Source organism: Heloderma suspectum, chromosome 2, assembly GCF_057233095.1.
Source record: "Heloderma suspectum isolate Gila_16-S chromosome 2, 16-S_ref, whole genome shotgun sequence".
NCBI classification, from domain to species: Eukaryota; Metazoa; Chordata; class Lepidosauria; order Squamata; family Helodermatidae; genus Heloderma; species Heloderma suspectum.
In genome coordinates, this window is record NC_139459.1 from 100,355,921 (window position 1) to 100,472,670 (window position 116,750).

The window sequence follows — 116,750 nt, forward strand, 5'->3', positions numbered from 1 at the left end:
AATTTGGAGCTTAGTCAATAAGTCCCTCCCTAACAATGCCACCGGACAGGAGGGGGTACAGACAAATGCGTGTTCTAGGTGTGTTTTTCCAATTTTAGTAAACAAAGGACGAGAAAGGGGCACTCGCGTTGTCCTTCCCTCGACCCCCATTATGGTGGTAGTTCCCCCACTTCCCGTTGGTGGCTTGTTAAGGGGGAGTATGGACAAGGCAGCCCCTGTATCCACAAGGGCATCATAGGAGCGACCCCCAACTTTAATTTTGACCATGGGGTCCCGTCTTGCCTCGGAAACGGCCAAGAGGGGTCCGGGCCCCGGTCTGTCCTAATCTCTTTCTTGTTCATACAACACTCTTTGTTCTTCCCCCCTGCTTTTTTTCTCTTTCTGTTTCAGGGCTTCACAGTCTTGTTTCCAATGCCCAATCTTCCTACAGAAAGCGCACTGATCCTTTCCTAAGGGAGGCCCTTTTCTGTTCCCCTTTCCACCCTTCTTAGTCCCTCCTTTCTCCGGCTTGAGAACGGCAGCAAGTAGTTTTGCCTGCCTTTTATCTTTTTCTTTTTCTTCTTCTTCCTCTCGTCTTTCATAGACCTTCTGGGCTACCTCAACCAGGACTCCCAAATCAGCCGCCAGTCCTCCTTCGACTTTTTGTAACTTCCTTCTAATATCTTGGCAGCTATTTCCTACAAACTGCATTGTGAGAATTCGTAGGTTATTTGGGTCATTCAGGTCGATGTCAGTATATTTAGCAAAGGCTTCTCTCAGCCTTTGGAGGAAGACGGCGGGGGGCTCACTTTTGTTCTGTTTCAACGTCAAGACCTTTTGCAGATTGGGGGCCCTTTGAGCGGCCTGTTTCATGCCCGCTGAAACAAGCCGAAAGTATTCGGCATGTAATTGCCTTTGCGCTGCCGTGGCCACTCCCCAGTCAGGCCTCCCAATAGGCAAAACCTCTGCCATTTGCTCCTCAGTCGCCTGGGGGTTCTCTTCTCTAAATCTAGTTCGTGCCCCTGCAAGGATAGTTGGTTTTTTTTCTAACAAATGGAATGAGATTGTACTTAGTAGTATGACAAAAAGCAGATTTAGTAGAATTTTTATCATGCCTGCTAAGAAAGAGTAAACCATTAAGTGCTCATGAGCATACTCATTTCTGTGTTAGGAGATTATGAAATGTTGAGAGATTGCAGTTCTGTTTATTGCAATGTTTTAAGTGCAATGTTCAATCCGTGATTTGTTGATCACTAGATTGGCAGAGCAATCCTAGGGGAAGAGTGAAATTCCATGGCATAGAAAGCTAGAAACTGCCATTTCCTGAGCCCTGCTGGCTTATGCTAGCCAGGGTAGATGATGGGCCTGGGTTTTCCGGTCCCTCCACCCCTACCACTATCCCACCCCTGTGCAGCAATTTAAAAATGTTCCCCCACATTGATACATGGAAGAAAAATAAGTACACTAGCTCCAGGGCTGGTATACCTTTTTAGCCTTTCGGGGGTGACCATGGAACTCCGTAGATTTGGGGCTGCTGTCCATGGAGCGTCAGGGCTGGCACAGTGACAGGGCTTTCTGCTTCTGCACGGGAGAGGCTTCCAGCAGTACACCTCTGCTCATGCAGCATCCACTCCCCCTCAGTTACCCGCCCTGGAAGCTTAGCATTACTCCCTTAAAAACCAAAAAGTTGCCCTGATTAATTGAGCAGTTACTGCACCTACAGTATTTATTTACAGTATTATTGCAGTATCTATTTACTGCAGTAAATACCACCCAATGCTGAATTTCATAGTTAGCAAGAAGGAAAAAGAATCCCTGATTTTTAATCAAGGGAGAAAAACTTGATTTATCAGTTTAATTAACTTCAGAATCCAGAGTGGGAGGAAAAATGGTTCTTAACTGCAGGTTGTGCATACAAACTATCCAGCCTACATGTTTAGATATCTCATTAAATGGAGAACTGCATGATGCCAAAAGAAGTTATAGTTAACATTTCAAAATACACATAGAACAATATTAAACAGAGGGAGCACAAACACCATATAATGAAATTAATTTGAAAAAAAAAGTAATTTTGTTTATTCAGAAGAAATGGAATAAAAATCTCAAGGGTTTAAAATAGTTATGATGAAGTCCTATTCGATGGGACTTACTCTGAGGTAAGTTTGTATAGGAGTGCAGCCTGACTTGCTGAAATATTACAATAAAAGTAAATCTCCAGAAACTAAAATTAAATTGCAGTTATTGTGCTTGGCTGGTGGTGAGAGCCAAAGGTAACAAAGACAGACTATGGAGCTTATATATTCACTTAAATATAATTAAGGAAAAAATATATTACAAAATTGGAAGGACAAATGCTCACCTTCTATAATGCAATAGTCTGAGGACCTAATAATGCTACCAACATTTGAATGGGTGGTATATAGGTGCCACTCACAAAGGGACATATATATGGACAATTGGTCAGCTTTTGTTGAAGTTTATGCATAACCTTCTGTCTTTTTTGTATTTAATGGAAACTGATATTTCTATACATGTAGCTACACTATTGTTATTTTTTCCTTTTTTTACAATTTCTTTTGTTTTGTTAAAATCACAATAAATAAAACATTAATAAAAAAAAGGGGGGGAAGAAAAAATACTTAAAATCCAAATCCTAATATTGGGAACAGTAAGATAGTTAAAATTTACACCCCATTCAGTACTTTTTACAGGTATAGGACCTCCCCCACCTAAAAAGAGTGTCCCCAGTAATCCAAACTAAGAGATATATTGGAAGGAATGAAAGACTTCCCATGCATAAGGGATCAGGTGTGTATCTCTGAACTGGGACCACGGTTTTAAACAGTTTAGGGCTCAATCCTGTCGGGATAGGCGGCCGCCTCTGAACTCAGAGGCGACTGCCTATCCAATGCAGGACAGGAGAAGTGCAAGTGTAGAGGGTATCATCCCCTTTGCGCTTCAGCTGCCCTGCATTTATGGCTAGACAGCCAATTTCGGCTGTCTAGCCGTGGGACCTCGGAGTGCAGGAAGCAGCAGCCGGACGACACATAGGATGTGTCGTACTGGCATTTCTGACTTCCCCGCCCCAACACGCCCCCAGGAACACTCTGTTTTTGCTGCGCCACGCTCCTCTTTGGAGCACGGAGCTGTTCTGTGCTGCCTACAAGGTAGCGTGGGAGTGGGTGGAGGTCAGTTTTCAGGCAACTAACCTCTCCTATGGCTGTCTAGCCGCTGACTAGTGGCCATAGGATTGCACCCTTAATGTATATAACTTAGGCCACAATCCGATGCAGGTTCAGACAGAAAAAGTCCCACAAATTCCAGCATCCCCCAGCCAGGATGCTGGGAGTTGTAGGGCTTTTTCTGTCTAAACATACATAGGATTGCACCCTTATATTCTCACTTTTATATTTATGCATAGGAGAAAAATGTAGTGTTTATTCTCTGATGAATTGTAAAGCCTATAAAATCATTTTGTTTTTATAATAATGGATCAAAACCATGGTTTGGCAAATTTAGGCCACAATCAATGGCCTAAATTATATATCGCAAACAGTGATATGTGTTTGCTGTTTCTGTCATAACTGTTCCCACTGCCAAAGAGACCAGCTGCTCTTTTGCATTGTGAATAACTGTGGCAAATAGAAGTTTTGGGTTCCCACTGAAATCTCCCTTACACATACATAGTAGTTTCAACCGGCAGACATTTAAAAAAAAATCTCTTTGTGAATGTGAAATGTCACTATCTGTAAGAGTAAATGTTGACTTCACATTGTTTTTTCTTTGCTTCTCTCTCCCAGTTTGTGTGCTTAATGCAGCCTTCCCCAACCTGGTGCCCTCCAGACGTTTTGGATTCCAGCTCCACTCGGCCCCAGCCAATATGGTCAATAGCCAGGAATGCTGGGAGTTGTAGTCCAAAACATCTGGAGGGCACCAAGTTGGGGAAGGCAGACTTAACCTTTCCAATAACCGCTATTGAAATAATTGTGTTCTTAAAGTTAATAAGGTATATGTGGTCATCGCATCTGTGGGTGGGAGAGGAGAACAAGTAATGAAACTATAATCCAACAGTTTTTGATGTGTTTACTTCTGTTAAAAAGAAGCATCTTCACAGCACAGACATCAGCACAGAAGTTAGTGTCACACTGCATACACCCAGAGTTGTGAATCCATATGTGTACGATGATGTTCCGCAAAACACACAGTAGGCACACAAGTCCGTGTATTTGTTAAGACTGAGAGTTAACACAGATTTAGGCTGCAACCCTATACACACGCACCTGAGAGTAAGCCCCACTGAACTCAAGAGGAGATGCTTCTGTGCAGAGTCTATGCAGCAGATACATGAGACTGCACTGCAAACCTACATTCCTACTCTCACATATATCTGAGTTTAATATTCATAAGAAAATGACTAAAATGCAACAGTACATGCACTGCACCTAGGAAATTTTAGATGTTTTATAATTATAAATTATGCTGATTATGGTACTAACTATGGGTGTCGAACGAACATGGGTAGGCAGCACGTGGGGCCGCATCCTTGTATTGCTCCTGTCATGCCATCAGATTCTATGGTGCAGCAGCAGCCCCCCAGATCAGTGTTTTTCCACTGAAATTCGGCAGCAACCACTTTGGAGCCACAGAAAGGCAAAATTTAGCTTAGCCTTTCTGCAGCTCTGTAGTGGTTTGCTGCTGGATTTGGTGGCAAACTGCCAAGTGATTTTTACTGCTGCTACGCCACCTAATTTGGCCTTGTGGCTCCAGGTGTGTGGTTTTTGGGGAGTCCAGTGGGTGGAAAGTGGCCCCTAGATCCCTTGAGGTTGCCCACCTATGGTCTAGAAGAATTGTTCATGATATTTCTTCCTTAGGTTACTTTCTCTTTTTAGTCCTCAAATTTTGATTATGCTTTGATAAGCATTTGACTATTTTTTCCTTAATATTTTAGTCATTCAAGTTATTTTTGTAAAATATTTCTATACCTCCCTTCAGATTAGATTCCAGGGTAGTGCACAACATATGCATATCACAATACATTAAAAGAGGGTGGTATCCAATTAAGTCCTCCTAGTGATAGAACTACTTCCATCAGTGAAACAGAGAGGGACTTATTCTCCCTCTGCAGCGGCCTGCACGCCCGCAAAATTTGCTCTGGAATGGAGGGCATGGTAGGCTGCGGATGAGAGGAGAAAGTCCCATCATGAGAGGAGACTTCCATTCCATTCACACATTTTGCCCATAAGAATCAATATTATGAAAGAGACAACAATAAGATCACAAAACAACGCAGAGTAATTATATGCATTTTTATATGTCTGGGTAGATAATAATGTCTTAACCTGGCATCTAAAAGCTTGTGAAATAGGTGCCTCCTTAAAGAGGGCATTTCAGAGCCAGGACTGAAAAAAAGTATTATCATATAGGTTTATTTCCTGCATCTGTGATCTGGAGGAAAATTGAAGGAAATTGCTGGAGCAGACATCAATACTGGGTATTGATACCTATATTTAAATATAGTTGGTATAAAATATACCAACTATATTTTACAAGCAGGAGAGCTCGCTGTTGGAACATTAAAGACCGTGGAGCAGAATTTCATTTATGAAAAAGCCATTTTATTCGGGCGGGGGGGATTTAAAATGTTCATAAATGGCATTTATGTACTTTTGAGCATTGCAATCAGCTGCACAGTTACATGTGCACTAAAGTCCAATCCAAACCAGTGATCCTTGACTCGAGTATGTCTAACTCTGTATGCACGCACACACGCACATACACAAACACACCGGTCACTGTATGCATTGCACAGTGAAAAGTACATCAGCAACACAAATTAAGGCCTGTTCCATGAGGCAAAAAGTTACAGGAACTGAACATAGCTTAGCATACAGTATGTATAACTAAGAGGAACAATTACAGGTTGCTCACATGAAAGCAAACTCTGAATGCAACAGCTTTCAACCAATAGCAAAGCAGCTTTTCAGATCTGCAAAACTTCCCATCCTTTTATTAACAAATATAACTTTTTGACACATTTTAACATTCTTTGTCATTGTTCTTCCCCAACCCTAATAGGTTTACATGGAATTCTATCAGTGTTCTTATCTAGAATATTCAGGTGGCCAATCTCAGTCTTCTGTGGATACACTCTTGATTTACAATGGGGTGATCGTTCCCCCACTTAAAATCCCCAAAGCCATGTAAATTGTCAGTGCATTTCCCTTATTTCAGCACAGCTTTTACTGAGATCAGAAAATTAAGCATAAATGATACCCCTTTCTAGTTACCATATTGAACAGCAATATTCACAAAAAGCCATCAAGATGTAACACACATAACATCATACTGTTCTAATTACTGTCCTGTTTCTGGTGGTTAGATTTTTATCCACTGATACAAATTCAAGATAAATTCCACCAGATGCTGTGATGCCAAGCACAAGAAAATAGGTTCTCCTGAAAGAAATGGATTTACTTCAAGGCAAACGTGATTGAGATTGAGGTGCCAGCTGGCAGACAAACCAAATTAAAATAAATTATGCACTCTATAATATGATTTACACTTAATAATTAATGTATACAGAAGCTGAAGCAAATTCCAGATTTTTGGTACTGCTATTCAAAATATAGCAGTGACTTTCACATTTCAAGCCACTTTCAATATATATGTTTCCTCTCAGAAAACATCAGATTCTTTGCTAAGCTGTTTATCAATTGTTTTGCCAGAGTCCCAAATGTCCCATGATAGATTTTATTCACACATCTGTTCTGTGCTAATTAGCAAGTCTACAATTCAGATTTTCACTTTTAAAATTAGCATGCGGAAAGTAAATTGATTGTCAATAGATTTGACAGTAAATAGATTTTCAGGCAGAAGTAAATTAAAATGCATATGGAATCCTTTGTAAACACCTATTTGTATCCTCCATATTCAAAGTTCAAAACCCATAGATGTTAAAGAATTCAAATAATATGCCCACCTAGAAGCAGAAAAAAGTTTTCTGTTCTGGGTTCCATCAGCAAAGTGATTGACTTACTACAGTTCAACAGCATTCTCTTTTAGTACAGCAGTTGCCAAATTGTCTCAAGAACAGTCCTAAATCAACCAATAATGAGATCAATAAGTGCCAATTAATATTAATTGATGTTCAGCAAAGGTTCGGAGTGAAGCATTTTCCAGGCAAGACACCAGGCCCTCCATAGAGGCAGCATCTCTGAGATAATCTTTCAGCTTCAAAGAAACTGTGTGTTTAATATAGCAATGGTTAGCAAACAGACTTTAATGTGGCATGGCCACTTACAAACCAATCCTAGCTACTCATTTCCTTTCAGCCATGTTCTTTTTGAATATGCACACATTCCTTATCCATCCTCCACCACCTTGTTTATATTACCTGTTTTAAATTGCTGGAATCCAAACGTTATGAGATGCTAAGTATTAAATAGAACATCTCCAAGTACATGCACACAAGAATACTTGGCCTTGGATATCTTCATCGTCCATTTCCGGATCTTCTGGGAGGAAATCCATTGGAAAGTCAACGGATTCGGTCCATTCATCTTGATTATTTGAAGGAGGGTAGTTTCCCATGGTTTCACCTTGGATGCTTTTAGCATGATAGGATTCATGAGCTTGTTCATAAATCTTATTAACCCCAACATATGGAGACGGCGTGGCTGTGCCAAACATCCTAAATGGGAGTTCAGAAATGCAGAGACCACTTTTCTGTTAGATTTCTATTTACCAGCTTCTGAAAATGACTCACCAATTCCCTTTTGTTAAGGGAAGAAAAACTTTTTTAGCATTTTTCCCCCTGGTGATTATGAGCTTTAGAACCAGAGATGCCAGAGATGGTTGCTTGGCAACACATTTAGTGCTATCCTAACTAAATCTCTCCTGGAGAGCCTCAGATGTACTTAGCACAGAGCAAATTGCAAACAATTTAGTGTCACAATCTTTAATTTATTTAATGTATTAAACACTTTTCTAAGAATTAGCCTGAACAGTATTTTATCAAGAAATAAGTTTGCTAAATATTTTTAATAGCTTGGGTTAGTGTGTTGTTTTTACTGTTAATTATTTCTCCTTCCTTGTTTTGACTCAATTATTTCTTTACTTTAGTTGCTGGCAAGAAAGGAAAAAATCACTGTTTTGTAACGCTGCTCATCTAAACTGGTGATAGGCCTCAGTAGCTGGCCATTTTCTTTCAAAGCAACTGCCTGTCATTTAAACAGTGGAATGTACTTCAGTTCAAGAAGCTTATATAACTTTATCTTAATGTCATGTGAGGCATAATTTAAGTTTCACATTTGCAAGTGGGAGATGTTGACTCAAGGTGATCAGGGTCAGTGAACAAAATAAAATGTCTTTTCATCAAGCTATAAGCATTGTTCAGAAAACAGAAATGTCTAAAAGCTATGTGTCCTTGTCAGACTCTTAAGCCTATCTATGCAATAAATTTTACCTGCTTTTTAATCATATGTTGACAAGCCAATTAAATACAATCTACTTCCCTCCTTTAGATATAACAAGTGAGGTTTCAAACCATGTTTAGACTGTTAAGTGCTCACAGGGTTATAACTAAGGGATTTTGTTTCCTTTTGGATGAGAGAGCACAGGCCCAGCATCACCACACAGCATGGCCAGGCAAATGCTGAGGGTGCGGGGCTATAGAGGGCTCACCACAGCTGACACCAGCATCGCTTTATTTTGTTTTTAATTTAAAAATTAGGGCCCAGAAACTTTATTTTCCCCCAAGCCTCTGGGTCAGCTACTTTTGGGCCCAGAGGCATTCTGGGAAAATGAAGATGGTGACAACTGCCTGGCCCAGCACTTTTCTTCTTAGTGCTGGGCATTGGGGGCTCCTCCATAGGGCCAAGTAGGACATGCACCCAACGCCATAGGAAAGAAAGAAAAATGCATTTGAAGATTTAATTGTATTCAGTTAATCAATTAAAGATTTCTGTATGACCTAAACGAAATTAATCCTGGTTTTCTTTTTGTTGTCCATTCCCATTGCTTCTCTCTCATGTCCGAGTCTGCAGTCTCAACCTGGCTTTTCTTTCAGGCTTCTCTGATGCAGTCAGGATAATGGGGTGGGGCCTGCGGACTAGAGACTCACCTGACAAGGCTTCCTTGCTCCCATCTTATCACTCAGTACAGGAAGGGCCCAGTCACTAGTTTCACTTTGGGGGCCCTTCTTCTTAGGGAACTGGTAAAGCTTTCAGCCAGGTGCTGGTCAGGCTGCCAGCAATTGTGAAGCAATTTTCAGCCAACCACATAAATCCAGTGAACCTTGAGTGGGGCCTGCCCCTCGGATACCTCTTGGATGCCACCTCCCTCCAATTGGGTGACATTTCTCTGTTATGGCAGGGCCATATAGAAATAACGGCCGTATTAGAAAGAAAAGGCACAGTTCTAAAGAGCAGATTCTCCTCTCCCTTTGCAAGAGGCCTGGTTCCTCTAACAGGCCCACCTTGTGTAAAAAAAAAAAAGTAGGCCTGGCCTAGCAGGCGTTTATGTGCAGATTTGTACCCCATTGTTCCTTCCCTCCCTCCAAGGAATTATGTTCAAATTTGTGACAAGATGAAATCTGCAGGAATAATTTCCATCATTGTTAGTAACCCTTTCTTCACTAGGGTCCTGGGAGGGTTGTGTTCTTTTTAGTTGCCTGACACAGCCCCCCATATGCAGGCTATTTATTGTACTACAGTCATGGTGAAAAGCTTTGATCATGAGCAGAGTGTACAGTAGAAACGTGCCCGTCTGTATCGTCTTACATTTGTTCTGTAGGAGAGACTTCATATTTGGGAAATACGGGAATCCATATTCACTACAGAGAATAATAATAGTATTTATACAATGTTCCTCTGCTCAAAGTCCATCTGTGTGGTCAAAGTACTTTACTGTAACAGTGATAAAAGTAGTGCAACATAGATTACTTGGGGAAATGGAGTTCAGCGATATTAGGTTGGCCGCATATTAACTTCATGCAGACACAGTAGCTTTCAGTTTTAATGTAAGGGGACATCTCATCTTCATCTTTTGGGGGATTTGACAATATCAAAAGTGTGTTATAGCCTCGCCTTGGGGTGCCTAACTTAATTTTTTAAATGTAAATGAGCAAGGGATAACGATCAGATCTAGTGTGATAATGAGTCAAGACATGACTATATCAGCTGTCATTTCCTGGGGGCGTATCAGATTAATGCTTTTTAAAAATACATTACAGGGGAAAGTGCCAGTGAATGGCTTCTGTTTGGCATACAGTGTTTATCCAAAAGTGTGTATACCCTCTGTATATGTGGGTTCCATGGGGCTTACTTAAAATTTATTCATTTCATTTCTATACCGCCCAATAGCTGAAGCTCTCTGGGCAGTTCACAAAAATTAAAACCAAAGAGCACACAATAAAACAATAAAACTTGTAAAGATATAAACTGAAGAAAAATGTCTTTTTGTAAGAATCAAAGTTATTCAAAACCATATAGCAGTTGCCCCCATACAAATAAATGCAACAAATAGTCCCTCTGAGTCCAAATAGACTAGGGATGTCAGAGAATTCTGCCACGGATTCCAGTGAGGCCGGATTCTAAAGAATCTGTGGCGGAACGGCCTCCTGCCCCCCGCCACCCCGCAGAATCCCCCCGGGGACAGAACTTACCTGGGGCGGCGCCAGCTCCAGCAGTGGCTCCAGCGGCTGTGGCCAGGCTGTTGCGGCCACCATTTGCATTCTTGCAGCCGTGATAGGCTACATAAATACTTACGTAGCCTATCATGGCAAAGAGCAGGGGCGCAAATGGCATAGCAGCCACCATTTGCGTCCCTGCTCTTTGCCGTGACAGGCTACGTAAATACTTACGTAGCCTATCATGGCTGCTTGCAAGGACGCAAATGGCGGCCACTACGACGCCCACCATTTGCGGCCGCAGCAGCCTGGCTGCAGCCGGAACTCTGGCTGCGGCTAGTCCCGGCCAGCAGCCCCACAGAGCCACTGCAGAGCGGATCCAGCTGGGGAGGATTCTAGAGGGAGGGACGGAGCGCCTCCTCCCCACCGCAGATGCCCTGGCGTGGAGCCAGGTAAGGGATTCGTACATCCCTAAAATAGACGCAGAATACTGAATTTTTGCACGCAACTTTGCTGTTGGCCAATCCCAGTGTTTCTTGTGTTCCACATAATGCTGGACATTTCAGTTACTCTGCTGTACATACTTTAATTCCAGCCCACAAGACAACCACAAATGGCAGCTTATAAATTGTAGCTTCAAGGTCTTAGCGCTGCAATAACAATACAAATATAACAAATACCGGAGATACAAAAAATGATTAGAAATAAGAACATAAGAGCCATGCTGGATCAGACCAAGGGTCCACCTAGATCAGTATTCTTTTCACACAGTGGCCAACCAGCTGTTTGTGGGAAACCCACAAGCAGGACATGAGTGCAAAAGCACCCCCCCCCCGCCCATGTTCCCGAGCAACTGGCATACAGAGGCATACTGCGTCTGATACTGGATGTAGCATATTGCCATCAGGACTAGTAGCCACTGATAGCCTTGTCCGCTATAAATTGTCCACTTCCCTTTTAAAGCCATCCAAATCAGTGGCCATCTACATCTTGTGGAAATGAATTCCATAGTTTAACTATGCACTGTGTGAAGAAGTACTTCCTTTTATCTGTCCTGAATCTCCCATCAATCAGCTTCATAGGATGATCCTGGATTATAGTATTTTGAGAGAGGGAGAAAAATGTCTCCCTATCCACGTTCTCCACACCATGCATAATTTTGTACACCTCTGTCATGTTCCCTCCCCTCTTCCACTCGTCTTTTTTCTAAGCTAAACAATCCCAATGGCTACCTTTCCTCAAAGGGGAGTTGCTCCAGCCCTTCATCATTTTAATGGCCCTTTTCTGCACTTTTTCCAGCTCTACTTTTTCCCTATCTCCTTGCAATTCAGCTACACACAAATATCATTTCAGTTTACCTTATATAAAGTGATCATAAGAGCCCATAATTATTAATCAGTTCTCCAGTATTCAGGTCCCCAAGACAACAAGCTGACTCCTAGTTCTCTCCTGAGTGAGGACCCTGCCCCTAAAGGGCTAAACCAGCCAGTTCATAGGGGTTACACATGCATACAAGAAAACCTGTACATGTATGTTGTACATGTGTGCTGCTACAACTGTTGTAGTATGCACATTATGCATGAACAAAAGAAAGAGATTGGCCCCACCAACTCGAAACCTCAGCAGCTACCACTGATGCTGGGCTGAGGGAGTAGTGGGGCTAGAGATAGGGAGTACTGGAATCCAGAGCTGCACTACCACTTTTCAGCTCTACTACCCATTCCAACTGCCATCCAGTACCCCTGGCATCTGCTAAGCCTGTTAGCACCAGGGTGGCACTTTGGGAGCCCACCAATGTGGTGCAGGATCCCCTGAGGTCACCTTGCCCAGGACCCCCTCAAACTTGGTGCTTGTCCTGAGAGAGCACTTAGGGAGATTTATGATGTCCTTGCGATATCTGTTTTTTGTCAAATATACAGAGTATATTGGGAGCAAGCAGATTCCTAAAAACAGGCAGGGTGGCCGCTAATCCTTCCTCCACTTCCCTACTGCCCCCACAGATGCTTCAGTTTTATCCAACTCAACCTAGAATCCAACAGCTAGACTCTGCCTCAGTTCCAGATTAAAACAGCAAACTGCCTTCTCTTTTGCCACAGACACCCACTGACAGAACACTGATCCAAGACCCAACTCTGCAGATATTGTCCAGCCAGGAAAGCGTCCCCAGTTGTCTGCTCTTATCCAGGAAACAATAGCCAATCATTCCTGACCATGAGCAAGCAATCCACTTATTGAAATGGACTGGTCACCTGGATGACATAATAATATTTTCCTTAGAGCCAACTTGCTTGGAAACCAGTTAAACAGAATCTGTATTTTAAACTCCTGTACTGCTGCTAGGTTTTATTGTGGTTGTATTGTTATATTGTGGTTTTAATGTTCTATATATTTTAAATTGTTTTATTGTATGTTGTTTGGTTTTAGTTTTTGTGAACCGCCCAGACAGCTTCGGCTATTGGGCAGTATAGAAATGAAATAAATAAATAAATAAATAAATAAACGAGAAAAGTGAGTGTTGTTGAAACTGAAGTGCACCTAGCACGGCTAAACATACAAAATGTGGCATTTTGCCAGTGCTTTGAGCCCCCTCAGCCGCACTGGAACTGCTAGGCCAGAAAAGAGAAAACCCCACACCAATTACTAGGCGTTATTTATTGATTTTATTATTTTATTTTATTTATTAAGTGCGGGTTAGAAATGTTGTGCAAAGCTGTTGCATGGGACAGAATAGAGCAGAAAGGAGAGGATTGATGACCACTAATCTATGTAGCACTGTAGAAGCATTTCAGCCTCCACAGAGATGTGTTCATGCGGTATTTAATAGCAGCATTTATAACAGATTTTTAAGTGCCAGGCAGCACAGATCCTTCACAGGATCACAGCACAGACCTCAGAAACTCTCTGTGCCTTCCTAGCTATGCAGGTCTGTAAGGTTGTGGTAGACATGGATAAATGTAATTGGCTTTAATTGCTTTTGATGTTTTATATGATTTTGTTTTCATTTATTGTGTTTTTTAATTGTATTTTAGGGTGCAATCCTATGGCCACTAGTCAGTGGCTAGACAGCCATAGGATACATTGGTTCCCTGAGAACCAACCTTCCCCCCTCCTGCGCTGCCTCATAGGCAGCACAGAATGGCCCCGTTCTCCGTGCTCAGAAGAGGAGCGCGGAGTGGCAAAAATGGAGCATTCTGGGGGGCGTTCCAGGGCAGGGAAGTCAGAACTGCCAGTATGACACATCCAATGTATCATCGGCTGTCTAGCCACAAATGCAGGGCAGCGGCGGCCGGTTGGAGATGGCGGCGGCGGCCGGTTGGAAGACCGGCAGCCAGCGCCGCCAAACCGCCGCTGCTGGAGCCGCCGCCGCCTCCAGGAAGATCCGCCTCAGGTAAGTCTCGTCCCGGGGGGGGGGGGCAGACTGTTCCGCCACCAATTTCGGGGGGCCGAATGCGCTGGCATTTGCCCCCCCCGAGATCCGTGGCAGAATTCTCTGACATCCCTGCGATCCCCTCCATGCTTCTCCTGCCCTACATTGGACAGGTGGTCGCCTCCGAGTTCGGAGACGGCCGCTTATTCCAGTAGGATTGCTCCCTCCATGTATTTAATTTTCTTGTATGTAAACCGCCAAGAGTTATTTTTAAATATGGTCAGTGATGTATAAATGTATTAAACAAATAAATAAAACATTTTACATGTATTTTATCTCTATTTCTTTTGCTTCCATCTGTCACATTAAGACATCAGGACAGCGCAGGCAGGGTATATGCTTAATTTCTTTTTCTGTTTCTCTCTCAAAGCTAAAGAGGCCAAATGTCAAGTGCCTGGATATTACCAATTTGTAAATTCCACCACAAAATATAAGGGTTTCCTTGAAAGCCATACAAAATAAACCAAACTCAAAAGCCATACAAAAGGCAGATCAACGAAGAGGAAGAAGTCAATGAGCTAATCAAGAGGCCATTTATTACAGATTTCAAAATGGCGGTTGCAAAGCTATTTTCATCATCCACAGTCAAGTTCATTAGTAAGATCTGGTAAGAGATGCATGTTGACGAGCTACTGATGGCTCAGAACCTTTCAAGAAAAAAGGGAGTAATCCAAGCAGCAGAATCTCATAGAAAAGGTGATCCAATGAAGTTTTTCCATGGACAGAATTGCTTCTGTCAGTAGAACTGGGAGGGGGTTATTCCCTCTCTCCCTTGCAGCCCCTCACGCACCCTCAAAATCTGTTCAAAAAGGTTGGGGGACCTTCTGGAGCAGATTTGCTGGGGGCTGCTGGGGAGAGGAGAGAAGGACAAAGTTGTATCATGTGAGCCAACTTTCACTTGCACATTAGATTCTGCCCCAAAAGTCTGCTAGGGTTACACAGTTCTTTTCTTTCCTTTATCTCAATATGTCTTGGGTTATAAAAACAAACTGACATTTCCCCCCCAGTATGTACAGATGTTTTAGAAGCATAATGTGCTTTGTTAATTGTGCTCTGCAATCCAGATTTGTAGTATATGGATAGCATGAAGCTTGGTATGCAGTACAACTGCTTTTCAAGATGTATTTTCTTTGGATAGCAAGAGTGTAGCTACCAAGTTTCAGCCTTCAACCTCAATCCTGTTCTTCAGCAAAATAGTTAATTTTTACAGCAGTTCACTTCTAATCAGTGATGTATCCTTTGTAAGGCTGAATATCCCTTTCGGGTTAGATGAACACATAAAAGTTCCCGAAAGGACTTTGGCCCTTCCTGTTAAGATTGACTGTTCTGCACTTAGTTGAGGAAGTGAAACTCATTGTTCCATTGACATCAGGATAGAGAAGAGAAGTCCCATATATTCATTTTTTTCTCCTCTTCTCTCTTTTTTTTCAACAGGACCCAGCTGCTTTCATTTCATAGCAGGCAGAAATATAAAATATTTCAGGATATTGATAGGACTATGGGTGTTCTACGTAGTCCCCAACTAGATATTTTGATCTCGGTTTTTTTCATAATAAAATTATAAGATTCTCAGCTTTGTACTTGAAAAAAATACTTCTGTCTTTAAAGTTCACCAAGAAAGATCTCAAAAGACAAATCTATAATGCTATTTGCAGTGTTTATTGGGGGGAAATTTCACATTGCTGGTGTGTTCAAACTTAAGAAAAAGATTTCTTCTAAATGCATATAGTGGTATATATTACTCTGAAAATTATAGAAAATTAGCAAAAATAATAATAGGAGTTGGTGGTGATGTGTGAACTTTAAAAGGATATTATTCACCTACAGTGGAAATATACAAGGTCTGATCCTTCTGAGAAATTATTGAAGGCATTACTGGATATAATCTTCCTTTGGATTTTCAAATTTTATTAATTATTTAAATTATATTTGAAAAAATAAGATGAGGAATTAGTATCTGTAGTTAGGCTCATACCTGGAAAGTAATACAAGTATGTAAAATAAATGGCTGATAACACTGAACATTGAAATTATGGCCAAATTAACAATTTTTATAATATGTCAAAAACAAGAAGTAAACAGATAACTTTGAGAGAAATCGGTTACCTAATGGCTGTAATACTGTACAAGGGTCTGTGCACAGGACTACAACCCATGTTAACTGTATATAAGGACATGCATTGACAAGGAGATGCAATAACATTTATTGTAATAATGCAGCATCATTCCTTTGTATGATGTGTTACAGAATCTTAGCATAATTAGATTACCATGTCTTTTGTGTAACTGAACAAACGTGTACTAACATGAAAACCTATAAAATATCATTTAAAAAACACACACAAGCATCCTAAATTTCTAACTGGCATAGTTTTGGTGAATAGCATGAAAAACTTACATTACACTAAATATTCAAAACATTCAAAACAAATGCAACTAATAATCTTTAAATCAGTGTCAGTGACAGTGGATTGTCAGCAAGAGACAGGCTTATATATGAAGTTTGTAGCCCTGCAGATTGTCCAGCGAATACTTCCTCCTGGGCCAGAAGATCTCAAATTCAGATTACGTTGAAATCCTAATCCTTTACCCATTTACTAATCTTTTACCCATTTACATGGGAATAACCCCATTGAAATCAGTGGACTTACTTTTGAGTAAACATGTATAGGATTGCAAAGTTATTTACTTAGAGGTAAATCCCATAGCACTGAGTGGGTTTTACCTCTGAGTAAACACATGTAGGACTGGGTTGCAATAAAGGCTTTTTAAATGAAGAGCGTCTCCAAACTACATGTGACATAAAAGGGTTGTCTTGAAGTTTTAAAAGGGTAAAATTAGCTGGGGGGTGAATTGCATGGGGACAGTGATGTTGGGGGTTGGCATTAATCCTTTCCCCTGTGCCATTTTCCCAGTTGAAATTGCCCTCCTCCCCCTGCCAGCTGCTAATTGCTGTGCTGGGGGAAAAGACAGATACAGGTATCTGTCATCCTCTTCCCTAAGTAGGATTAATAGTTGTTTGGGGGAGGGGGGATTTCCATTCAGGAAACAGCATGGGGAAAATAGTGTACCCCCACTGCCCCCATGCAATCTCCCCCTGCTTTTAAGCTTTTAAAAAGTCTGTGGAAGATCTGATTATGAAACTCCTGCATAATGTGGACCTTTTGTAGACAAAGTAGCCACACAATCCAGTAATTTTCCCCCTTAAGTTCATAACTAAATGACTCTCCATACTTTGCACACCTGAATTTGTGGTCCAGGCACATTTTTAACAGACTAGGATGTGGATCCCATCTGAAATGCAAGAAAAGATTTCCTTAAAACAAAAATTCTGATAAAAATTACCAGATCTCAGTGTTTCTTCGTGTTTTATAGGTGTTTTCTCTCTTTTCTGGCTCTGAATGACATTCGTTACAATCTCATCTTTTTTCTTCTTCACTCCCTTTCTCCAGGCACCCTAACTCTGGATCCTTCCACCTTTTCCTTCCTCTCCCTGGTTCTTCTGACAATGTCTGGGGTGGTTAGGATACATCAGGTCACACCTCAGCCTGTCAGACACGGCGCCTCCTTTGCCTTGCTTCAGCCCATCGCTTCATTTCATCTGCAAAGAGGCTGGCGACGGCTGGCCTCGTTAGACATCAGTAACGACAGCAAGCCAAAGGCAGCTGGTGGTCCCCTCCCCTGTTACCTGTCACATTCCTTCGGCTCTTGCTAAAGCAGCCAATGCTTTTATTAACCCCGGCCAAGGCCATGGCTGATGAAGACGTATGCATATGTATGGACAACAAAGGCTTTCCCAAGGGCTTCACTTTCGTTTTGTAACTGACCTGAAACATAGAGAAATGGCAAATGTATTCTGATTCCACCCTATCGCATCTCGTCCTGACAAGCACTTTACTGCTCCCCACTCCTGTCTCAGAACTCCTCCTGCTGTAGTCCCTCCTACATCTCTTAACCAGCTGCCTTGGTTCACTTACTGATCCGGTTTGCATGTAACAGCGGCAAATTGTGGGTTAATTAATTAACCCATGATTTGCCAGGTACATTCTACAGTCATCTTAAATATTCAACCGCCGATCCGGCTGATCGGAGGTTGCTACTACGCTACGTGATGTCCGAACCTGGACACGATAGGTTAATCATGGGTTGAACAACCCATAGTTAACCTACAATTAATAGTGGGTTGCTTAATCCATGATTAACTTATAGTGTCTGGGTTCGAACGTCAGATAAGTCATCAGAGGTTGAATATTCAAAAAGGCTGTAGAACGTGCCCAGCATGCACCATGGCAAATCTTGGGTTAATTAACTCACAATTTGCCACTTTTATGTGTGAATGGGGCCGTTGTCTTCCAAGAGTTGCATTTTATACATTGCTCCCCAGAATCCCTGGGATAGTCTTCTGCAGGGCCTGCCCCACCATTAGGCAAAGTTGGGTGGCTGTCTCAAGCAATACATGCTGGTGGGGGAGGGGCAGTCTTCCATTGGAGGACAGAGCTGTGTGTGCTCCGCAGCCTGCCTTGCACCACACTAGACTAGATTGCTGCCCTCAGTACACCAGAGGAGGTTGTCCCATTGCCAGTATTGAAGGAAGATTCAACTGCAAGGCCAGCTGGCTTCTGTATGTGCAATGGAGTGGGAAGAAATCTTGTCCTTTGTTTCAGGGTGCTTCCAGATGAGGCTTTTATTGTGCAAGCGCCCTGCCTCATTTGCGGAACTTTACAGGGGGTCCAGGTGGCAGAGTCTTCCATTTGTAACCCTTCCCACTGCTTCATTTTTCTTACCACATAAAATCCATTGAGGAGGAGAAGATGGAATAACTGCACAATATGTTTTGATTGGTAGGATCTCCCTGGCTGAAAGCACTACCACTACCAGGCAGCAAAATGTCTTGGGCCAGCCCTGGTCTTCTCCCTCACGTAGGCAAACACTATTCTTTACTATGGCCTTTGCTAGCCTTTTCTGTTGTTGACTCTCACACTCAGTTGTCCTCCTTTTTATTGATGATGAACTTGCACCATTGCACCAATGCCATGAGAAACACCCCAATACATTTGATGCAATGTACAGCAAAGACAGTGGCCTTGAAATAGAGAGGTAAAGCCACCATGTTCAGCTTCCACTAAAAGAAATCTAACATAGAGGTGCATGTGTCCAATAGTGCAAATTTGGCATGGTGTGAAAACTTCCCATGTGATCCCATTGGGATCCCTCTTTCGAGCATTACCAGCCTGGCAGAAGACTGTGCCATCCAGGACCAGCAGCCACAATGCACAGATAATGTATAAACTGGCTCAAAGATCCTTGAGGAGGGTAAATTCCTTGTAGATTAAACATGTTTGTATTGTGAACAGTGACAAAGTCATTGCTGTTGGGAAGGCAGCCATTTACTACTCTGTCTAAATATTCCCTTTTCCCATTTTATATGCTGTGTTTGAAAAGCAGACAGTTCTTTCACCTGGCAGGTAGTGCTGCCTATTACACCAACACCAATTGCATTAAATCAGGGCCAACATGGTTTGTAACCTAGTAGGCTGAACACAACCCTTCAAACGTGTCATGGGGCCTGCCAGATGCTTGGCAACTCCCCAGTTTGCAGGCTGAGGCAAGCAGCAAAAGCGAAAGATTTACTAAGCTCTTGCAGGTCCCAGTTCCATACATGGTGGTTCATAAGTTGCATTAAACCAAGAGAAAGAGGGAATTACTTCATCAGGAGTCATATTGCATTATAATGTCTGGGCCCAGTCCAGTACTGAGGAGGTGGTTGCCCTCTCCTGTCAATATATACCCTCCGCCTGCCATATCAGCTGCTGTGTGGTGGTCCTGCCTCTTGCATTAGCACATATGCACCAGCGGTCCACAGTGTTTATTTTGCCAGGGAAGCACTATGGCTTCTACCAATCTCAATACTCCTTCTGCCACAGCAGAGAGTGAGAGAACATGCAGCAGCCCTCATACTCTGCTCCAATTCTCCAGCCAGAGAAACAAAATGCAGTGCCAAATCTGCCATCGGTGCCAGTGGAGTCTTTTTCTCTCACACACACATGCGCACGCACACACAAATCTGTGGCAGAGAAAGAAACCACACATGATGCGGATACAGAGATTTTGTCTGTTTCCCCAACTGAAACAACAAAGCACAGAGAAAATGTATCTCGTGGGCTATGAAATGGGTAGGAGGTGGCTGGAGTTTATGACTTGGCTGCTTATGTGGGTGCTAATTGTGTCAGACAAAATCGTGCCTTGCTTAATGGTATCACTGACCTAGTAAATGAGTTATCATGGCACACATTCACTTTAACTTTACCTACTTTTTGAACATAGTAGCACCACTGGGGCCACTTTTCTGTGAGTTAATCCCACAATGTTGCCGTAAGATTTACAGGCCTGCAGACTTGTGTGTGAATCCTGTTGCCCTCAGCTTTTTAGGGCAACTTTGTCAACTGTCTGGGATTGGGGGTGATTTTCTGTTAAGGAACATCTAGATTCCTCCCACCCACATGGCTGTAGGCCTTGCACAGCAGCATCATGCGATGAACCTACAGAAAATTGCTCCCTGCAGTGCTACAGTAATGTTTAAGGCTGTTAAGCAAACTCTGTTAACTGTTAAGCACACTTAGCCACCTTTTACACCACCACAAGCTGAACTGGACAAAAGTTGACTGAATCCAAATGTCAAAATGCTGGCTGCAACTGGAATCAAGAAGACTGTGTTTGTACGTATGTAAATATTTTTTATATACTGTCTTTCCGGCTGTCAACAGGCGTTCCAGTGGCTGATGATAAAAGAAAATGAAAATGCAATAAACACACAAGAAAACTTTTTTAAAAAATAGGCAGTGGCAATAGACGAAGGCACTAGGTAGGAAAGAAACATTGATATAAAATATCCTCTTATAATTCTTAGTTACTGCGTACTGAAATCGCCAGTATTTAAAATTATTACAGGATTAATATTAGGAATGCAGACAATAAGATTTCAAAGGAAGTAATATTAAAAAGATTGTGTGTGTGTCTGTATTCTGTAAAATGTGTCACAGACTGTAAAATCCTTGATTTAATACCATAAAATATTGTAAATATTTGTGTAATTTGCATATTAGGGATACAGAGAGATTCCAGGAAGTTAATGGCTTCCAGCCCACAACATAATTGCATAAGGTGACCCCCCCACACACAGACCTCTTCAGCAGCTGCTTTTACTCACAGGATGGACAGCAGTGTACCAGAGGTCTCACAGGGTGAACGGTTCAACTAGGGTATTACAATGCCATCCAATATACTATAAACTAGATTAGACTAATTCCCTTAGTTAAAAAAAAATCCAAGAGCATAAATCGGTTTTGAAATAAATCTAAATATGCTTTTTAACATGGGTGCAATAACCACAATTGCTTCTTACAACATGGATGGTACTTGCTGTGTACAGACCACACCACCGATGGAGGCTCCGAGCGGAGGCTAGGACTGAAGACTCTCTGTGTAATGTAGTAAAGACAATGTGCATAGTGAGCCATGCTTCCTGCTATGAATCTCATGTGAGCTTCCACAATAATGTATAGAAGTGAGGCAGAATGGCCAGGCAGGGGTGGTGATCTTCAGGGATGTTCAGCATCAGAATTGGCAGACTGAAATGCATCCAAATGCAAGTAAACAAGAACTAGGATTTAATGCTGTCCTATCTAGTTATATGTTGTAACTATTTTACTTGTAGCAAAAGAATAAAACTTTGCAAACCTTTCCCCAATCAAAAATGTAGAGCTACTTCATCCATTCCTCCATCTACTCTTAGTTGAAACTGACCCCATTTTCTTTCTGCGGCCACCCCTCCTCCCCATCTCCCATGTCTTCCTCCCTCCTGCCCACCAGCCCCACCCTCATTAGTTTAACTGGAGTTAATTACGAATGGTAAGCAGCCTTCAATCTCTTATGTGTTAAAACAGAACAATCCAGACTGGAAAGACGCAGACACAGCTACGTTGATTTCATTGTCTCAGGGAGACAGAAAGCCAGTGGGGCTTCCTTTATCAAGTCTAACATCTTTCCAATGCTTAATCTGACTGGCTTTAATGTCCCACAAATACAGGATCTAGGATAACAATCTTTCCATGTTTCCTCCACCCACCCTTCCCATTTCATCATTGGTAAGAATGAGTGAATTGGATTGACATGGAGGTGATGGAAGAAGAGGAATGGCCTGAACGTCAAAATGACAATGTATATTACATGGTTAACAGAATAAATGGTACGTGCAATAGCTGTGGGCATTTTCATCTGCTACGTCATAAATAAGTCCCTTTTTCCCTCTTCAAGTGTATCATTCCGTTCCCTCCCAATTCAATGGAGATTTAGTGTTTGCTTGAAGGATCTCTTTCTATGAGTAATCTCACTCGATAAACACAGGGCTGAAGTAAGACTCTCGATAGCCACTTGTTGCAGCTGCTGCTGTGTGTGTATATATAGAGGTCATGCGTGGTCCTCTGACTGTGGTGTTGATCGCAGACTATAGGACGGAGCGTGCTGTTGAGCAAAGTGCATCACATCTAGGAAATCAACCTACAAGTGGAAAGGTAAGGCCTTGGCATCTTGATTATCATTGTATATCATTTCTGGATTTGGCTGAAATTCATGCTCAAATTCTCAAATCCACTTACTTTTTACAGTGATCTCAGCAGAAGCCTTTAGTGCCTATCAGACTATTTCAGGACTGTTCTAGAATGTGTATCTTATGCACATAACAATGCTTAGAAATAGTGGCATATAGATGTTCATTTCCCAATGCACTTATACAACATGGAGTAGTGTAACTGATTTTCAGAAAATCTGTTGAAATTTGCCTTGAAAGTGAAAATCAAATGGATCAACATACATATAGAAATTTACATATAGTACATTTGGGAAGGAAGCAAACAGCAACCCTAAGCACACTTAACTTGGGGCTAGTTCCTCTGAAATAAAAGGGACTTGCTTCCAAAACATATTGAGATTAAACATAATATTACATTTAGTAGGAAGAATTTTCTGCTTGTTTATACTTTTGATTTGGAATGACAATCTGAAATAGGGAATACTGAATTTGTGATGAAACCAAGTATATATATTTGTAATTAAAAGAGATGAAATAAGTAAAGCTAATAACAAAAACAACCTTCTCAGAAATGCCCCTACTCTCTGATGTTTCAGAAGTGTTTGTAGAGTTTTTAAAAGAATCTAGATTAGGCAGAAGAACACACCAGAATGTAAATAGGATGTGTTCTTCAGTGAATTTAAGACAAAATGGAATAATTTCTTACAAAAACAATTAGTTTCCTTAATGTCTTTAGAACTGTGTACAATAATCATTGAAGAATTCCTGGATGTATTATGTAGTAAGATCATTAGCCTTTAAGTGGTTTATTTTTCATTTTTACTTTTTCATAGGTTAATTTAAAGGAAAACTCATTACTTTCTAGCATTCACCAGTGTTAGGAATCAGTGGAGAATGCTAGTAAATTTAATATCTGATTAAGAAAATTACACCTTTACCTGGGAGTGACATCCACTGAATACAGTGGGACTTACTTCTGAGTAAACATATAAGATTGTCCTGCGAATGAAAAGAAATGGCTTGCAATATTTTTATTTTAACCAAAACAGCTTTTAAAGTTTGAACGAATTAACATACGAGATTTGATTTATACAGAAAATATGGGACAATCTCTTTGTTGTGTTAATAATTCTGTGCTGTACTAATTTAAAATACAATTTAGACTTCAATAAAGGTATTCAAGTTGTTCACATGCTAGAAGAACCAATGGTATTTGATGATTCTAGTGATGATTGGTATAAGAACCTAGAATACTTACTACACATGTACTTTGAATTTTCTTTTTGAAAGCTCTTATATTACTTGCATTGCCCCAGAATCTGTAGGGGCAATGGCTTCTGATTCATCAAGACATAAAAGTTAACACATATTGGTTATAAACCTGTGGGGGTTTTTTGCTACTGAATTGTCCTTATTTTCTCTGTAATATTTATATGCTTGGCCTAACAGATTCATTGACCCCCAGTTGAATGTACATCCAAGGTAAACCAGCAAGTCAGAACTATGGCTGTATTTAAGATGATGGTGATGATAATGAAAAATAACACACCTAGATATCCTTAAAATATTGCAGGTTTTAAAAGGCAAGGAAGAGGCACTAACATTTGACAAATCTACTGTTCATGGTTCAGAAGGATGCATCTTAGTTACGTCATTATTAATAATGCATTTGTGATGGTTATTTAATCCCACAACTGTAATTTAAATGATTTTCTTTTATTCCTATTTAACTTTGAAGGTGTGTATATTTACTAGCATCAAAGACCACAAGTTTAGCTGTTAATGATTATATAGTCAGCTCTCCTTACATAGTGATGATTACGCTGGCCACATAAAGACACAGTGCAGTACACGTTTGTGCATACTCAGGTTACATTAATAGCTTATATTAATTTTATTATTTATTTATTTATTTATTTATTTGCGGTATTTCTACACCATTTCTCATCTGCACAAATTCTGAGTTTACAAACAAGTCAAGAAATACACAATAGTAAGACGCTGAACTGCAGACCAGAAGGTTGGCAGGACAGCAGTTTGAGACCCGAGTGCTGCGTGATGGAGTGAGCTCCCGTCTTCAGTCCCAGCTTCTGCCAACCTAGCAGTTCGAAAGCAAGAAATTGCAAGTAGTTAAATAGGTACTAGACTTAGTGTTATAGTGAACTATAACACTAAGTCACTTAGTGTTATCCTGTGAACTAGACTTCACAGGATAACACTTGCTGGACATACTCAAAGATTTGCTCCAACCATGAGTGCTTCCAGATGGCTACTAGCAGCACTGCCAATCAAGATGGAAGAAACAGTGGGAAAACACAAGTGGGTTAAAAGTGTAGGATGACATCTGGACTCTCCCCCACTTAAAATTCTGTGAATAAGGTAAGGGAATTGCACAATAAAAGCCTCATCTAGAAGCATCCCATGTCCACATTAAGATTACATTGGTATGCAATCTTGCCTTTCTAAAGCCAATTATAGCTTTTCTAGGCTTTAGAAAGGCAAGATTACATACCAATGTAAATATATTATAGAAACCAATGTATTTATTACATAGGAATAACTTCCTAGGCAAAGTCAGCTTTGTTGAGACAAACCCATGTAAAATAAAATTATTCTGTAATTTTTTCCCATTCTAGAAATGTTGGATGTTGCTCCGTAATAGCTGAGGCATAGTAGTGACTCTGACTTAAGATTTTATTGGGCCTCCCAATATAAAGTGCTTTATTACAGAATGTCTCATGGATCTTGTAATAATGAAGTTATCCATCCAAATCAAGCTGAAGTATTAAGATTTCATATTATTGCCACAAAGGTTCTAAATTGCTTTGCTTGGAAGTAAATTGAATCTTAACCATTTTATTGGAATGTATTTTAAACTGGAATCTCACTCCTTGCATGTTTCCGATGAGAGATAAGCCTAAGCACTTTGACCATGACCTTCAGTATGCACCAATAGTATGCTCTCACTCAGCACTCCCTTAGAGTTTTACTTATAGGGAATCCCAGTTCTGAACTATAAGCCACTTTCCAAACTCCCCTGCATGCACTCTCACTGCAAACGTAGCACATATTATGCCAAGTAGTATTTTCAAATGGTTACCGGTATAAATGCCATTTGAATCAAGGCTTCTTCTGTATCCTGTAGGATTGTCTGCTTTTGAATGTCTACTACCATTTAATCATTCTTGAATACTTCTCTTTAACCCATTTTGGAATTTATGCTATAGCTCCCTGAACAACAGCAAAGGATCCCCCTCCCCGAAATCCTCAAATAGCTGTGTATAGTTTTTGCACAAGCAGTTTGCAATTGGACAAAATTATATTTGCAGATAGTTGCATACCTCAATCCTAAACACATTTACTATTGATCTGTTACAAGTAACTGATTTTTTCTTTTAATGGAGTTTGCTACAACATAAGGATGTTAAGGATTGATGCTCCCAAGTTTATATTGAAGTGATGCCAAGAGGTTTCAGTGGATTTTGCTTCCCCCAAACTATGCTTCCTACGCAATCCTATGTATGTCTCCTCAGACATACGCTCAACTGAATTCAGTGAGACATACTCCCAGCTAACTGAGTATAGCATTGTTACAATCCAAAGCACACTCACAGTGCAATCGTATGCATTTTTACTCAGAAGTAAGTTCCACTGTGTACAGGGGAGCTTATTCCCTGGTAACTGTGCATAGGATCACAACTTTGAGGGCGTATATAGATTATACACTTTCAAAATATCTTTCCATCCTCTTACTGTGCATCAACCCTGTGTTTATTTGTGTTTTGTTGTTACGTCCCTGTCACTGGCAAACTGGATCTTCGGGGGTTTCATAGCACTTCTGGAGTACCTGCTCAAATTGAAAACCACAGCCCCAGAAGTGCGAAGGGACTGCCGAATGTTGGGTCAGATCATTATTGATCTGCTCATTATTGTCTGCATTGACTGGCAGCAGCTCTACATAGTTTCTGACATGGTTCTTTCCCAGACCTAACTGGAAACACTGGGGGTGACCTTGTGCATGCAAAGTACCACTGAGCTGTGGCTGTTCTCCAAACTGCTGGGATGGAGTTGTCCATGTATGACTGCTCGGATCACCTACAGGAAAGTCTTCATGACAGCACTGTTGCTGGGTCACAATTTTGATTTATTTATTTTTTTTACAGGGTGTTTTTTGTTTTAATAAATGGCAAGCAGTGGTATTGGTCTTTACAATATAATATAAGGCTATCAATTCCCCCATAACAATGCAGCACTGAACCTTATTCTTGAACCTCATTTTTTAGAAATCTTTGAAGGCTGTATGGTCTCTGCTGCAGCACCAGAGTGCACATCTCCTATTTGCTTTTGTTTTACAAAGCAAACCATTTTCCCCAAACTACAAGACTGCCCTAGATGGTAATACGGCTTCTCCCTCCCTACCATTTATGTTTAGCACTGGGACCATCATAGCACAAATGGGGAAGATTCTTCTGTTTCTTTGGGGGAAAACAATAATTGCCTATACCTATTCTCTGTGAATTTTTGCAGTCCCTTTTTAAAGCCACCCCACTAGTCTCTACCATCTTGTTTTGTGGCAGAGAAATTCACAAACTAATAATGTGTGTGAAGTACTACTTCTGTCTGTCCTGAATCTCCTACCAACCATTTTCATTGGATGCCCCCTGAGCATTAGTGTTATGAGAAAAGGATAAAAAATATATCTCTATCCACCTTATCCACACATTGTATAATTTTATAAACCTTTAGCATGGCCATTCTTCAACACCATTTTCCTAAACTAAAAATACCCACTCATTGTTCTTTCCTGATAGGGAAGTTGCTTCAACTCTTTATCATTTTGGTTGTCTTTTCCTGTACTTTTTTTTTTTTTTTTTAGTTTTACAATATCTTGTTTGTGATGAGGTGAGCAGAACTAAATACAGTATTCCAAATACAGATACATCATAGATATATAAAAAGGTATTATGATACTATCTTGGTGTTTGGGTTTTTTTCAGACAGTTTCCTAATAATCTCTAATAGGGAATTTGCCTCTTTCACCACTGCCTCACATTGAATTAATGGCCTTGTTCACACACAGTGGTGGCAAATCGTGGGTTAATCAAGTATATGCTGCCACCATTTTGAATACGCAACAACCTCCAATCAGTGTGGTCGGAGGTTGCTCCGTGACATGCAAACCTGATCACTATGGGTTAATCGTGTGTTAAACAACCCAAAGTTAACCTAGCAACTACTTGTACGTTAACTTTGGATTATTTAACCCATGATTAGCCCATAGTGTCAGATTCGCATGTCAAACAGTAATCTCCAATTGGGATGATTGGAGGTTGCATATTCAAGATGAAGGCAGCATTCAACCCTGGCAAATTGTGGGTTAATTAACTCACAATTTGATGATGTTATGTGTGGACTGGGTCAAAAAACAGGTGCACAGCTTGGAGGTTCTCTTAGATACAGGTTTATCACTAGAGGTCCAGGTGGCTTCAGTAGTATGGAGTACCTTTCACCAGCTTCAGTCATTTCTGGACAGGGATAATCTGGCTATGGTGATCCATGCTGTGGTAAGCTCCGAGTTTAACTCCTGTAATGAGTTGTACATGGGCCTACCCTTGAAGTCAACTTGGAAGCTCCAATTAGTACAAAATTTGGCTGCCAGAATTTTAACTGATACTGCCAAATTGATGCACATCACTCCAGTTTTAAAAGAACTGCTCTGGTTGCCTCTTCACTACTGACCCAGTTCAAGATGCTGGTACTTGATGGTAAAGTTCTAAGTGGCTTGGGACAAAATACTTGAAAGAACACCTCTTCCCATATCAGCCTGCCCATGTCTCAAGATCCTCCACTGAGATCCAACACCAGGTGCTTTACTTATCATAAGCACACTATGTAATTACAAAGGAGAGGGGTTTCTTTGTGGTGGCGCACGGCTTTGGAACATCCTTCCTAAAGAGGTACACCCAGTGCCTAATTTACAATCTTTCCAGCATCAGGTTAAGATGTATCTTTTTACCCAGGCATTTTAATTTGTATAATCTCTCACTCTCACTACCTTTGTAATGGACATTTTAATTTGAACTTTTTGTTGCTGTATTTTATTATGGCTGTAAAATATTAGTTTTATTGTACTGTATTTGGTTTTTAGATCATTCATTATTTATATTGTACAACACCCTGGAATGTAATGTGATGAAGGGTGGTACAGAAATGTTTTAAACAAACAAGCAAATAAAATGCCTCAAATGTTGTACCCACCACAGCACCATAGAATAATTAAAACTTTTTTTCCGAAATGGGTTGCTGCTAATGGCATATCTGTAATTTGTACAGATGTGATGTGCAACAGCCATTAAACAATTCTCCAAATGCATTAGTGCAAGCATTTATCCATATATTTGCCTAGGCATCAACAGCCACATTGCTTTGATTTGGTGGAGACTTGAATGTTTTTACTGAAGAAAGAGGGGCTGCAATCTCTCAGTCCTCTTCATTGTCAATAACTGCGTTCATATCCCTCAAGTATTTTCCATGGGTACATTACTGAATGGATGTAGAGGCAGAAAACACATTACATCCCTTCATGCATAGATATGAGGGAACGCCATGCAACAGAACCAACAGCCCATTCTACAGTTGGCAACAATTTTGTCACAAAGATTTCATTGACACTACTGGCTTGTGGACTGGACTGTCTTATTCCTGTTCAGTAAGTTACCACGTGCACAAAATATTCTGTGCATAGCATTTGGCTTTCCTACATGAACAACCAGACCCTGATCTGAAGGTGTTAATTTGAAAAGCGAAATAGATTTTTATCCCATGCAGCTTACTTACAAGTAAGATGTTTAGGATTAAATTGCAGAAGAGCAGCCATGTCAGGCTTCGGTACTCAGTAAATCTCTTTCTTGTACACCATGTCTCTTTCATTGAGGTGGCAGTTTCTATTTTGACACTTAACCTGCAGTATTGTGTTGCCCATCGTATTGTGCAATTCTACCCTCAGATTATGCATTTTGTTGCATTGTGTGGAACATAGTTGTGGGTCATGAGTTCTTCTTGTTCTTTTGAGTAAAATGGTGAATGACAAATGACACTTTATCCCAACTCCCTCCCTTCATGCACACACACACACTTATTGTAACATTGGTACATTTTGAAATGCAGGAGCTTATCATGACAGTTCCCATACCACACTCCCAAGGACTGTCCAAAATTCAGATAGCTGAGTTGATCCATTACATATATATACACACACACATCTCCAAAAAGCAGCAGTACATAGCATAATGCCCAATTTATTAGGATCAGCCCAACACCAATTGTTGCCCAATTTATTAGGATCACAAAAGTGCCAGAGCTCCATTCTTCCCATGTTCCTGCTTCACTACACCATTATTGTGACCATCGCCACCCCTACCTCCTCCCAAAAACCGATTTGGAAAATGCCACCATATGGCAACACTGGCAAAACTATTTTAAAGCTAAGTCTGGATTTCACCCTGTAAAGGGTCTACCCAGCTGATTCCCTAGAGCACTGCCAAGGTGAACCTGGCAAAGTCTTGGGATAAAAACTGGGGAAACCTCCTGTCAGCACAGCACCTGGTCATATCTGGTTTCCATGATCTCTCCACTTTGAAGGTTCAGCATCCCTCTTCTCCTGTGGTGGAATACACATTATCTAGCCTTCTTCGTTTTTTAAGCAGCACAGCTGCCCATTCCTATCCCCTCCCCTGACTGCCACTGAAGCAAGTCTATGGCCCTGCATTGAATTTCAGCCCAAGTGTGAAAGAGAAATGATGAGCACAAGAGCGTGGTACCATGACAACTCAAGGAGAAGACCAGTGCAGGCTGGTGGCTTCAATGTCAGTGGGGCAGTGAATCCAGTCCGGGTTTCAGTCAGAACTCTAAAGGAGCTATCCAAGGTGCTCTGCACCTAGGATAGCTCCTTTACAGTTCTGAGTCATTCTGACTGAAACCCAGAGCGGAGTCATTGCCCCACTGACATCAGAGCCACCAGCCTCCACTGGATTAGACTGATGCTTGAGAAGATGTAAGCAAGCATTTATTTGCTTAGACATTCCAGGGTCTATGGGTGTGTAGATGGCAAAAAAAGAAAAAAGGAAAGAAAAAAGAACCTGCTTTAAGAGAAGCAGATTTGTGAAGACAAATCCAAAGGGCTTGAGAAATTTCACCAGAGGTTCAAAAATGTTGTTCGAAGTCATGGAAATATGGCAGGGAGGGGAGAACTGTAAAGGTTAATATTTTTGGCCATGCAAAATAGGACACCTGTCAGGTTGTGTTCAGTTTGTCAGAAGAAGTTTTCTCTAAAGCATTCCATATTTCAGTCCTAAACACATTTCTTTGAAAGCAAAAGCTGGATCATTATTATTATGCCTTCCTTCTGCTGCAGTACTGCCCTTCTCCAATATATGTGTGCACGGACAAGCGCCACAGGTAAACCAGCTGATACTGGATATGGCCACCAGCAATTTCCTTCATTTCAGCATGTGAGAAAGGTGCTGCCATGAACACAGGAACTGATGCCTTTTCCATGAGTGTTTGGTTAATTTGTCCATACAAGCAGGTGCATGAGGAAATTGGGATGGCTCCTGTACATTAAAAAGGATCGTGTGAACCCACACTGAGTTCCACTGAACTCAGCAGGATACATTTTGAAGCTATAACAACACATTCCTAAACATAGCATTTTGAAGAACATTCTGATGAGATCAATGTGGCCTGTTTTCATACAGGGTGCTTCAACTAGGGGATGTATCCAATAGTATCCTTCCATTCACAGAAGCGCCTTGATCCAGCAGAACTGTGAATGGAAGGGGAAGGGAAGCAGTTTTCACAAATTTCCCCTTCCTTGGGCATCCCCTGCCTATGCCGCTTCCCACACTGTTCCAGAGCAGGGGTGGGCAACTGGTGGCCCTCTAAATGTTTTGACCTACAATTCCCAGCAGTCCTAGCCAGCATAGCCAATGGTAATGGATCATGGGAGTTAGAGGCCAAAACCTAACACAAAACAAAACACCTTGCTGTTAAAATGGTATGCTCAGCTGAATTGTCCTTCCCCTGCCCACGTAGCTATGTCAAACCCATTGGTGTGAACAAAACATAGCACAATGCCCCCTGAAGTGTGGGAAATCAGTTGCAATTATGCACGTGAAGAGCGATGACTGGGTAGAACGAGGAGTTGTCAGTCTAGAACCACCCATAAGGGTGAGGATCCGGTTGTTTCAGTGCACTTACAGAGGTCTGCTTTTACAGAGGCTAACCTGTTCTCCTTGGCAAGTAAAATGTTCTCCATGCACACAAAAGGAAATTTGAGTGCAACTGTGCATAGAGCCTTTCCCAGGAGAGAAGTTAACAGGAAGTCCATCGTGCGTGCTTTGGATTGCATCCAGCAGGCACAGTTCAAAGAAAGGAGTGCCTAAGTGAAATTGAGATCAATAGGAACTGAGCACACAATAAGGTGTCCACATTCCATTGATTTCAGTGACACTTAGGCATACCTGACTTTCTGTTAATCCCAGTCTATTTGGGATATGGTTGTGTACTGCTCTTGTTACTGCTGGCACAATAACAGTACGATGCTCTGTTTGTGTTACAGTCAGTGGAAAAAATTAACAGCCTCACTGGATGTTTTTTATAATACAAAAATAAATAAATATTAGAGTTGATGCAAACATTCATGGGAGAATGCTGAATAGTCTTTAGCAACAATTGTTACTAAGTAATAACTAACAACCTTTGGACTGTTACTGATTCCATATAAACTTACTTTGGGTTGGATCCAAGATCATAGTTTCACCAGCAGAAGGATACTGCTGGAGGAATGAAACTTCCACATCCTCTCCTTCCACCCACTCCAGTCCCTGTGCATCCTCCAGCCCTCCTCCAGTAGGTTGGGGGACCTTCCGGAGGAAATTTGGAGGATGCAGGGGGAGTCTGTTGGGTGGAGGAGAGGATGCAGAAATCCCATTCTACCAGTGGGATCCTGCCACTGGCAGAACCACAATGCTGGATCCAACCCTTTAAGTTTCAGTTAGTCTAACTCCATTGCCTCAATGTAGTTTTTTGAGATGAAATTAAGACCTCTTGGTCACAGCGTAGGACTGATCTCAATGAGTGCCCTTCAGATGTTTTGGACTTTAACTTCCATCAGCCCCAGCTACCATCTGGCTATCAGTAGTTAGGAATACTGGGAGTTGTAGTCCATCTGGAGGACAAGAAGTTGGGGAGGCTGGTAAAGAATCTATGGGTTTGAGCCTAAGATAAAGTCACTGAAAGGAGTTAATGAAAGGGAAGTTTCCCATCCCTTCCTGCCCTCATGAACAATGTGGATGGGGCACTGGGGGGGGAATTGCCCAAAATTGGGCATTGGCCCACTTGAGTTTGGGCAATTCCACCTACCCCCGGGTGCCCCAGGAAACCCTCATCCCACATTGTTCAGGAGTGTACCCTGATTCTCTGGAGAGGCTTTATACGGAGCACAGGTGACTGCAGGCTGGGAATGGATGAGAAACTTTCCTTCCTTCCATTCATTTATTTCAGGATCAATCAAGAGCCAAGTTATACGTTATGCTAATCACAGAGCGTGTAGCTGAGGCTGGGTTGTTTTTTGTTGTTGTTTTGTTTTACTCTTGTGTAAACACACATGGCCCCAAATCGGATTAGGACTATGGTGTTCCAGGAAGGAAGGGTTAAACCTTCCCACCACCACAATTTTTCCCCTGAAATCAGGGAGGAGGATTTTAAAAAGGGGAAGTCTCCACTGATTCGCTTAACCCCTCACCCTAGGTAAAACAAAATTGACAGTTGAAGCGATATTAGGGTCATCTCTATCCTGGATCTCCTTTAACCTGTTCCCAGACTGAAGCTCTCTGGGTGATTTTGGGCCAGTCACTTACTCTCCATGTAACCTACCTCACAGGGTTGTTGTGAGGATAAAATGGGGTGGAGGAGAATCATGTACACCACCTTGGGCTCCTTGGAGGAAAGGTGGGCTATGATGAAGATAACAAAGTAACAGTCTCCATGCGCCACATAGTGGGTGCTTCTGTGGATGAGCGCAGCATAGTGCAGTACTATATCACCTCCCTTCGAATTACCCATCTCTTTTTATGCAACACAATATATTAGAGAACAAATGTTGAAGAACTGAAGCAATGAGGCGATAGGCCAGATAGGTTGTAAGGCAAACAGCTCTGTGCCAAGCCTCTGGTGTCGCAATGTGCGGGACTAAAGGGCAAGGCTAAGCACTCAAAGCCCTGCTGATGTTTTAGTGTTGCCACACCCTGTTCGCAGTTTATGCCACAGAATGGTCTGTCGTGGCGGGGGTGGGGGGAGAATATAACTTTTTTTGTGAAGAAAGAAAAGCAGCTCAAGGGACATGGTTTTTCCTGATAGGAGAACTGTCCTTTTAACATCTGCCCTGCCCAACAGGTGCAGCTTCACTCCACCCTAGGAAGAGCTGCATCTTTGTGGCATGGAAAGGGCACATCAGTTGAAATTTATGTTGATGTGATGACAAGTCCCATCAGGAAAAAAAGGGTTTGCTGTTGCATTCGCCAGAACCTACTGCCTGTTTACTCAGATGCAAACCCCTCTGCACTCGATGGAGCTAAGTCCCAGGTAAGAATTTATAGGATTGCAGTCTTAGCATTCATGCAGGATTTCTCGTGTGTGTGTGTGTATGTGTGTCTGCTAAGCCAAGGCGAATACTTCACACACCTGAAAAAGTGAGCTGTAGGCCACAAACGTTTATGCCGCAAGAAACATGATTTGTTTGAAGATACCACAAGAGAGTTGGTTTTGATGCAACAGGCCGACATGCTCACCTTAGGGATGGGCAGATGGGTCCGTTTCACTTTCTCCTGCATTCTAACCTTTTAAATCTCAAGTTCTTCTCTTTATGAATACGAAGAACTTTGTGAATTTTTGGTAAATGGTGATCAAAAACGGAAATGAAATGCTCACTCATCTGCATTGGCCAAATCCAATAGATACAGCTCCTCCCAGCATGGAGAGGACCATGTTGTACCTGCCTGCCATGTAGGTGTTAAAGATGAGGAGCCTGTCAAGAAAAAGAGGTGGCAGCCCTAATTTAGCACTAATATGGTTGAATGCACAGGGATTCAGGCACAGACTTTTAAGAGCTAAGCACTCAAAAGCCCTGGGGCCTGAATGGACAAATCTGTCAGTTTCAGTTTCTCCCACATTTAATTTTTTTTAAACCTCAAATTCTTTCTGTTCCGAAGTTTGCAAATGTTGGTTAAATTCTTATAAAAAATGTACTGAAATTTTCACCCATCCCTACCTTACTCTCCCTGGAATTTTTCCATGGGAAGCTCCTACTAATTAAAGACATAATGATTTGGCATCTTAATTGTGCTCTGTTCTCATCACCACAGCTCCCTGCCAAGAAAATCTGAACCTGCTGAACTTTTGCCAATCATGCTGTTGTTTCAAGAACAACATCATCCATATGCGCGCGCGCACTCTCACACATACACAGAGTTGTGTTAATCCCCAAAGCACTGGAATAACTTTGGAAGTCCTGTTAGGTACCCTACGCTGATGTTTCAGAGTGTAAGCCATTATAGGTAGCAAGCTGTTATTTGCAAACTTCTCAAATGCTGCAACCTCATACAGACTTTTGCCCCTGAGCACATAGCCTGCTTTTCTAGGTGTTACATATCTTTTTTTTTTTCCCCCTTTGCTGTGCGGTTGTTCATCCAATCATACCCTTGCATGCAAATATACCATAGCCTGTTCAGATAAAAAGGCACAATTAAATCTAAGTGCTCAGTCAGGGCAAATATCACTGAACTTTTCTAAAACCTCCTTTCACCTGTGTTTCAGGAACTAATCAAAACATGTCAACCGAAAAAAAGAAATCGGATTCCAGTTCCGCTCCAACTCCCCCAGCTTTGCCTGCACCCCTCAGTGATTTGAAGACTAAATATACTAAGGTTAGTTATATTTATGTTGGTTAACCTCCCTAGAGCAGTGCCACTGAGGTATGTGATGTTCTTAATGCTGTCGTTCCATACAGATTTCGCTTTAGCTCCAGATCTCAGTTCAGCTTGGTTGTGGGCTTATTCACAAACGTTCTCTTCGGCTTCAGTTTGCGTACTGCAGCTGCTGACAGAGTTGTCTAATCATTTCTTCTAGCTCAAGGAAAAGTTGCAGAGAGGTTGTGTGTGGATTGCTGTTTGGAACAGATATGTCTAAGACTATAATTCTATGAGTTGAAAGCATCTTAAAGTTTTGATCCTAAGCATAATACAGCTGCAAACTTATGCAGATGTACTTGGAAATTAAGCCCCATTGAAGTAACAGTTGTATCCTGTGCTTGCTTATATAGAGCAAGCTTTCATCTACTCCAAAAGAAGTATGCATAGGATTGTGCTGTAAATGGGACTTACCTTTTTTTAAATAAATGTGCATAGTTTCTGGCTGTTTACTAGAAACAGGTTCTGTAGAAAGTGTAGCCTTGATCCCACAGCAGTGTCTCTAGGACTAGGTTATAAGAGAGTACTAACATTTTACAGAGAGAATGATTAACATCCAAGACCAGCAAAAGGGTGGGGTGATGGAACATGTTAAGAGTGAATGTAACTCTGTTGTGTTATTATAGCTTATTCCAAAAACACTAACTTTGAAATAATTAACCTCCTCCAGAATCAATGGAACCTGGTGTGTGTGTGTGTGTGTGTATAAAATATATATATTTTACTTGGAAGATAAGTGCATAAACTCAGACATGCCACTTAAAGCAACAAGAAATGGACAATCCCTGCCCACAGACTTACAATCTAAACAAGACATAATGTTCAAGAAAAGGGGCTGGGGAAAATAAGGCATCAGTGGTTAGAGGTCTTATCTTTCACCCAGTTAAGCTGAAAGACTTGAATGTAGGTTGATTTATACTCCAGTGCTATGACGAATGAAAATAATTTCATTCCAACTGAATAGGCTCAGGATGTTACTTTAGTAGAGCTAATCAGCCTTGAAACCATGGTGTTTGGCTTAACTCCATTGCAATCACATTGGAGGGCCTTAACTGTGCCAATTTGCAACCCAGTCCACAAACTCCTTGAGCTACAATATCTGGATGTAAAATTGAGTACCATTTAATGCACTGAAACTAAATTGGCTTAAATTTAGATTTCCAGGTCAAGTGATCCATATATTAGGTTCTTCACGATACTTTGATTGCACACCTACACACAACAGAACATATTTCACACAGTTGTTCCAGTCCAGCGAAGGTGTTGCAATACTCAGAAGCAAGCCCTCACACACAGCTTCCTTGCTACATCAGGTGTGGGTGGGCATTTGGACAACAGACACAAGATATAATTTCTTTACTTTGTAGGCGTGGATGAAGATTTGGATTCCTATCTGTCTTGAATGAAGGTGGATGGGAATATGCGTCCTGATCCACTGTTTTGGGCCACTAATTGCACAGAATACAGATGTAGCTGCGCTGAAGCTAATGAATTTAGGAATGATGCATTACAGTCAAATCCTATGCATGCCTACCTTGAAAAAAGACCTATTGAAATCAATCAGAAAAATGTATATAGGATCGCAATCTCTATGCACTAGAGAGAGGACAGGATTCTTAAAGTAACACAAACATCATTTTCATATCCTCCACTTAGCTTTGAAGACCTAATAAACCTGTATATCCTGCTGAGTACCTTGGCTCAAAGAGAGCAAGCAAAATCCTTGCTGCCAATGAGTCTGTTTTATAAGCAAAGGTCTTCTGGCAAATTCTTTCCATGCGTGTGTGGGAGCAAACAAGATAAGGGCAAGCGTGACATATATTATCTCTTCTAACTCTTAAACTAGTTTCTTCACCACCACCACCACCACCACCACCACCACCACCCCCGTTTTTTCTTTGCATCCAATAGCTAGCAAAGTCATTGGAACTTTTGGAGGCTCCCAGGTAGCCTGCAGGTGAGCGGGAAACATATCCATGCAATCAAAAGACTTATTAGTAGGGCCCTTTGTTTGTCTTTTCATTGATCATAGGAATCTAAAGATCTGGAAAAGAAACAGAGGGCACCATCCAACCGAAGCAGGATTTCCCAACAGTGCAGCCACCAGCTAGTGCCTTTAACAGCAACTTGAATACAGACATGGGCAGATGATAGTGTTTATCTCCATGCTGTGAAAAGGTTCACCTGCTGCTTTCTGCACCTTAAACAGCCGTTAAAGGCAAAGGGCAAAGCAAGAAGGCCAGGTGTTTGGGCCACGTGTTTTCCTGGGCAGTTGGCAGCCCTAAGCCAAAGTTAAGCTCTTTTAAGTCCAGTGGATTTCCATGGAGGAGAATGGAAGTCAGTGGGATGTAAAGCTCGTCAACTTGGCCTGGAATATGCCTCAAATTGGGGTTGGACTTGATGGTCTTGTAAGCCCCTTGCAACCCTACTATTCTATGAAATACATTATAATTCTCAAGCCAAAAGAGACAAGATTTGGCATTTTAAAGCAATAGGATGTATGCATTTATTTATTAGCATGAAACGGCTATTTTATTTTTATTCTAAAATCAAACATTTCCTCCATGGTGAAACTTGGAAGAATAACCTAGCCCTGCAGCCTCCCCACACCCATCTGAGTGTTTGTATTTCCTCGATAAGGGCTGTAGAACTGTGACATCCATTTGGCAATATTTACCAAGTTTCTGAAACTAGAACAGACATCAGCTTCAGCTATTTTAATAAGAAAATACATTAAACCCTCCAGAAATACACACACACACACACACACACACACACACGCTAGAGTTGCAGGGATACACCTTTTACTAATATGTTAGTTTACGGGGGGGGGGGGAGTTATATAAACTTCCATTAAAGGGTAAGAGAGTAGTTGTGGTGGTAGTGGTTTTAAAAAAGAATATTTCAAAGCCTTCCCTTTTAACCTCTGTCCAGAAAACTTAGCCAGCCTAGGAATTCCTAGAATGCGCTATGTGCAACTCCAGAATAACCAGCATACCTGATATTTCTGTATTGCCAACTAACCACTGAATGCTTTACTTTCTGCAATATAAGGAACCCTAAAACCAATACTCAACAGGGGCATTGCTAGGCTTGGGTCCATGGAACCCTGGTCCCAAATTCATTTCTCCAGATCTATTCAGCAGAATACTGAGTGTCCATTGGTGCCGATGGAAATAGTTTTTTCTAAGCTTCATTGCCATCCAGGAGTCAATTTTCAAGGGGGATGGCAGCGGGGGAAGTAAAGGTTAATTCTCTCCTCCCTTCCTGCTGTAACATCCCCACCCCATCCCAGTCTCCCCCGGCACAGCAATTACGCTTAGGGATAAAAGCTTTTTCTATTGGTTTGGGATTATCTGGGGCAGGGTGCAAATTAACTGATTTTACTTGAGATTATTTGGATAAGAAAGTAATTTGTCTCCTGTGAAATTTAAAGAATCCTAGTAATCATTTCTAAATTTGCAGATATAGATATAAATTAGCATATAGAGATTTTATGCATATTTTTGTCCTGTGGGCTTAGGTGCCAAATCTTTTAAGTGCCTAGCGATGCCCCTGCTTCTCAAGCACAAATAAACAGCAAATGCTTTCATGATGAGCTCTAGGTGTCCTAACTCAAACAATTTCTTTCCACTGATGCAGACAAATAGATGAAAAGTACAATTGCATGCCCCAAGGGATGAATTTGTGCACCTCTAAAGGGAAGTGGGACCTGAAAAGGTCCAGGGAAGAGCTGGAGCCATTACCTTAAATAGGTTCATGTTCAAAAACATCAGCACTATAATAGTTGTAAGTCCTATTGAGTTCAATAAGGCTTGCTCTCAGGAAAGTAGGTATAGGATTACAGCCTACATGAACAGTATCAGGGTATAAATATCAGGTAAAGAATTCATTTTCCCCCAAGAAAAAGCTGGACAGGTACCTGTCTAATAATAATAATAATAATAATAATAATAATAATAATAATAATAATACATTACCTCTTCCAATATCACACCCACAGTGGTTTACAGCATGGAATAAAAACAATACAAAGATATTATAAAATATAATGAAAAGGTAAAGGTAAAGGTGTCCCCAACCAGTCGTGTCCGACTCTAGGGTGTGGTGCTCATCTCCATTTCTAGCCAGCGCTGTCCGAAGACGCTTCCGTGGTCATGTGGCCAGCATGACTGAACACCGAGGTGCACGGAATGCTGTTACCTTTCCCACCGAAGCAGTACCTATTTATCTACTTGCAATTTCTTGCTTTCGAACTGCTAGGTTGGCAGAGGCTGGGACTGAAGATGGGAGCTCACTCCGTCACACGGCACTCGGGTCTCGAACTGCTGTCCTGCCGACCTTCCGCAGTTCAGCATCTTAACCACTAAGCCACTGCAGCCCCATAAAATATAATACAGAAGTACAAAACAGACCTGCCCTCAGCATTTTAAGCTTTATTTCTTTACTTGCTTTTTATCCCATCCTTTCTGCTAGAAGCTCACGTTGCTATCGATGGCTCTCTTCCCCAACCCCATTTTATCTTCAGTGGTAGCCAAACCAATCTTTTGGGGCAAGTGTGCCCCTCAATTCAAGACCAATGCATTCAAAAAGTCCACGTAAACATGCACACAGTACATATGGATGTTATGGTCTATCCATCCCCGTTCCTTGGGATGGTTCTCTTTCATTTCATTCATTTATTTTATTTATATCCTGCCTTGGTTTACAAAGCGCCCAGGGCAGCTAACAATGTATAGAAAACAGTATTCCACATAAACAACATTAAAAAATCATAAAATCATTTTCCTCTCTTCTAGTGAATTAGGGAGGAGGCAGCAGTACACCATGGAAGCTACCAACAGGTGTGCAGAAAAGACTCTATGCCATAGCCAGAATTATGGGCCTATTTACTCCTATCCCAGTGTGCCATGAACTGCTTTTGCCCATGCTGTGTGTGGCACCTGTACTGCAGCTTGACCACTCATGTCCTAGATCAAGCCTGCACAACTTGCGATCCACCAATCCAAATGCAGCCCACATCATCCACATATTAGTGGCATGCCAGGCAGGCAGGAAAATGAGAGCTTTTCAACAGCTACTGTGGTACACAAGGGATTATGTTGGGCTTGGAGAATGAAAAGTACCATGGAAAAATTGCATGAACACCTCACCACAAAGTCAGCATGAATAGATCCATCTTCCAGCATGGATAGCTCCATCAGCATGGATAGATCTGTCAGCATGGATAGATCTATCAGATAGATCCATGAATAGATCCGTCAGCATGGATGGATCCATCTTTCATATGCCAACACCAGGGAGGATGTGACAGCCATCCCTAAATCAGCTTATCACCATGTATTCCCATTTCAGTGGCTTGTAAGCTGGACAAATGTGGTGTCAGATTGAGTCTCCATTAGTTGCATTTTGTTCCCATTGAAACAATGGTATTTAAGTTAAGTTATGAATAATTTGTCCCACTAATTTCAATGGGAACTAAATGCAAATAATTTCATCTGGATACAACCTAGTATCCTAACTTGTGGTTTAATCCTACAATCCTTCCATGCTCCAAAGTCACACTAAGGGTCAATCAAAAACATTAATAAGAACCGTATACATTGTGGGTGGGCAAGGAATTCAGGAATGGGCCTTTGATATACATGCCCTAGTAAATATTTTACTTGGTTACGGTCCAAAGTTAAATAATGATTATTGAAGTAATCGTGTTATCTATGAATTTTTCTCTCTCTGTTAAACTTTCAACCTGGCATTATAGGTCAAAATCCTATACACACTTACCTGGAAGTATGTTCCATTAAATTAAGTGAATGTTATTTCTGAGTAGACATACATAGGATTGCACTGCACACTGCATAAGCTGTATAGAGGGTTGGGAAATCTTACCTTTACCTGTGTTGCCTTTGGGAAGATAAGCTGAAATACAATGGAAATGTATTATTTACTGAGGAGAAAGAAAAGTATAACACAAATGTAAGCATCACATACCATAAGCAGCAAATGTCGTCAGTGTGTCTTTCTGTTTCCATTTAAAGATTCAAAAACTGGTAAACCAACTAGCAGTAGGAGGGTATCATTTGAGTAACAATAGTGTTAAGGTTAGGATTGGCCAAGCTCTTTATCGGGGGGGGGGGGGCACTCTGTTCTCCAGTCCCAGTCAGTGTCTCGGGATGGCCATGGGTGCATTTTGCTGTATAACATGATCCTTTTCTGGGTAGTCAGGCTCTATGATAAAGTCTGAACCACCTGTCAGTAATTTGAGATGGATCAATCTGTATTTTTTTAGTTTCTACAGTGATCAAGCTTTTTGAAGTGCAATTTCATTCTGTCCCATTTCTGCATCAGTTTGCGAATTTTTTAGTAAAAAGTCAGCATGGAAATCCATATACATTTTTGTACCCATTTCCCCATATCTACATTATGTACACATTTATCCCATTGGATGAACTGGGGAAAATACACAATTTTTGCTAATGTACACATTTTTGTACACATATTTTTGATTGGCGAACTGTATCACAAAATTTGGACAAATGCAAAAACTGAAGGATAATTGCATTCCGCTTTGCATATTAGCTTGGGAAGCACAAATTAGGTTCATTTGTTTGAAGTGTGAAAGAAACAAATTTCTCCACCATACTTAACAGTAACAGCTTCATGGTTAAGGCTCTCATGCATTTGGAATGGCCAAGGCATTCATTATATACAAAGCTGAAAGCATTATAACATTAAACTTTTCTCTTTTTTTTGAGTGAAATCATTGAAGAACTTTTTTTCTCTACACAATTCAAATTTGGTAAGAAACACTGAGGGCCAAATGCAAACTTATTCTGTTTCTGCAGTCCACATCCAGATCACGGGGCTATCACTGGTCTAGGATAGCGGTGGGCAACTTTGGGAGGTCGAAGGGCCATTTTCACCCCATGGGTGCTGAAAAATAAAAATGTAATGATAATAACAATGAAGTTCATAATGATAAATAAATGGTGCCCGTAGTGGCTTTGAAGTGCCCAAAGTTAGCCTGTTTGCTAATCCATAGCCACTACAGATGCCTTAAAACAATTAACTAATTTTGGTGGGTGGCGGGGGGGGGAGGGTGCATGCGGCCCACAGGCCATACGTTGCCCACCCCTAGTCTAGGAGATACATATTTGGCTTCATTTAACAGAAGCTGTTCATCATCCTGGACCTTGAGCTTTGAATTCAGGTATCTCCCAAGTCCCACTCTGTGGTATACTGCCACACCAAGGCTTCGTTCTAAGCCAATGGCAGCCAGAGTTGTGGTGATAAGTTTTTGCCTATGTGGCATCAGGGCCATCAGGAAAGGCAGGAAGGACAGGCTGAAGAGAAGGAAAATCATTCATATAAGCCCTGCGGCTACTTTCTTTTTTAAAAAAAATCTGGTTGTACTCAAACGTTTTGTATAATATTTTTAGGCTCAGATGTTTTCATTTTTCCAAAATGCAAACTCCATTGAGTCACAGACTGTACAAGAGAGCACCCATATTGTATTATGCTACAGAGGGAAACCAAAGCCACAGTTAGCAAAATAAACACCATAAAGGACACCTCATCATGTTGTACTTTTCAATACTTGTTATTGCTCATCAGAAGCAAAGAGAACCAGTTCAAACAGGCCCAGGACAGCTGTTGATGTTCTTGTGAGCTTATTTATTCACTTCTTCTGGCTCTCAATAGCTCACGTTTCTTGAGCACAATGTCTTGAGCACAACATCATGAGAATTGTAGTTAGAGCCAAAGATGATGAGTGCACTAAGTCAACTGAGTGGATTCACCTGCATTCCCACAGCCTAGGAATTCCCTACCACTGTCAATCTATTTTGATTGACAGTGGCTCTCCAAGGTCTTTCCCATCACCTGATCTTTTTTTTTTGGGGGGGGGGGATGCAAAGGATCAGTAGGACCTTCTCCATGAAAAGCTTTGTCCTCCCTGCCCCCATCCCCAATTTGTGATCCCCCTGGCTGCTTTAACTCCTATGGTCCTACAGTCTTAAGCAGTCATGAAGGATCAGGCTTTGGGTCTCTTGCCTTAGTCCATGTTCTTTCCTACTATTTCCAGAAGACCTGAGTGAAGAAGTATATGAACTTGGAGAGGGCAGAGAATGTGACTGAGCAGAGAATGTGACTAATTCTACATATAAAGAATTGCTGAGAATGAACATTGAGTTAAGAAAGGCTGGAAATAGAAATTGCCTTGTATACTGAGGATGGGGTGAAGAAGTCTCATGGTCATCCACTTGTCAACTGATAATATTTATATACATTCATATTTCACCCTTCTTTGAAGGAGCTCAGGACAGCACACATGGGTCTATCTCATTTATCCTCAAGTCAACTGAGTGAGAGAAGTTAGGCTAAGCTATAGTTACCTTCGGAAGATCACTCGACTTCAGAGTAGGGATGTACGAAAGTCACTTACCTTTTACGAAATTTGATTCGCGGTGGTGGGGAGGCGCTCCGTCCCTCCCCCCGAAATTCTGGCCGGGAGGGAGGCGTCCCATCTCTCCCCCCCGAAATTCTGGCCGGGGGGGAGGCGCCCCGTCCCTCCCGCCGCGAATCCTGGCCGGCTGGGTCTGGAAATGGTGGTGGCCGTAGCCGCCGCCATTTGCATCCCTGCAGTCAGCTGTGATAGGCTACGTAAATGTTTACGTAGCCTATCATGGCTGAGTTAAAAAAAACACAAACAAATGCGCGTACTCAAATGGCGCCGCCATTTGCGTACACGCATGTTTTTTTTTTTTAACTCAGCCGTGATAGGCTATGTAAACATTTACGTAGCCTATCACAGTATTTTTTAAACATCTAGCCGTGATAGGCTACGTAAATCTTTACGTAGCCTATCACGGTTTGTTTTTTTTTAACTTGGAAATGGCGGTGGCGGCAGCTGGTCGGAAGAATGCACTGGCATTCGGCCTCCCCAAGATTCGTGGTGAAATTCTCTGACATCCCTATTTTTATATTTATTTATTTCTATACCGCCCAATAGCCGAAGCTCTCTGGGCGGTTCACAAAAACTAAAACCAAACAACACACAATAAAACAATTTAAAATATATAGAACATTAAAACCAAAATATAACAATACAACCACAATAAAACCTAGCAGCAGTACAGGAGTTTAAAATACAGATTTAAAACAGCAAAGATAAAAATTTAGAAAGCTAAAATGCCTGGGAAAATAAAAAGGTCTTCACCTGGCGCCGAAAGGAGTACAATGTAGGCGCCAGGCGAACCTCAATAGGGAGCTCATTCCAGAGCTGGGGTGCCACAACAGAAAAAGCCCTCCTCCTAGTAGCCACCCGCCTTACTTCCTTCGGCAGGGGCTCACGGAGAAGGGCCGCTGATGATGATCTTAAGGTCCGGGCAGGCACATATGGGAGGAGGCGATCCTTCAGGTAACCTGGCCCCAAGCCGTTAAGGGCTTTGAATGTTAACACCAGCACTTTGAATCGGGCCCGGAAATGGACTGGCAGCCAGTGCAGCTGGAAAAGTACTGGCGTAATATGAGCTCGCAGGCCAGTCCCTGTTAACAATCTTGCTGCCCTATTTTGGACCAGCTGAAGTTTCCGGACCGTTTTCAAAGGCAGCCCCACGTATAACGCATTGCAGTAATCCAGACGAGAAGTTATCAGAGCATGGATAACTGTAGCTAGGCTATCTCTGTCCAGATAAGGGCGTAGTTGGTATACCAGCCGAAGCTGATAAAAAGTGCTCCGTGCCACTGAGTTCACCTGTGCCTCAAGTGACAGTTCTGGATCCAAGAGCACCCCCAAACTACGAACCTGATCCTTTAGGGGGAGTGCAACCCCCTCCAGAACAGGTTGATTATCACCTAGCCGGGCAGACGAACCACCCACTAACAGTACCTCCGTCTTGTCTGGATTGAGTTTCAGTTTATTGGCCCTCATCCAGTCCATTACCGTGCCCAGGCACTGGTTCAGAACAGCCACTGCCTCACCTGGTTTTGATGAGAAAGAGAGGTAGAGCTGGGTGTCATCCGCATATTGATGGCACCTCAGCCCACACCTCCGGATAACCTCCCCCAGCGGTTTCATGTAGATGTTAAACAGCATGGGGGATAGAATAGAGCCCTGTGGAACCCCATGGCACAATTGCCATGGCACAGAGCAATAATCCCCCAGCACCACCTTCTGGAATCGGCCATCCAAGTAGGAGCGGAACCACTGTAGTGCAGTGCCTCCAACTCCCAACCCAGACAACCTATCCAGAAGGATACCATGGTCGATGGTATCGAAAGCCGCTGAGAGGTCCAGGAGAATCAACAGGGTCGCACTCCCCCTGTCCCTCTCCCAGCAGAGGTCATCCCACAGGGCGACCAAGGCAGTTTCCGTTCCAAAACCAGGCCTGAAGCCCGATTGAAATGGATCTAGATAATCCGTTTCATTCAAGAGTGCCTGGAGCTGTCCTACAACCACCCGCTCAAGCACCTTGCCCAGGAAGGGGATGTTGGCCACTGGCCTATAATTGTTAACATCCTCTGGGTCCAGGTTAGGCTTTTTCAGGAGTGGTCTAATTACTGCCTCTTTTAAAGCGGCAGGCACCACTCTGCACTGCACTCTGCACCCTACTTCAGAGTGGAAGATATTAGGGGTGAACGAAAGTCACTTACCTTTTCTCGCAGCTTTTTCGCGGTGGGGGGGAGCGCTTCGCTGCTCCCCCCGCGAAGTTCAGGCCGGGGGGGGGGAGGCTTCCCGCCTCGCCCAGCCAAAATTCAGGCCGGGGGGGGAGGCTTCCCGCCTCGCCCGGCCGAAATTCAGGCCGGGGAGGAGGCTTCCCGCCTCGCCCGGCCGCGAACACGGAAGTAACAACAAAAAAAAAAACACGTCCCCTGATAGGCTACGTGACGATTCACGTAGCCTATCACGGCTAGATCTGGAAAGTCAGCCATGATAGGCTACGTGAATCGTCACGTAGCCTATCACGGGTGACTTTAAAAAAAAAAAGCGCGTACGCGAATGGCGGCCCCCATAGGGAGCCGCCATTCGCGTTCCTTATTTAGTTGCTGTAGTCTACGTCAATGTTTACGTAGACTACGGCGAAAATAAGGGCAACGCAAATAGCGTTGCCCTTATTTTCGCCGTAGTCTATGTAAACATTGACGTAGACTACAGCGACCAAATAAGGAACGTGAATGGCGGCTCCCTATGGGAGCCGCCATTATCCGTACACACTTTTTTTTTTTTTTTAAAGTCACCCGTGATAGGCTACATGACGATTCACGTAGCCTATCACGGCTGACTTTGCAAATCTAGCCGTGATAGGCTACGTGAATCGTCACGTAGCCTATCAGGGGACGTGTTGTTTTTTTTTTCTTTCATTGCAATGGCGGCGGCGGCAGCCGGTCGAAAGACCGGCTGCCGCTCCCGCCCCGCTCAAACACCGGACGAACCGCCAGTCGGACCCGCCGCCGGGAGGGACATTCAGGGAAGGTAAGTCCCGTCCCGGGGGGGGGCGGGGGGGGCAGAGGATTTCTCCCCGAAACTTGTTCGGGGGGCCGAACACGTTGGCGCTCGGCCCCCCGAAGTTTCGGGGAGAAATTCTCCGCCATCCCTAGAAGATATAAAGGCTAGCTGTGGTTAGCACTTCTAGAAGTTAGCATCCATGCACCACTGTGTCTGAACAGATTCAAATGGTTTCATAGCTGCCCTCAGGGAGTTTCCCATTCACATGGCTAGTGGACTTGTCAAAGGTCTGGTTGGTCTCTATTTATTTATTTATTTATTTATTTCATTTCTATACCACCCAATAGCCGAAGCTCTCTGGGTGGTTCACAAGAATTAAAACCAAACAGCACACAATAAAACAATTTAAAATATATAAAACATTAAAACCACATATGGGAGGAGGCGATCCTTCAGGTAACCTGGCCCCAAGCCGTTAAGGGCTTTGAATGTTAACACCAGCACTTTGAATCGGGCCCGGAAATGGACTGGCAGCCAGTGCAGCTGAAAAAGTACTGGCGTAATATGAGCTTGCAGGCCAGTCCCTGTTAACAATCTTGCTGCCCTATTTTGGACCAGCTGAAGTTTCCAGACTGTTTTCAAAGGCAGCCCCACATATAATGCATTGCAGTAATCCAGTCAAGAAGTTATCAGAGCATGGATAACTGTAGCTAGCCTATCTCTGTCCAGATAAGGGCGTAGTTGGTATACCAGCCGAAGCTGATAAAAAGTGCTCCGTGCCACTGAGTTCACCTGTGCCTCAAGTGACAGTTCTGGGTCCAAGAGCACCCCCAAACTATGAACATGATCCTTTAGGGGGAGTGCAACCCCCTCCAGAACAGGTTGACTATCACCTAGCCGGGCAGATGAACCACCCACTAACAGTATCTCCGTCTTGTCTGGATTGAGTTTCAGTTTATTGGCCCTCATCCAGTCCATTACCATGCCCAGGCCCTGATTCAGAACAGCCACTGCCTCCCCTGGTTTTGATGAGAAAGAGAGGTAGAGCTGGGTGTCATCCGCATATTGATGGCACCTCAACCCACACCTCCGGATAACCTCCCCCAGCAGTTTCATGTAGATGTTAAACAGCATAGGGGATAAAATAGAGCCCTGTGGAACCCCATGGCAGAATTGCCATGGCACAGAGCAATAATCCCCCAGCACCACCTTCTGGAATCAGCCATCCAAGTAGGAGCGGAACCACTGTAGTGCAGTGCCTCCAATGCCCAACCCAGACAACTTATCCAGAAGGATACCATGGTCGATGGTATCGAAAGCCGCTGAGAGGTCCAGAAGAATCAACAGGGTCACACTCCCCCTGTCCCTCTCCCAGCAGAGGTCATCCCACAGGGCGACCAAGGCAGTTTCCATTCCAAACCCAGGCCTGAAGCCCGATTGAAATGGATCTAGATAATCTGTTTCATTCAACAGTGCCTGGAGCTGTCCTACAACCACCCGCTCAAGCACCTTGCCCAGGAAGGGGATATTGGCCACTGGCCTATAATTGTTAACATCCACTGGGTCCAGGCTAGGCTTTTTCAGGAGTGGTCTAATTACTGCCTCTTTTAAAGCAGCAGGCACCACTCCCTCTCTCAAGGAGGAATTTACAAGCTTCTGGTCTCTAGGGTATAGAAATTACCTTAGAAGTTGATGAGCAAGCCATCATACCCTCTCCCATGGTCTAGTGCCCATTCTGCTCTCTGATATACTAGGGAGCTTGGGGAAATGAAGCAGCAGGAATGATGGGTAGATCACAAGTGATGGAAGACTGTGGAAGAGGCCAGCCATGCATGGGCTAGACCTCACTGTAAGGTCTACTCAGTGATGGTGGTAAAGAGAAATACTTCTCTGCCACTGGTTGTGTCCATTCAGTGCCATCAGTTGGTCCTTTTCTGTATACTGAGGGGCCTCTTACCCTCTAAACCTCAGAGTGGTTTGAGGAAACTCTTGATGGCCTACTCTGGCCTGTTTGTAAATCACTTTGCAGATAAATTGCTTGCATCCCCGCTGACTTGGATGCTACACTGAGGGCAGTTAAGCCTTTGCTTGTTCCGTTGGGGGACCATATCTCAGTTGTAGAGCACATGCTTTGCACGTAGATAGGGATGTTAGAGAAATCCGCCACAGATTCAAATGAGGCTGGATTCTTTGGAATCCAGCCTCAGGAATCCGCGGCAGATCAGCCCCACTTACCTCCTCTCCGGGAGGATTCCACATGGGAAGGCACAGCTGCTTGTTGCACCAGGAGCCATTCGCCTCCGCGCCGACCGCCATTAAAAAAAAAGACAATCGGCAGGATGTCCCCATAGACTTATACGCAAAATAGAGCCATGAATCTTGCGTATAAGTCTATGTGTCCATAGGCTTATACATAAGATTCACGGTTCTATTTTGCGTATAAGTCTATGGGCACATCCTGCCACTCACCATTTTTTTTTATGGCGATTGGTGTGGAGGCGAAGGGCTCCAGTTGCAGGTAAGTGGCAGCCCTCAGCTCTGTGGAATCTCTGAGAAGATTCCAGGGGTGAAGAACGGATCACATCCCCCCCTCAGATTCCCCACCAAAACAGACTGTGGGGAATCCGTAAATTCCTACACGTAGAAGTTCTCAGGTGCAGTCCCCAACATCTTCAGGTAGGGCTGGGAAAGACTTCTGTCTGTACCTCTAGAGAGGGGCTGCCAGTCAGTGCAGACAATATTGAGCTGGATGGACCAATGGTCTGACTTGCTGTAAAGCAGCTTCCTATGTTCCTGCAAGTTTCAGTCTCCACAGCTCAAGGATGTGGACAAGGTGCTTGGATAAGTGTGGTTACCACTTGACCCTTGCTCATCACAAAGCTAATGCATCTGGTTGGGAGGCAATGTCTGTTGGATGGGTCCCTATTATAAGAGAGAGTAGTCATCCACACTGTGAAGGCCATGTTGGCTAGAAATTATGGGAGCTGTAGTTCAAAACATCTGAAAGGCACCAGGTTGACTTAAAACATGAAATTACAGGGGAAGGTCATCCAGCATTGAGGTGACAATGCTGGTGACAGTTAGCTTTATATTTCCTTTTAAGCTAGTCCAGGTTGACATTTTGAACAAATGTTTGGTCCAGTGGATTGGATGAGGCTAACAAATTGAAACTCTTTCCTGACAAGATGGAAGTGTTGGTGGTTGACTTGATCCGTGAATTGGTTTTGACCTTTTCTGGATTGCCTTGCCTCCCTGCCCCTGCCCCATTAAGGATCAGGTTCACAGCCATGTTCAGAAGTGACTTTCATCAACTTCAGTTGGGGTACCAGTTGTGCCCTCTCTTGGGGAAGGAAGATCTTGCCACTGTCTTCCATGGTAATTTCCAGGCTTGACTACTGCAAATTGGTCTTTGTGGGGCTGTCCTTAGAAAGTGTTTGGAAAGTACAGGTAGTCCAGAATTCAGCAACCAGGTTGTTAACTCGGGCTTTCCATAGATGATCTATTGCATCTGTAGTACCTAAAGAATTCCAGTGGCCTCCAGTTTGGTTCCAGGTACCACTCAAAGTGTTGGTATTGTCCTTTAAAAGTAAAATGGTCTGGGACCAGGACACCTGAAGGATCACCTACCCCAATAAGAAATTGTTTATGTGCTGAGATTATCATCAGAGGCTCTGAGTGTCCCTGCCGTTAGAAGTGAAATGGGCTGTGAGTGACCAGAAATTTTGGAATAATGTTGCCAGACAATTTACTAGGCCTTCTCTCTTCTTTTGTTTAGACAGCAAGTGAAAACAATTTGTGCATTTGAAGGCAGGGTTGATAGATGACATTTCAGGACCCGTGTGCTGCTCTGTAGATCTGGATTTTTAACTGAGCATATTTGAAATTGTTTTTTATTTTGCTGTTTGGCAATGTTCTGTGATTATATTGTTTGGGATTGGCTTGGGCATATATTAGTGTAGAGGTGGGCAACTTGCAGCCCTCCAGATGTCTTGGCCTACAAGACATCTGGAGGACCACAAGTTGCCCACCCCTCTTGTAGAGGAAGGGCAGGCAGGATAGAAATCCAATCCTTTAAAATAAACACATTTAGGTTTATACATTTCCCACCATGCTCACCCCTTCATAGAATCATAGAATCATATAATAGAAGGGTTGGAAGGGGCCTACAAGGCCATCAAGTCCAACCCCCTGCTCAATGCAGGAATCCAAGTCAGAGCATCCCTGACAAATGGCTGTCCACTGAGCATCCTCCACTGTGGATGCCTTCAAACTTAAAGGAGATGTTTGACTGTTGCAATTGGTGTTGAATCTGCTATGGCCAATTTACAATTTGGAGGTAATGATATGAGGACATAATAGGAGGTACTGATATAAAGCCTTTTGAGTTAGTGCCATAAATGTAGCGATAAATAAATGCTCGGAGGATTTCCAAAAAAGGTATGTTTCACAATTTTCTCTTTCACAAACACATATGAATTTGATGTACTGTTGCATCACACAGCACCATTATATTAATATTTGCCTTTTTGCACTCACTCACTCACTCTTTAGGAACCAACCTTGCTGCCAAATAGAGGTGCCCTTTATTTAACATTCTTGCATGCTATATACTCATGCCTAATTTGGTTTTCATAGTAACAGATCATGGTTCTGCCCTTATGTTTTTTAATCTACATCTGGGCCTGGCTATCAGCTTCCCTATAAAGTTGTTCTATCAGTGTAGGAGACATTTATTCTACCTATAAAAACGGATTTGGAGCGCCTCCTGCTTCCTGCTTGTTTAAAGGTTAAAATTCCATATGTAGAATGCTGCTTAGCAGTTTTAAAATGCATGATTTCAGGTATCTTAAATCTGTTGCTGGGTAAATCAGTGTGATCTCTGGGTAGTTCAAACCATGATATGTTTAAGACTACATGATTACTATGGTTATTTTTAAATACTGATCTGTTGTGCGATGGAAAAATAAGACTTGACTTCGTTCTCATGGTGCATTTGCAATCTAAAAGGCAAAGATAGGATCAGATATCTCCCCCCCACCCCCAATCCAGCCCATACACATGGTAGGGAGCATGAATTGCACTGCCTCTCATATCTCTGCTTCTCCGTGTGGAACTGTAACATTTTAATATGGCTTACACACATTGGATTCCACACACAGAGACTGTATGCAAAGATTATACCTCTGCATGGACATACTGGGGATGGGACAGACCTACTGGGTGTATGGAAGGAAGCTGTGTATCTGGCTTGGACTAAATCAAGGAGAGGCACCATCCAATTCAGCCCATAGCTATTTGCAGGCAATGCCACCACCACTCTCCATGGAAATGAATGGGACGATGCAGTATGCCTATGTACACCAGATGCGGGGGAACATGGGCGGGAGGGTGCTGTTGCACTCATGTCCTGCTTCTGGGTTTCCATAGGCAGCTGGTTGGCCACTGTGTGAACAGAATGGTGGATGAGGTGGACCCTTGGTCTGATCAGCAGGGCTCTTCTTATGTTCTTATTGGGAAACTCTATGAATAATGCTTTGGCAATTGAGGACACAATCCACCATTTACATCTCCTTTGTAAATCCTACTATCATAAATAGGATTGAGCCACCGTTGTGGTGGGTTTTCAAATTCCCCCCCCCCTTCACTGGTGACAAGGGCAGTCATTAGGTACGGCTTGTATGACACTGGAAAGGAACTTTTACAGATGGCAGCAGTGGGACAGTCAAAAGTCAGAAAGGATAATTTAAAGAAAGCCTGAGGCACAACGTGCTTTCCACCTGTAGCTCAGCACTCCAGCAAACTCATATTGTGGCTCAGTAGTGGCTTGACTATCTTGCATTCCCAAGCAGGAGACAAAAACAGGTTTATTGAGCCCTTTGTGGGCTGCCATACATGGCAGGTTGGTCGTGTCTGTCTGTCTGTCAGGTCAGGAATCTAGAAGGCCTGGGCTGTGTTTCCATGACAATAGAAGGAGAAGCTAATGAAGGAGTACCTAGGGATGGTGGAGAATTCCACCGTGGACCTAAATGAGGCCGGATTCTCCGGTGTCCGTGGCAGAACGGATCACTTACCTCCACCTCCCCCCAGAATCCTCCGGAGCTGGCTTCTCTCCATAGTGAATCCACAGAGCCTCACGCTGGCTCCGTATCGCTGGTGATACAGTAATGGCGGCTGCCATTACCATATCACTGTGAGGAATGAATACAGCCGCAAATGGCGTAGTGGACACCACTGGTGGCTGTAAAGCCCTTAGTTTAACCTAACTGCAGCTCCCCCCCCCCCGGGCGGATTCCCCATGGACCGGAAGGGAGGGAATCCGCCCATCCCTAGGAGTACCAGATTTTTTTTAAAGGAATCGACTTTGCTGTGAGCAGGGGTCCATGAGCAGATCCTTTGAAGCAGTAAAAATTGCTGCACAGAACATACTTCCTGGTGGGGGTGGGGGTGGGGGTTGGAGTGAATGTCATCTGACTGGCAGGGGCTGCTGCCAAGAGAGAGGTTTTCCCCCTCCTCCCTTTCTCCTTTCCCCTGATGCTCCAGATGCACCTGCATTTCAGGAGCAAGCATCATTGAGCACAATGGGAGTTACTTTCAAGTAGACATACATATGTTTGTGTTGGGAAAGGGGGAGGAGGAGGGGAGGGAGAACACCAGCCCCCATTTTAACCAGCAGGACCTCATTGACCACAATGGGAGTTACTTCTGAGGAGACACTAATGGGAAAGAGTTGTGGGAAAAAGATGGAAACCAGCCCCCATTTTAATGCACAGGATCTTTATAAGGAAGAAGTAGTTACTTCCTAAGACAATGAATTGGAGCCTCAAGATTGCGCTTAATCGCACTTAAGGAATTGGGCTTTGAAATGTGCGGTGCCAGTTGAGGGGCTTTTCTGTTGTTTCTGTGGGGATTCAGAGGGCAAGCCTCATACAGTACAATGGCAGGAAATACCCCTTGACCAGGTTCAAAGTGAAAGACACACCCCTGGGCAGGGCTAGCATATCCGAGCTAAATACAGTGGTTGGGGACATACAACTATACCAGGGAGAACCCGACTTAAGGAAAAGAATCAGACTTTAAGCAGTCTCAGGAATCTGGTTTTTCCCTGATAAGCTCCGGGGTGGCTGCTGGATGGCCTTGACGTCATGTATCCCTAATGACCTCAACACACAGCTGGCTTGGAGTAAATCACTGGTGGAAACACGCCCCTGGTTTAAGGAGTACTGTATCACAGTAAGTGAGAATAGAAACTAATTTCACAGAGTAGAAATGGTGGAAAAGAGATACCAGCCACCAAAGGGATCTTTAGTGGTCCATGAGCTGGTGAAAATGAGAAATGAGAAAGAAAAAAATCCCTGTAGCTTTCACCTCTACCAGTCAGCTAGGTTAGGGACAATTTACACAATTATTACATTTTGACTCAAGGGGTGTCTCTACATTAAGCAAAAAAACCCTCAAAAACCCACATCTTTTCTGGAGCTTCCTGCTTGCGGTTTCTTTGTGGGATTAGGAAGGGCTCCTTTACATGGAAACCATGTGGTTTGAACTGAGGGAGTGCCTTCCTCCCTCCCTCCCCGGCATGTGTGCAAAGTGGGGGGGGGAGTCTTGTTTTCGTAGCTTAACTTCTGCTGTACTGTTTTCTCACAGTCCCCAGGAAACCTCTGACTTACTTTTTGGGTAGACATAAAATGTAAGATTGTGCTGTAAGTCTGCAACCGTTGGCATACTTATGTGGGAATGAGTGGCATTGAACTCAATGGGACTTACTTCTGAGTAGACATAAGATCACCCTGTAAGTCTGCAACCCTTGGCACACTTACTTGGGAGTAAGCCCCATTGAACTTAATGGGGTGCTCTGAAACAACAGAGGACGTTGCTTCTGAGCTTGGTGAGGTGGGGTATCAGATGTGTGTGTCTCCCTTCACTGCAGGGAGGCATTTTGCCCTCTTCTCCCTCCAATTAAGAAATGTGAGGCAGGACAGGAGACGCAATTGGCAGGAGATTCTTGCCCCTCGCACCTGTCAGATCTGCTCAGATCTCCTTCCATGCAGCCCCGCTCCCACCATCAATGCCTTCGTCATCCTGACCACGCCCCCAACAACTGAAAACAAACGCCCAGGCAGACACAGTTGTTTCTTCCACTGTTGGAGAATTTCACAGGGAGGTCATGGCGCTCCTGTTCCATGGGCTGGAAAAAATACCACATTTTTTGCATTTGAGGAAAACATGAGATAGCCTGGGGGAAATGGCGGGAGGCGCCTTGGTCGGTAACGGCATCATGTAAAGAGCCTGCAAACTTCTGAAAGACAGCCATCTCAATAGCAGGATAAAATCTCCATGTGATGAACCCCAAGGAGTCCCTCCCTCCCTCCCTCCTGCCCCCCCCCCCAATAAGTTATGCTTGAGTAACTTCATTTTCAGTGAAATACGACAGGAGACAGGAGGATATGAAAAAGAAACCTGAAATTAGCTCAGTTTCTCTCTTTTTCCTTATGTCATGGGGATATATGACATAATATATGACATAACATGAGTCAGTGTAGAGGTCATACCTTTGAGGTAATACCTATTTAGGCAGAGATACCCTTCTCTGCCTAAATAGTTCCCTGTAAAGACATTTTATTAAACAAGAACATGATTGTTAAGGTCATCTTTCATTTCAGAAAGACATATTCTTTATGGCAGAAGGGGGGGGATGCAAGAAATGGGATAAGGAGTTAAATAACACCAGTTTCTCCTTCTGACTTCTGTTCCCTTGCAGATATTTATAAACAATGAATGGCATGATTCAGCTAGTGGCAAAAAATTCTCAGTTCTTAACCCTGCAACTGGAGAGAAAATTTGTGATGTGGAAGAAGGAGATAAGGTATGTTTTTCAGTCTTTGCCATACTATGAATGTCTTCTTTGGTTCTCAACCTCCCCTACACCCCCTGAGGTCATTATCTAGGGGAGACATAATGTGTGGCGTGGCAAGGCAGTAGCCTAGGGTTGGGGAAGAGAGTTCAGGCAGCTCTGTATGAGGAAACACTGGCTTGATTACAAGAAGGCACAGGAAGGGCACTGACATGACCCTAGGATGGGCTCCCCACTAACCGGAAAGACTGGCTTATCACCACTTTGGTGGATGATATGAGGAGGGCTCTGGATAGTGGCGATTGCTCCTTCCTTGTTCTCCTCGACTTCTCAGTGGCTTTTGATACCATTGACCACGGTATCCTCCTGAACCGCCTGGAGGGGTTGGGCATTGGAGACACTGTATTGTGGTGGTTCCGGTCCTTCCTCTCCATCAGGTACCAGAGGGTAGCACTGGGAGAGGAGGTATTGGACCTGGGGCCGCTCACATGTGGGGTGCCACAGGGTTCCATCCTCTCCCCGATGCTATTTAACATCTATGTGAAGCCGCTGGGGGCTATCATCAGGAGGTTTGGGGTGCGGTTTCATCAGTATGCGGATGACACGCAGCTCTACCTCTCGTTCAAATCTTCACCAGGGTTGGCTGTAGAATCCCTGTCTAAATGTCTGGAGACGGTGAGTGGCTGGATGGGGAGGAATAAACTGAACCCTGACAAGATCGAGGTACTTTTGGTGGGATACAAGAGTAGGTTGGGGGATGTAGACCTGGTGTTGAATGGGGTACGGCTACCCTTGAAAGACCAGGTCCACAGCCTGGGAGTCATTTTAGACTCCCAGCTGTTCATGGAGGCTCAGGTGTCAGCCGTGAGCCGGACAGCATTGTATCAACTCCATCTGATATCGCAGCTGCGCCCCTTCCTTCCCGACCATCTGCTCCCATCGCTGGTACATGCCCTGGTCTCCTCTCATCTAGACTACTGTAATGCACTGTATGTGGGCTTACCCTTGAAGACAGTTCAGAAGCTGCAACTGGTGTAGAACACAGCGGCTCACCTGATTAAAGGCAGCCACCAGCGTGATCACATCACTCCGGTGCTGAAGGAGTTGCACTGGCTACCAGTTGTTTTCCGGGCCAAATTCAAGGTGTTGATTGTGACCTTTAAAACTCTATATGGTTCCGGCCCAGCCTATCTCAAGGAGCGCCTCCAGCAACATCAGACAGGTTGCTCAACAAGATCAGCCTTGGATGGCCTTCTCTCTGTCCCATCAGCCAGGACAGCTAAGCTGGTGAGGATGAGGAAGAGGGCCTTTTCTGTGGTGGCCCCCACTCTGTGGAACTCCCTCCCTAGGGAACTCCGCCATGCCCCCTCGTTAATGAGCTTCCGTCATGCACAGAAAACTTGGTTATTCAGGCAGGCATTTGGGGTGGGTTAGGGTATTTTTAAATAATGTTTAATGTGTAATTTTACGGTTTTAAATTGTACTGCTGTACATCGCCCAGAGTGGCCAGGTGACCGGCCAGATGGGCGATTAAGAAATTTAATAAATACATACATACATACATACTTGGACATCAGCCGTTGGAACAATAGAGAAATGGAGGAAGGTTCCAAGAGTGAAGGAGACTACTGTAACATTTTTAGAGCAGTGGAGACCATTTTGGAAGCATGCTATTTGTGTTCAATCCAAATGTGCCTTTTAAAAAGCTCTAAAAACCGATTCTGACAATTTGCAAAAGAAGCTGACTCTGCGTAGTGCTGATTGGCTAGTGCCTGTGAAATTGTCAGAAGTGACCATCATCACCACCACCCCTCAAATCAAGGAGTACTTTTTAAAGAGGCCAAATGAATGGATAAACATTCACTTTCTTTTCCAACCTCCTCCTCTCCTTAAATTAAATAGGATTACATATCAGATGGGCATGGTGTTTCATCAGTCTTAAACTTATTTAATATTTATTATTTTAAATTAAATTAAATTAAATTAAATTGTGCAACTTAGTACTAAATATTACATATGCTCAGCCTCAGACTTGTTTCTACTTTAAGCAGTCTTAACAGTTTCGTTATGTAAAAGAGATAACGGCATCCAGTACTCAGACTTGTTTTCTCATAAGCCTTTTTCCCCCAAACTAATATGGATTGACAATTGCTGTTAACGAAACAGTTCACTGAAATGCACAAATCCAGCAAATTATACAACAAATTTTAAAATTCAGAGCCTAGTATTTATTTATTTTTGTTTATTTATTAAATTTCTTAATCTCCCATCTGGCCGGTCACCCAGTCACTCTGGGCAATGTAAAACAGTACAATTTAAAACAGTAAAATTACACATTAAAACGTTTAAAAATACCCTAACCCACCCCAAATGCCTGCCTGAACAACCACGTTTTCAATGCTTGGCTGAAGCTCATTAAAGAGGGGAAATGGCGGAGTTCCCTAGGGAGGGAGTTCCACAGAGTGGGGGCAACCACAGAGAAAGCTCTCTTCCTCATCCTCACCAGCCTAGCTGTCCTGGCTGATGGGACAGAGAGAAGGCCATCTGAGGCTGAACTAGTTGAGCGTCCTGTCTGGTGTTGCTGGAGGCACTCCTTGAGATAGGCTGGCCCAGAACTGTATAGGGTTTTAAAGGTCACAACCAACACCTTGAATTTGGCCTGTAGAACAACTGGTAACCAGTGCAACTCCTTCAGCACTGGAGTGATGTGATCATGCTGGCAGCTGCCTTTAATCAGGTGAGCTGCCGTGTTCTCCACCAGCTGCAGCTTCCGAACCATCTTCAAGGGTAACCCCACATAGAGCATATTACAGTAGTCTAGACAAGAGGAGACCACGGCATGTACTACTGATCGGAGCAGATGATCGGGAGGGCAGGGACGCAGCCACTGTATCAGATGGAGTTGATACAATGCTGTCCAGCTCACAGCTGACACCTGAGCCCCCATGGACAGCTGGGAGTCTAAAATGACCCCCAGGCTGCAGACCTGGTCTTTCAAAGGTAGCCATACCCCATTCAACACCAGGTCAACATCCCCCAGCCTCCTCTTGTCTCCCACCAAAAGTACCTTGGTCTTGTCAGGGTTCAGCTTCAGCTTACTCCTCCCCATCCAGCCACTCACCATCTCCAGACATTTGGACAGGGATTCTACAGCAAACCCTGGTGAAGATTTGAACAAGAGGTATAGCTGTGTGTCATCTGCATATTGATGACACCACACCCCAAACTTCCTGATGATATCCCCCAGCGGCTTCACATAGATGTTAATTATCATCGGGGAGAGGATGGAACCCTGTGGCACCCCACATGTGAGCGGCAATTGATCCAACACTTCCTCTCCCAGTGCTACCCTCTGGTACCTGCTGGAGAGGAAGGACCAGAACCACTGTAATACAATATCTCCAGTGCCCAACCTCTCCAGGCAGTCCTGGAGGACCATGGTCAATGGTATCAAAAGTCACTGAGAGGTCAATGAGAACGAGGAAGGAGCATTCACCCCTATATTTAGCTAATGAGCCAAGAGATTTTAGGACTTTAATATACAATAGAGCCAACAAATAATTGTACATTGCATTTCAAAAAGTTTTTTTTGCTCAGAAAACCAAGAAGGGATTACAAATCAAAGGTCTACATGGGAAGGGGAAGTAATATCCTTCCAGTTATATTGTTTATTGAGGTTACTAAGCCCAGAGAGCCTAAAATATGATTACCTTGGCAACATGGTCAATGGAAAGTAAAGTACATTTTCAGTACAATCCTATGCTTGCCTACAGAGAAATAAATTCAATTGAACTTCAAACTGCAATCCTATATTCACTTACCTGGGAGTAAGCCCCACTGAACTCAGTTGGACTTAGAAATACATTTGGATTGGGTTACATGTTGTATGTAACCCAATGCAAATGTATGTTGTTGTAAACATCTTTAAATCTCCAGTATGTCTGACCTGGGGAATAGTAATCTGCTTCTGTTTCACAGTACACTCTTCTATATGGAGGGAGCAATCCTATGTGGATCGACGGTTGCCTCCGACCCTGGGGGTGACCTCTATCCAGTGCAGGGCAGGAGGAGTGGTGAGGGACGGATCTTCTCCTTACTCCCCCTGCCCTGCTTTCGTGGCTAGACAGCTGATTTTGGCTGCCTAGCCGTGGGACCTCAGAGAGTGGGAAGCGGTACCTGGACGACACATAGGATGTGTCATACCAGTATTTCCGAATGCCCAGCCCTAGCCTGCCCCCAGGAATGCCCCACTTTTGCTGCTCCACACTGCTCTTATGAGTGCAAAGTGCAGGGCCAATCCACGCTGCCTACGAGACAGTGTAGGAGAGGGCGGGGGTCGCTTCTCCAGGAACTGACCTATCCTGTGGCCATCTAGCCGCTGACGAGCGGCCATAGGATTGCACCCTTAATGGAACATTGTGGAGTTTAAGAAGCATTCTTTCCTTTTGCTGACTGGATTTGTTTTATTATTATTTATTGCATTTCTATACTGCCCAAGAGCCGAAGCTCTCTGGGTGGCTCACAATTTTAGCTTTCTGGTACTATGCCTTTTAACTACAGTGCAGGTAAATGTGTTGCATCCTGTGGAACTGTGAGTTCCAATTTCCACTTGGAGTGTTTTCCCATCTTTCTTCAATGACAACATAGTTTTCCAATACAGGGAAATAAGCTTTGCATGTGAGGATTGGATCACAATTCACAGCACGTATGTTACATCCACACACCTGTTGAAGGAATATGTGATAGTGCACAAACAGGCATTAGCAGCCGGGAAGTGGTATGCCTGGGGTTGTGCTGGACTTGTCATGTGTGGAGCCAGGGATGTACTTCTCACATTCCACTAGAGCAGCGTTACCTTACCTGGCACCCTCCAGGTGTGTTGGACTACAGCTCCCATAATTCCAAGCCAGTATGGCCATTGACATCAGGGGGGCAAGCTGGGGAAGGCTATACCGGAATGTATGACCTTAGAATGTCCCCTGGGAAATCTGTTGGGGGGGGGGGTTGATGGAATTCTGCGGCGTGTATGGCTCACTTTGTGTCTCCGAGCTGAGCAGCAAGCTGTTCCCTAAAGTTCATGAACTTTTTTGCACATTTGGGGGGAAAGGTTCTGTATTGTGCGCGGATTACACAAATTTGGCTGTAATTTGCATAATGTGTGCAGATTCAGTTGTAATTTGCACAAATACGGTCATAATTTGCACAGATTGGTCAGAAATGTGTACAAATTGCAGAACTTCCAAAAAAAACCAAAAATGCACAAAATTCCCAGAAAATCCACAAACTGGCTTGACTTGCTGCAGATCAAGTCGGGCACCACAGCAGGAACAGAAATGATGTTCAGAGGGCCAAGCCTAGGAAAACTCATCAAACTCTACCCCCGAAATGGAGTTCTCTGACATCCCTAGCATGACCTAAAGATGTATCGCAGTCTCTGATAACGGTTCAATCAAAATACACTTATCGTCATATACTTACTGTATTTAAATGGGTTTTCTGTACAGGAAGATGTCAACAAAGCTGTTAAAGCAGCAAGGAAAGCTTTTGAGCTTGGGTCCTGCTGGCGAACAATGGATGCTTCAGAAAGAGGAAGGCTGTTGAACAAACTAGCTGATTTAATTGAAAGAGATCGTCTCCTCTTAGCTGTAAGTCTAAATTTACATTGGCCATATTTTAAGCAATCCATATTGTTAGAGACTAGCTTATCAGAACACATTTGAGTAATCATAGCAATGAATAGATCATGGATAGTTGACATAATTCAGGATGAGGCTGCCACCCAAATGGTTCTAGTTCAAGACTGAACTGAAAATTAGGCCTGGAAGAAGGGAGCAGAACTGAAACCATGTATATAAAAATGATTGGGCTTCCAAATGGTTTTCTATTTCCTGGCATCCAATTTCAAACTGTACTTAATAGATAGGCGTGAGTGTAGAGGCTTATTTTTGTGCTTTAAAAAAAAAATCTAGTATTTTTATTTTGCCAGGTGCCCTAAATGTTATGGAAAAGAGCTTATAAATCTGACTACAAATCCTGTGCAGAGTTAAGCAATATGGCTGGGGAATGCTGGGAGTTGTAGACATTTTCTCTGTCTAAACATGCATAGGGTGTCTAAACATGCACCCTCAATCTCACTGAAGTCAGTAGGATCTGAGCAGCCTGACTGTGCAGTCTCAATAAATTAATAAAGAGCTCAAGTGTAGGAGTTAGTTCAAAATGCAAAGTCCTTGTTGTTGTTTTCATGAAGAGGCAAATTCCATCTTAGATATCGTATTGGTAACACCCTCTGTCAGAAATGTGTAATGAAAGGTTGTTTATTATAATCAACCACGTTTGATCACAATCCACAAAGCAGCTATTTTGGAATAGCCACTTAAGCTGCAATCCTATACATGTTTACCTGGGAGCAAGAGCTATTGAATGCAGCAGGGCTTACTCCTGAGTAGACATGCATAGGATCACAATATTAGAAAATCAATGAGAGAGGCTACAATATATGAATTACAGGTTCAGTTTACAGCCTGCACCTCTTTGTTGTAATCATACCTGATACAACAGGGCTGGGAAAGCTCTTTCAGCCCACGGGCCAAATTCAGTTTCAAAGAAGGTCTTGGGGGCCACATTCCAGTGGTGGGTGGGGCCTAAGGCAAAGAGAACAGAGGCAAAAATGAAAAAAAAAACCACACCCCAGCATATTTTAGTTTAACAGCTCCTTCTGCCAGGAGCCTTAAGACTATGCCTTAGGAGATGCGTTTCAGCATTTTAGAATGGGAGAAAACTACACAAAAGCCGGGAAACTACTAAATGATTGGTGGTTGGGGGAAAGGGGGCGGGGGAAAGGGGCAGGGTCGTATAGGGACCCCAGGTGGGCTGGATTTGGCCTGAGGTTCCCCACTCCTGTTATACAGTAACCAGTTGCTTTGTGATTAATTTGTATCTTTGAAAGTAGGGCTAGTGCTACAGCAGGATGTCCATTCATACGGTTGTATCCAGTGGTGTCATGTCACTGATGGAACTGCTTCCATCAGTGTAAGTAGAGGAGGGAAAAGCCCCTGCTCCTCATGGATCCTCAAAATCTGCTCTGGAGGTCTGGGGAAAAACAACCTGGAGGTTTTGGGGCAGGGCAGAAGGGGGAGGAGAGACAGCAAAAGTCCCGTCATGCTAACAGATTTAACCTGTAGTGTTCTAGACCCTGCACTGCAGGCAATCTTACCTTCCTCACCCAATTTGGTTCCAGCTGACAACAATGATGGCGACCCAATAGCACAATAGCCTGCTTGGCATAAAGTTTAATGCACTCATGATTGTAGACAACTGCATTATTTTATTTATGTATAATGATTAGTTTCTTAACGTCTTTTGTTCTAGACAATGGAGAGCATTAATGGGGGAAAGCTTTTTTCCAACTCCTATCTACTTGACCTAGGTGGCTGCATCAACACTTTACGCTACTGTGCAGGCTGGGCTGATAAAATCCAAGGACGTACCATCCCGATGGGTGAGTCATTCTAACAGAAATGTTTTTTTCAATGGAGAGCTGATTTGGACATGAATTTAAGTAACATATTTGCTGTCTGGGAAAAAATGTAACCTTTGGAATTCCATTACATAAATGTAGATGAGGGGTGGGTAATGGTTCATCAGCTAGAAGTAGCTATTTTTTATTCAGTTGACACATTTTGCATCACTCCCTTGTTTAAGTCTTATCTTAAGTGAAGTTCCTACAGTTTACAGATTGGCAGAGTCTCAGTATAAATATTTTTTTAAAATAGGTCATTTTAGCTAAGCATCATCAGCAGGTCTTATGCCCCATCTTTCTTTCCCAATCTTTGTTTGGGAGTATCTAGAAGTATCCAATTTTTATGTTACATTTGCAAGCATTGCTACCGAATGGCTGAGTCCCACTAGCAGGAAAAGTAGATAACTAATCCACCCATTCCACATGGGCTCACCATTTCAGACACTGGGCATCTCTACACCAGCCTAAAATCCTGCATTTAAAACGAGGCTGTCTGCTTCCATTAAATGCAAGATCACAACTCCCTTTTTCTGGTGCTTCCTTTCCCCCCACCCCCTTCCTCCTCCTTCTCCCCGTATCTGAGTCTTCTATTATCTTTCACTGATCTCGCTCCTCTTCTTGCCGCTTTTCCTCTTTTCATGGAGGAAATTCAAGGAGAATACAACAGGGTAGTTTGACAGCTCATTATCTGCAATCTGTTTTTTAAAAAGAACAAAGAGCATTTAGTGCAGGAGACACCCTGGAGGGTCACTGCAGAGTCACAGCATCATGTAAAGAGCCCACAAACTTCCGTGAAGGAGCAGTCTGAATCACAGGATAAAAGCTCCGTGTGAAGGAGCTCATTATCATGGGATCCATAGAGTTAAACCATGGGATCCAGCAAAACAGAAGCAGCAAACTTATCACCAAAGTAATGTAAAAGAATCAGGTCTGCAGAACCACAGCCAGGTCACACATCTGGGCAAACAAAGAGGGAGGGTATAATTTCTAAGAAGCTTTGAGCTCCAGCATATGCATTTGTGTGTTTTAGGCAGTTAGGGATTCTTTACACATTTTTATTCATTCATAATCTGCATAATTTTACAGTATTTCTACATTTCTAATATATTAAACAATATAAAGATTTTAGCATGTATGTATCACCAAACTGGAATTAAATTATCACAAATGCCTCTGTTCCAACTTGACCTCCAGCATCTGTCAATAGCTGTTTTGGGCTGCTACTTGAAAATTTGTAATGAACTGTCTACCATTTGGACCTACAGCATGAGGCTTAGCAAAACGTGTTGGCTATATCCTCTTATATACTCTATAAATGTCTGTCTTCCAGAATCTTTCCAAATCCTCAGACCCAACCACTGTAGGCAGGAAATTCTGTATTACCCTATGCATTTATAGAGCAGTGCTTTACAGAGCAAACTAACCCCCTCCCCCCCACAAAAGACAGCAGTTTACAGTTTGATAGGAAGAGGAGAGAATAGAGGAAAGGGAGGTGATTTCACCAGGTTCAAATTTTCAGAGCCCCACAGCTTTTATTTGAATATCATCAACGCCTTGCAGACATTGCTTTGGACATCAGGGCTGCCTACACAGATTTATATACCTACCTGCCCCACTTCCCACCTGCCCCTGGTCATTCTCCTTCTATCAGTCACTTTTTCCTTGTGAGCTGTAACTTGTTCATCTTGTACCTTCACTCCATGCCCTACCTCCCTTTAAAACAAACCAACATCTCTATAGTAATTTAAATAAATGCAAACATTTATTTTGTAGCCTTGTGCTATGGTGAAATTTCACAATTCTGTGTAATTGTTAAAGGTACAGGAGCCCTAATGTTGAAAGGTTGGCCATCCCTGTCTTCCAGGTTTTGTGCTTGGTCAATATTGAATCTAGGTATATTTACCCTTTCTTTCCATTGTATCATACTACAATAGCATGCAAGCAAGCATATTTTATTTTATTTCACCTTTGCTGTATCTTGCCAATGTGTTCTCCTTCTCTTGCCTAGATGGAAACTATTTCACATTTACAAGACATGAGCCTGTTGGAGTCTGTGGCCAAATTATTCCTGTAAGTTGGATCTATTTACATAATGGACAACGTGGGTGATGTCCAACCACTGCCCTTCCAAAACTGGGAGGAGGCCCTTCTGTTTGCAGATGATCTTCTGATCTAGCGGAGGCTTCTGCTAACAGAAAGGGTGAAGTGATTTTCATGGGCCACAGAGGGCTGCAGGGGGAAGGGGGGATCAACAAAAAAACACATCAACAACAACAACAACCCCTGCCTCTATTACTGGAGGCTTCCACTATATCAAAAGCCCATCTGCAAACAGCAGGACTCCTTCTGTTAGCAGAAGGGCAACATTGGATGAAATCCTTTGTCTTTTATTTAACTAACATAATATTCAACATTACTTGTGGGTATTTGGTGTCAGGAATGGGTGGATCGATCTATTTCTGGTCTGTGTCAATTTCTCATGTGTTCATTCCTAAGTCTGGGAGGTGCACATCAGGTCAATTCATACCCAAACCCACAAGACGAATAAATTCCTCCTCAAGCATCTCTGTTTGGGGCATCCAGTACAGTTCAACATAGATGGTTTGGAGCAAAAATAATACTTTAAAACCAGTATTACTGGGAAAACATGAGGGAAACATGCAGAATAGTGAGGATCAAGTGCTCTTACTCAAGAATATGATGAGCAAATTCCACATCATGCAGGAGATCTGTTTTTAAAACAGCATAATTTTAATCTGGTGTTTTAAACTTTTAATCCTTTTACTGTTTTATCTCTTGTATTCACCGCTCCAAAATCTGTTCTAGATATGGAGCAGTATACAAATATTGTAAATAAATAAATAAATAAATAAATAAATAAAGATCTGTGATTAGATCTCCTGGTGCTGTTTCTTAAACTGAAATACTTCTGGTTTAGAAAGAGAAAACAGCTGAGGGGAGGGTAGCGTCAGGCTCCATTCCTAATGTGCGTTGCTGCTGCTGCAAGCAAATTCAAGTGCCTCCTCTTCTGGTATTTGCATTTCAGTTCCTTTAATAAGATCCAGCGATCCGATCACGGACTTGCTATGTGATGTGTAGCTTGGATTTAAGCCTACACTGATGCGTTCTGAATTCGGGTCCTGACAGTCCCATGCACTTTTACATTAACTGTTACATAGTTAGTCTACTTGGTACTGTGACTATTAAACAGAACCTCGGATTGGGAGCAGCATATAGCAAGATGACTCAAGGATGGGGACAGACAAAAATTGGACAGTCGTCGGGACCATTGTTTGCTGGAAGAATGAAGGAAGAAGCAACACGTCTTCTTTTTGGTTTCCCTCTTTTTCCAGTTCCTAGAGTTGCTTTGTCCTGTGCTCAAATCTGAACCCAACACAAGTTCTAGGTAATACCCACCCACCAGCTCCCTTTGTACTTGTAGCCTGCTCCTACACATGTTTACTCAGGGGGAAGCTCAATTTCTGTGCAACTAACTTCCTTGTAAATATGTTTGCATAGATGGATAGGTGGGTGGATTAATTACATTCGTTAGGGTGCAATCCTATGCATGTTTAGACCGTGCTGGCTGCGGAATGCTGGGAGTTGTAGGACTTTTTTCTGCCTAAACATGCATAGGATTGTGTCCTTAATCACTTTAAAAAGTACAATTTTCTAAGCTACAGACAAAATGTAAAACAATTAAAGAAATACGACAATTGTCAATAAAATTGAAATCTAGCATAAAAAAGATAAAACTATTATGCTTAGGATAGTAGCCTTACAATGCCAGGGCATCTAATGAAATGAAGAAATAACAGCTCCAGTTGTTGGCTGGCAGAAAAGGACAGGCTTCTCTTTTCAGTGGTATCATGATGAAAGATTGAAACTTTTTGAAAGCAGAAATTAAGGTTGGCTAATGGGCCCTTCACAATCCAGGTACTTAAAGAAATGGTCTCGCAAACTCAAGCATACTTCAATTTCTGCAAGGCTGTAAGGAAGAAACAGATGGAGGCAGCAGGGGAAAATAGCAGCCTGCATTCAAGCTCCAATCTCAGCTCTTACATGGAATTGGAAAATGGCCAGTGTGGAAGACTACACTTCCCTATATTCATCAGTAAAGCATACAGTGGAGGCCGGTGGCTCCAATTTCGGTGGGGTTGTGAATCCATTCTGGGTTTCAGTCAGAACCAGCCAGAACCTCAAAGAAGCTATCCAAGGTGCTGAACCTATTTGGGGGGAAATTGGAGCCACAAGCTTCCACTGAAAGCATATAAGCCAGATACATCCTATGTCTAGAAAACAGTTTAAAAGGAGCACGCAGCCCATCCACCTTCTGTTTGATATTCCTCCTCAACATATCTAGGGATTGATTCACATGACCATAGTTATCGTAAAATGCCTGCAGCTGCCTGATGGCAGCTGGGCTGGAAGAAACAGCTGTCAAGAAAAGCACCTTCCTGTCACCTCAGTGCCATATGCATCAATGGGGACAAGATTATAACATGGCAAAGCTTATCGCCTGATACCTCCAAGGGCTTTGCAAAGGGACAGGGACTTTAATGGGGATGTTTGGGTAAGGAAACAGGCCCCTAAGGCCCAGATTCAGTCTCAGTCAGTCGTTCTTGCTGTTGCTTCCTGGAGCTTGCTGCGCTGCCCTCTTTTTAGAAGATTCGGAGGCTAAAACACAAAGTGGCCTTTTTCCAAAGATGTACGTACACACACACACACACACACACACACAGCCTTAATGCCCAACGCTCGCATTGGTTCTCTCAATTTGTCCTAAGAGATGTTTCTTCAGTAGAAAGCTAAATAGCCAGCATGTGCACAATTCTCTCTAAATACACATGAAGCTTAGAAGAGGTTAAGCCTTTGAGGCATTCATGAACAGAGCACATGTTTTCAAGTCCTTGGGGCTGCCCACCGTGGGGAGAAGGACAGGCTACTCGCAGTCCTGCAGGCCTTTCACACTGACTGCAGCTCAGCAAAGGACATCCTTCCGAGGCCTATCAGAAGGAGACGGAGCCAACTGCTTTCTCATCTTTGAAGATGCAGAAGAACCAAAAAGGAACTTCCTGTGGTGCAGCCAATGAAGTAATCTAAAAAGGACTGTGTGCAAAGTATTCCTTTGGTATCCTGCAGGAGGAGGTCCGCTTAGTAAAAGGAGCTGGAAAGAGAAATATTTATTAGTCCAATTAACATACTTCTCATTCAGGTCAGAATTTGCTTCAGGGTTTGGAGAGAATGAGTTTATCCTCATGTGAACTGGAAGAGTCTGAGTAGCAGATGTCCATGCTTTGGCTGGGGGCTGTAGTTTGCCCAGGAAGTGTTGCTGGAAAACAGGGACCATCTTCCTGGGCCATTGCCGCACAGACAGCAGGAAGCCTTTTGTTCAAAACTTGCAAACCTCAGCAGTCTTGTCATCATTCAGTTCCCAAAGTAAGCTCCAGCTGGCTAATAATGAGGGAGCCAACCTAATGTCCCTGGGAAGGGAGTTCCACAACTGGGGTGCTGCTACACAGAAGGCTCTGCCTGGGTTCTTCCCAATTTCATGTCTCCAGGAGGCGGGAGATGTGACAGGGCCTCAGATGAAGAACATTAGGCTCTGGGCAGATTCATGTGGGAGGAGGCAGTCTTTCAGATATCCTGGCCCCAAGCCATTTATAGGTAAGAACCAGCACCTTGGATGGGGCTCAGAAACAAATAGGAAGCTGCCAAAGCCATTTCAAGATTTGTATTCAATAGTGTATAAAATGTATACCAGACAAAAATCTGTCCACCCCATTTTGTACTAGCTGTAGTTTCCTAACACCTTTCAAGAGCAGCCTCACATAGAGCACATTCCAAGTAATGTAAGCTCAAAGTGAATCATGTATGACTTGCACATGTTCCACAGAGCATCAGTAATCATGTTTTAGAGTATATTAAGATGTGTTATTGATATCCTGGTCGCCACTTTTTGCACTGTCTTTTTAGTGGAACTTCCCTCTGGTTATGTTCATTTGGAAGATTGCCCCTGCTCTTTGTTGCGGAAACACAGTGGTCGTCAAACCGGCTGAGCAAACTCCATTGACTGCTCTTCATATGGGCTCGTTAATTAAAGAGGTGAGTTGCCATAGCAAAGCCACCATGCATGTTCCTTAAGAAGGGGAGCTCATGTCGGTGAAGACTTACCTTTACATTGCAGTGCTTAAGAACAGTCAGGGCTAGTCTGCTTTGTGTCACTACAGCTCCCAGCATGTCAAGCCTTGTCTGGGGGAACTGTAATGTACTGGAAACCACTGAAGCAAATCAAGGGCAAGAACCTCACATAGTTTTCCAGCCTAAATTGCTCAGAAAACAAATCATTAGCAGCTTAGTAAACCCAACATCTTGGCAAGCGCTGTGCCTTCCGGAGGCAAAAGCAAACAAGAGCTCAGAAAAAGCAAAGTGTTTGGTAATGGGGGGTGGGGAGGCTGGTTTGGTTTTCCCAAGAGCATCTCGGTAATGAAACTCTGTAAGGTGGGCTGATATTTTAATGTAATTTTCAGACTGAAATATTTGCCCTGTGGATTTGAAGATAAATGAAACTGCCCAAGGGTCAGGTTGGATGTAGCCAGGAAATATACCTGTGATAAGGCTGTCGTTCATAGCATCTTTCTTTCAAAGTGCATCCCACTCAAATTGATAGGAACAAATGCAGCAAACTGAGATGTTATAGAGAGAAGGAGGACATAGCTCAGTGGGGCTCTGCATGCAAGAATTCCCAGGTTTAATCCCCAGCATCGCCAGATAGGGCTGCGGGAAAAGAAAGCAAGTCAGAGACGAGGACCCTATCTCCATGACAACAGAACAGAAGGAGAAGTGAAGGGAGGCTTACCTGGATTTTTTCAAGGGATCAGCTCTGGTGCACTTTGATCTGCACAGGGCTCCACGAGCGAGTGCACCACTCCAGTATAAGTCGCTTCACAGAACATACTTCCAGGTGGGGTGGCGGGATTGGAGTAAATGTCATCAGACTGTCAGGGGCCGCTCAACCAATAAGAAAACCTCCCCCCCACATCCAGGCTCTCCTTTTTCCTTCCCCTGATACTCCCATAAAGCAATGGATGGAAGCTTGGCCTCATTGACCACAATGGGAGTTACTTCTGAGTAGACCCCTACCCCAAGGTTTATTTCTCCCACTCTAAAACTACTATCTCACTTTGTCACTGTCACACGATAGCGCTAATGCACGATACCGACATAGTGAGAGATAGGGCCATAGCTGTTGCTCGACAAATGCGTGATGTGATACTGACATTGAAAACCCCTTTGTAGGTGTGATTTTGTTTAACTTCCTCCTTTCTGGATGGGTGATTTCTTTCATGTGTCTATGCCTCCATTACACATTTGCTCTATCATGCAAGTACTCTATCGTTCTACGTAATTGCGCGATAGTGCGATTGTGTGGTAGAGCGATAGAGCACTTGCATCATAGGCAAGGTGAAGTATATGCCATGAGGTAGCGCAGAACTCTGACAGTCAGCCCTGAAATAGCGGAAACAGCGGGAAAATGCAGGCAGGGAAGACATTGGGGAAACACCCCTTGATTGGGGTCAATGAGGTGAAAGACACACCTCTGGGCAGGGCTGTCATACCGGAGTAAATGCAGAGGGCAGAGAACACCACAACAGAAGCGCAGACACGCTGAATTCAGGAAAAATATCGGACTAAAAGTAGTCTCAGAAGAACTGGTTTTTCAGCGTGAAACTCCAGAGTCACTGCAAGATGGCCACAACATCATGTATCCCTAACGATGTCCAAATGCAGAAAGCTCGGAGTAAGTCGCTCATGGAGACACCCCCCTGGACATCCGCCACCGTTTAGTATAGAACAGGGCTAGGCAGAAGGTAGATCTCCAGACGTTTTGGATTCCAACTCCCAGAAGCCCCTGCCTACATGGCCAATGGTCAGGAATGCTGGCAGGTGAAGTCCACAACATCTGGAGATCTACTTTCTACCTACTGCTGGTGTAGAAGACAATACTAAGCAAGATGGACCAATGGTTTGACTTAGTGTAAGGCAGCTTCCTATGTTGAATACTGAAGTAGCTGGACTGCCCTGTTTCAGAGACTGAATTTACCTCTAAGTAGATGGGCTAGTTTTCTTCCTGTGGGAAGGTTTTTGGGTGGTTGTTTTTAAGTGGAGCATCATTCAAAAACGTGATATTACACGTGCAATCCAAAGTGGTAAAGCCCATCTGTCACCTCAATACTCTGCGGCAGGGTTGGGGAACAAGTGGGTCTCCAGATTTTGTTAGACTGCAATTCCCATCAGCCACTTGGGCAGGATGATGGGAGTTGCAATCCATCAACATCTGGAGGACCACACATTCCCCATCCCTGCTCTATCATTTCATTCTGCTGTATTTGTAAATCAGGCCTTACTTCCAGGTAAACCTGGTTAGGATTGGTGTATAAACATAAGAGGTACAGTCATTTGTAGCATTTTCCAGAACAATGGCATTTGCTGTGCAAGTTGTAGAATGATTGTATGTGCTTCCTGAGAAGAAGAATAAGCTAAGAGTTCCACCAACACAGCATAGACACTGGAGGAGGGCAGTGGAAGACTAAGTCTCAGCCCTGTTTCTTTGTATCCAAAAGGAAAGAAAATGGAAAATAATTGTGGCTATGGCAAATGTTCATTCTTAACAGTACAGTAGCCAAGCAAAGTACTAACAAAAATGACTCAGCATATCTTGCCCTTACACAACAACAGTGACTCATCAAAAGCCAACAAACCGTGAAATGCCATTTGCAATTAAATGGTTAAAGAGCAAAAAAAAAGGCAGTATTGCTCCAAGTGATTCACATGACTGAGAATTCACATTCATGTTTTGAAAAAATATTTTTGTTGTTGGCTAGCATATTTCTTCTCCATTTCTGGTAAAGCAATGGCATCCTGTTGAGAAGTTGGATTGTAAACAAATCCTTCTGTCCAACATTCTCATATGGGTGGACAATTCTATGGATTTTTGGTAGGTTTTCCGAGCTGGAGCCCTTCAGTTGAACGAGGCCTAAAAATATACATAAAGGATGAGGTCCCAATGTTTCTCAAGTTGTGGGGCAGGCAAGATATAGGGCTCCTTCACACTGAGCTTTTATCCTGCAATTGAGACTGGTCCTTCACGGAAGTTTGCAGGCTCTTTACATGACGCTGTGATCATTCAAGGCGTCTCCTGGACTAAATGACCTTTGTTCCGTTTTTAAAGAGATCGCACATAATGAGCTATCAAATTACCCTGTTGTGTTCCACTTGAGTTTCCTCCATGAAAAGAGGAAAAGCTGCAAGAAGAAGAGTGAGATCAATGCAAGATAATGGAAGACTCAGATACAGGGAGGAGGGAGAAGGGGGTGGGGGGAAAGGAAGCACGTGGAAAGGGGAGTTGTGTTCCTGAAGCAGAAAGCCCCATTTTAAATGCAGGATTTTAGGCTGGTGTAGACATGCCCATAGAGAAAGGGGAAAGGAGAGGATCCTGCAGCAGACGGATTCCGTTTCCTTCAAAGACCAGAGTTTTAGCTTTACAGGACTACTGCACTAATCAAGAAAGCTGCAGAGAGACAGAGAATATGTGGGAGCTTCTGATCCCAGCTGCTCCAGCCTGCTCCATCTTCTTACCTGCCTCTCTGTTATAAAAGGGAGCCTGTGATGCCTTCTAGTTTTGCTTTCTAGTTTTGCATTAATCTCTCTTGGATTAGTGATCTAAGGTGCCGATACTTCAACACAGCCCTGTGAGTTTAAACTAGGGGTTCAGAACCTCACTCCCAGGGGCCAAATCCAGCCCTCTGGCACTCCCCAGAGGCCCACATCCCCTTTCCCCCCCCCACCCATTGTTTGGGGGTTTCCTGGCTTTTGTGCAGTTTTTCTTCCCATTCTAAAAGGTTGGAATGCCGCTCCGAAGGCTGAGTAACCGTCAGTAAGAGCTTTAAGCGAAAATATGCAGGTATTTTGGGGCCCACCACTTTGACCTTCAGGCCCACCCACCTCCAGAGAGCTTCCAAAATGAAATGCAGCCCTTGGGCACAAAGAGGCTCAACGCCCCTGGTTTAAACTAATCCCAAGTGCTCCAGTTTAACAGGTTTGTGAATCAGTCTGATCATGTTCTGGTCTGTTCCAGTCTGATCTAGAATGTTCTGGCTCTCAGTGCTTCCAAAGTGTTTCTCAAAGCTGGCGAACTTGGAAAGCTATTTTACTTTCTAAGCCACCCCACCACAGCCCACTCACGGCCATCTCATCAGCAAGCAAATGAGCAGAATCCTCACGCTCCTGCTGCATCTAAGTAGTCCGTGTGTGTGAGTGTGTGTGAGAGGGAGGGAGGGAGGGAGAGAAAGAGAGAGCGAGAGAGAGAGAGAAAGATCCATGGAAGGCTTTACCAGCCAGCATCAGGACATTTCAGATTGTCATTGTCAGACAAATTCACAAGCAAGTTAAAGTACTTGGACTTAGTAACCAAGTTTAGCTTTCACCCAGGGACTTAGTCAGCTTAAAGGAAAGAAGGAAGGGAAAGGAAGGGTTCCTCTTGTGCAAGCACCGAGTCATTACTGACCCCTAGAGGGACGCTGTTTTTTCCTTGGCATTTTCCTGGCAGACTGTATAGCGGGGTGGTATGCCATTGCCTTCCCCAGTCGTGACTACCTTTCCCCCAGCAAGCTGGGTTCTCATTTTACCGACCTCGGAAGGCTGAGTCGACCTGAGCCAGCTGCCCGAGACCCAGCTTCTGCTGGGATCGAACTCAGGTCGTGGGGAGAATTTCGGTTGCATTACTGCCACCTACCACTCTGTGCCACACGAGGCTCAGAAAGGAAAGAACTTTATCATAATTGATTTGTCAACAGGGCTGCATTAAATGGTATCGTACCAAAGAGTATAGGATGCCAGTGTTAAATTCTGTCCCAATAAAACAGCCTCGAAGTGTAAATAGATATGAGATTTCATCACAGACAACATGCTGAGAAGGAGGCGGGTTGCCTAATAAGGCAGTCTGACTGGCAATATTTCTGTCCAGTCCCCGTTCTTTTAACAGAGTTCACAACAGAACCACTTCCAAACCAAATTCATGTGCTGCTATTGCAGCAGCGTCAGAGCCCTTTCTGCGTGGTCCTGTCCCAGGCTGTGCCAATAAGTTATAACTTCTATGAACAGGATGTCTGATGGGCAGAGCTGCCAAATGACATGGTTTCTGCCGTGTGTCTTGTCTCCCTGCGGCTGATGTGTGGTTCCTACAGATGTTGCTGGTGCAGTAAGGGACCGAACCATGTGGAATGCCTCAAACGGTTATATATGAACCAGACCTTTGGGAGTTAAGTAACAGCTCTGTGCTCCTCTCATCAAATAAAAGTAAAAACAAAACAACACCCCAGTTTGTCATCTGATGGGACATAGCTGCTCAATGAGAATGTTTCATGGATGTTTTAGAGCCTTCAGGAGTTTTACAGGAGGCTGTGCAACTGAACACATTCACACTGGACAGTCAGCATGGTGTAGTGGCTGGAATGCTGAACGTAGACCCGTTAGACCCAGGTTCGAATCCCTGCTCAACCTCAAAGCTTACTGTGTGCCCTTGGGCCAGTCACAGTCTCTCAACCCAGCCTACCCCACAGCCCTGTTCTGTGGTTAAAAGAGGGGAACCACATACAGTGTCCTGAGCTGCTTTTAAAAACAGTGGGAAAAAATATAAAGGAGAAAATGGGCATAATTGTATAGCTAGGTCTACACTAGTGCTTTTTATCGGTGCTGAAGTGCGCTGATAACGGTTGGGGCACATTGCACATTCCATATACCGCTTTTCTAGTGTCGTTTCCCACTTTTTATTCCATATTTCCATATTTCACAAAAATATTGCCACAGATGTCACTGTGTGTGCAACGAGGTATACATGTGCAAGAGGGATATAGGGTCCCTATATGATGGGATTGTATAAATATGTATAAATATGACATATTATATAAATATGACATGAGGTGTAGATCTGCCCTATAATTGAAAAGTAACATGGTGTTCTTTTCCCTCTGATGTTCAGGCAGGATTTCCACCTGGAGTAGTAAATATTGTACCAGGGTATGGACCCACTGCAGGAGCAGCAATTTCCAATCACATGGACGTAGATAAAGTGGCGTTCACAGGCTCTACGGAGGTATTTCCCTAACACTGCAAATAACTGTAAACAGAACGTCCCTGCACCCCTGTTTCTGACAAATGATTTAGAATCTAACTTGCTTTGTATAACAGTGTTAATTTTTTCTGGCTGGGTGCTCGTTAAACAGTGTCACTTTAATGATTTGTTGGTAGTTAATAGCCACCTCATATACATCCATACGTTGTCTGAATTGAAGAAATATCCCTTCAAACAAAAGAATTTCAGAAGATAGAATTGATTTTATCTTTTTGATAATTGAGGGGTATTTGACAGAAATGCTTATATGGACTCTGTCCACATTTTAGTCTCAGAAGGTCAATAGAAGCTACTGTTAAGCTCCAGCCAGGTGTTGCATCCCTGCTGCCTTCCCTGGGGTCATAACTGTATTCCTAGCATTGAATCTCAATGAGAGAAGGTTATTTATTTATTTATTAAATTTATTAATCGCCCATCTGGCTGGTCACCCAGCCATTCTGGGCGATGTACAACATATAATAAAACAGTTTAAAACAATAAAATTCTACAATAAAAACATTTTCTAAAATACCCTAACCCACCCCAAATGCCTTCCTGAACAACCACGTTTTTAATGCATGGCAGAAGTTCATTAAAGAGGGGGCATGGTGGAGTTCCCTAGGGATGGAGTTCCACAGAGTGGGGGCCACCACAGAAAAGGCCCTCTCCCTCATCCGCACCAGTCTAGCTGTCCTGGCTGATGGGACAGAGAGAAGGCCATCCGAGGCTGATCTTGTTAAGCGGCCTGTCTGGTGTGGCTGGAGACGCTCCTTAAGATAGGCTGGGCCAGAACCATATAGGGTTTTAAAGGTCAAAACCAACACCCTGAATTTGGCCCGGAAAACAACTGGTAACCAGTGCAACTCCTTCAGCACTGGAATGATGTGATCTCGCCGGCAGCTGTCTTTAATCAGGCGAGCCGCCGCGTTCTGTACCAGCTGCAGCTTCCAAACCATCTTAAATGGTAACCCCACGTAGAGCGCATTACAGCAGTCTAAATGAGAGGAGACCAGGGCATGTACCACCGATGTGAGCAGATGGTCGGGAAGGAAGGGGCGCTGCGCCATATCAGATGGAGTTGATACAGCACTGTCCAGCTCACAGCTGACACCTGAGCCTCCATGGACAGCTGGGAGTCCAGCATGACCCCCAGGCTGCGGACCTGGACTTTCAAGGGTAGCTGTACCCCGTTCAACACCAGGTCAACATCCCCCAGCCTCCTCTTGTCTCCCACCAAAAGTACCTTGGTCTTGTCAGGGTTCAGCTTCAGCTTATTCCTCCCCATCCAGCCGCTCACCGTCTCCAGAGATTTGGACAGGGATTCTACGGCCAACCTCAGTGAAGATTTGAACGAGAGGTAGAGCTGCATGTCATCCGCATACTGATGACACCGCACCCCAAACCTCCTGATGATAGCCCCCAACGGCTTCACATAGATGTTAAATAGCATCAGGGAGAGGATGGAACTCTGTGGCACCCCACAAGTGAGTGGCCACAGGTCCAAAACCTCCTCTCCCAGTGCTACCCTCTGGTACCTGCCGGAGAGGAAGGACCGGAACCACCGCAATACGGTGTCTCCAATGCCCAACCCCTCCAGGCGGTCCAGGAGGATACCATGGTGAACGGTATCAAAAGCCGCTGAGATGTCGAGGAGAACAAGGAAGGAGCATTCACCCCTATCCAGAGTCCTCTTCATATCATCCACCAAGGCGACCAAGGCCGTTTCTGTCCCATGCCCAAGCCTGAAGCCCGACTGAAATGGGTCTAGATAATGGGTCTAGGTTATGGGGGTGGGGGCTCCTCTTTCACATGCACACACAGTGGTGTGGGATCTGTTGCCCTGTGATGCTGTGACAGGGGTGGGGCTGATGAGGGAAATTTGCGCCGTTGGCCTCATACGTCATCAGGGGTGTTTTTCTGCTTCACATGCTCCCCCTAGTGGTGTAGGATCACACCTCAGGAAAGCGGCTCCTATATTGGTGCATGAATGAAAGGGGCCTGAGACAACAGAGACTGCTCCTCCACTGGCAGGGGATGAGTATTGTGACCAATTTCAGTGGCAGCAGGACTCCTGTTGGCTCCCATTTTATCATGGGGATTGTTGACATATTCTGCAGAAATCCTTGGAAGCTTGCAGAGTGACCTCTGCTTCCAGAAGACATCTGTTCTGAAAGATATTCCCCCACCCACCCATTAGGCGATTGCTAGTCATAGGAAGTTGTCTTATTGGAGGTGATACTGTTTATCTATTTAGCCCCATATTCTCTACCATGACCAACAATGGTTCTCCAGGATCAATGGCTCTCAAGGGTCTTTCACATCTTCCATTACCAGATCCCTTTGTTGCTTGGAGAGGCCATGGACTCAACCGGAGATCTTCTGAATGCAAAGCATGTGCTCTACCACAGAACTTATGGTCTATCCTCTATACCATCAGGCAACCTTTTTGGTCCTGATGGCCACGCACACACAAACACACCAGTGATCCTGATACAGGCTGCTCTTTCCTCACTGCTAATAGCAGTGGGGAAAGAGTGATCTGTATGAGGCTCTCTGGGGGGACTGAGTGGAAAGTACAGGCAGGGGGGAATTTAGCAGCAGGGTCAGGGAACCCACAGGAGATGCATTAAAAGCCTTGGTGGTGGTGCAGGCTGTGCACCCCTGCCACAGGGGATGGTGAAGATCGGGGTGGAAGCATTTTTCCCCTGAGGCCTGCCATTCCCTTGGAGGTATTGTATGAGGGGCAACATGCCAGCAAGGAATGGGGCAGGAGGCCAAAGTGGGTGTGGCCACTTCATCTTATGAACACACACATACACACACTGCCCCTGTTCATCCATTCACATATCCATTCTCTCTTTCTCTCTCTCTCTCACACACACACACCCCACTCAATTTAAATTGGAGAAAAACCTGTAAACATTGCCCCATCAAAGGTCGTCTTGAACCTCTTTGGAGATAGAATACTATGACCCGATTTCTGTTTGTTTCATGCACAAACATTTTATTTGTGCTCTCTTTCAGGTTGGCAAGATGATCAAAGCTGCTGCTGGAAAGAGCAATCTGAAGAGGGTCACCCTGGAACTAGGAGGGAAAAGCCCCAGTATCATATTTGCAGATGCTGATTGTGAGTGGCGTCTCTCTCTGGGACTTCTTCTCTCTTGAAAGCAGCCACATTAGTCATGTTTGAAAAGCTAAACTTCAGGGAGCATCTGAGCCAGTGGAGAACTGGAGAGATGGTGCTGTGTTGCAGCCACAGCAGCTATCCTTCGTTTACAGCTATGTAGCCATTAACGTTGATCAAGACACGCAGTGTCGGTCTGACTATGGGTATGGGTGTGTATTTCTTGTGTCTTTTGCAGTGGACAGTGCAGTGGAATACGCCCACAATGGCCTGTTCTACCATCAGGGGCAGTGCTGCATAGCTGGATCTAGGATTTTTGTAGAGGAGAAGATCTACGATGAATTTGTGCGGAGGAGCGTGGAGAGAGCGAAGAAAAACGTGCTTGGCAATCCCCTGACACCTGGAGTACACCAAGGCCCTCAGGTAAGCTTCAGTAATAATGTTTCATGTTAGGGGGGTTATCACAGCCACAGGTGGACTCAAAGAACAAAACTCCGGGGAGCTGGGCTGGAGCATTGCTCCTTAAGCCACTGCAGATCTTTGGACAAGCACAGGTATAGAGAGCCAGCGTGGTGTAGTGGCTAGAGGGTTGGACTGGGAGTCGGGAGATCCAGGTTCTAGTCCCCACTCGGCCATGGAAGCTCACTGGGTGACTTTGGGCCAGTCACAGACTCTCAGCCCAACCTACCTCACAGGGTTGTTGTTGTGAGGACAAAATGGAAAGGAGGAGGATTATTTACGCTGCCTTGGGCTCCTTAAAAAGAGGGGAAAAGGCGGGATATAAATGTAATAAATAAATAAACAAACAAACAAACAGGTCTTCTTGAGCCAAAGTGGCTTTCTACGCACTTTGCTACCCCTCCCTAAGGTGACAGATTCCTGCCCTTTCTTGTCCCTATACAGCAGGGATGCTGAATCTCTTTCAGTAAGAGGGCCAACTTCCCTTTCGGGGAAACTCTCAGTGTGTGTGTGGGGGCACATTCCAGTGGTGGATGGGGCCAAAGGCAAAATGGGGCAGAGCTGGGGGCAGAGCTGAAGGCAGAACAGAGCAAGGCCAACATTCCAAGAGTACCAGCATATTGTAGATAAAGGGCACAATCGCTGGCTGGGAAATGCTGGGAGTTGTAGGACTGGGGAATGCTGGGAGTTGTAGGACTTTTTTCTGTCTAAACATGGATAGGATTGCACCCTAAAGCTCTTACTGCCAGGAACTAAGTCGTAGGAAAGGCATTTCCAGGGGTGGGGGGACATGCAAAAGCTGGGAAACTACCATATGATTGGCGGTCAGGAGAAAGGGGGTGGCACCAGGGGAAGGGGACACAATTGTCTCTGTGGGAACCCCAGTGGGCTGGATCGGGAGCCCAGGCAAGCCAGATTTGGCCTGCAGGGCTGAGGTTCAACACCCCTGCATTAGAAGCTGTCCTTCCTGTCAATATCCTTTTTGCATTGAAGTTCTGCCCCATGCAACTCATAGCCTTGTTCTGCTCCTGCTTAACACTTCCCTCATTACCTGGTTCTGCTAAGCTCTCCCTCTCTGTTTCCCTCTCCACACCTGCCTAAGCTGCCTTCAGGGAACTGGCCTCGGCTGGCCTTTCTAAGCAATGATTCTGCCACGCCCTTCAGCCTGACTCCTCCGCCCAGCCCTGCAGGGAGGGCACAGAGTCCCAACCCAATGTGTGACACTTTGGCAAAGAGACAGACATACTCCAGCTCATTTTGGGGCACCTGTGTTACAACCTGAAGGGCTTAACTGACCCCAGATCTGCTCATGATCGGACATGCTGAACCAGCTCCTTGTTCTACAAAAGAGATGTAGTACCTACTCTCCTCCTGCTGTGTTTGTGATGGCACCAGGAGTCTCAGCTACTCCTGTGGTTTAACCAGGAACCATTGATTAACTAACATTCCCAGCTCTTTGGAAACACCTGGGACTATGTTTCCTAGGCTGTGCTTTTGGTCTGGATTCACATACTTAAGCTGGAGGGTCTATTACGGAGCAAGTCGTCTTTTGGGCTTTGAAATGCCCAAAATGCTCATGTCCAGGTGTGGAGTAGTGAGCTTGGGCCTGTTCTCTCTGAAAGTCAAGAGCTATGCTGGATGGGGATGATGGGAGTTGTAGTCCAACACAACTGGAGGGCCCCAGGTTGGGGAAGGCTGCTGTAAAATGGCGAGAGCCACCTTAGGGTCTGTATGCCGGCAGCTCCATGGAGAGCCATTTGGAAGTAGCTCACCATGCGGGTAGCCCCAGTCATGGGGAGAGTCATCACACTTTCCTGTAATCTGGGCCATTCGTGTGGAGAGTAGCTTTCAAACACTCTGCACTGGCCTCACGGCACCACTGCTGCAATAGTCTCCACCTGGTAGCCATGCCAGGTCTCCTGTCCTAAATTGGTGCTACTGAGAAGCAACCAAAACCCAATGCCCGCCTTTGGAAATGACTTCAGTAATCCTCATGCAAGGGCGGAAACCATCATGCATTCTGACATAGTATATGTAAAGGATCTAGGTCTCTGCACTACAAATGCCAGTCAACAACCACAGGCCAAGAATTCTGCAAGTAGAATCCCCAGATTCTGTGATTCGATGAAATTGCTGAGCACCCTTGGATAATGAGCCTGCCAGTTCCTTTGGTGCAGGAAATGCCCAAAGTGGTGATACCATGCAAATTAAACAGCAGCTTTTCCTCTCTAATCAGCTTGTTAAACTGTTTTACTGGCCGGTTCTTGTTAACTGCTGCATATAACTGCAGGACTGAAATCCATTTCCTAAGTTCTGAAGTCAGTGTGACTTACTTCTCCAGAGTAATGGGTTTGAGAGTGGCATTCATGCCAATGGAGAAGATGTACTTCAAAATGTAACCCACTGAGTTAAAACACTTGAGGAGGAATGAATATAATTCTGAGTGAAGGGAATTTAAGGAAGTCCTTGGCCCATGAGAACAATGAGACTTTATAAGGCAGTGCGGTGGGGTTCTTTTTAAATTCTTTTTCTGTGCTTAAAATCCTAATTACTGAACTTCATGGGAGAAACTGGCAGCTGGCAATGATCCAACATCTCAAAGGCAAAGCCGTTGCTTCATCTCTTGCTGGTAAAGAGTTTGTTTCTGCTTTGTTAATCATAAGGCCAAACAAGCGGCTGGGGAGCGACTTATCAGTGCAATATTTTCCATTTAGATTGATAAGGAGCAATATGATAGAATCCTCGCGCTCATTGAGAGTGGGAAAAAAGAAGGTGCCAAACTGGAATGTGGAGGAGGCCCTTGGGGAGACAAAGGCTTCTTCATCCAGCCCACCGTTTTCTCTGACGTTACAGATGACATGCGCATCGCCAGAGAGGAGGTAAGCTAATGCAGGACGTTCTGTATTTTCACTAGATGTTATGTTTCAATAGCTGCACAAAATGTGCATGTTTAAAATTAAATATGCAGATTAGTGTTTACATAGTAATATCCCCCCTGCCCCCAATCTAGGCTCCTTTAACTAAAAAAAAGTGTTTTTAAAATACCATGTGTTAGTTTGCCTCAACTAAATAGGACATGTCAGCACTAATGCATGATCTTGGGTCTTTTCTGCAATCATAAACTACGTTGTTTATCATTATTTAAAACAGCATTATCCTGCTTTGCCCCTTTTAAAAAAAAAGGGGTCACTCGAAGTGGTTACACAAATATAAAAAAACATAAAATCAAGAACTTATTGTTAAAATACATTAACAAGGTAAAGACAACAGCCAACATGCACAAAGCCAAAAACAAACCATCAATAAATAAAATAGAGCATCAGGAGAATAAAATGCCAGCTTTAAAAGAAATGTCTTCACCTCCCAGTGAAACACAGATAAAGATGCAGATGACCTAACCTCTCAGGGCAGGGAGTTCCACGGGTGGGGTGCTGCTGCTGAGAAAGCCCTCTCGCGCATTGCCACTGACTGCACCTCTGAAGCAATGGCTTAGGCAAGAGGAGGGCAACAGCTGATCTTAGAGGGCAAATCCATATTTTCAAAGAAGCAGAAGGGGGCATACTTGAAAAGTCTTCCTCCCTGCATTTCCTGACGAGCTTAGAGGCCCATAGATAGTTCTGGCAGAGACGGTCACCCCAATCCAGCAAGAGAGAACTCTGTGTTTCGGCCTCCTTCTGTGTACGCTGTTGATGCACATCTGGATGCACATTCCCATTGTGATTCTCATCTGAGCCCTGTTGAACTGGTTGAATGCATCCTTGGATGTGAATGCACATCCAAATCCAGAGTCACCAGTCATTTATATGTGACTAGTTGGTCATAACTGTAGCTAGAACAGGTCCAGAAATGCAGAAGGGGGGAACCTGAGTTCAAGCAGCAGGCACTAAGCAAGGCAGGCCTTCCTGCTTCCCCCACCGCACATCTTCCCATCACCCTTATACTTCCTACAAGATGTCCACCCTGATGTGGTCATCCGTGTCCTCTTTTTTGCAGGGAAGTTCTAAGATGGGCACCAAGATCGGCTTTTAAAAAAACAAAAATAATTAGACTTGGAGTACTGAATACCAATGTTGACATACGCCAGCATTTTTTTATGGGTAGTATCTGATTGTACTTGTGGGAAATACCACTTGCTCAACAGGGCTTTTGCAGTTCAAAACTAACCCCAAATAAGTGGACAAACTCATTTCCCGGACAGGACAGGGCAGTGGAACTCACAGAAGGGAGCTCTGTCCCAGTTCCGGAAACGAGTGTTTCCTCTTGTTTCCAGGGTTATTTTTAGAAACACAGAAGCCCCGTTGCACAAGTGGTGGGTCCTGTGAGCACTGTAGAGCCAGCAGAGGTGGAGTGGCCCCATTGGATACTGCCCATTCTATGCTTGTTTAGATATGTTCTGGCCTATATGGAAATGGCTGTGTTAGTTCACCCACCTTTTGTCATGCCAAGTACACTGAAACTGAAGCCAGTATTTAAATGTTATTGTATAGGTCTGTGGTGCATCTAAATCTATAGTAGTGCAGGTCATTTTTTGTTAGGGAGGGTGAGAAATTCATTTCAGTTCATTTTGGACTGGAATTTACTCCGTTCATACCTCCTGGAATCGAACACAGAGCCAAATGCAATCCATGGTGTGAAGTCCGTAGATTTCTGAGCTTGCAATGCAATTCACACAACAAAAATGCATTACAAACGTTCAAAAAATGCACATAAAAGAACAAATACATTTGGAAAATGTGCACAAACACACTTTAGTCAATGGGAGAAAAATGTGTACATTTCAAAAATGCACAGAATTGATTGAGTACATTTGGGAAAATGCACATGAAAATATGCACAAACGTTCATTCAAAGCCCCCACCACACACACACACACACACACACACACACACACACAAGCTTGCCATCTCATATAGGGATGTCAGAGAAATCCACAATGGAACCGAATGGGTTTGGATGTTTATGAATCCAACCTGTTGACCAGCTTTCTCCCTGCCAGGTGGATTCCACAGACATGCGTACCATTTTTCTAACCTTCAGGAATTTTGCGCAAATTTTGTCATAGAGAAATACACAATTTTTAAATAAAAACAGCCAAAAATGCACATTTCCATCACAGACTGATGTGTGAAATGTGCATTTTGGAGGGATTTGCACATTTTTCCACATTCGAATTTTATAAACTAAAAAATCCAATTCTGTTGATGGGCAGACAATGGAACAAAAGCCTCTTGACAACTCGCAGAATGCAGACAGCATGGATCTTACACAGTCCATACATCCAGTTCTGGGCGCCACACTTTAAGAAGGATGCAGACAAGCTGGAGAGGGTTCAGAGGAGGGCAACAAAGTTGATCAGGGGACTGGAAACAAAGCCCAATGAGGAGAAACTGAAAGAACTGGGCATGTTTAGCCTTGAGAGGAGAAGACTGAGGGGAGATAGGACAGCGCTCTTCAAGTACTTGAAAGGTTGTCACAGAGAGAAAGGCCAGTATCTCTTCTCGATCATCCCAGAGTGCAGAACACGGAATAATGGGCTCAAGTTACAGGAAGCCAGATTCCGGCTGAACATCAGGAAAAAATGTCCTGACTGTTAGAGCAATGGAACCAATTACCTAGGGAGGTGGTGGGCTCTCCCACACTGGAGGCATTCAAGATGAGGCTGGACAGCCATCTGTCAAGAATGCTTTGACTTGGATTCCTGCATTGAGAGGTTGGACTCAATGGTCTTATAGGCCCCTTTCAACCCTACAATTCTATGATTCTATCCCTGGTCTGATATGGACACAGTTAGAATGAGCTTTGAGATGGAAATCAGAGAAGCTCAACCAGCTCAAGTTTTATTTATTCGCACATCCCTATTTCTGGTTGCTCCACCTCAAGCACATGGCTGCACAACAGAAGATTATTCAGCAAAGGGAGTCTTCAAATGGCACCCTAATGCACTTACTAGGGAGTAAGTCCCATTGAGCTCAGTGGGATGCACCTCCGAGTGATAAGCATAGGGTTGTGCTGCGTGGCTGCAATTCTATTTATGCTTACCTGGGAGTCCCAATTGGACACAGTAGGACTTACTTCTGAGTAAACATATATAGGATTGTTCTGTAAAAACTATCATTTCTATACAAATAAAGGCTTTATGGCAGAGGAATTGAGGACAGAGAAAAATAAGACATGGCTTAGCAGTTGCAATGTTTAACAGAGACAAGCTTATAAAATTATGAGTGCTGTCGAAGTAATGGCTAACAACGTAACTGGATGTAGCAATGCCTAACAACATAAACGGATATTTAAAGGACTAAATAACTCCATATATACCTGCCATATGTTGGTGGCAGACAGATTTCCAAAGAATTGAAGAGAGTTGGAAGGAGGAATTGCTGCTCATGATGTGTACACTCGTCCCACTTTCACCTTTGCTAAACAGGTTTTGCAGGTTTTTGTATTGTTTCGAGTGCCTTCAAAGCCTATTTGACCAGAGGTGACAGTGGGACAAAAGGAAGTGTGAATACACTGTGAGAAGCAAACTCAGGCTGACACTCTAACCTTCTTTCAGAGGAGACCCAGCCTGGCAATCCTTATGTTCTTATTTAGGGACAGAATAACAGATGCATTTCCTTGAATTTGATGAGTAGAGTCCATATGGAAAATTCTATCACCAAAAGCTCTAGTAACAGCAATATTGTGCTTTTTAATTGAGATGAAAATACTGCGTTTAGCTAATGGCTCAATAATAATCAAAAAGCTGAGTCTAGTGGAAATGTTTCTTGTAATACCAGTTCAAACAAATACAAATAATGATTTTTTGTTTTTTGTTCTTGCTGTGCTTCCTCACTTATGCAGCAACTTATGGAGATTAAATAACAAGTCCTATAAAAATTTATGAGAAGAAAACATGAACATCTTTTTAATTTTTAAAATGAAGCTTATGAAAAGAAATAGTCTGCACAGATATTCTACTTTTCTTCTGTTATTCCCATGCTTGTCTTTAGGGTGGATTCAGATAGCCTTTTTTTATATCACCTGCTAGTGGTTCTTGCAGTAGCCCCATGATGAGATACTCGTGAAACTTCAACTTGTCCTCCTTGTCCAACATTCAGTCACCTTCCAGCCAACATGTGCATGCAAGTCATTAGAGAAAAAAGAATTCCGGCATCCAGCTTATGCAGTTGCTAGAATGATCCACCCCATCACGGCTTTGCTTGCCAGGAAAACCCCAGCCTCTGCTGTTGTTGTTACGTTTGGTCAGTCAGCATGAATTTCACACCAGCCTCCCCATTGCCTAACGAAAGGATGGAGAACATGTGACCCTCCAGATGTTTTTGAACTGCAAGTCCCATCAGCCCTAGCCAACATAGCCAATGGAGAGGGATGATCTGAGCTGTCGTCCAGCAAATATCTGGAGGGCCACATGTTCCCCACCTCTGTCCTAAAAGCTAAAGATGCTAGGAGGATCTCTGCCTCTGTGAAGTAGCATACGTTCCCTTGCTTTGCAAGGGCAGATTTCCCCTAGCCCTGAAACACTGGTCCCTGCTCAGGCACCAATGACTGTTTCCATGCCTGCAGTGTGGCAGGGTTGGTTCCCATCACCAGTGGGGACGTGTTGCACACCTTTGTGCTACAGCTTGATCCTATGAATTGTCCTTTCAGTGCGACAGCTCATGCGATCATCGGGCTGCATGTTGCTGGGGACAACACTTAGGAGCGGCCGGATTTCATAGAATACAGAAAGCTGCCTTATACCTAGTCAGACCCATTGGTCTATCTAGTTCAGTACTGTCTACACCAGGAGTAAGCAAGCTGGTGCCCTGCAGATGTTTTGGACTACAGCTCCCATAATCCCTAGCCATTGGTCATGTTAGCTGGGGCTTATGGGAGTTGTAGTCTAAAATATACGAAGAGCACCAGTATATGCTGACTGGAGCGGTTCTGCATGGCGTTAGATAGGGGTCTTTTCCAGTTCTACCTGTGCTCTACCACTAGGGATATCAGGGAAATTGGCAATGGGTTCTGATTTCTATGAATCCAATCTGTGGATTCCACAGCAGGCCGTCTTTTTCTGAGTTGCATGGAGTCTACACACTTGGGGACCTTTTTTTTTTAACTTTTAGGATTTGTGCAAATTTGGGCTTGTGCAAGTGTGCATTAGCACAAGTGGAATGGAATTCTTGCATATCCCTAAAAAAATCTGATTCCGTCAATGAGCAGGTGACAGAACAAAATACGCTTAACCATCAGCCAAACAAAATCTGGACAGCCCTATCTGTCATTGCCTTCCCCCACATTTCTCCCCTTTCCACTTTGTAAGTCTTCCATGGATTGGCTGTGCCTGGTATTCTGCTCTGCCTGTCTTCTGACTGCTCATAGCAGAACTGCTATAATTAATTTCAGAATTGGCACATGCACAGTTCGCTCTTGCTGCAACTTTTCATTTATTCCATTTGTCACTGCTCCCCCGCTGGCCTTCAGCCAAGCTGTGTGTAAGAGCAGTCATGTGCGTTGAAATATCACACTTGTCCCCCAGTTTTGAACATGGGATGGTGTGCATGAATACATCATGATTCCTTGGCAGCTTCCATTTTTCTGTATCTTAACACTGACAGAGCCCATCTAGTTCCCCATTCCTTCAGCTCACTGGTGCTCTTGAGTCTTTCAGTAATCATTACCCTACATGACAGCATGCTCAGCATTTAAAACATAGGTTTTCATGCAAAAAATCACTCATGTGCAGGGCTTAGCTGAAGAAAGTAGGGGACACTTGATCAATGGAAAAAGTGGAAAGCAAATGGCATGTGAACAAATTCCAGAAATCCAAACCAAAGGTAAAATGGTCAGAAAGCGAATGAGTTACCTGGACAAGCTAAATCTGGTTCCATTTTGTGGGAGAGAGGGGGGGAATTTTGGAAGCATCCAAATGAAACAAAAACTGGCCCAGTGCTGGGGCATTCAAGAATGTTCATATTTCTGTCAATATGACAGAATCTTGATGATAATCTACCGTCAAGTAAAAGGACTAAAGATGAATTGAAAATGGCATCAGGACAGATGAACATTCTGCATCCATTTTTTTCTGTGTTAACTGGCTGTACCCCAATGTGTTAAAAACACATGGTTTTAAAATTCATATTTTTTGAGAATACATATTTAAATGCAAGTTTGGGGTATTGTTTATTTTTTTAAAAAAAAAATCGATGCAGTAAAGAATTGTGAGGGAACATATGCAGAGGTGGCATGGATCAGAAAGAGACTGATCTGTGCACATATACTTGTCCCCCTCTCAGCCTCTCCTATACATGTCATTATTTTGGAAGCAGGTCTCAGGTTTGCAGGTTCCATTTCATAGGGATCATAGAATTATAACGTTGGAAGGAGCCTGATAGGCTGTCTAGTTCAACCCTCTGTTTGGAAATCCTTCCCTTGAAGACCTTCAGTGGAGGCTGGCGGCAAATCCGCAGATTCATCACCCCGTGTCAGTGGGGTGGTGAATCCCCTCTGAGTTTCAGTCAGAACCAATCAGAACTCTAGAGGAGTTAGAGTTTCATACCTTGGATAGCTCCTTTAAAGTTCTGGCGACTGGTTCTGACTGAAACCCAGAGTAGATTCACCACCCCACTGACATCACAGCCACCAGCCTCCACTGGGCAAGCCCACCACCCAACTAGCTGATTTGTTCCATTCTCAGACTGCTCTTATTTTTAAAAGGCTTCTTTTAATGTTCAACTGAAATCTACCCTTCCGTAATTTAAATCCATTGGGTTGAATCCAGAATCTGCCTTTTGCAGGAGGAAGGGACCTTCCACAAGAGCAAGGGCTCCGCTCGTGGAAGGTCCCTCTGTCTGATTTTGAGGGATCGCCCCTGCCCCCCCCCCAGCTTACCCCCTTCAGTAGGGTCTCCTGGCTCTCTGTCTGGCAGTTTCAGGGGGTTGGAGGGGCTGCTGTGGGAAGTCCTCTTCCACCAGTGCAATTGATCCAGTTTAAATCTAGATGCAACCAATAGAGCTAATCCTGGCTTCTGGGGCAGCTGACAGCAAAGCCAGGGAGTTTCAGAAAAATATCTATTTCTGTTTTATTGACTATTCTAAAGCCTTTGACTGTGTGGATCATCACAAACTGTGGCAAGTTCTTGGTGGTATGGGGATACCAAGTCATCTTGTCTGCCTCCTGAGGAATCTGTATAACGACCAAGTAGCAACGGTAAGAACAGACCACGGAACAACAGACTGGTTTAAGATTGGGAAAGGAGTATGGCAGGGTTGTATACTCTCACCCTACCTATTCAACCGGTACACAGAACACATCATGCGACATGCTGGGCTTGATGAAGCCAAGGCTGGAGTTAAAATCGCTGGAAGAAACATTAACAATCTCCGATATGCAGATGATACCACTTTGATGGCTGAAAGCGAGGAGGAGCTGAGGAACCTCATGACGAAGGTGAAAGAAGAAAGTGCAAAAGCTGGGTTGTAGTTAAACCTCAAAAAAACCCAAGATTATGGCAACCCGCTTGATTGATAACTGGCAAATAGAGGGAGAAAACATGGAGGCAGTGACGGACTTTGTATTTCTAGGCACAAAGATTACTGCAGACGCTGACTGCAGCCAGGAAATCAGAAGACGTTTACTTCTTGGGAGGAGAGCAATGACAAATCTTGATAAAATAGGTAAGAGCAGAGACATCACACTGACAACAAAGGTCCGCATAGTTAAAGCAATGGTATTCCCTGTAGTAACCTATGGCTGCGAGAGCTGGACCATAAGGAAGGCTGAGCGAAGGAAGATAGATGCTTTTAAACTGTGGTGCTGGAGGAAAATTCTGAGAGTGCCTTGGACTGCAAGGAGATCAAACCAGTCCACACTCCAGGAAATAAAGCCAGACTGTTCACTTGAGGGAATGATATTCAAGGCAAAACTAAGGTACTTTGGCCACATAATGAGAAGACAGGACACCCTGGAGAAGATGCTGATGCTAGGGAAAGTGGAAGGCAAAAGGAAGAGGGGCCGACCAAGGGCAAGATGGATGGATGATATTCTGGAGGTGATGGACTCGACCTTGGGGGAGCTGGGGGTGGCGACGGCCGACAGGAAGCTCTGGCATGGGCTGGTCCATGAAATCATGAAGAGTTGGAAGCGACTGAACGAATAAACAACAACACATGATAGCTCTTCAAATATTTGAAAATATCTGAAGAGAGCTTTGGCTAGGTGGTATAGAAATGGAATAAATAAAATAAATAAAAATAAATGAATCACATCCCATTTCAGTCTTCTCTTCTCCAGGCTAAACATTCCCAGTTCCTTCAACCTTCCCTCCTTGGACTTGTTTTCCATACTACTGGCCATCTTCGTTGCTCTCCTCTGGACCCTCTGAAAGCAAAGGCTATGATACAAAATCCTACATTTATTTGAACCTGGAATCTCCTTGAATCATGCTATATAGAGTCCCATTGCACAGGGCCAGAGAGATCACACACACACACACACACACATACACGCTGTTCAAATGTGATTGGGAGGGAGCAGGCAAGTCTGAAATGGGCCCCTGTTTGCACTACCTGCAGAACTGACAAGGAAGAATTCATGCCTAAACAGGCCCAGTGCCAACCACAAAAACCACAGTGATGTGTCTTGGCCAAAGGCCACCGAGTTTATCACATGTGAGAATAAAACCTTGAGAATTATGTAACAGGAAAGGCATTCTTTGGGGGACACCAACATTCCACAAAATACGCTGGGCCTCTCGCGTTGCTGTTGTTTTCCACTGATTTCTTCCTCACGGGTAATTAATAGTTTCTTTTGCTCTGCGACAGATATTTGGGCCAGTCCAACAGATCATGAAGTTCAAAACCATAGATGAAGTGATCAAGAGAGCAAACAATACTCACTATGGTCTAGCAGCTGCAGTGTTTACCAAAGACATTGATAAAGCTCTGACATTTGCAGCAGCCCTTCAGGCTGGAACTGTCTGGTATGTTTCCTTGGTGCTGCTCTTTAAGCCCAGCTCACTGCAGAGGTGTTGCTGGCCCTGGGTGTTGCATGGCCAGCAACACCATGAAGGGAATTCCAGGGGGATCCCAGCTGCAAAGGGTTAATCCTCCCCTCCCTGTGGTGGAGGCTGGTGACTTTGATTTTGGTGAGGCTGTGAATCCATTCTGAGTTTCAGTCAGAACCCGCCAGGACTCTAAAGGAGCTATCCAGGGCACTGAAACTATGTGTGTGGGGGGTCAGCACTGGAAATTATGCTTGGGGGGGGAACCCTTCTATTGGTGCTTAATTGTATTGTGGGCCGGCGGTCGGATTTCCTCCAGAAGGGAAAGAAAGAGAAGTTGCAAAGAGGGGAGAGTGAGAGATTGCAAATTAGTTGTAAGTGAAGAGGAACTACTGATTTGAGATGACCTGGGACAGGGTGCGACTTAATTGAAGAATATTATTTTATTTGTGGTAGTGTGGATAAGAAAATAATCCAAGTTATAAATAGCCTGTGCAAATTTTATACAGATTTGTGTCCCGTGGGCCTGGGCCCCAGATCTTCTAAGTGTCCAGCAACACCTCTGCTTACTTGGAAGAATTACTGCAAGAATTATTTTTGTTTTTGACCTTTATGTTCCACAGGTGCACAGAGCACCTTTCATAAAGTATTCTGTACCTGTATGAAGGGTAGTCTGTGTACCTACATACCACAAAAGATCAAAGGCAAATACAAAACACAGGGCTGGATCCAGAGTTTGCTTTCACCAGTTGTGAGTCCTGCTCAGAAATCTTCTGCTAGTAGAAAGGAGTGAGGGACTTTTGCCAATTTCCCCCTGCAGCCCCTAATGCCACTTTCCACACTGCACCAGAGGGAGCATTTTTGGGGAGCTCTGCAGGCTGGGAGGGAAAGGAGGGGGTAGGAAATCAGTTTCCACAAATCCCCTTCTGCAGGTGAATATCTGGATCCAGCCCACAAAAAAATCATTCAAAATCCTGTCATATAAAAATACAGCAGCCTAATTAAAAAATATGCTATAAAAACCTCCTAGCAGACACAGTGCAAAATCCTATAAAGAAACTCATCTGGCTGTTACTACCTAGAAATCCTGTCCATGAAGGAGCTGCCCTCACTTCCCTCTCTTTTCTCTTCAGGGTTAACTGCTATAGTGCAGTGTCTGCTCAATGTCCTTTTGGAGGATTCAAAATGTCAGGAAACGGCCGAGAGCTGTAAGTAAAGTTAGCATTTAACTGTATGAAACCCACAGAAATTTTAAGAGCAAGTTCATAAGACCAACCTTAGCAACAAAACGTCACTCCAGCCATCTTATTTCTGGGACATTTGTCTTCACACTCTCCAACTTTCAGCGGTGTCATTTGGCTTATGAGTAACTGCACAAGGAAGAAATGCAAGGAAATGTCACTTCATGTACAAACTGATCGTATATAAATGGATTCTACAGTATGGTGTCCTTGAACCGTTTTAACCAGATTTGATTACAATTCTCTGTCCAAACGCTGGCACTGTTGGAGATGTTCCAGTGGCATTTTTTTTCCTGCTATGGTAACAAACAGCTTGCATTTAAAAGCCAGGAAAAAAGCATGGTGTGTGCCAGCTTCTCATTGGAAGCAGCTAGTGAAAATGAATACAATCTTATGTCATCGTAGTCACATCCCCCCCAAATGAAGCCACTAGTTCCACATGCTCAAGGGCAATTTGGGCTCATGTTTTTCAGACAACAGGCCCAACTCCCACTCATCCAGTACCACTTCACAAATCACTTTTAAAACCCAGGGGACTTTTTGAAGCAGTTTGCGATGTGAGATTCTGGTATACTAGTGAAAGGCAAAAAGCAAACAATCTCACTTGGCATGCACACTTGGATCACGGACAGTGACCTTGTTCTAGGTATGGCAGAGGAGTCCAGCTGGGGGCTCGAGCCCAGTGGATTACTGCCAGCTCAGCCCCTTGGATACCAGCTTGTGGACCCCCAAGTCAGGCAAGCTCACCATTTTCTGCCTCCCGTCAATCCCTTCCACTCTCCTTGCAAGGAGGAGAGAATGAGGGTTGGCCAGTGGCAATGGGGTCTCTGGGAGCTGCCATTTTGCACAAAAAGGTGGTGGCTAGGCTTTTTCTGTAAATTTATTTATTTAATTTCTTAATTGCCCATCTGGCCAGTCACCCAGCCACTCTGGGCGATGTACAATAATACAACAATTTAAAACAATAAAATTTACACTGAATTATGCTGAATTACACTAAAATACAAGTGTAAGTGGTCTAATTAGACCATTTGTGCCTGTAATTTAGTGTAAGTGGCCCTATGTACAGCCGCCTTTTACACAAAATGGGAGATTTGCAGAAAAAGCCCAGTCACCATTTGTGCAAAACAGTGGCCACCAGAGCAGCAGGTGTCAGGGTTGCCCCTGAGCGCAGCAATTGGCAGAGTAGCTCAACAGAGTCTGAAGAGGAACTGCAAAACGTGGGGGAGGAAATTTCCCAGGCCTGGACAGAGATGGATAGGCCTACTCCTTAAGCTTCAAAGGCACAGCTGGATGGAGAGGGCCCCTGTGAGAGAGAGCGAACAGGGAGAAGGGGGGCTGGTAGAGTCTGAATTCTTAGACACTAGACGCAGATGCAGAGACAAGAGAGAAATGGCAGGGGCGGAGCTTAGACGATCTGCCCGATTGGCCCGGCAGGAACAGCTGCGCTTAAGAGTCCTCACGAGACAGAGGCAGATCCCCACCCCACCCCTTAAGTTAGGACAGCAAGCTCACCTGTTCCTCGAACGGTGGGCAACTTTGGAAGTTTTCCTTTGAACTCCCTGAAGGTATTTCCTTTGTAGACTGTGGGTCACTGACAATTAGCATCTGAATGACCCATTGAATTAAGTGGATTAAAAAGCCTTAGAATTGAAGTCTCTTGTCTGTGTTTTGATTTGGCTTTTGAAGTTTTACAGCAGGGGCAAAGGGAAACGTGACAGCAGGACACCATGCATCACTGGCCCACTGACTGTCTGGCAGGGTTGGGCAATGCTGCAAGCAGCACTGTCCATGAAGCAGCGAGTGGCGGCAAGTTCGCCCATCCGTACCTTGTTCACACATAATATTAAGCCATGATTTATTTAACCCATGGCTAACCCAGGGTTGTCTGACAGATGATCAAACAAACCGTTGTTTGTTTTCTCAATCCATGGCTTATTTGTTTGCCTCCTCCTTTGCACGCTCCCTCCCTGTATACCAGATGCTGTAGTGCTGTGCTGGCATGTAGAGTGGCTGGGTTGTTGTTTTTTCACTCTTGCCAGCTGCCACTGAAGCCTGGTGAAACAACCCATGAACAACCCAAGCTTCTGGGTTCACATGTAACAACAACCCATGGTCAACCAACCAACCAACCAACCAACCCAGAATTCACAACCCAACAACAAACCATAGGTTCTCTTTCTGGATTGTTCATGGTTAACAAACCATGGTTTGTTAGCTTGGCTGGGTTTGTACATCACAACAACCCAGAATTCAAGAGCCCATGGATTAAATAAACCATAGGTTAGTGTTATCTTATGTGTGAACCAGTTCCATGTGTTTGAAGATGCGACTGTCATCTGGCATGAGATCTGTATGTAGTGGTAGAATTGTTACCTTTTTTCAGAGGGAGGTTCTGCACCTTTATCTGCTGCATGACAGGGAGAAGAAAAGATTTCTCCTTATGTGAATATGCAAGAATAAATCATGGTGATCCCCTGAACCAATCCAGAATCCCAATTTAAGGATTTCATTAAATGCTCTTTGATAGCGTGGATCCATACAAAATTGATGTTTCTGTGCCTTCTTGGTGAATGAAGAGTCATGTGTGTAAAGAAACTGTTTTGTAATCTGAAGTGGCATCTAACCCAGGACATGTGACATGCCTCAAAGGAAGATAAAAGCATCCATAGAGTACATGGCCAGGTGTTGCTGGGTCTGAGAGGACTTGAGCCAAAATCATCAGAAATATGTCCTCATAAGACCCCTAGAAGCCCCATGGAAGTGGACAAGAATGCTGGCTCTCTAATTTACATAAGCAGGAAATGCCATCTATCTGTGTTCACTAAAACACCTCAACTTCAAACAACAAGTTAAACAGCCCCTTTTGAAAGCCCCTTGTTATGTGGTTTAATGTTCAAAGGGAAGGTTCCAACAGTGTCTGGCCACTAGTACTATGTACATTGCACTAGTGGAAGACAACACTTGTGCAGTGTCTATAGCACTTGCTACCACAATGGGTTTCCCCAGGAAACCTGTCGCACTAGCAAGCGTCATGGGCGTTGCACAAACGCTGGTTTCTCCTAGCACGTTGTAAATAGTACTAGCAGGCAGGCACTGTTGGATCCTTCTCAAAGTAGCTTATTGACCATAGAATTCAAGTTCTGAAGCCTTTCCAGTAATTTTTGACACTCAGTTGCCAACTGCCCAACCTCGTTGTGTCATCATACCAAATAACCCAGCGGCGGCTGGTGACGCCAGTTCCAGAAGGGTGGTGATTCCATTTTAGTTTTAGTTACCACCAGCCCAAACTCTAAAGGTGCTATCCAAGGTGCTGAACCGTATCCCCAAACTGGGTTCAGCACCTTGGATAGCACCTTTGGAGCTTTGGCTAGTGGAAGCAAAAACCCAGAATGGAATCACCACCCTCTGGAACTGGAGTTACCAGCCACCACTGAACTAACCCACATAGCAGCTGTAACATCTCTGGCTATTCAAGGTCACTGTAAATCTGACCAGATTGAAACACACTGTCATTCATTCATTCGCAGCCCAAGAGCATAAACATGCTAGATCATAAATATAAAAACTGATGGAAAAGCTATTCTTACCATTTCTCTCGTTCTCCCTCTCTCTCTTTTAGGGGGGAGTATGGCATTCATGAGTATACAGAAGTCAAGACAGTCACAATCAAAATTCCACAGAAGAATTCATAATGCCACTGCAGGGGAACAGGATATGACAAGGTCAAATACTAAGAAAAATTGAAAAGACCAGCTTTATTGCGAAATGTTTTGTAGCCGAAGTTTTCACTTAAATTTGAGCGGGGCGGGGGGAGTGGTCTTTCTATCTGTAAAAACAAATGCTTTTAACAAACGCTAAGTGAAATATCTTAGAAAATCTTTAATCTGTTTAACTGAGAAAGGGAAATCTTAATGCCAGAACCTAATTAAAATGGTTTGAATCTTATTGAAAAAAGCTATTTCCCCCTATTTTAATAAATCTGTAGTGCTGTGGAAAATACATTGTTAACACATAATATTGACACAATTTGGTTTAATATGCTGTCGCAGAGTTTTTAGCTATCTTTCCTTCCTTTGTTATGAGTTTGGCAAAAGCACATATGGCTATCAAATATATACTTTGTTATCAGGGAAAATTATTAACAATCTTCTGTTACACGTTGTAGCTTTGAATCTGTTCATGTCAACTTCTGTACAGAGGTATTCTGGATGTAAACTTTATTAAAATCTACCCTTTAAGCTGTTACTCGTTCAATCATTTGTTCCCGTTTGTGGACTAGAGTTACTGCAATTAGGGTGTACTCCGATGCATGTTTAGACAGAAAAAAGTCCTACAAATGCAGGGAACTGTAAGATTTTTTTCTGTCTAAATGTGCATGACATTGTGCACTTAAGGGCTTAAAAACAAGATTAGGGCCTTATTGTTTGCTCCATGTAAAGAATGTCAGACTAACAGACATGCAACCCAATCTTATGCATATATACTCAGAAGTAAATCTCGCTGAGTTGTATTGGACTTTTAATCCCCACCATGTGCATGGGATTGCAGCTTGCTCCATGTAGGGGAGTTGCTCTGTACTTCCATGTGTCCTCACTCACATGGACATGTACCTGTGTGTATCCATGTGTAACAACCAACACAGGTTTTAGGAGCCCTTTAACCAGAAGTGTGGTGCACAGATGGTGGATTTGTGCACTATGCTCTTACTAAATGGGGAATATCTACTGCTGAAATGGAGAAATTAGCTCAAAGTTCAAAAACTAGCTCTGAGCCAAAAATTTCCCCCACATTTTGTTTTCAACCATTCTCATTCACTTTGATAGAAGAGAAATTGCTTTTGAAAACCAGTTCAATGGTGAAGACATTTCGGAAAAATTCTCACAAGTTGGGATTGGGTTTCTTGGGCTTACCTTACTTAGGAGGTGGCCGAGGAGTGAGCCCAAGAGTCCTGTTCTTCATCGTGCAATCATCATCTCTCTGGCAGCCTGTAGTCTCCTCAGCTTCCTACACTTCAATTAAAGCCCAGGGGAAGACACCATGAGGTAATTCTTCCCATAGGGCTTTTTCACATCAGGAAGCAAGTGCAGGCAGCCTGGCATGCTAGCTGTGATTAGGTAAGCTTCAAAACACCACAGAAATAAATTATAAAACATCCTGAATGAGGCAGAACAATGGAAGCTTCTTTCATGGCCGGAGAAAACTTCCAGGAAATTGGATGACAGATTTTGGCAGAGCACTAACTGCACCTCACCCCCGGAGCTAGCCACATCACTGCCCCCACCTGCATTGTGGTAGATGCAGACTGGGGGCCAGCCTGCCAAGACAGCTGATTCTGTTGCAGCATGAAAGCCCCCAAACCTCTTACCAAAAAAGAAAGAAGCTGTGCTCCAAGCCCTTCGAATGGGGAGCCCTGCCTGGGAGAAACTGCTGAGAATTTCTCCTCCCCCTGGAAACGTTTGGTGAAACGGTCTCCCAAATTTCTCTGCCCACAAGTAAGGTGGAGAATTTCAAGAGGTCATTTGCACCCAGCTCTATCAAAAATATGACATTTGTTTTGAGGGGAGAGGGGGTTAACAGATGTTTGATCTCAGAAACACATGTATGTATATTCATTACAGAGGAGAACATCAGATTGATTAGTATACCAACCTCCAGTACACAGATGGGCAACTTGTGATCCTCTAGATGTTTTGGCCTACACCTCCCAACATCCCTCACCATTGGCTATGTGGGAGCTGAGGGCCAAAACATCTGGAGGGCCACAGGTTGCCCACCCCAGCTCTAGCATATGGGTTAGTGTATCAGTTTTAATAGGCCTACCTCAAAAGATAGGAAAAGATGATGACTGATGAAAAGATGAAGAGTGGTGAACTTGGCATTTACCAGGTGAGGAGGGGGAGATGGTGCTGTTGAAATGGTGGGGCAGGGGATTGGAAGGCTATATGACCACGAAGCTCAGGCACTGGTGTAAATTGTGTGCTGAAGGGGTGGAAGTATATAGGTTTAGGAGAAAATGAAAAGAAATAGAGCAGGAATGGCTACAATTACTTGACTTCTGGGGAAGGGCAACCATTTCCTGGTTGGTTACAAAACTTAGAAAAATGCCTCGGGCACACTACGTGTGGGTTTCTCAGCTTAGTTCCAAAATATGAAATTGAGGCAATAACCTAATGCCACTCTGTCCTTCTTGACAATGGTCTGCACCACATTGTCCAAAAGAAAGGTGTCTGGATAGGGTGAGAAGACCAGATGTAGGGACCCTGGAGCGACCACAATTTTGGTTAAAAACTAATGGAGATGGACAGCCTTGGCAGTGGGGCATTTCCTTAGAGCTATTGATCAAATTCAGAAATTGTGCATTCAGCTCGAGACTTTTTTAGTAGCTGCTTCCTAATGCTCTATGCATCTTGTGGGACCAATTCCACCCTTTGGACTCAGAACCAGCAATTCATGCAGAGGTCACAGTCCCTGACCAGGCACTGGAATTGCTATTTGGAGCTGGCAGGTTGGGTTGCGTTACGCAAGGAACCTGGCAGCTTTGGACGCAACAGGATGCTTTACCAGGAGCAAGGGTTTCCATCTGCAGCAAATGGGGCTGGAGAGTAGACAGCTTTGCCCCTGCAAATGCGGCATAAGCACCAGAGTAGAGGGGAGAATTGTGCTAGGAAAGAGTGATATTAAAAGTCAACTGGCTCCTGGATTTTCCTCAGAGCTGAGACATGCCAATGTGAAGGATGCCCAATGAAAGAATGAACATCACCTGCCTAAACGCCAAGTCAGTGATAGGATTTTCAACAAAGGGAACAATGAGCTTCATGACTTAGAACAGATGCAGAACCCCAGGCTCATGGGCCTAATCCATCCGTGGAGACTCCTGGGGTTCCTCCAGTCCTGGGAAGAACTTCATCCCAGGGGCAGGGCTTCAGAAACTCCACGCCTCTCTCAGCATGGAGAATGCTGAAATGGGTGGGGGTGATGTCAGTGAGTGCGGCCACCACCACTCTGATGTCATCTGGCCCTCAGACAGCCTGGTTGTGGGGGGAGGCAATTTAGCTACTGAACAGAAGGCTCAGAGAGGTTCATTTTATTTTATATTTATTTATTTATGTGTTATATTTCTATACTGCCCAATAACTGAATCTCTCTGGGTGGTTCACAGCAGCTGACACCATAAAATACAACATGATAAACATAGCGTAAAACTTTTTAAAGTTTAAAACTACAGTATAAAACCAACACACAAACCAGCAGGTGTCTTGCCTCTTGATACATTTCTCATCTCCCTTGCTATACAGAGTACATGTTTTCCCTGTTTTTCTGGATGTAGGAACAAGCTTCTTCTACCAAAGAAGCATTTTGCAACTTGTTTGCCTCTGCTGCAGTTCCAGGGCCCTAACATCATTCCAGCAGCTCCCAGGTTTCCAGAAGAAAATGGCTTCTTGAGCCAAGGCGTCAGTCAGGGCAATGCTGATTTTAGTCCAGAGCTTCTCTGTAACAAATGTGCAGCACTGATTTCCCCACCACCCCGACCGATGTGGGTTGCAACATTCTTCTGATGGAGGAAATAAGGGTACACCAAAATTCCCTGACCCACCCCATGCCTCAGTTAACAAGCTGAGGGGAAATCAGAATCATCACCATTGCCTGGAAAATGCGGTCCCATCTGCAAGCCCTGAAGGAGTGGGCAAAGGGGTGGGTGGCATGTTAACGGGAGTATTCTACAGTTGCAACATGGATGCGTGGCCATTTGGGAGAGAGCGGAGGACAGGAAGGCCTGGCGTGCTATGGTCCATGAGGTCACGAAGAGTTGGACACGACTTAATGACTGAACAACAGAGTTAAGAAAATGTATATATAAAATGAAGTGTGCCTCTGGTTCAATTCCAGGAAAGAAAACAAACAGAACTGCAGCTCTATTACTGAACATTTGTGAAACACTGGCCCCACACAAAATATAGACACCCTTTTAAAAAACTGGTCTCCTCCTATGCCTTTAATAGTAGCCTGGCATACAGAATTTTAGCACTAAAGCTTTTCTCATCACTTATTTTCCAACCAGGAATTCTTATATGGCAAGCTGCTGTTAAAAAGCAGGCATCATCCTCATATAATAATAATAATAATAATAATAATAATAATAATAATAATAAAGTTTGTCATAATAAGGTATGACAACTTTAAACTGCCAGAGAGCCAGTGTGGTATAGTGGCTAGAGTGATGGACTGGGAGTTGGGAAATCTGGGTTCTAGTCCCCACTCGGCCATGGAAGCTCACTGGGTGACTCTCAGCCCAACCTACCTCACAGGGTTGTTGTTGTGAGGATAAAATGGAGAGGAGGAGGATTATGTACACTGCCTTGGGTTCCTTAAGGAGGAAAAAAGGCAGGATATAAATGTATATCCTGGATATACAGGATATAAATGTAATAAATAAAAAATAATATTCATTCACTAAAGAAAATTCATCCACTCCCATTTGAAAAGCAGAATCGTGAAAGAGCCAGGAAGAGGATGAAGAATGTTTGAAGAGGCAAAACCAAAAGAGGAGGCTAGGGCTCCAATGTGTGGAAGAAGCCTTGAGCCTATGTATTTTTGGATTCCCAGCTGGAGTCCGCCTGCAGAAGAGCCTTCAGTGTGGTGGCTCCCGTCCTATGGAATTCCCTGCCTCTGGAGGTCAGGCAGGGGCCAATGCTGGATTGTTTTCAGCACCTCCTGAGAAAATGGCTCTAATCTTAATACCATGTTTCTTCTTGTTATCTTTTGTTCATTTTATCTCTGGTTGTTCACCGCTCTGAAATCTGTTTAGCTGTGGAGCGGTAGACAAATGTTGTTAATAAATAAATAAATGTGGGGCATTAACAGCACTGAGATGGACAGAAAATCAAGAACTGAGGCTTTTGCCAGGCTGGAAGTGAGGGAGAAGAGCACTTGCTGAGCTTCTGCATGGTAAAGAGTGACGCAGGAGATCAGTCTGGAGTGTCGGGCTAGTGTGGCATCCCCAAAAAAGAAGACAAAGAGGGACACAGATTTGCAGAACATTTTCATATGCTAATTTATATTTATAGATGCAAATGTAGGGAAAAAAATACTCCTTAAATAGAAATACAATATATCTGGCCATGGTGGGGAAGACTGTGACCAGGTGACCCGTGTGCCTGCTCAGTTGGCTAGGGGCGAACTGCTGGTGGGCAGCCCCAAGGCCCCGGCTGCGCTCCCTCCTTTCTGATGGTTCTCCATCTTTAAACTGGCCTTGGACCAGACAGCCCTGCAAATACAGAACTGCTCTCTGTAGGACACATGAAGGCTGCTGGATCCGATTTCGGTGGGGCGAGGATTCCATTCTGGGTTTTAGTTGCAACCAGCCAGAAGTCTCAAGAAGCTATCCAAGGTGCTGGACCCTATCTCTAAAATGGGTCCAGCACCTTGGATAGCTCCTTTAGACTTCTGGCTGGTTGCAACCAAAACCCAGAATAGAATCCCCGCCCCACCGAAATTGGATCCAGCAGCCTCCCTGGACACATGGTCACTCTACGGGGGGGCGGGGGGGATGGATGCACAGTGGCTAAGTGAATAAAATACGGGTCAAAATGGGAAATATAGAGTAAACCTACACCTATGGAAAGATGTAGAACATATAAGGGTTAAATTCTGCTAGTAGGTAGCCATTGTCAATGGCTGCATTGTGCAATGTTGTAGATTAGCAGGTCTGAGCTCAAGAAAGAAAGAAAAAACGAATCAGGAAATATTTCCAGTGTTGAAAGAGCCAATTTAACCCTGGACATTAATACCTACAAACAAATACATACGCCTAGTTTCCACCCAAAGAGCGACTCAGCACACATCTTTCTCCTTTGGAGCCAAGCCCAGCTCTGTATTAATGTGATGTGCTGAATTTGTCCACAGGTCCTGCCAAAGCAAAGAGATACACCTTTTGTCAATTTGAATTTAGAATTCAGGCCAGCCTAAGACTGAGAATGTTTATGTTTGCTCAAAACTATTTGAGATACTCTTGAAGGCAGAAAACCAGCAACTCAGCAAGTCCCACAAGATGATCAGCTGGAAGAGACTGTCAGATACAAACTGCCAATTTTGTCAAAGATCATAGGGTTAGATCCAGCTTCTTTTGTGCCAATGGGAACTTTCCCTGAGCGAGGAGCCACTCGGAATGCTCCTGCCGGCAAAAAAAAGGGGAAGTCGATCATTGCTGAGCCTCCCCTCGCTCTGCAGCCCCCAGCACCACCTTGCCCACTGTTCCAGGCACTCCCCAAAACCTCCAGAGCAGATTTTAGGAGTGATAGCAGCCTGTAGAGGGAGGGGAAATCAACCTCCTCCCCCGTTCTGCCAGCAGAAATGCTTCCACTGGATTGGAAGCCTTGCTTGGATGGAAGGAGCCCTTCTATCCACAGAAGGAAGATGCTAAATCTAAGACGTAGGCACAATGTTGCACATAACTTCCCCCAAACTACAGCTCGATAAAAAGCTGAACAAAATCTAAAAAAACAAAAACACCCCAGTGCAACTTAGCACACACTGGTGATTCCAGAATCCTGGCCATCTGGAAAAAAAATGTGACATTGCAGCGAGGGGATAAAATATCTTCAGTGTTCTCAGATGGAGCTGGAATGCTTGGTGGCAATATGATGTGCTACTGTGAGAATTTTTCAGCTTGTGCAATTTGAGGACATGGAGAAGATGTTCAGAGAGGAAAGACCTCCTAAGTGCCCTTAGCCCCTTGCCCATCCCTGACTGATCAGGAGGACTGCTAGAAAGAGGCTAGTGGACTGGGCCACAGCTATGATCAGTGCCTCCTCAAGGGAAGGTGTGGTTCTGGTACTCCTCAAAGATGGTGTCGTGAAACCCTTCCTAAGGCTGGGATGGGGCTGGAACTGGAAGCACCATTTTGTAATGGCTGCAGTTCTGCCTGGGGAAAGGTCTTAGAAGGTGGGGCTAGAAGACTACTGTTTTACCCCATGTCTTAAAAGGTGACACATGGATGCATCTAGTGTCCTATACTATTTAACATCTACATGAAACCACTGGGCTAAGTCATTTGCTGGGTTAGGATGCCATCAATATGCAGATAAGGTCTATTCTCACACACTTGTTCCCATCTTGTGATTTTAGAGAGGCTGGGGAAGTCTTGAATCAGGGTCTGGTATTGAGGGTGAATATAAAATTTGGAGGTAACGTTGTTTGCAGGTTCCGGTGATCTTGGAGTAAGTGTACAACCTCTTATGAATGGGATTAAAAAAAGACTTTATCAAGCCTTTTTTCCCCTTTAAAAAATTGGGAGCAGTGCTCCTGGATCCAGCCCTGAATCCAGGGTACTGTTGGATCTATCTCTGCTCCTAAATGGCCATGTAGTAGCGGTGACCAGGGGTACTTCATCAGCTTTGACTTATCACCCAAACTCTCAGGTTGTGAAATGGGGTGGTGGTCATTTCAGTGAAGGGGGGGGTAATCATGGTCCTAGGACTTCTAGTTAATGGTGATGGCCACTCTTCTTCTTCCTCTTCTTTCTCCCCCCATGAGTCTCCAGGGTTGATGCGGTTTCGCCCTGAAGCCAATCAGAGTGAGGGCTACCTGCCTTCACTCTAGGGCAGAGGCAGGGAACTTCTTCCAGCCTGGGGGCCAAATTCAAATTTGGAAAACTTGGGGTCCACATTCCAGTGGTAAAGGGGGGGGGGCAAAGACATAATGGGTGGGTCCAAAAATATCCCCCGCACACAAGGAATACTAACATATTGTTGTTTAGAGTTCTTACTGCTAGTAATCAAGCCTGAGGAGAGATGTGCATTTCAGCCTTTTAGAACGAGGGCGCAAAATAACTGGTGGTCATGGGGAAAGGGGTGGGGCCAGGAAAAGGCGGTGTGGCCATATGGAGAACCCGGCAGGCTGACTTGGAACCCCAGAAGGGCCGTATTTGGCCCCCAGGCCTGAGATCCCCCCCCCCCCGCTCTAGGACCTCACGGGAAAGTAAAAATGGCAACCGCTGACTGCTGCCACTCCCAGGTCTGTGGCAACAATTAAATAGATCAGTGGCGGGGCCAGGGGACGGGTGTCAGTTGGGGGAACCCTTTCCCCCTTACCTGCCTGAAACTCACCAAAATATTTCCCATAAGAACTTTCAGCTCAGCCTTAGGTAGAAGTAATTGGTGCAACTGTTGAGATAATTTGCTAGTGGTGTCAATACAAGGGGGTAGATGCAGCCAGCCTCTGGTGAGAGAGGCAGAGAGGTCACTCACTTTCTTAGCAGGCTTGGCAATGCAGTGATGAGAAAAGCACCACTGGATGAACTTCTGCCTGTTGTGAAGCTATTAGAAGCACAGGAGTCCTGCCAGGGCACTGGGGGAATGTAGAAATGCCCCGACAGAAGAAAATGTACACACTCACATCTAATATATTGAAGAAAGAATTAATAGCCTTAGAGATGGAATATTAAACCGTGGCCAGAAAAGCACTGCTTGACAGATAGGGCTGGATGGTGCATGGATACGCCCTGATCAAAACAATCACTCAGCCATGAAATAAGAGTCCCCTGATTAATGTCAAGTAGGCTGTGAGCAATTTGGAAGCAAACCACTGCAAAAGGAAGGCAGGTCACTGGCAGAAAGGAACGCAGGGATCGCACTGCACCTATGCTTCTTGCCCCACCACCTCTCTCTGGGCAGACGGCACCTAACAGAAATGTAGCCTGGGCATGTTTGAAAGTGCAGTCAGTCAGTTCCACAGAAGCCCTTAATGTTCAGTGGCAGGTTGTTTGCTCAAACCATGGCGATGAATCTCACAAAGGAAATGGACATTTTCAGCACATTTTCACACCTGGGCACCACCGGCAGATACCTGCTGGCAACCAGATGGCTCTTGTTTGCTTCTGCCCAGGAATGGATTGACCGTGTTGCCTTGGGCAGAGCAGGTGGTATCAGGAGCTGAGTTGCCCAGGGAGGGGCCAGAACTCAGTGGCAGAGCACCTGCTTTCCACACAGAAGGTCCCGAGTTCAATCCCCGGCAACTCCAGGTGGGGCACGAAAACCTCCCGGCTGAAGCCCTGGAAAGCTGCTGCCAGACAGTGTCAGTAATACTGGGCTAGAGGGACCCCATAGTCTGACTCAGTCTAAGGCAGCTTCCTATGCTCCCTTGACCTCTATTGGTGCTGTTAACATGCCCTCCCTGTCTGGGTCCCACTGGTGCAATCCACTTGAATGTTATGCATTTCCGTAAACGCACGGTTGTTCAACAGGGCTGGGCCAAGACATTTTGCCACCTAAGACAGAGCGACGCATGATACCCCTCTCCCCTCATACCCACCCAAGTCAAGGTGCATGCTACACACAGAACCCAAGGCCAGTCAAGTTCTTTTGGCAGAAAATCCCATGAGCGCCTCTCCCCTTCCATGTCAGGAAAAATATTTATACTGGAGGGTAGATATAGACCTCATGACTAGTAGCCATTGATAGCCTTATCTTTCATGGATGTGTCTAATCCCCTTTTAAAGTCATCCACATTGGTGGCCATTGGTACGTCTTGTGGGGGTGACTTGCTATTCTTCAAGCAGTACCCAGAAAGTCTGTGGCTCAGATAAATTAATGGCAATCTGCCCATGGCACTGGAGGTCATTCAGAACTCCAGTCACACTGGGGTTGCCACTTGTCTGGACTCCTGTGCTCTTAACAGCTTTGTGACTGCAGAAGTACAACAGGCAAAGCTGTCCCCAACATAACCTGCAGCTGCAGGGCATTACTAACATTACTTGCTTAAGTTGCTTTGGGATGTTAAATTGCACATTACCTATTTTTTAATCTTCTTTCTGCCTGAAGGGCAGTTGTGTGCCATAGAAATTCAGTAGAAGCCATATTCAACCCCACCCCAGTCTGACAGGACACCAGGACTGATCTCGGCTATACTGTATCTCAGCATCAGCATTCTATATCTATATACATGGAGGTGGGCAACTTGTGGCCCTCCAGATGTTTAGACCCACAACTCCCATAATCCTGCACCATTGGCTATGCTGGCTAGGGCTGATAGGAGTTGTAAGGCCACCAGTTGCCCACCCCTGCTATATACTAATCCCCAATTCATTCTTCAAGTGTTGGCCTTTATGTAGCCAAAAAAGGCACCATCCATCCACATAACAGAGGTATCAGTAGGCTTGGGGGAACCCCAACGTTTGCAGAAGAAAAAAAGAACTTTAGGGGGAACCCCTATCAGTGCAATCCTATGCTGGTCTACTCAGAAGTAAGCCCCATCGGGTTCAACGGGGCTTACTCACAGGTAAATCGGGTTCAATTGGGCTTACTCACCACCACCACCGAAAACTAGCACCACAAGGACTGAGCATGCTTAGTGGCTATGGAATGAGATTGAGTGTTGGGAGGAATAGAAAACTGGGGGCAGGAGAATGGAATGGAGTGTCCTGGAAAAAGGCATGGCTGGCTTGCTGGGAGTGAGCCTAGGAGCACTCCACAGTACAACATTTTGTTGCGGGTTCCACTTGTAGGACAACTATTACTTAACAGTTTCTGGAGGCTAATAAACAGGAAAGGTAAGTGGGTCTTGCTTTCAATCAAGGTAACAGAGTTCGTGGACACTTCAGGCAAGGATATTATTTCTGCCTTAGTATTTTACCTGTTTTCCGCTGTTACAAAATTCTTTATAACCACAAAAGTATGGCCCTCATGTGGGTGGGCACGCAGAAGTGGAGGGACAACTACACACCACTAGCAGCTAGAAATGGGTGGCTGGTTTCGCTCTTCTTAGCATCCTTGAGTAGCACTTAGTGACATTGCTAAAATGGCTTCCTGCTTAGGCTGCTCGTCTGAGTGGGCATGGATGTGAATTGCTCTTGCATTAGACCTCTTGCATGGCCAGTCTCCCAAGGCTTCTCGTAAGAGAAACACTCATGCTAATATTTCATTTTAACCATTTAATAGAGGATTGTTACCAGTGGCAGCTTGAGGGCCCCTGGGCATGATGCCCTCAATCACACACACACCTCTCAGTGGGTCTCCTTCTCACCAGCTCCTATTGCTCTTCAGCCTCTTTCTCCTCAGTGCTACCACTTGTTTGCTTGACAGCCAGTGAGCATCTTACTGCTCCCCCTTATCACCACCACCATGGTCTGGGCCAGAGCAAGAGACAGCTGAACAAACAGGTTTCAATGGTGAAGAGTAGGAGCAAGTCCAGGGGGCTTTTGTTAGTGGGCCCCTGCTGGGGTGTGGGCCCCCAGCAGGTGCCTGACTATGCCTACCCTTGGCACCAGCCTTGGTTGCCATCCTTTTTCTGACAGGGTTCCTCCCCTTTAACTGCTGAACCTTTCCCTGCCGTGGTGATGTAGCAATAAGGACAGCTCCACACGCTGAAGCACTGTTTATTACGGAGGCATTAAAAGCAAAGAAGACTTACCAGGGGAGAGAGAGAAAGAAGGCTGGCCACCCTAGTCTGATTTTGAGGTAATTTTTCTCTGAGGTTGTCTCTGCTTTTGAATGGCCCTGCTCCTGTGCCCTTAGCAACAGCCTTCTACACAGAAATGCAGCTTCTCTATCCCAGGAAAAGCTGCTAAATTTCTGTGAACCAGCATGCTATTAAAGGCACGGAAGCAGGGTTGCGGGGTGGGGGGAGAGGTGGCAAATTTATTTCCCTCCTTTTTTGAAAATGTATGTAGAAAAACAGCCAGTGCCAATTCCACGTTTAGTCCCTCAGTGGGCACAGCAAAAAAAGAGGGCACAGATTTACATGACATTTGCATATGTTAACAGATGTGCATAGATGCAAATATATATATATATATATATATATATATATATAAAAATATATAATTTAAATAGAAATGCAATACATTCACCTTAGTGGGGAAGACGATGACTTGTGTGCCTGCCGTCCAGCTGCTAACTAGTGATGGGCAGCTTTAAGGCCCCCGCTGCTCTCCCTTCTTGGTCGCTCTTCATCTTTAAACTGGATTTGGACTGGACAGCCCTTCAAATAAGAGGACGCCTTCAAATACAGGCCTGCACTCTGTAAAACAGGACACCTGGCCAGCCTACCACCTCCTCATCAACACTGTTGCCACTGCCCCTTTACTTGGCCAAATACACGCAGACAGCAGGAGGAAAAGGGAAAGGTGTGCGGAGGCTGCTGTGCTTAGAGGGCTCAAGTGAGCAGGCAAGAACAGCAAGGAGGGGGGCCAGGGACTTCTAGGAATTGGCAGTGGTCCCCCTGCTGTTGTGTGGGCCTCAGCAGGTGCTCAGCTATGCCTGCTCCTGACACCAGCCCTGGAAAGAGCCAGAAGGGCTTCTATACCTTTACCAGAGACACAGAAAAGGAAATAGGTACAATTTAAGGCATGGTTACCAGCACCAGCAGCCATTCCAGCAGGCTGTACTGGGGGAGATTGGGGGGGGGGAGAACAGGACCATTCTACCAGCCCCCTGAAAGACTTAATTTTTCCTCTTCCCATTTCTTTTTCCTTGTGTGTCATGTGTTTTAAGGTTATAAGCCTGCAGACAGGGATTGTCTTTTACTGATTATATGTAAGCCACTCTGGGAGCCTTTTTGGTTGAGGAGAGGGATCAAAATACTTTCAGTAAATAAAATGAACCTGGATTTTGACAGGGAATTGAAAATATGATGGAACATCTTCAGAACATAGCCTATAAATGTGGGGAGGACAACCTATACCCCTCCCATCAGTTGTTGTTGGACTCCAACTCTCATCAGTCAGGATGGCCAATGGTCAAGCACTCCATCAACATTTGGAGGGCCACCAATTCTCCAACCCTGTTATAGATTCTGCCCTATCATTATGGGGGGGGGGAGTTTTTTTTTAAATTCCCTAAGTTTCATTTGAGTTGAAAAGGTTAAAGCAATCCAAACGTTTGAGAAATAGGGAGACGTATACTGGTTTTTTTGTATTTAAACATACCAGCCCACTGTTCCTAAAACAGGAACCCTTTGGATGGCCATAAAATAAATTATTTATTTTGAAGGTGAGATATTTAATAACAGCACTGGACCAGACACTAGGGAAATGTATAACAATTGGGAGGCCAACATGCAAAGCCTTGCAGAGGCGAGACCCCATGAAATGAAAGAATCCAGAAACAAGTTAAATATTTAAAACTAAAAATTCTCATTGTTTAAATAAGGCATTGTGCAAATAAACAGAAAACATCTGTTTCAATTGTATTCAGCACAGCTTGGGGAGGAACCATTTGCTATTGCTAAAACCCACACACATGCATGAAATACAAGAATCAGCTCTGGATCTAACGCTTCACGTACCCATACAACTCATCATTTGAAGGCCACAGGATATCATTATAGGGGAAATGGTTCTTCAATAATGTTCTACAAGGTGAGTTATTGGGACACTGGTGGGTAGCATATTGAGGCACATGGGTCTTTACGTGGTGTTCACACAACCAGAGAGTTCCATTTAACAAATTGTAATATGAATAGGGTTGCCAACGGCCCAGTGGGGTGGGGGAACAACCAATCCTGCTCATATGCCTGTAACAGCAGCTGGATGTGTAGAAATCAGTAAGGGGAGCTGCTCACAGCAGGAAACCAGAGGCAAATCAAAAGTTTGACTGTTTTTAACTTTTAGGCTGAATTTGGGTGGGGGCTTTTGGAGGGCAGGGCACTGAATGTCATATACCTTCTTTAAAAACCTACACAGTGTTATTCCACAGACATTCTGGTGTGTGTTTGTGGAATCAGTGCTGGCTCCAGGTTTCGGACAGCCCTTGGGTGAGTCACCTTTGATGCTGGCCCTGATGGTGATGTCCTCTTAAGTAGGCAGTATCTGCTGAAAAATTCTCTCCATCTGATTTTTTTCTCTTTAGTCTCCGCAGGGTGGGGTGGGGGGCAAATTTTGTGAGGAAAGTGGCAGTGTGAGAAGGTTTAAACCTCCTCAGCCCACATGCAGCGGTTCTGATTGGGATTGGGGGCCCGATGCTTTGTTGTTGTTCAGTCGTTAAGTTGTGTCCGATTCTTCGTGACCCCATGGATCATAGCGCACCAGGCCTTCCTGTCCTCCGCTCTCTCCCGGAGCGTGCTCAAGTTCATTACCCAATGCTTACACTAAGGTAAACAAAATGGTGAAAATCAGCTGTGCACTACGTATTTAATGTAGTGTGTAGTTTAGCCCCAGGAGGGGATATTAACACCTGAGGAGTGCACCCCTTTTGAACAAGCATCATGGTAGGAATAGAGTATTACCAGGAGAAGTTACCAACAACAACAAAAAGGGGGTTGTTGTACTGGGTGATGTCGTGGTAAATTTTTAAGTGCAGGAGCTTATCATGGCTGACCTTATAGCCGTGCCCCCAAGGAGAGTCCAAAAATGCAGGCAGTTGTCAATCTACTATGTGTGTGTGTATGTGTGCAATATATACAGCAGCAGTAATATTGTTGTTGTTCAGTCGTTCAGTCGTGTCCGACTCTTCGTGACCCCATGGACCATAGCATGCCAGGCCCTCCTGTCCTGCGCTCTCTCCCGGAGTGTGCTCAAGTTCATATTCATTGCATCGGTGATGCTATCTAGCCATCTCATCCTCTGCCGTCCCCTTCTCCTTTTGCCCTCAGTCTTTCCCAGCATCAGGGTCCTTTCCAGAGAGTTTTCTCTTCGCATTAGGTGGCCAAAATATTTGAGCTTCAGCTTCAATATCTGTCCTTCCAATGAGCACTCAGGGTTGATTTCCTTTAGGATGGACTGATTTGACCTCCTTGCAGTCCAGGGGACTCGTAAGAGTCTTCTCCAGCACCACAGTTGGAAAGCATCAATTCTTCGGCTCTCAGCCTTCCTTATAGTCCAGCTCTCACAGCCATACATTACTACTGGGAAAACCATAGCTTTGATTAGACGGACCTTTGTCGGCAAGGTGATGTCTCTGCTTCTTACTATGCTGTCAAGGTTTGCCATAGCTTTCCTCCCAAGGAGCAAGCGTCTTTTAATTTCAAGGCTACAGTCACCGTCTGCAGTGATCTTGGAGCCCAAGAAAGTAAAATCTGTCACTGCTTCCATTTCTTCCCCTTCTATATGCCAGGAAGTGATGGGGCCAGATGCCATGATCTTAGTTTTTTTAATGTTGAGTTTCAAACCAGCTTTTGAACTCTCCTCTTTCACCCTCAACAAGAGGCTCTTGAGATCCTCTTTGCTTTCTGCCACTAGGGTGGTATCGTCTGCATATTGGAGGTTGTTATTAATTCTCCCAGCAATCTTAATTCCGAGCTGTGATTCATCCAAGCCGGCATTTCTCATGATGTACTCTGCATATAAGTTAAATAAGCAGGGTGACAACATGCAGCCTTGTTGTACTCCTTTCCCAATTTTGAACCACTCGGTTGTTCCATGTCTGGTTCTTACTGTTGCTTCTTGACCCTCATACAGGTTTCTCAGGAGACAGGTAAGGTGGTCTGGTACTCCCATCACTTTAAGAATTTGCCACAGTTTGTTGTGATCCACACAATCAAAGGCTTTAGAGTAGTCAATGAAGTAGAAATAGACATTTTTCTGGAATTCTCTTGCTTTCTCCATGATGCAGCGAATGTTGGCGATTTGATCTCTAGTTCCTCTGCCTCTTCGAAACCCAGCTTGTACTTCTGGTAGTTCTCGGTTCACATACCGCTGAAGCCTAGCTTGTAGGATTTTGAGCATCACCTTGCTGGCATGTGAAATGAGCGCAATTGTGCGGCAGTTTGAACACTCTTTGGCGTTGCCCTTCTTTGGAATTGGAATGTAAACTGACCTTTTCCAGTCTTGCGGCCATTGTTGAGTGTTGCAAATTTGTTGGCATATTGAATGCAGCACTTTAACAGCATCATCTTTTAGGATTTTAAATAGCTCAGCTGGAATACTGTCATCTCCGCTAGCTTTGTTGTTACTAATGCTTCCTAAGGCCCACTTGACTTCACTCTCGAGGATGTCCGGCTCAAGTTCAGTGACCACACTATCATGGCTATCAGGGACATTAAGATCTTTCCTGTATAGTTCTTCTGTGTATTCTTTCCACCTCTTCTTAATTTCATCTGCTTCTGTTAGGTCCCTGCCTTCTTTGTCCTTTATCATGCCCGTCTTTGCACAAAACGTTCCCTTGAGATCTCCAATTTTCTTGAAGAGATCTCTAGTCTTTCCCATTCTGTTGTTTTCCTCGATTTCTTTGCATTATTCATTTAAGAAGGCCTTCTTGTCTCTCCTTGCTATTCTCTGGAACTCTGCATTCAGTTGGGTATATCTTCCCCTTTCTCCCTTGCTTTTTGCTTCCCTTCTTTCCTCAGCTACTTGTAAAGCCTCATCAGACGGCCCCTTTGCTTTCTTGCATTTCTTTTTCTTTGGAATGGATTTTGTTGCTGCCTCCTGAACAATGTTACGGACCTCCGTCCATAGTTCCTCAGGCACTCTGTCTATCAGGTCTAATCCCTGAAATCTATTCCCTGAAATCTATTCCTCAGCCCCACTGTATATTCATAAGGGATATGATTGAGGTCATACCTGAACGGTTTAGTGGTTTTCCCTACGTTCTTCAATTTAAGCCGACATTTTGCAACAAGAAGCTCATGATCTGAGCCACAGTCAGCTCCAGGTCTTGTTTTTACTGACTGTATAGAACTTCTCCATCTTTGGCTGCAAAGGACATAATCAATCTGATTTCGATATTGACCATCTGGTGATGTCCATGTGTAGAGTCACCTCTTGTGCTGTTGAAAAAGAGTGTTTGCTATGATCAGCGTGTTCTCTTCGCAAAACTCAATTAGCTTTTGTCCTGCTTCATTTTGTACACCAAGGCCATGCCTGCCTGTTATCCCGGTGATTTCTTGACTTCCTACTTTAGCATTCCAATCCCCTATGATGAAGAGGACATCTTTTTTTGGTGTTAGTTCCAGAAGATGTTTTAGGTCTTCACAGAACCGATCAACCTCAGCTTCTTCGGCCCCAGTGGTTGGGGCATAGACTTGAATTACTGTGATGTTGAATGGTTTGCCTTGGATTCGTACTGAGATCATTCTATCGTTTTTAAGATTGTACCCCAGTACTGCTTTTCCCACCCTTTTGTTGACTATGAGTGCTACTCCATTTCTTCTAAGGGATTATTGCCCACAGTAGTAGATATGATGGTCACCTGAATTAAATTCGCCCATGCCTGTCCATTTGAGTTCGCTGATTCCCAAGATGTCGATGTTCAATCTTGCCATCTCATGTTTGACCACCTCCAGCTTACCTTGATTCATTGATCTTACATTCCAGGTTCCTAAACAATATTGTTCTTTACAGCATCGGATTTTCTTTTCACCACCAGCCACATCCACAGCTGAGTGTCCTTTCGGCTTTGGCCCAGCCACTTCACTCTTTCTGGCGCTACTTGGAAATACCCTCTGCTCTTCCCCAGTAGTATATTGGACACTTTCTGACCCGAGGGGCTCATCTTCCGGCGTCATCTCTTTTAGCCTTGTGATACATTGCATGGGGTTTTCTTGGCAAGAATACTGGAGTGGGTTGCCATTTCCTTCTCCAGTGGACCACATTTTGTCAGAACTCTCTGCCATGGCCTGTCCGATTTGGGTGGCCCTGCACGGCATAGCTTATGGCTTCACTGAGTTACGCAAGCCCCTTCGCCACAACAAGGCAGTGATCCATGAAGGGGAGCAGTAATATACACTGTAATATCTGCAGCAGTACATAGCATTATACCCAATTTATTAGGATCAGCATGACTGCAATCCTATGCACAGTTACCTGGGAAGTAACCAACCTTTAACTCAGTGCTGCTTACTTCTACCTGCATAGGTTCAGTTTGTGAAATGCACTGAGCATTGACCAAAGATCTCCAGCCAGCTGAAATGTAGCCTTTACCTTTTAATGAGAAATGCAAAAATCGTGCAAATAAGTGTTCCCATTTAAACTGCTAGTGTAAAGCAGGATCTCCACCAAAGAAAAGGAAAGAAATATCCTCCTCCACTTGATTATTTTCTGCTCATTCTGTGACTTTCTTTATCACAAACATAGTGCAACTTGATTTACTTGCTAGAGCAAGGAGGGTCCATCAATTGCCCTGCTCTTCTGGCAGATGATGTCCTCACTCTTGCTTTGAAAGACTTTCTGGAGCTACATTTCCTCTCCACTTTCCCACTGGTTGTACATAGCACATAGGGACAGTTGGAGCACACCAGGTTGTTAATGACGGTGAGATTCATAGGTGTTTCTAGATCAGCCCAAGATTGATAGATTGGCCTTTCTAGATCAGCCCAAGATCTACCAGGTCCAAGAAGGGCCAGACAGATGTCTCTGCAAGCTCACACACAGAGCATGATGCTGATGCTGTATCTGTCTCCAGCGTCTGATACAGAGTGCATTTGAAAACTGAGGTTCCATTTCATGATGGCTAATAGCTGTTGATACACCTATTCTCCATGAACTTGTCAAATCATATTTTTTAAACCATTTAAGGCACAATCCTATGCATGTTTAGACAAAGGCCCACAACCCCCAGCATGCCCCAGCCAGCCATGCTGCAAGTTGTAGGCCTTTTTCTCTGTCTAAACATGCATAGGATTGCACCCTTAAGCTATCCACTGTTGCTGTTTGAAGCAAAGAAACAGCTGTGTGAGACTTTAGCAAAGCCAAGTGAAGCTCTGCCCTCTGGTGGTAATGTGGCTTTATTACATGCAAAAAGGAGGCCTTGTCAAATCTTTTTGTAGATTTGGTCCACTTTTGTAGAAAAGTCGCTTTCATAGAAAGGAAACTTTTCATTTCTCATTTGTAACAGAATACACTTTTTGCTGTGTTATTTTTGATCTCTGAACAATCAGCATGAGAAAGGAAAAGGGCGGGGAGGAAATAATAAAATACACAACCTCTTTCCACCCAAAGGCCGGATTCCGTTTTGGAGACCCTCTTGGGGACTGCATTTCAGCGGTGGGCAGGGCCAAATGCAAAAGGAGGGGCAATATACCCCAAATAACAGCATATTTTAGCTTATCACTCTTACTGCCAACAACTAAGCGTCAGGAAAGCCATTTCTACCTTTTAGAATGGGGGAAAAACTGCACAAAAGCCGGGAAACCCCCCAACAATCAGTGGTCGGATAAAGGGGGTGGGTAAGGGGTGTGGTCATCTGGAAAATTTCAGAGGTCCAGATTGGGGCCTCACTGGACGTGGCCCCTGGGCCAGAGTTTCTGCACCCCTGCTCTACATCATCTCTGCATCTCAGTTCAAAGTAACACTGGCTTCGATCTTAACTCTCATTCCCCCAATGAGGCTTCCCTGCCTCCTCTTTCTCCACAACGGTCCCTTTTGTCCCACCCAATGCTTCTCCTGATGCTTGGGGGACCCTCCGGAATATTATGAGATGTGGTTCAGGAGGAAGGAATCATCAAAAATCAGGGACCCCTTTTGCTCATGCAACAACATTTTCGGATTCAAGCCACTGAAGATGATGGGAATGCTTCAGGTTTTTCCTATACATTTGATTCACATGTATTTGAATCACTCAAATCTGAATTTGAATCACTAAAATGTTCAGGGTTGGGTGGATTTAAAAACAACAACAACCAGTATTAATTTTCTTAAACAACACTAGCTTTCTACAAATTTTATTAAAATTAAAAACAAAACAAAACACTGACCTATTTTTTTCTCTAAGTTTTAGGCACAATCCTATGCATGTTCAGACAGAAAACAACTCCTACAATTCCCAGCATGCATCCCTGGTTGGAGGGATGCTGGCATCCCTGGCTGGAGGGATGCTGGAAACTGTAAGATGTTTTTCTGTCTAAACATGCATAGGATTGTGTCCTTAATGGCATAGTTGACATCACTGCTTGACTTGTGGTCTCTTAGCTTCTGTACCATTGTAGGGAGCCAAAATTATATTTTCAGCCACAGCATGAACAGGTCCTACTCTCTTTACCAGGTGAGATTTAAAGGCCAGGCTGCTTGTATTTGCACCTGGCTTGATCAGAGACCTGGTACTGTTAGCCAATCAGTAGAAGTCTTCAGTCTTAAGTGTATAGCGCTTCAAGAAGGCTTATTAAGCTAGGTCCCAGCCACCTCACCTCTGATTAGAGTGGCCAAAAAGGAGGAAATGCATCACCTCAAAAGAGAACAGAAGAGGACACGGATAGACATAAAATTAGCATCTGCTCGTTTATATGTGGATGCACATTTAGAAATAATGACTCTCATTTAAATAGGAAACTCCCCATAGTGAGGAAGATTAAATAGGAATACAGTCATCGCTCCAGAATTGTGACCAGGTGACCTGTGTGCCTGCTCAGTCTGCTGTCCAGGGGCTAAGCTCCAAGCTCC

General features: G+C 44.0%; 1 protein-coding gene and 1 long non-coding RNA gene across 5 annotated transcripts; one reads left to right on the forward strand and one right to left on the reverse strand.

The window, feature by feature from the left end:
* Window positions 1-16,218: 16,218 nt before the first annotated feature.
* LOC146352541 (uncharacterized) lies at window positions 16,219-97,425 on the reverse strand. Of its 4 annotated transcripts, XR_014787756.1 has the most exons (9): window positions 97,357-97,425; window positions 96,034-96,143; window positions 92,479-92,572; window positions 62,492-62,586; window positions 61,424-61,502; window positions 41,538-41,567; window positions 20,661-20,812; window positions 17,725-17,863; window positions 16,219-17,330 (listed from the first exon to the last, which is right to left on the reverse strand). It is a non-coding gene; the product is annotated as an uncharacterized LOC146352541 (long non-coding RNA). The 4 variants fall into 4 exon arrangements; XR_014787755.1 differs by lacking the exons at window positions 16,219-17,330; window positions 17,725-17,863; window positions 20,661-20,812 and adding an exon at window positions 20,841-22,592; XR_014787757.1 differs by lacking the exons at window positions 16,219-17,330; window positions 17,725-17,863; window positions 20,661-20,812 and adding an exon at window positions 23,452-23,622.
* Window positions 35,442-96,702, forward strand: ALDH1A1 (aldehyde dehydrogenase 1 family member A1). The gene is made up of 13 exons (XM_084834297.1): window positions 35,442-35,606; window positions 55,853-55,957; window positions 61,450-61,590; window positions 63,314-63,443; window positions 65,473-65,534; window positions 69,441-69,569; window positions 75,505-75,618; window positions 78,661-78,763; window positions 78,999-79,183; window positions 81,934-82,098; window positions 91,024-91,181; window positions 92,336-92,410; window positions 96,066-96,702. The coding sequence occupies exons 1-13, from the start codon at window positions 35,511-35,513 to the stop codon at window positions 96,136-96,138; spliced, it is 1,536 nt and encodes a 511-aa protein (XP_084690423.1). The 5' UTR covers window positions 35,442-35,510; the 3' UTR covers window positions 96,139-96,702.
* Window positions 97,426-116,750: the final 19,325 nt, after the last annotated feature.

What these genes read in the sequence shown, in the direction of transcription:
- ALDH1A1 (XM_084834297.1), top strand. Translation starts at nt 35,511, where the DNA reads ATGTCAACCGAAAAAAAGAAATCGGATTCCAGTTCCGCTCCAACTCCC. An exon ending in GAGATCGTCTCCTCTTAGCT is followed by an intron (nt 61,591 to 63,313) that starts GTAAGTCTAAAT and finishes CTTTTGTTCTAG; the next exon opens with ACAATGGAGAGCATTAATGG. An exon ending in CTTCAGGCTGGAACTGTCTG is followed by an intron (nt 91,182 to 92,335) that starts GTATGTTTCCTT and finishes TTTTCTCTTCAG; the next exon opens with GGTTAACTGCTATAGTGCAG.